This window comes from Sceloporus occidentalis, unplaced genomic scaffold, assembly GCF_023333645.1.
Source record: "Sceloporus occidentalis isolate IW3139 unplaced genomic scaffold, rSceOcc1.0.p SCAF_30, whole genome shotgun sequence".
NCBI classification, from domain to species: domain Eukaryota; kingdom Metazoa; phylum Chordata; class Lepidosauria; order Squamata; family Phrynosomatidae; genus Sceloporus; species Sceloporus occidentalis.
In genome coordinates this window covers 6,198,882-6,326,733 of record NW_028317010.1, presented here as the reverse complement: position 1 = coordinate 6,326,733, position 127,852 = coordinate 6,198,882, and the positions used below count along the sequence as shown (strand labels likewise).

The 127,852-nt window shown below is 39.9% G+C and overlaps 3 protein-coding genes across 3 annotated transcripts; 1 reads left to right on the top strand and 2 right to left on the bottom strand.

Annotated features, from left to right (window-relative positions):
• Positions 1 to 28,010: 28,010 nt before the first annotated feature.
• Positions 28,011 to 65,206, bottom strand: LOC149298981 (arginyl-tRNA--protein transferase 1-like). Its single transcript, XM_089486886.1, has 12 exons — positions 65,101 to 65,206; positions 63,211 to 63,274; positions 62,586 to 62,648; positions 61,955 to 62,058; positions 59,018 to 59,263; positions 57,895 to 58,106; positions 53,199 to 53,327; positions 41,329 to 41,361; positions 36,269 to 36,450; positions 35,781 to 35,880; positions 28,583 to 28,703; positions 28,011 to 28,189 (listed from the first exon to the last, which is right to left on the bottom strand). Exons 1-12 carry the CDS (start codon positions 65,204 to 65,206, stop codon positions 28,011 to 28,013), a joined length of 1,539 nt encoding a protein of 512 aa, XP_089343012.1.
• A 2,640-nt stretch (positions 65,207 to 67,846) lies between these two features.
• Positions 67,847 to 73,227, bottom strand: LOC149298980 (non-structural maintenance of chromosomes element 4 homolog A-like). Its single transcript, XM_089486807.1, has 10 exons — positions 73,092 to 73,227; positions 72,652 to 72,732; positions 72,181 to 72,311; positions 71,533 to 71,684; positions 71,200 to 71,299; positions 71,025 to 71,115; positions 69,888 to 69,982; positions 69,240 to 69,288; positions 67,976 to 68,067; positions 67,847 to 67,897 (listed from the first exon to the last, which is right to left on the bottom strand). Exons 1-10 carry the CDS (start codon positions 73,225 to 73,227, stop codon positions 67,847 to 67,849), a joined length of 978 nt encoding a protein of 325 aa, XP_089342933.1.
• Positions 73,228 to 107,303: 34,076 nt separating this feature from the next.
• Positions 107,304 to 126,888, top strand: LOC149298979 (transforming acidic coiled-coil-containing protein 2-like). Its single transcript, XM_089486908.1, has 17 exons — positions 107,304 to 107,374; positions 111,947 to 112,107; positions 112,584 to 113,751; positions 116,095 to 116,143; positions 116,487 to 116,694; positions 117,378 to 117,439; positions 117,842 to 117,951; positions 118,116 to 118,272; positions 119,175 to 119,315; positions 119,893 to 119,982; positions 120,777 to 120,917; positions 121,910 to 121,986; positions 122,828 to 122,871; positions 124,563 to 124,723; positions 126,418 to 126,524; positions 126,606 to 126,726; positions 126,823 to 126,888. Exons 1-17 carry the CDS (start codon positions 107,304 to 107,306, stop codon positions 126,886 to 126,888), a joined length of 2,934 nt encoding a protein of 977 aa, XP_089343034.1.
• Positions 126,889 to 127,852: the final 964 nt, after the last annotated feature.

Sequence of the window (127,852 nt, the reverse complement as noted above, 5' to 3'; positions counted from 1 at the left end):
GCATCAAGAAGCTTTTTCAACCCCCCATTACAATTTACAATGGGAGCTGAAAGCAGCTACGTTACGTATACTTCGCTAAAAAAAGTTGAGAACCCAAATCACCCAAAATGCCAGCGCAGATGGCACAAAAGGGAATTCAACAACATCTACACAATAGACTTTTTATAGAAACATCTCAAATACAAAAGAAATTGCGTTTAAAAGGGTATTAAAATAGTGATAACTGGCACGAAAAAAAAACCCCTCTGCGGTGGAGAAATACCCTGGTACCCACTAGGTTAAGTCAGGGCTGGACAAATTTGTGTAGAAGTTAAAAGCCAGACCAAAAAATCTGAAAGCCAGCAAGGAAGTTCACAGATAGATAGAAACATAAAATGACAGACATTTAGTAGCCAGATCTAAAAATCTAGTAGCCATGGCTAACTGGTACACCGGACAGTAACCTCTCCCAGAAGAAAATATGGAAAAAAAGAACACGCAAACTAAAAGGAGGCAAAAAAACCCACAGGCTACAATCATACCCAGATTAATTCTGACATATGTTAATATCACCCTACTCGTAGGGTGAATAGTTATGACATCAGTTACAACATTCTCAGACTCAGACTAAATATACAGATATTCAGCTAAATTCTCATTCCTTAACATCCTACTGGCTTTTAGATGTCAGTAACCCTTTAATCGCAGAGGGAAAGTGCAGACAATACAGCAGCTAATTTGTAGGGATTTTTTTTTGTGTGCTTTAGCAGAGAGAAACCTGAAAAGCAAAACTGGTTGTACTGAGACATACTATAGGCCTCTGCCCAAGAAAGTGAGTTTACATTGCACATGGATGTTAAATTCCTAGCAGGCTCCAGTGATTAACTCACCCATAGACTGCGTAAATCTGTCACTAGGTTAAACTGCTTACGGATTGCTGATTTTGCTGACATAGACAGAGACCTGCACCAATTGACTTCCTGAAGAAGCCTAAGGGCGAAACGCGTAGAAGAAAAAGATTCAATTGGACTTCAACCTATGCCTGTATATGCATTTTTATGCATGAGAAATATGTGAGTGCATTTCTATTTGGTATACTCTTTTTACCTAAGATACTGCACCATTTTTAGCTTGTTTTTTAGATTTTCACTGAAGAATATTAAAAGCCTCTTTTCAGTCCATGTTGATGAGTTGGATTTGCCTCTTTCACTTGTGAGTGCAATATATCATTTCATTACTAACACTGGAAGTACAATCTACACTATATTGTGTTGTTTTTATTTTATTTTTTCCCTATATATGTTCCTGCGCCCCATACATCCTTGGTTTATTTGCATTCTTACACTTTGAGGAAGAGTGTAGTTTGGGTAGCTGCGGTCCAATTAGGGAAGTATTTTCATAATTTTGTTTTTCATCTTGCACCTTACCTGAGTGACACGTGATTTTCAGTTTTTTTCGGTTCACGATATTCTCTCCAGATTAACCCCAAGTAATATTTGCAATGGCATTCCAAATTCTAATCATTAAATAAACTTTGATGACCAGCAAAACAAGAGCAGCCCCCCCCCCCCTTCTCCACTCCAAACCTGCACAAAAGACACACACAAAACCAGTTGTCCTGCCAGGCAGACATCCCACAGATTACAATATGCCTATAAGGAGAACATTCAAACAAAATGTTGGGATCAAAGGGAACCCTATGAGAAACTGGATAGCAGTTGACAATTCAAACTCCAGGGAAACCTCTAGGAGAGTAGATGTTCTGGTACCTCAACTCCAATTATGTTCTGCCAGGCAACTGCAGGTCAAGCATGACTTGACTTGATTTGTAGTCCAACAAAACCTTAAGGTCGAGGTTGACTAAACCTGAATAAGGGACACTCAAAAAAAGATCTCAATATTAGGAGGGCATGGTTTCTAAATGTTTCTTGGGCTTACATTGTTTAAAACACCCTGACATCTTAATTATCAGAGGTGGTCTTTCAGGGAGCAGAACCCACAGAACCTTGAGGAAAGCTCAGTACCTGTTTCATAAACACTGATGACTCCAGAGACCTACACTTTGATTAAAAGCTCTGTTTTTGAGAGGTCTTTCTAAAATGAATACACTTCAGTCTTTACACTGTCAGATCTTAGCTTCCAACTTTTATGAATAATAATTTGCATTTATTGTATATAGACAATAAAATGTGTTTACTATTCCAATGAAGACAATTACAAGATAAGCCCACAGTCTACAGCACCAGCTTTGAAGCAAATCACAACTTTTACAGTTCATGAGCTGGAGGCTAAATTAGTGCAGTCCCTTAGCATATGCAAAACATGAATTCTATATGTATATTGTATACTTCTCTGTTACATACTGAACAAGCCAAAGCACCAGAAACATCTATGACCTATTTATATCCAAACCTACTGCAGGGGGCAGCCAGTAAGCCCACTCCACCCAAATGTATGGTGGGCATCAAACTATACCCCCAGTCCAACCACCAGCCCAAAAATGCCAGAGTGATCATTTTTGGACTTACACACAAAGAAACCGCAAATGCAAGTATTATGTTTATATTATCAACAAAATGTTTCAAAACTATTTTATCAACATCTTGTATCAAAGGAATGACGCGGAACTCTAACGCGAACGGACAGATCGTGGGCAAAAGTTTCATGTTTTCTGCAGAAAAAGTTAATTTAATTATTCTTGAATGGCCTGAAGGAAGTTGTGAAGTTGCTGGCATTACCTGGAGTCTGGTGTAAGAGGATCCCTTGTCCTACAGCAGGCGTGTGCCTGGCAAGGATAAACAGCGAAGCACAAGCAGCTCTCTAGAGACAGATCCCGAGTCCTGCTCCAGTCAACGCGAAGAACGCATCCCAAATCTCAGCACCTTCGAGATGGGTACACGGATCCAAGCGCAGCGGAGTAATCCTACATCAGGGCCCACTTACAACAAGTGAGTGAGGTCCAAAAGAGGGGCAACAGCCAGATCCCCCCATCCAGGGTAAAAGAGTAAGGGTCAGGCTTGAGTTCTCTCTTTCTTTTTGTCGGGTGATGCAGAATCTTCTTTTAAGTCATCCAGAGCTCCAGTATGGACAGAAATCCCAGTGATATATATTCAGGCATTCCAACCTACAGCAGCGCAGTGACGGCAAATCCTAAACTATACGTGAACTTCCCGAAGTTAGAGGAGAGGAGAGGTGCAAGCAGCGCGGATCCTGCGTATAAGGAGCAATGGAAAGTGGATCTGACTTTTTCCCTCCCCCCTCACTCTTCGCCTTCCCTCCCCATTCCCTTCCTCCTCCCCGGTTAACTCCCTCCTGTGTGAAATCCGATCCTCCATCCCACCCTTTTACCAATCCTGTATCTTCTCCTCTGCCTTTAACAAGCACTCTTTTTTTTCTTCATCCCTCCTTCTCTCTCTCTCTCTCTCTGTTCTAGGGTTTGGCACACATCAGCACTCAGAGGGATGGTTTGTTTGGATTGGAATTACTATGCTATGTGCGCTCTCTTTCTCCTTCTTGTGCGTCTCTTTTTTCTTTAGTTTGTTGAAACCTCTTGCCCCGGTGCGTGAATGTATTATATTCCTCCTGCAGGAAAGAGTTAATCGGCCATTGCGCCGCAGCTATGGTTTCATGATGTCACCTTTTGCCTCACTGCAGTGGCATCTACGTCATTGCCTACCAAAAATGTCCTTTTTCTGGAACACCAAGGGCAATGAATATATAAAGCAATGCTGCAACCAGGGTGCTAAAAGTGGATCAAAACAGCAGGAACTTTCTGCTTCTTTAGACATTTGGTTGGTAAACATGGCTATAAACTTGCAAAATGTTTAAAAAACTATTTTTTTCTTCTTTTGCACTATTATTAGTTTTCATAAAGTAGTCACAAGAAATTGGGTCAGTGGCAGGCTGCTTAGGCATAGTGTCTTGTGGATGGCTACTCCCATTATGCTCAGGAGGCTTTTTGTGATTGTCTGGAGTGCAGATCTCTGGTGTATGGTGGAGTGGCCAGTGCATGGTTATTTTTTCTGTGTGAAATAGGTTACTCACAATCTCTATAATGTTGCCAGATGGACTCCAATAATGAATGCTTCCTACCAAAGGCTTGGTGTTACCAGAATCAGTGCAGATCTCATTACTATTCCCAAAATACTGGACAACCCAGTCTACACACTGCTTTCCTTCTGGGCTGACAGACCAATACCAGACTGTCCAGTTTAAAAACAGACATGGTCACCCTGAGAGGTTCTTAAATGGTTAATAGACCCAACATTTATTTTTTTGTAATTAGGACATGATTTATAGCAGCAGTTAGAAACAAACTATGGTTGAATTACAGCAGGACACTGTCTTACCCCAGATGTGGTTTATTAAAAGGAAGACTCCCCCTTCTCCTACACAACATTTATTCACTTTAATTCTCGTATTTTAGCAAAAGATTGGGACCACGCGCTTAACAAAATTAGACATTTCTGATATAGCGATTTCTGGTCAAACCAAAGAAAGTGTTCAAATCTCCAGTGACGCCTCTATTATTGAATATATATATATGTGTTATATATATATATATATATATATATATATATATGTAATTTAAGAAAAAAAATTGCTACCAGGAATTGTGCAATCAGTTATTAGGCAATATTATTGTCCCATTTTGCCAGCTGGATGTGTTGCAAATCCATAAAAAGCACTATTGTTCTTTCGTGGATTTGCACTTACCACTTTTAAAATCTGGGGACAAATTCAGAAATAGCCAACAGGGCTAATTGTTGCTTCCTGTTCTGGAACTCTTTTAATTCATTATGCTGAAACTGGGTCAGTGTGTTTATTTTATAGGAATATTGTATTAGAGGATGTGTATTTTATATACCTAGCGCTAACCTTGTAATAACATCAGTTTGGCTGCTGTTTGAATATTGATGGGTTTATTTACTGGTAATAAAGTAATCACAATTATCAAATAAAAGTGTCCCAATTGAACATATTTACACGTTAACAACTACTGGCTGTAATGTGTCTTTCCTATCATTGTATTTAATATGTTTTTTTGGTACTGATTCTTTTTTTACATTTTATATAAACACATGGAATTCACCATATTTTATCTTTATATATATATATATAAAATTGAAATCCTTTAGATAAGGATTCAACATATTTTATCTTTATTTTGTATTTACATTGTGCCAACAATGTACGCAGCGGTTCATACAATATATACGGTGAAAAGAACGAAACTAGAACTGATAGACTAAGATAAACCTGTACGATAGATAAAGAGAGCCCGGCTCGTAAGTTAATATACCTTTTGAGTCAGTTTTTACAACATTTGTTAAATCAGTAATGCAAAAGCACACAAAAAAATAGCCGGTTGCAATGAACTGAATTTATTTTTGTATAATTTACATTGAAGTTTGTCATTATTCAACATGATTGTTTTTAATGTATTTTAATTGTAGAGATTATGCTTAAAAAGTATATATATACAGTTAGGGAGCACAGCTGCCAGGAGACTTTAAGGACACATTCAATAGAACAGCCAGTCACTGCAGTTAAAAGACCTAAACGAATTATTTATTCTGGGCCAAGAGCTGTCTATGACACAATTGGTGCTTTACCCCCCACTAGATTATTTACTTGATTGATGGAATATAAATTACCAACCTCAACTGTTTGTTCATTATGTATGATGTATGCATTGTTTCTTTGCTGTAAATTTAGGTCCATTGTGTTCATCTGTAGAATATTCATCAAGCCTTTCAATTGTGAGAATGTTCATAATTTGCACCAAAGCTGAATAACCTACAGCCCTCTCGTTGCATTGGTCTATAATTCTAATAATCCTCTACCAGTCTACAAAAGGTGAAGGGATCCAGATTCTCCAAACCTATACAGTGTAATAATGTACAGAAAAGGACACAGAAAAAGCAATATGATTTTCAGTTTTCAGACAGAGGGCCAAGTTGAAAACAAATACGTCAGGTCATCAGAGGTCTCTTCTTCAGATAAAAAAATATATATTTTTATCCAAAGAGGAGACCACTTTGGTGCCAAAAGCTTGTGAAATATATAAATACAGAGGTGCACTCAAAATGAATAAAGAAGGAAAAAAAGGAACAAATAATTCCACCAGAAGAAAAAAACTTTATTGAGCACAATAGTGCTACTAGAGCATAATTAAATATAGAAAAATCAATACATTGATGGCAGAAGAGCGGAAAATGCGGAAGAGATCCCCAACGTTTTGTCACAGAGGTCTTTATAAATGGTGATCACCCCTCTATGTTTCCCAATATTATTATAATTTATTATTATCTTTTAAATAGTGCCAACAATGTATGCAACAATTTACGCGGCATGATGCATACATGGCAAAAATAGAATTGACAGACAAACAAATACATTAGGTAAAGATGACCCTTTTTCGAAAGCTTACCTTCTAGAGGAAAAGGTCTTACCTTCAATTCCAACCTTTACATTTTGAAACAGACTATACATGTTTATACAGTAATCGATGTAATTTTATTTGGCTAGTAGTGCTGCAGATCTACGCGTGACGCACCATGGTGCTGGCAACAATGGGAGAGCTGTGGGCAATTGGATCCCTTCCGTGACCTAAAGACTTCATCTAGTGCATTCACACCTTTTGCATTTACAAGATTAAGATGTCTGAAGATCAGAAGTGTTGTATAATCGTATTAAGATATCACCCACAGGGTTCACGCTGCATGTGAGCGATAACATTGTAAAAACACATCGATGATCCAAAATGTTGAGAGGCATGGAGGAAGTGCGTAAAAACGTGAAATGAAATGGAGATGTTGCTCAGAGGATTCTGATCTAGTTTTAGAGCTTCCCTACAGCAGTGCCACCCTATATACAGTTTAATGGGCTGGTTAGGGCTAACATGTTTACAGGCTAGTCTTAGCAGGTAGAAGACATAGATAACTGCTTGGGAAGGGGTGGTGCCACCATAAGGTTATCCCTTATGTTATAAAGGTAATTATTATTAATTGTTTTATATAGCGCCATCATATTCTGCAGTGCTGTACAATGGGTAAACATGATATAATAAGTAAATAACAGTTCGACCTACAGAAACGAGGTAAAGCGGGCCCTAGTCAAACGTGCTTACGGTCTAGAAGATCTGTGGGATTGGAATAGTTTTGTCACTGGTTATATTGGACACCTGTTGGGGGCCTAGACTATGAAGCACTGCCACTTTTTTGCACTCACAATGTAGTGAATAAACCCCATCTGCCTTTTATTGGTTACTTTAACTCTGCCAATCAACCTGACATCCCATCAAAGAGATTCTGCTGTCTCAGTAATCAGCCTTCAAAGTCTGTCGAATAGGAATACTGTATTGACTAAATATAGTAAAAACTAAAAATATAAATTAAATATTTTCATGATCCACTTCAAAAAAAGAAAAACACTTCTTTTGTTCTATAGCGATTCCAATGATGGCTTTGATTGACTTAACTAGAGCCTGGATCGGGTGCAAGTTGGCCCAAAATAAAGCATCATGTTTGAAGGTCTATGTGATGTGCCAAGGGAGGATTTAGGGTTTCATTTGCCAAAGGCTTCATGCAATACATTAATCCGCGATTCATGGCAAGGACCTTTGGCAATCAAAGGGTGAATAAATTTTACAGCAAAGTAGCTTTTCATTCAGAATTAGTTGGTCATATTGTGTTTGGACGGATGTTCTCAGGGTCTTTGTGGCTCAGCCTCCAGCCTCACACTGCTAACGCTTCATGAGCCAAAATGTTTTCCTTGGTATAAGCTGAAAGGCAGAGCATCTCCCAGGCAGCACTGAGAGTTACCGAAACTGTCCCAGCGATTCCTTTGTTCCATGCCCATAACCCCCCTCCACACCCTTTGCACACACAAGATTACACAATCAGAGGGGAGACAATACACAATTAATCCTCTCCTTCTCACCCTGGGAACTGCAGAGATGTGGCAAACAACATGAGGGTCCTGCCAGCAAAAGACAGTTCTATTCTGGGAGTGCGGTATCAATACGGTACTGTATCAATATGATGAGAAGATGCATAGAATTATAAAGTATCAGTATGCAACCAGTCACCTAATTACATCACAGTGGACTTTTAACAGTCTCTGACATCATTGCATCTTATTGCATCTTAAAGTGACATAAAACTTCATTCTCTCTCCGTCAGTTTAGGCACCAATAGTGTCCACAACAATCTATTGGATCCCCACTGTTAGAGGCAAGGATCCAATAGTATGTATCCCTGGTAAAACGGAAGTCTGTCCTAAATGTGGCTATGGAGCTTGAAGAGTGGATAGGACATTAAGAAGGGCATTAAGAAGAATTAAGAAGTTAATTTCTAAACACATTTTCCTGCTATTTCTATAAACATAATTACAACCTTTAAGGCTGTAGAATCTGGCGATACACTCATACCCAGAAAATGTTCTGAGATTTTAGAAAAGAAGGACACTAGTAGCTAGGTATTGTCCAACTTTAAGCTATACCCCTCCTCCAAGGTTTTGGGCCCTGTCCTTTTGCCCCACGTAGCTGGGCCACTGTCTGGTTTTTGCAGGCGGCAGGAATAGTGGGTCCCGCTGGAGATACCCTCTGATCTTTCTTGCTGGACCAAAAAAGCTGTAAAAGTCTGAGTCCGAGCTCTTACAGCGCAGACCTCCACTATGGTGGGCGTGTGGTCCTGCCCTGACCAGGCCACTTCTCGGACTGACCCACATTCATTTCTCTACCACATCCACAACACAGGTCCTGGCTTGGACATCTGACATGTTGGGGCCTTGGGGGGTATAGTTTTATCTGTCTAAGTCTTGGTGTCTGAAATGGCAACACACCTCACAACATACAATGGTTACAATGGATAACGTTCACGTATAAGAAGTATTCACCTAATTGACCCCTGTGCGTCATAATATTGTTCTGCCTGAAAAACAAGATGGCTGCTCCCCACAGCATTGTTTTACACATGTATATGCATCAGTAGACTGAAATTACATATATGTCAAAAAGAGCTCTCAGGGTTATTTAGAAGTAGTTAAGTCCCACTTATTCCTCCTCCTAACCCCCCCACCCCGGTAAAATTGCCTTTTAATTCTGGTTACTCCCTGTAAAACAATTGATGCTTTGTAGACCCTAGTATCTTGAAGTCACCCCTCAGGTCCCATAAGGTTTTTAGGATCAATTCATATGAGCACAGGTGTCTCTTTCGGTTAAATCTTTCTGCATGGCTGGAACACTGACTGAGCCACCTTTGTTCAAGTATGGAAATTCTGAAAATCTTCATTGTTGGTGAGACCTCAGGCCTCGCTTTAAAAAAAAAAAAACCCAAAAAATATCATGATCTTCATAGTTAAAACCATAAAGCGCTCAAAAACTACTTTAAAAAAAACTTCCTGGTACCTTCCTCTGACTGGACATTTCATATTCATAGTAGTATTCAAGCATCATGTTTATTAATAACAGGGATAAAACAAGCATAAAGGCAAACAGTATAAACACTTAACTGCAAAAACTGTGTTAAACGGACCGAATAATTCATCAAACTAAAGCTGAATAACTAAACTAAAGCTACTTTTCAGTTGGAAGGTGAGGATATAATGAAAAGATAAATTCTAGCTTCACAACTGCAGAGCACATTCGTCATAAAGGCTTGTAGGTAAAGTATGCCAAATGTAAATAGTATATATAGAACATATAGAATAACTTTTCTTTCTAGTTTATAGGAAATATAAAAAAAAATCTCCCACATTTCCAAATAAAAATGCATATATTTTGCCATGTTTCAGGAGTTGCTCCAGGTTTTAAAAGCTCTAAGTAGTAAAGAAGATAATCCTCTTACCTATTTTGTTGGGCCCCTTAAAGCGATGGGGGTCCTAAGCAGTTGTTTACATGGTAGCGCCGCCTCTGCATTTCAGTATAGCAAAGATGCAGCATCTGAGCTCATCATTTTAAGTGTGACTATTTCGAAAGTTTTGAGTCACCTTTAATGCTGGTTTTACCCTATTTTACAATAAACACCTCAGAGTGTGAAAAGAGCCTAAAACCAGCTCCCCTTTAGTTAGTTTTTAGCCTTACTATGAGGGTTGACATTAGAGATGCTGATAGAGGAACTGTCAACTTTAGTTAGTGATTCATTTTATATTATTTCTATAAGAAACAGTTCCATGCCCATTGTACAGCGCTGGAGAATAAGATGGCGCTATATAAAACAATAAATGATAATAAATAATAACGCCCTTCCTGAGGTCCATGCCCACGACTGTAATGCAGGCTTTAATGTTATCAATGTGGATACTACTGGTGAAGCCAGCAGGTTCATTCATAGGACGGTTTTAATGTAATATAAGTCACATTATGTAATAGCACCATATCTTACCCATAAACAAGTTATCATCATCTGCTGTTCATTACGTTAACAGTATTAATTGCTTTCAGGGATACACAATCCAGTATTTTCTCACGCTCTCTCTTAATGTCTCTCTACCTTATCTGCCGTCTTCTGCTTGTCCCTGTGTGTTCAGTCTTGACAAAGCACTTCTGCAAAATGGCAGAGCTTCCAGACACACCATTCCATTGATAGGAGGAACAAGAGAGAGAGGCTGTCCCCGTAACTTCGCTCTTTTGTGGAAGTTCCCTAAAAAGCCCCAATATTGACAGATTTGCAGAGAAAGGGATATGCAGAAACGCATCTGTTTCTTAGCAGTGTTGAATAGGAAGGAGCAGGCGCCAGACTGTGTGACCCTAAGAATCTGCCTCTTAACTCTGAGACCCTGAGATTGGGACAAAACCCTGACATTCAAAGTCAAGCCCTTAAAGTTCCAAGTATGGAATGGCTCAGCCACTCATTGGTTGGGCACACGCCATTCCCTTTCACCCTGCCAATCTTAGATGGGATGCTTCAACCAACTGTTTAGCCAAATTCTGGAGGACCCTATATTGAAACATTTTGAGAGACTTCTAGATTGCAAGCTTGTTTGATCAGGACCCTCCTTAACTCTTGTGAAAGTGTCAACGTGTTATATGATGCACTACTTATAAGGTCTTTTACCCATAATTCAGCGCTGTACAATAGTATGGCCCTATATAAAATCAATAAGTAATAACTTACTACCATTTCCTCCAACTACCCAGGAAGAAGATATATCCCACTATACCTTACTGGGAAGGGAGCAGGAAGCTGTGTTAAGAGAACAGCAAAAATCTGCATTTGGGGGCCACATTATGATGTCATACCTCAGCTCTCTCAGTACCGAAGAAAGCACATGCTCAGGTTGTTCCATATGACACGTGTCATGGATGCAGAAAATTTCTTCCTATAATGCTTAGAATGTACAGCTCAACAAAGCGAGTTTCCTTTAAAACTACTTAAATTTGTTTCTCAATTCCCCGTTCTACATTTGGCTTGTCACTTCCAAAACTTGTACAATCAGCAGTCAGACATTTCTTGGAACGCATGAGTTCTGTGATTAAATTTTACGTCAGGCCCTGGTAAATTGCCACCAGGATTTTGTAATTTATATAGGAGGAGAAAAGCAGATTTGGCCCTTTTTATTTTGTATTGCTTTCAACTGGGGAGGAAAGGGACGGGCTTGCTTTAGCCTTTGTACAATGAGGTCTTTTCAGAGCATTGAGCTCTGGGTTCTAAATCTCGCTTCTTACAGAACTCTTTTACCTTAGCTGTTGGCGCGAGCGTCATGTGACTTGGTCCCTGTTCAGAACCGGCAGGCCCAAGTAGTGCCGATGAGATCTGGCTGACAGACCCAGGTTTGCAGTACTCTTAGCACTGCGTGTTTTTGGTTTCCGCACAGACACTTCTGTCTCCTATGTGTGTGGCAAAAAGAGGTGCCCAATTCAAATAAACACCACTTAACCCTTCGGGTCTCTCACACTGACTCACTGTTTCCATTCATCTGGACCCAAATTCTGGCTTCTTGTCCCGTTAGTCAAGTGAATATCCGAATCTTGCAATCCACAGCCTTTCATTCCTCAGCTTTTTAAACATTACAGTCTTATATTTGTTCCTTCGGGCAATGAAAGAAGTGAAGTTTACAGTCCTTGCCATCTTATCACTTAGGCTGTGTATTTTCGCATACATTTTTGACAAAGAAAAACAAGATCACTATCGTGATTCATATCATAGTTTTCTCCGGCGGAAAAGATTCACAACAAAGTACGTCTCATTTAGCAATAACGTGCCCTAGATGTAAACTAACAGAAGTTGGTAATAATACTAGTATTTTTTTTTTTGTTATATATAGGTTCCTTCTTCTGATATCTTCTTTTAAGTAATGTGCTTTTCTTACTATTTTCAGACCATCAAGATTAAGCAACCAGGATCACATTGCCGTTTCTCCACTTCTGTTTAACCCTTACAGTGTAAGACAATATCTTATATACCTTTTCCCATAGAGGAAATGAGGAACACATGCAGCATATGCAGAATATAAGTTGCGTCGATGGCTAGCGGTAGTTTTGATCTCTGAAAAATAATCAAATGCTCAAATGTACAGAACTAATGGGGAGGTAAAATCATGCAGATGCAGAGAGCGTTTGTCTTTATTGCTGCTTGGATTTCACTGAAATCATATTTGCTTTGCGCTGAAGTAAACCAAAAAGGCATAAGAACCACAATGATGATTCGGACGAGTTATAGTGTAACAAGAGATTTGAAAGATGACGCAACAAAGTGAAGAAGATCATCCAGAGATTAACCCACCGGCTTTTAGAAACCACAGATCTCACTTTGTGGCAAAAATATCATAACGTTTTCAGGCAGGGACGGGTTTGAATTGGCATCATTCGAGGTTGTAGTAGCCTCTAGTGATCGGATTATGTTGATTACCAACATCCTACAAATAACATGGCCGTACTCCTCAAAATTTCAAGTGTTTACATGGGGACAACCCTATTGGGGTGTGTGGTTAGTGGGGCATGACTGGCCCAGCAGGGGTGCGGCCAGACCCCGACAGGGCCACCTTCTGGTACTTCGCTGCAGAGGATCACGAGGTGGCCCCATGGGATTTCCATTGATTTAACATCTCCTGGGTTTTTCAGTCATGTGATCCTCATTGTTCGCAAAGGGGGCGGCAGCGGGGCAGCTACACAATCGCAACCGTGTGTGCTACTCTAGAAAACAAATATGGTTGCAGCTACATCTACATATCACTTTTTTTTATTACTTCTTTGATGTTTTAAAAAAATATTAAAGCCATGTATATATTTCCACAATACGCTTCTTTTTTAACATTTGAGACCTTCAAGACTGTACGGTAAATAACTATGCATGGTATGAAAACAGTAAACCACTTTCAAGCCCCCCGAAATGTTTGCTTGTCACCCCAGCACCATTATGTTTTCCAGCCTATCTGAAACTGAAAGGGTTAAAGGGCCAAAAATACAGTGAAAGGACTGAAAACAAATCAAAATCATTTACTGCAGAAACCAGGCCAACATTTAATTAATAATACTTTCCATTAATAAAGTCACTGAGTTTGCAAATCATTTCATTTTTTTAACATTCATATCTCTTGGTGTTGACATGAGATGTGAGGTTTTAGTTGTGAGATGTTACCCCCTAAAGGGTTTAAGCTGGGAGACTGCCCCTCAGTTTATATAAAGTTCAAATACATTCCTTTAGTTTATATAAGAAATATGTCAAACGTTTTATTCTGTCAAAGCGTTTTCCCTTAAAAAGCCAGATTTGGAAGGCGTTAGGGATTCCAGGGTGAGGACTGTTCTGCTGGTGGTAGAGATTTCATCTCTTCATTGTTCTCTTCATTTAGCTCTCGCTGATTGACACCCCCAACTCTTTCTTGTCTTCTTGTCCCCCAGTGCAAATGTTACTAACTTTGACTTCTTTCTAAGAACTACAAAGAAATAAAAACATTTCCTCTTCAGACAAAACAGCTTAAATAAGCAGCAGGTCCCCCTCGATGCTCAGTGACAAACACGGTGTCAGTTCCAGTGTCCCGGACTGACGCGTTTCTGCATGGCACATAATTTCCATACAGCTGGAACACTGAAGGCAACTGGAAAAAACATGGGGATCAAGCATGAAACTCTGGCTTTTAGGTTACATTTAATTGCAGTATCTGGACAGAAATCCTTTTAACCCTCGTCCACCCGCAAGTCACCGATCGTCAAAGTTCATCGAGTGCCAAAACCTTTAGATTGTGAGCGTTCTTACTTGTCCTGGTCATCTGGGTGGTAGGTAGGGATATTAATTCATCACTTCAAGCACCAGACTTTCAATAAGAATACGTGCAATGGGATGGCCAAGTGAAATTTTATAAACAGCCCTAACTACTCTAGATCTGTAGGTGCACGTTTGAATAGCCTCTATTTACAAAACAGTGAAATGACAGAGTGGATACATGACACATCCCAAGACCTTTCCAACACTTCCACCAAGCAGGATGCTCCACAGATAGGAAACAGAAACGTCCCATACAGAATGAAATACCCATTCACTACTGTAAAATAGCAAGTAGGATACAGACTGCCATCATTGGCCCATCAGAGAAGACTAATTGTGCCCAATGTCACTGCTAATTATCCTAGTGGTCCATTCTTTGAATATATGCATGTGGTCATTTGTTTCTACATTATGATGTTGTGCGCTTGTTTGTTTCTGTATCATGTCATAAGTACTTACAGACATTCATGCACTTTTTCCTAATCTCATTTGTTTTCTCTTTTACAGTTAAAATATGTAAAAGATACCCATGCCTTCTCAGTGAGCTGGGCACTGTATCTGTCATTTAGCATTTTCAAAGCCCAGCAGCTACAAATCTTTTAGCCTTCATATGATAAATAAAATTTTTCTACTGCGCTGACAACATCTGCAACATACGCTGTGCAGAATGAATTAGACAATTCTTGTCCCTAAAAGACTGCAATGTAAATTTAACATCTCCCGGAATACAACAAAGGAATGGAAAGCATTATTTTTGCTTTGAAGATGTAAAGCTAACAACTAATTTTAAAATGAAGCCAAGTAACTATACAAGGTCTTCTGAGTACATGGAATGTACTTAGCGGCCACCAGCAGCAACTAATTTCTTCCGTCATGCAGATACTGTTGCTTTGAATTTAACTGGTGCTCTCAGTAACCTCTTTTCAACCTGTTTTTATTGTAAAGGTATTGGGCGGTTTATGTTGAATGTCACTTCAGAAGGCAAGCAAAGGCGCATGATCGGATATCATTGTTGGATTGGTTAGCTGTATCCCTATCTAAGTTAAACCTTGGTTTACAGTACTGATGGACTTATTAACGACAAAGCCTGTTGTGATCTGCAAAGGTTTCAGTATCCCTATTTGTTGATGACTGGTACATTTTAAACAAAAACATAACTAAACACCAAGGTTTTGGACTTTGGGTCCGTAGGCAAAAAAGGGTTTAAGACTCCATTAGGAATAGCAGGGATTCACAACACAGACAGATCTGATTTTGTTAGATACTCAACTCAAACATGGCCACATTTACCTCAGTTCTCAAGGACTACTGGGTCCCCATGCATATAAAAATACCAAAAAAGTACAGTATCTTTAAAAAGGTTGGGTAACAAGCATATCACTGCAATTCATTTGCTTTTCTGCTAAGAAATACATCATATAGTGTCTCATGTGAAAAAGAAATCTCAGGAATAATTCTCACCGATAATACCGGTACAATGCTCACCGATAATACCGGTACAATGCTCACCGATAATACCGGTACAATGCTCAGGTAGATTTTATGTAGATATTTTCTAAGAATGTAAGGGCATCCCCGCTTTTAAAAAAAAAAAATTATATAGGGTTATGTGTTTATACAATTTATCCTTTACACACATTTTCTCTTTTACTTTGCCACTTTACCTAAACATTATTGTGACTTTTAGGGCTGTATACTCATATGCAGCAAACACACTTCATTTTTAGAAAGCAGCCGGGACAAGAAAGAAGGTTACGGGGTATTTTGTCCCAATAAGGTGATCTGCTCTGTGTAAAGTTTTCCATGAGATGGTGCCACCATGAGTCTGTCTCTCTGGAAAGAATGCACCACTGTCCGGCTCTCCAGCCAGCTGCCTGGGATATCTGGTGCTAAAACCAGCACAGCCTATGTATAATCTCAATATTGTAAGCAGGGCTCTCTACCTAATCTATCGGTTTGTCTTAGTCTGTCAATTCTAGTCTCATCATACCCCTTGAATATATGTATTGTAAGAAACGCTGTGTAAATTTTTGGCGCTATATAAATAAAAGCTTATAATAATAATAATAATATGCACCATTTTTCTAAAAACATCTTTTTTTATTAAGTGTGAAATTTAAGCATAACTAAAAGTTGTTTTTTGCTCAAGAAGGTGAGTAGCAGAACCTAGAGAGGATCCTAGTAGTAGTAATTACAGATCTACCCACGCCCTTCAAACAGTGACTCCTTAGTTCAGTTGGTGGCAGCCCGCACAGGGTCGCCATCCTGCCAGTAGTAAAGCACTAAGACACCATTGTTTCCATACCATTGTCCTTTCAGTGACAGATTGATGTAGCCTGGTGTACACGTAAAACTATCACACACTCCCTATTGTCTTCTTGTTTACTGCAGTCTGCAGAACACAGGCTTCTCAGTAGCGTTGCTTATAGATAGATAGATAGATTTAGAGTACCTTAAAGAATTCCGTGAGTTTTATGGAAAGTTCCTGAGGAGAGAAAACACAAGAGGCAGAAGGAACTGAATGACGTAAGGTGCTGAGCAATAGTCTACTTGTAGCATCACTATCAGTTTTCTGGTAGACCCGTTTGTTTAATCAATAATATTAAATAAGACTATAAAGGGCAGGTGCAGAAAGAGTTAAAATAAATATAGCAATGTTTAAATCTGGTATCTTCATAAAACCTGTGAAAAGGTCTGTAAAATAATTAGAGTGGAAAATACTCTATAAAACATGGGCATAACTATAAACCACAGGGCCTGGTGAAAAAATTGCCCCAGAGGCCCCCAATCTCACCACACATGTCCCACAAGGCCACCTTTGCCTTAAAGCAGTTTATCAGTGCCATCCTGACCACCAAACAATCTACATGGACCACCTTTACTCCCAAACAGCATACTCGTGCCTTCATTGCTCCAAACAGCATGTCTGTGCCTTCTTTGTCCCTTTCAACACATACTTTGGCACACAAGCATAAACATACTTACATAAATTTCCATGTGCTGACACACATACACATGCTTACACATACACTTACTCAGTAACACACACATTCATTCTAACTCATACTCCATCCCACACATCTATGCTCACACACATCTATGCTAACGCACTTACAAATTCAACGTTTTAGACATTCATGCTCACATACACACAAACATACATATCCCTCCAATATATTTATTTTTGAAAACAATTATGGGAACCTATCCTGTTCTGTCCCCCAATTTATTCTGGTGTATATGTTTAATCAATATTAAAAGCTTGCAGATAAACTCATAACTAATTAGGTTGCAACACATTAATTTATTAGCTTATGTTATAGATTTGGAAGAGTGCCGAGTGTATTCTATTTCACACAAACTGTATTTTGACACACAGCAAATATATTGTATATAAAGGCAAACAATAATAATGTGCACAACAACATTCCTACTTGGAAACCCAGGCATAGGTGGTATAGTCACATTTAAGAAGATATTGATGTGTTATATTACCGTATGTGTTAAATTTTAGCATGCAGGGTCCGCCATACATTCTGTCTTACGAAAAGCTAGAAAGAGGTATTAGCAACCTTTGTCATGCCAGATACTTTTAGCTGGAACTCCCATAATGCTAAGCAGCGCTGGACTAAGACCCTCATGGACCCTATGGGCATGCATATTTGTGCATACATGCATGTACAATAAACACGCATACACAAAATAAATCTCCACTAGTCCCGCACACGGGTTTGCTGCTGAACTTTTAGTATGGGGTCAGGAAACCTTCCATACATGGCTCTAGAACCAGATTACCCATTAGAACACTGGTGGGAAACTTACACGAGCAGGCTTTGGAAGTGGCTTTGTGTGGGGCCATCCCTAGAGTGCCTTTTGGGAGATAATGTGGACAGTGAGCAGGGGAAGGTGGCTAGGGAGTCGGCAGATTATGGGCAGGGAGTGGTGTTTTCTCACAATCACACCCAACCAAGGCTCTGTCTATGCTATATACACTTTCCATGGCTAGCCCCGAACACATCACCAGAAAATGGAAGCTCTGGGCAGTCATCCTTATATATTGTATACATACATATATTAAATAGTCTTACCATGGTGTATTTGTCAGTCATACTAAAGAGGGCTAAGGAAAGTGCACCATCAGTGGATCTTTTCTTTATACCCTGCTTAGCATGACCAATAATTTGCACTAACAAGGATCTGAACCTAGTGTTGTGTGATGGGGAGGTGAGGGGCTGCCAGTTAGTGTTGTTTGTGGTTGGGTGCTAAAACAGGGGAAGAGAGAGAGAAGAGATGGAGAAGAAAGGGGGGGGTGAAAAAGGAGAGAAAGTACATGCCATTTTAATCACAGACTACCCATATAGTACACATTTTAAGAGCTTTCGTTGATAATGTTATGAGTTTGGGGAGAGATGTGACTGGAGACACAGATACCCGATACTGAGTTTGTTGATCAAAAGGAAAAAACTGAAATGCAGGTCCCCAGAAGTTGGGACCCTGATGATTTAGAGCTTGTTAGCAGATTAAGTGGAGCTAATGGGTTGTGTTATGGGCATATTGACTTTTAAGAAGAGCACAGGCAGTTACGTTAAGCACGATGGAGGAGATAATGGCAGAGATGTGTATCAGCAAAGGGGGCGTTTTGAAAACAGAAGCCAGTTCAATAGTTCAGAGAGTAAAAATCTGTTTATAGAGATGAATATAGGATTTAGGATGGGGCCTGGGGTATAAAGACTACTATTGTGCAGGAGAAAGAAGTTGAATGTTTTTATTGGTATTTACTGGTAGCAACCAAAGCAAAATTATTTTTAACTGCCCCACTTTTAATACTAGAATTTCTCTTTATGCATATCCAGGTACAGATGAGTCTGTAATAAGGTAGGGACCAAATTATAAGATCTGAAGAATGCACTGAAGAACATACTTGAAGAGTTCATTCAACAAAAGCTTTTTCCTCGACAAAAAGTCAAAATAGTGGCTTCCTACATCGGATCAAGAACAGAGAGGTGATTCCGTATGATAAGTCTTGTTCCATTGAGCTCCAGGTAATCCCATAGATGCATAAATCCCACTTGAGCTCAGGTATAAAAGATATAAAAAGATTTTTTAAGATACGTAGAAAGGCAATTTCTTCTTTGATCAGTCACGTGTTGAAGGTATGTATACTGGCTCAAAAGAAAATAAATTCCCATTTGTATTCTGTGCTGGGTGAGTAGCCATATAGTCAATAACCTTGAAGATTTCTTGGAGCCAAATCTGCATCCAATTGTAGAGGTCATCCTGAGCTATGCAGCCAATTAATTCCCTCTGGTTTATCAATGATGCTCTAGTTCTTTGAAGGCTTGGAGACTAATATGAATATTTGCTGGGGGGTAGTAATGAAAGTGAGAGGTGGAGCACAGCAGGGTAAAACCTTTGAGGTGAGAGTGGATATAGCAGGGTTAGTTTAGGGAGGTTAATGTAATTAATTTCTTCAAAAGTGTGTATTTTTTTAGGACACTTAAGCTACATTTATAATTCAGTATGGGCATAGTTATCCTGATAGGTCTATGGGGCATAAATACAAATGCATGGTTTGTCTTGTGATAGCTGGCTACAAGTTTTGGATAGAAATTAAAGGTGAAAGGTCTGTGAATTCATCAATAGCAAACCCTATCACGGCTTCTGCAACTTGACACAAGTTCAGTTGCACTTGATTTTAACAAGGACTGAACTCTCAAGCTCAATTTTCAGGAAGCTCACCATACCCAAGTATCTTCAATTTTTTGGAGGAATCTCAAACCACGAACATAGTTAGTGGACTTCATGAAAATTCACCGAGATGTAAGCTACAAAGAGACTCAAGTTTCCCCAGCAAAAATAGTTTAGTTGAAAATCAAACATATTTAGTGAATATCTGGAGATAGTTTAATTTCAGGGGTTGTCTTGGGCCAACTTGGCCCATGGAGAATACATCCTATTTTTTGGGGATAATTAATTCTACTAGCATCAGTAAAAGCAATTTGTAAGCTTGCAAGCAGAGTTCCTCCTTTTTTCATACTCCTTAAATATATGTATTGTATGAAGGGCTGCGTAAAATTGTTGGCACTATATAAATAAAACATATTAAAAATAATAACAATAATAGCTTAATGCTGCTTGGGAGAGTTTGATATCGATTTAGTTAATAGATGAAGTTGTGAAACCCACCTGAATATGTCAACAGGTATGGCCATACCATACTACCATACAGGAGTATTAGTTGTTTTTTTTCTTTTGTTTGTAATGCAATGCATGCAGGAGGGGGCACCTCAAACACAGTTCCCCTGGGGCACTAGAAACCTTACACTGGCCCAGTGTATATTGTTAACAGATCATAAACTATAATTAATTTACTTTCCTTCTCTTTCGACAGAAAGAGCGTGAGAGAAATAAAAAGAGGCAGAGAGGAGAAATAGAAGAGAGGGAGAGAGAAACGAGTAAAAAAAAATTAAAAAAAATGCAAATACGCCAACAGCAATGTATCACTATTGACTAAAGACTCTTGTTGCAAGTGGACAGAAGAACGCAAAGCAAGAGCATCCGGAGTTTAAAAGAGGTTTTACCAGTGCTCAGGTCATTGGGTTTCTGCCTGAAATGTTTGGTTGGTGTTTTGCAAGGATTTAGTCCATTATGGATGTGGGGCTAGAGGTGGTCTTCGCCAGTAAGACACTAGCATGGTTTCTCCAGATAAAGATTAATCTGTCCTTCTAAACCAAACTTTAAACCCCCCCCAAAAAAAACCCCAGAAGGGTCATTTTATACGTTCCATCCGCTAGTAATGGGTCCTTTCTCACACAGTATATAGGAACTGGGCAACCACCACAAAAATGAGGAAATATTTCACCGCAATTGCAGAACCCAAGTAATACAGATAGTCCTTTCTATTTACATTGGAAAGAGAAATCATACTTTTCCCTACACGTTTAGAGAGGTAAAAACTATGCGACTCTACCCCCTCCTCCCACCCCCATATCCTACAGCTATAGCTAGAAGGTGCTTGGACTCTACCTATGGATTGCTATACATTACCTCATAATTGTGGAACTTGAGAGAGGAGATCCTTCCTGTACAGGCACATCCCAGTAACACCTCCTTTCTATCTGCCCGAGCATCGTCTGGTGAAAGCTGCTTCTACAAGCTACAAACCTCTCCACGGCTGGAAAGCAGCGAGCCACCCACCCACATGCACCATTTTGTTATAATCACTACCATTCAAGGAAATTTCTAGTTGTGTAACATAATTGCAAAAGAGGTTGCTAATGATCAGTTAACCATTTAAACCTAAACTTGGATTAGCGAAAACAAAGTGGCACTAAAGCACAAGAGCAATGGTCGCTGATAAAAGGACCTCTGTACCCCTATGAAGATATCCTATTAAAAATCAGCTACAATAATCATTTACAACATTAACAACGTCCACACTGTATTTCTGATAAATTTCATGTTACTGGACATAACTTGTTTGTCTTTTAAAAACAAGGAAAGTTTTAAGTGACTCCCAAACCTTATAATTGTAGCGCACCTTAGCGCTATTCTACGTCTTACTACTAGACAGCTGCGGTACAAACACCTAAATCACATTCTATTGCTTTCAATGGCAACTTCTATATATTAAGAAAAGCTCTTGGTTAAATGTCCCTCGCCTTCTTTTTGTTTCAAACTACCTATAGAGCATTTAATGAGCGAAGCCTATCCTCTGTTATTATAGATAATTCAGAAAGCCAACCATATTATCTATGTCTACGTCTTTTTGTTTTAAGGACACAAGCTCCAAATGTTAAAATACTGTTCCATTGAGCTCACCAAAATACCACTACATTTTTTTAATTGAATTTATACGTATTTGTATTATGAAGCCATCCACAGTATGTCATCAGTCTACAAGTGGCAGAGATTTACACAGTAAGAAAATGTAAACATATATGGGTCAGGCATATGCCTCCTGAAAGACGAGAAAATGATTAAGGTCCGGGTCTTTACATCAGGAAGAAGGGGCAGACTAGACGGGCCGAATGGTTCTTATCTCCTGTCGAGTTCTATGTTTATTATGACTTGTATTTACCATTGCAACCCACACACAGGTTTTGTGCACAGTCAAACCCCACATTTTCCCTCTTCGTATTGTTGAAAGATCCTTTACACACCGCACAAAATAGATGCAAACAACTTAGTTCCGGGGTTAAAATTAAATGTCTACAGCGACCCCTGCTGGTGATCGGTGAACTTACAGCTATATTAATGAACATCAATACAAAACCCCAGCATAGAATACGGCCAGTGATGATATAAACAAAATAAGTTTCCCCCTCTTTTAAATAATAAAAAAAAATGGCAGTGGTCATACCAAATATAAAACGTGGTACTGAGAGCATCACAAGACAATCTAACATGGGCACAGGCCTAGGGCTACCTGATTCACATTAAGACAGTTATCACGTATTATTTTTTCTTATTCTGTTTTCTAATTGCTAATAGTGGATATAAAGGCTCAGTAAGTGGCATTACTTTTACCCTAAGCGTGATTTTTCAGTACTACGAGCTGTATACGTTTGCCTCTCTGCGGTCATTCTGTGTATGGCTTTTTAAATAATTCATGTTGTTTATTCACATGTGTGTCTGCTGTGTGTATTTGTTTCTAATGCAGCTTCCTTTCTGTGCTGTAGGTTGAAAGCTTCTCATGCCTTTCTTTCAAATTCTGTATGTTCCAGTATGATCCACAGTTATGGAAACTGCATTGCAATTTTTGGATTTATTAAGTCTGTTTGAAAACCCTAAGGGTCTATTGAATGGTTAAATCCAATGGTTTCTACTCCCAGTCAAGAATGCGGCCCTCCATATAAAAAGTTGATGTAAACATTTCAAATGACACCTTCTCACAGCTGCTGTGATGTCATAAAATTAATCTACAATACAACTTCCTCTTTAACAAATATTCTACATAAGAGTTACCATGAACTACACGTCCCATAATTCAGTGCCGAGTGCTTCAGGTTTTAGATGTTTGCCTTATGCGGTGATTGGGATCTCTAAAAGAAAAATGAAAAGCCAACAAAATCCCCAGAAGGGCATAGAGAGTTCAGAGCAAGAGAGAGGCCCCAATTCAGAGTATCAGTGTCTGCCACTGGCGTCTTAAACAAACAGCGAAGTTGAAGCATAAACCATCTCCGAACACGAAAGAAATGTCCTATCAACTAGGCGGGCATCCGCTGAATGAAGGGTACCTTCCTGATCATACATTAAATAACATGTAAATGACAAAGGATGTATAGGGGAAAGGGTGGGTAGGAAAAGACCAAAATAAACAGTTCTGGATTCATTTCAATGCCTTAAAGAAAAGAAGAACCCCGTAGACAGCATTTGCAGAAACTAGAATGTTTATTAGAAAATAACATTTTCTAGCAGATTTCTGAGTAAAGGCTTTCAGATATAATTAGGCATTGTTAATTTGATGGTGCTATATAAAGCAATACATAATAATAATAATAAATTAATAATAATAGGTGTCCTCTGCAAACAGGAGGCAAATGGGAATATTGGTAATCATGTAAAATGGTAATCGTAAAAATATATCAATATTAACTTAACAGCTTGTTCTTGTGCATAAAGATCTCAAAGGGCTGCAAATGGTGCCATTTCCGCTTACATGGCAACCTTCTGGAAGGGGTTTAATTTGGATTCACAAAACCCTACATGTTCTTAGTTTCATAGCTCAAATCAGTACAGATTTTACGATCCTACACTCCGGGGTCTTTTAAATCACAGGTTTGAAAATCAGACATCGATTGTCCACTTGCAACTAATTTGGGAATCTAAAAAAACAAAAGCGTTGTTGGGGATATCAAAGAATTGTCATTGATTAATCATGCTGTACGAAACACTAGCTCTATATGGTGGAGGTGGCTGCATCATGTATAGAGCAACTGTTCAGGATAGAGCCCATGAATGGAGCAAGCCCTGTATGAAGCAGTTAAAGCTACGCAGAATTTTACAATGGTGGCAAGTATATAATAAAGTATGGCTTATTACCTATTTGAACGTTGGTTTCCCCATTCGATTATGTTAGAGTAGACATAATATAGCCCAAAAGTGAAAAAGAAGGTTCGACTGGGTGCTTAAACAAGTTTTATCCCCCCGCATGACATATTAAATTTTAGTTAGTTTTCATTTTCCAGAGGTCCATAAGAGTGCTTTAGATACACTAAACATTGTTGTTAATATTAAGAGCACACTTAAAAGATCCATTACCCAAAAAGAACTAAAAGAAATAAGAAATCAGGTCAAATTCCATAACAAGCCTCTATTAACGGAAAATTGCTGTAATACGGCAACAGGACTTTATCATAACTGTTACATTACTGAGAAGACACAGTAAAAACATTTTCGGTTTCTATACATTAGCTCCATAGCAACTAGACACATGAATACAAAAAACCCACACAGTCTCAATTTGTCATCTTTCACCGTCAATTTATTTAAATTGTGAATGTGAAGGCTGTGAAAGCCTCGTGTACATGGTAGCGGTATTTGAGTCATGATCACGTAACAAGAAGAGGTGCACTGAGGTTCATTGTAAGGTAAGGAAGCGGCGCCACGCACCTTCCAAAGCAGAAGCCGTGAAAGCCGAAGCATGGACGGCCACATTGCTTATACGGACAGCCGCGGTGAATTACTGGAAGGGGGTTTTATCTGCGTTTAATGCACAGTGCCTAATGGGAAATACACACAAAAACAAGTTCAACAAGTAGCAGACTGGCATTGTTTCAATGTAAATAGAAACCTAAATTTTATTTATTAAAAGGGTCGGTAGTGGAATTTTTTTTTTTTTTTTACATCTTACTAACTGATCGCTTACACCAATAGGAAATATGAACCACATTATAATGGGGGGGGGGGGTTAAATAATCTTTGGGACCCGCATTATAAAAAATGTGTACAACACCATAGAAACTAGCAGTGGTCAGTATGATCAGCAAAATGTGGAGTGGATCAGACCCCCTGTGAGGGTCACCTAAAAATACACCATTGCTTGTTGCCATTACACACAACGTAGTAAGCAAATGTATCTCATTCCCCCGATACCAGGTTACAAAGCACAGGTTGATTCCAGAAGATACTTTCCTGGGTCAGGCAATATATTATGTATGCTGTCTTATTGCGACGCATCCTCCCCGTGATCAACATTTGCATCATACCAATTCTTGACATCACTTCATATGGATGGCATCATTGTTTGTCATCAATTTCCGACAGGAACAAACATCTGGATTTAAGTTGCAGCTGATTAATATTTTTACACATACTCCTAAGGGAAGTTCAAACATGTTTGCCGAGTACAACGTACATACAGCTGTACCTTAAATAACCAATGTGTAGAACGGGAGTGAGGAGTCACCGAGGCTGCAAGCGGGCCAAGAATCTTGCATATCCTTGCCCGAAAACAAGGAGTGGAATTCATTTTTTGGCATTTGAAACTGGAGTTGAGTAAACCTGTTCTAAATTATGCGTGACGTTTGAGCCGGAGACGCGGTTGGTTCTACATATCAATGTTTTGAGAACAAAATAAAAAATATTGCTAATAAGTTACATTGAAAGTAATTAAATAAGTCAGTTTTTCCCCCAACAATGACATATGCCTCTGTATTACTTCCTAAACCTACCGTATTGCCACTTTGTGCCAGAAACATAAGGTCAGAGACTCAGAGTCTTAAGACTAGCTAAAAAGAGCAGCTTCATCTCATGAGATAGAAATTAAGGAACGTTTGTCCATTTTTAATCATTTATACAAGGTTTAACAAGGTTAAAAATAAACCATGACATACCTTCTGGGTCAAAAACACAAAGTAATAGAGAGTAATGTTGAAATAGTAGTTCCAGAAACTTTGTTGATAGACACACTTACCTCTTTGGTACACAAAACCTGCCTTTTTTTTTTTTTTATAAAGTCTGGTCTCCATGGATATATTCTGTATTTAATATAATCCGTGACTCTGTCTTTGGAGTATTTGGGGAGAGCTTTTCTTACATAATTATACTCTTTTTGTTTTTTGGTGGAGCCTCCAGCATGTTCTGCAAAGTATTTACTAATAATTAACCCCTTATCGTACTGAGATTGGATCCATCCATCATGATTAGCAAGACTGGAGGCTAGGAATGGCCTTGGTTATACTTCTAGAATAAGAGTAAGGTGTCCCCAAGACAGTAGAGTCAGCGCCCATACCTTCTGCTGCCTTGTCAAGTAATCATGATGGATTTTGTTTTTAAAATCACAAAACTTTCCCTTTGAAATAAGGATTCTTATAGACAGTAGTGCAAAGATCATTTTGCGGCTGGGTCATGGAGCGGGATGAACACATTGCATTTATGTGGTATCACTGATCATTTTGGAACCCTAACCTCCCCCACCATGAACCACAAGGGAAAGGGTGAAATAACAAGCGCGAAAGCCAGGAAGGATTAGAGCCTGCATGGAAAACAAGAAGTATAAAAGGAGCACAGACTTTTCATATGGATGTTAAGCCTTCTAAATTCTGGGCAGATGGGTTTTATTAAGGCTCAGATTAGAGAAGTGAACTCACACAGCCTAGGAAAGGAGCACACACTTAAGACCCATCTGATTCAAGGGATATTATGTTTTTACATACGTGTGCACACACTTCTGTCCATAGTCATAGTGAATCGCTATTATGTGTCTACTAACTTTAACCCCTTACCACCACAACACAAAAAGATTGAGGAATTTAATTGCATGAATTACATATTATAAGAACGCAAAGAGGAATGAACAAATATAAGCCGCATGCAAGAAACACTGGAATGTATTGTACCTGCTTCGTTAAAATTGCCTCTGAAGACCGCTGGGTCCCAATACATTATATACATTGTTCCTCTATCACCTGCCTCTACACACACCACCAGATGAACGCATAGAGAGCTACAGGATAGGTAGACCTGTTTTTGGAGGGTCTAACCCATTACTTAGCTATCTATGCTGTCATTTCACAATGCATTCATACTCTGCTAATTAAAACAAAATAATGACAAATGCCAAGAAACAGGCACAGGCTGCACAGGGTGTTTCAAGTTAATGTTATTCTTGCTTTATCATAGAACTTGATCCAGACACAGTACATGCTGTAGACACACAGTAACGCTGAAGTCCAGGTTATACAGGCATGGTGACTAACAAAGAACCCTGATTTGGTAAACTAGACTTTGTAAGACAGTATGATGGCAATTTAATGGCTTTATAAAACATATATAAATATGCAAGAGGCTACAGATGATATGCTGAAACTGTATGGCCATTACTAGTTAATGCCTCAAAAGGATTATACCTGTATTGCACATAGGAAGGCCAGCCAACTGCAAGGGGATGAATAGTCCTTGGCAAGGCCAACCATAACTCTATACAGAGGCAACTCAACACACTGCCTCGGGATGCACCAGTAATGAACATGTGAAATCACCTCTACAAGACACTGCGCACACTGAATATTTGTGTTACTAGATTTTCATTTAGATAAAGAAAAGGTGCTAGACGCATGTATATTTCAGGGCACATAAAGATAGACATAAGAAAAGAGAAGGCATGTGACAATCCCATTGCATAGCTCTCCTAGACACAAAGATGGAAGGGAGGGGACTAAGATGTTCTACCTCTTTTTCCCATTCTTCCTGATCACCTTTTTTCAACCCCCCACTTTGATGACTCTGAAAACACTCGCATGCAGAGTACACCACCCCATGGAAGCTCCCTTCATAGAGTGCCTCGAGCCATTTAGCAGGGACAGACAGAGCAAGAACATCTCAAGCACGATAGAGCACCATGCGTTCTGCACAGGTCTGACCCACCAGCCCTGCATATTGTTTGACTGTTGCCTCGTCGCTGGGCCCCTTTCGCCTCTTCTTGTATATGCTGTATGGCATTACGGTACGCTTGTGTAAGATTCGGACACGTCCCAGCTCTGTCAGGACGTCTTTGTCCCCTGTGAATATGACAGATAACAGTTTCACATAAGTGTCTCTTTTGGGTCACCCTGTTAACATAAAATTAGCAATATGAAGCTTTTTACAGAACTGGCCACAGAAGCACACAAGTCTCCCATTAAGCCATACGTCTGCACAGACAAGGTCAGATGTATGATATGCGTACATGAGCAACATCTGGGTCCCAGCTGGCGTACACAGATCACCTACGTTCAGACACAATGTGAGCCTAACGCCCATTCTTGTTGACAAAGTACTACATAAAAACAGTATCACACATATACATTGAAGCACTGCACAGCCTTGCAGCCATAAATTACTTTTTTTGCACAAGTAACCTTTAATGTTGAAAGTGCCAACTGACAAGCAGATAGTTTGCAAGGATCGCTTACCTTCCCTGGCGTTGCTGTTCAAGCGACTGTATTTACTACGCTCCAGCAAAGGAACACCATTTTCAATGGACATCCATGCATAGGTCTCTGGACACAACAAGTATGATGGTTTATACTGACCCTATGGGAAATACACAGGTAGCAGTTCAAACCAACTGATTGTAGTTTGGAATAAAAGATTGTAAACTTGCAAGAGCAGAACCCTCTACTTCTGTTCCAATATGTCTTAACATGTGTTAACAAGTAAACAATTGCCTGGAACTCAGGATTTAGTAATTGGTCAACCAAACCATGAGCCCCTTACAGTTCTATGGAGTGAAAAGCTAAATTACAATAACGAGACTAACAGTCATTCAGTAATTAGAGCTAAACCAATTTTTTTCTAAATTAACTTGGGACACATTGCAAATAGATAAGCTACAAAATCACTAGGGGCAAAAGTGTTAAAAACATCAAAAGTGTAACAAGGGATGTGTATTTTATGGTAAGGAAGTCTGGTTTTTGTCTCGTTCCTCTAACATTTATCAGTATAACAAGCGCAGATAACACACATATACGTCCGCTCTAAGTCCAGTTGTGCTTGGACAAGGAGAAAACGTTTGTTTAGTACCGGAAAACTCTAATCGGAATGCTGATAAGAGGAGGTTCTTCACCCCCTGCAAGTCAGGTCTTTCAGTTTCAAACGTGCTACAGATAAACTAGAGGACAATGTTACAGTGAAGATCAAAAGGATAGTCTGCTGGTCAGAATTAAAAATATTTACAAATTTATAAACATTGTCAAAGACTTGTGGACCAGGTTTTATATACAAGATAAGTAAGAAAGCAAATTCAACGCAGCCGGGTTAATTATTGGGTCCAAAAACACCCAAATTGACTTAGAGGACATTCTGATGACACCTAAGCGTTCGCAAGGCTATGAAAGGCTAGACTGACTCGTCCGCAGTAGCTGTGAACTTTTAAAAAATAACTCTCTTTTACTCCTTGAGTAGTTAATTATACATATGCCAACATGCCAAAAAGACAGAAATGTTATTCTTTAATAACAGCGAAATATTACTGCACTTAAAAGCTCTGTAGCATAGTGTGGCTATGGGGTACAGCATGTATGGTCACAAGAAGGGCCGCCATAAGCCCACCATTCCTGCCAAGAACTTTGTGTAAGGCATAGGTGGCAAGCTCACGGGCCAGGCTCTCGGCTCCTGTTGTGTCTGTATGCATTAGTTTTGTGTGTGTTAGCTGCCCCATTTAAATTTGTTGGCGCGTAATAAATAAAAGATAATAGTAATGTAAAAAAGTGGTCTTATCATAGCAACCACTGGGATGTATCTGCATCACTTCACTGGGGATATGACCATGCGTCTCACTTTCTACCTTAATCACTTTAGTCACTTTTGTGATGAGGTTAAGATCACATTATTACATAATAATCTTTTGTTATTACATAATACAAGGCATATGTGGCGACTACCAACAGTGTAGTACACAAAATCAACCTATTGCCAACAGTTTAATGTATGAAATTGTACTAATCATGGATTATTGCATACAGTGCCATCATATTGCGTATTATATTATGTATATTGAGAAGGAGTGACGTTATATTTCATATGGGAATGCCTCGGCTATTTTTTTTTATTTCTAATTAAGATATATGCCATGATTTAGAGGCAGGGATGTTAAAACGAATGTGGACCAGGAATTACGTGATCCGCAAAAGGATTCCAGTTTGATGGATGAACAACTTCTAAGACCCAAAATGCCGCTCTGTGCTAATTTTATAATTGGAGAACAGGCAGAATGGTGTTTTTTTCCCCGGCATTAGTGGAAGGCCTTTTTATGTACTGCCATATGCCCCAAATTTTGGCACACACAACATGCTCCAGCACGACATGAGAAGCAGGCGGCCGCCCCGTCCCCTCCCACCAAGCGCTCTGGAGACATTTCAAAAGAATGCCTGCGAGGGATTTGTAGAAGGGACTGAAAATATTATTTGCTCTGTCAAGTACTAGTGAGGAAAAGGTCACAAGGAGATCGGGTTATAACAAAGAGGACATTTAACACAGCAGAGGCTGGTACTGGGAAGGTTAAACATACACATCGCTCTTACGCTCACATCTGTATTCTGTTGCTGCACAATAACCCCTGTTGAGTTTTTATTAAAAGGGTATTAAGGCAGCTTTGCAGTTAAAGAGAACTTGCCGCTGCACAAACAAGCCTGCCCCTAAACTGTCATCGGCAGTGCATTAGGGACAGCAACACCTTAAGACGGAGGACAGCTGGAGGTCATGGGAGAAAAGTTATTAAAATAATATAAAAAAGTCCTAATTTGGAGGACCATACTACTTTTGGGATTCATGCCAAAATTAATTTAACATCTAAAAATGTAAAGGATTCTGAACGCTTTGGCTAGGAACATTCCAGGAGAGAGACTGGCTACTTAAGGACATGACAGCGGCAATTAATTGTAAGTCCCATCATGCTCAGCAGGCAATACCTAGCATAGTGGATAAAAAAATAAGAAAAATAAAATTATATATAGATATACACACACAACTATTTTATGTTATTACTGTAATGGCACTATAACAAAACCACACTAGCAGCGCAAGTCCCATGTTAGAACAGAACTGATTTGTAACAGTCTCATACAAAATCCTGCACTTCTGTAAAATGGGGAGTTTATACAGTTATGTATTAAAGCGTCGTGCCGGGAAAGCTCTGCATTTTTTACAAATACCTTTACTAAAAGTTACAACAAAAAAAAAAGGTTTCATACAACAGATGGAAAAAAGAATGTTGCTTGGAACCAAATGCAACTGAAAGTCAGCTCCGGCTCTGCATTCTGCCTCTGGGGCAGCTCAGCCTGAGTAATGGCAAATGGAATAGGAGGGGAGGGGTATGGAACGTCAGCCTCCGATTGGCCGCAGCCCAAGGCCCTGTAGGGCATTCAGCACAAACCCGGCACTTGCGCAGAATTCTTGGTATGCAGCTGTACCTCACCCTCTGTAAAAACAAAGTCTCCGCATTCTGCTGGAGTCTCGTTTAACAGAATAGCAGCAAGGCCTCCACGAGATGCAGTCTGATCAGCGTTATAGAGCGCCTCCCCGCACACTACGTTACTGCTGCACAACGCCGTATACAGAGCGCTGTATGTTCCAGCAAAAGGGGCAGTTTACGGGGGTATTAAAGTGTTCTGAGTATTTTAATAGGCATTCTTCAAAATCGAAAAAACAAAACAGGTAGAAACTAGAGCCGTAGCAACCCTCCTCCGCTGTGGTCCGACAACTGAAGCAGTCAATCAGTGGCAGGAAAGCGCTCCCAGTGAAATCAATAGGAGCCTTTTCCATGCATGTGCACAGGGATCTTAACAGACCCCCCCCCCCACACACAGCGGTCACCGAGCCAGCACCAGAGAAGACTTAAAGAAGAATTAAAGTGCATATTATAGCTGGGCTGTCCCTTTAAAGTTACAGAGCATGGTATCTGAGTTAAACTCATCTTACTTATTAAGGGAGCTGTAAAGATAATTAAAATTATATTGTAGGATGACAATGTGTGATTATTAGATGGATTAATATGAAGGCTATTTTATAGGTAGATGGATAGGGGGAGAAAGGTAATTGCAAGGAAGCTAACCTATGCTTACAGGATGTGTTACAGCATATAAATAAATCACTGAACCCTTATATATAGCAGAAAACAAAGGGGCCCCTGTTGTGTTAACAGGATTTAACAAACTACACAAGGGAACTTTATCTCAAAGGAGAAATCCCAGAGGTTTAGCTGTAATGCAAGGGAGTTTTACTTTATTGAGAGGGTGGTAGATAGATTGAACAGCCGCAGGAGCGGTAAAAGCTAATACAGTGAGGGAATTTAAACATAATTGGGACAGGCATAAAGCGATCCTGAATCTAAGGCAAGACCAACGACTGATGAAGATCTGAGTCTTTACATCAGGAAAAATGATCAGACGAGACCGACGAATCTGCTGTCAAATTCTATGTTTCTATGTTACAATCACTTCCGAGTCTTTCTGTAATAATGGAAGGGAAACGTATTGTGATAGCGGCCTCTACATTATACACATTAACTCAGTATGTCTGGGACTTTTGCCTTTATCCAATATTGTTGTAGGCAGAGGATGGTGGTGGGGTGATGGTGAGATACATATTATCAGGGCAAGGAGAGTAGAGACAGTTTCTCCTTAATGAATGACCAGCATGTCCTTTATGTAGTAAAAGACTGTAGTATGCTCTAGAAGAGGGGGGGGGGGTTGTTAATCTAAGGCATTAATCTTTTACCAACACCGGTCCTTCTAAAGGCTTCCTCCACTTGAGAGTCACTATTTAAAAGGTAATTTTCAAACACACAAATAAAGAGGGCTTTGATTATCACTGCTTTTGATGTTGAAGTACTAGATCAACAGTGCAATGATAGCTGGGAAGCACTTGTCTGCTTACATACATTAAAATGGGTAGCATTGCACTTTGCCCTGATCAAATATGTTGGTTGCTTAAATAGTCGTATGACGTATTTAGTGGTTCACTTACCCACACAAATAGAGGGACTGATTTGTACTTAAGCACATAGGGCACTATTGTGGTCCCACTTTTGGGGACAAAACACCCCTGACCCGTTGAGGCATGGACTCCACTAGGCCTCTGAAGGTGTGCTGGGGTATCTGGCACCAAAATGTTAGCAGCAGATCCTTTAAGTTCTGTAAGTCGCAAGGTGGGGCTTCCATGGATGCATCCTGGTGTCATGTGTTCTCTAGGTAAGTGACGCACACGTACCCGGCCATCAACGTGATATGAAAGAAAACGTGATTCATCAGACCAGCTTCTTCCATTGCTCCACGGTATAGTTCTTCTGCTCATGTGCCCATTGTAGATGCTTTCGACAGTGGACAGAAGTCGGCAAGCTACGCAGCCCCATATCAGAACCAGCATTAACTTTTCCAGCAATTTAAGCTACAGCGGCTCGTCTGTTGTATTTGACTACACGGCCATCCTCCGCCCCTCACGTGACTCAATAAGCCTTGGTCGCCCATGACCCTCTTGCCGGTTCACCGCTTTTCCTTCCGCGTCAACTTTGATGATGAAATGTTCACTTGCTGCCTAATATATCCCACCCACTGACAGGTGCCATGATAACAAGATTATCAGTGTCATTTCCTTCATCTGTCAGTTGGTCCTAATGTTACACACACACACGACCAAAAGTATCTTGACATCTCACAATCACACCTATAAGAGCTTGTTGGACATTCCATTTCAAAATCATGGGAATTAATATGAAGTTCCCACCTGCAGCTATAACAGCCTCTTCTCTTCTGGGAAGTCTTTCTACCATATTTTGGAGTTTGTCTGTGGGAATTTGTGCCTAGAAGAGCATTTGTGAGGACAGGCCTGGCTAGAAAACAGCATTCCAATTTGAACAGTTTTCATTGAGGTTAAGGCCAGGGCTTTGTGCAGGCTACTAGAGTTCCCCCACACCAAACTCATCAATGTCTTTATGTACCTTGCGCTGTACAGAGGTACAGTCATGCTGGAACAGGAAAGGACCTTTCCCAAACAATTTTGTAAGCATACGATTGTCTAAAATATCTTAACATTACCCTCCCCTGGAACTAAGGGGCCCTAGCCCGGAAAATAGCCCATATTATCCCTCCTCCACCAAACTTCACAGCTGAAACTATGCATTCTGACATGTAGCTTACTGGCATTTGTCAAACCCAGATTCATCCAGCAGACTTCCAAAAAGTAAAGTTTGATTCATCACTCCAAAGAACACATTTCCACTGCTGTACAGTCCACCAGTTATATGCTTTACACCACTCCAGTCAATGCCTGGCATTGTGCATAGCGATCTTCAGCTTCTGAGCAACTGCTTGTCCATAGAAACCCATCTCATGAAGCTCCCGACACACAGAGCTTGTGCTGATGTTGCCTCCAGAGGCACTTAGGAACTGCGTAGTGATGCTACAGAGGACAAGCATTTTTTTTACGTGCTTGGGCACTTGGGAGCCCTGCACTGGGAGTGTGCGTGGTCTACCACTTCATAGCCAAGCTGTTTCTACTCCTAGACCCTTTCACTGCACCATAGCACCTACAGTGGACTGGGGCATATCTAGCAGGGCAGAAATTTCACAAATGTGTGACAAAGGTCACTGAGCTCTTTAGTAAGACACTTTCTACCACCAATGCCTATGTGCTTGGGTTTTATACATCTGTTAGAAATGGGTGTATATACATTATACATACCAACACATAATCACATACCACCCTTGCATCATATGCAAAAAAATAAATAAAAAAAAAACAAAACCCTGACGTAGTGGAGAATAATTTGCACATGTGATTCTGCATGGCAGTGCCAAATGAAATAAGATGATCTCATTTAGAGCCATTTCACTCTTGAGTTGTCAGCTTTCAGTTCTGCTAGCACAGTGGATGGATTATTTTATGTTCTACCGTTGACCTGTACGTATTGTTTAAGTAACCAAATCACCCCAAGATACTCCTGTCTCCGAGTGTTAGATTGGATAAATGCACAAGTCCTTCATCTATACTCTATATAAACCTAGGCATTGTATCTTACAGGTTAACAAAAACAATTCTTATGTATTAGACACCAACCTTACATGTACACCATGGGATCAACCATCTTAACTTGGAAGTGAATGGAATGAATATTCCTCCCCATTAAGTTAACTCTCTCCTTGTATGTTGCTGTTTGTTGTTGATTGGTCTAGGCAGTAAGGGAGGATGAGGAGACAGGACAGGACTTTGGGACGGGAAACGGATTAGAAAATACCGTCTTCTGCCGCTCGGACATATATTTCTTAATCCCCGAGGTGGGCTTTTAAACTAAATATCTCCAAAAACAGCTTCACGGGTAAAAGCTAAAAGCTGTGAGATGCATGACGAAAGAACTTGTAGGGTGCGGATGACAGATTTCACACATTAACCTTAAATGGAAAGCATACCTTTGGTAGATGATTGTATACTACATGCCAAAATTCTTAAGAGTTATCTTTAGAGAAAAACCTTTGTATAGGAAGAGACATTGGGGTAGCTGGCACACATCAGAGGGTCCCACTACCTTCTAGGACCTAACAAATGCAGGGTGCCGCTATTATTTTAGTCCTGACAGGTCAAAGTGCAAATTTTTTATTCATTCATTCTTCAATTTACCTTATATCTCATCTTGGGGCAAGTATGGATATAGAAGCCCATGTAATAATAGCAGAGATCAGCAGCCTTTTTGTGAAGGTCTCGAGTGAACTCTATTTCTCTGTAGACAGAAATGAAAAAAATAAATAGAAACATGTAAACAGCCTGAAAGAGTTTCCACTTGGATTTATTTCTTCCATACGTAATCATCTTATTTTAAAAGCTCTCCCAGAGGTTTGTTCGCAGAGAAAGTGCATCAGCTTGTATTCTGGTCAAACCATTCTGTTCTACTTCCATTGACTAAAATGGGAGTTCTACTGAGCATGTGCAAGAAGCATATTGCAGTATGCCTCCTGCTTTCAGTAAAGGCAGCTGAGAAGCTCTTACGTATCGATACATATTAGTCACAAAGACAAAATATATTTAATTAATACTGGGGGGGGCAAAACAAAATCAGATTCAGATAAATAAATACTGCAGGTCTTTCAATTTGCTCTCTTGTCCCTTACCGTAAGGCAGAATAAACTCCAGGGGAAAGAAAGGAGTAATCAGGATCATAGTAGAGATACACAGAGGAGACACAGTGAGGGAGGATGTCGATTACTCCAACCGCAATGATCTTTCCATCCAGCCAGTACTGCTGATGGAAGGAGCCATAACCACAACTGGGTCCATCCGCGCAGGTTTCTGGCTGCACAAAAGACAAGGTTATTTTAAATATTGCTATGCATGTTCCAAGGAGAGTTTAGATAGATCTTAACATAATATGGTGGCAACATTTACACTACAAGCTGGATAACAATGTTATCCAACATCTTCATGGATGATAAATTAAAATAGGAGCTTCCAAGCAGGATGGCTGCAGAAAAGCCCTTCTGAAGCCACATCTGGCCTACAGCTCTCCAGATGAACAGCCCAGGATTAGAAGATTCCCTGGGCTAGGGCATCATTTAACATAAACCACACACCATAACTTCCCATACACTAGGGGCCAGGGGCTCTGCAGGCCACTTCATACCACGTTTCAGCCTCACTCCTAGGAATGCAAACCTTCTGTGCATTCTAAGCCAGACAGTGAGGTTAGGCGGTGATCATTTTATCGGTGTCTAAACACCACGAAGAGTGCAGTAAAAGTAAAATGCTTTAAGTAAAAGAGAACGCCTTGATCTCACACAATGAGTCACGTTGGCTCTGCTTGCCAGACCCCACTATTTTTCTTGGGACAGACTGAAGGACTGACTTCAAGATGGTACATGGCAAAAGTTTTAGAGCCTCTCTGCCCCGTCTTACTTTCCACATAAATTTGACCTTGCTGTTTCGACACTCTGTAGGGCAGCAGGAAAAAACTCACAGGGTAATAAACTAGTGGAGATCAGGGTGGGGAGGTTGGAGGGCGAGACAGGCAGGAGGCAAGGCTGAAGACATTCTACAGCTAGACACACAAGTGATTTACTACTGCCTTATTGTGAAACAGCATGGAGCACACAAAGCAGGCAAATGAAAGGCATGAGCACGTGGAGGGGATTAATGGAGAATTAGTCAGTTCCAACATATATTAATAGCTCTTTTGTTGTCAAAGCAGAGCGCATGGGTTTGCAATATGATGCAAAGTCCTTTAACACCAATCGCATAAGGTCAGTTTTAAAAGCCCTTTCTTTGACTAAGCTGGTGTCCTGTAATGCATTCACAAGGTTGCATGGGATAATATAACATACAACCCCCCCCACCCCACAAGGAAAGCACCTGGTGGCAAAAAACACACCTAAAGCCAACCAGAGCTTTTTTATGTTGATCGAAGCCCCGAGGTTTGTGGCTCCACTGTGAAAAAAGTGCTCGGTGCCAAACATGACGGGAAGGCCAAGGTGGACGCCAAAGGGATATGCAGCCCCTTATGTCCCTCCCTGGCCCTGCAAAGGGTACTTTAACGCCCTCATATGACCCGTTCTCTTCTGTGCAAGACATGTGTTTGGCCAATCATATCTCCTTGCATGTTATATACTCACCTCCAAACGCTGCAGGTGGGAATCTGTTCAGACAACCTGTGCGCATGCATGGAAACTGCTCCCAGTGATTTTAACACAGCCAATCAGTGGCAGGGATCGACAGACCATGGAGGATGAGTACAGCTGAGACCTATCCCCCCCCCCCCATTTATAAAAGACATATTTATATAAAAGTACTCACAGGGTAGCATTGGGGGTGTCACACTTGTACTTACTTTGGTCAAGTATGTTAGAAAGTCCATGAAGTGAACTGTACATCAAGTTAGTGTCACTATATTGTAAGGGAGACATTACAGTCTGGACGTGCTTTTTACTATTCATATTTTTCTGTTTTATAAAAAATAAAATGTATGATAGTAATTCCTGGCGAACCATTACTATGGAGTTATACAGAAGTGGATTTAATGCCAAAGGGGACTATTTACGTGGCTGTATTCATTGAAACTAGCGGACAATGGAGTAATCAGGACTATTCTGTCCGCAAACCACTTTTGATGTGTATTGTGCATTATTTACAAACCATTTCAGCGAACCAGATTACCAGCGGAACTGGATACAGTTCATCGCAAAACCTGCGTATGCTACATGCTTTAGTAGACAAACTGATATTAACTGCAGCCGCCGGGGTGGTGATAGGCATGATGTGGATTTATGACATAGTAAGATGTTGCTGGTGCAACACCATATTGCTTTGGGCGCATTAACCCCCAAAAGGACAATAAAAGTACACACTGCATTCTAAAAAGGCCGCGCTTGCCCCTGTGGTACACAAAGGGTTAAGGAGCAGCCCTTAGTAGTAAGTTGACATATGATGTATTCATAGCCAGGGGAGACTTGAACCTTATTTCCTTTACAAGCATCAAATCACTAATTATAAAACAATTTCATTTTTATCTGCATCCTGTTCGAATAAATAGTTTCCTTCCATTTGGAAACTGGTTAAGTCGGGTCCACCCTGAGACCACAGCATTCGTGATCTTCTAATACAGTAAAGCTGTCAGTCCCACTTAGCGATATTCTCTTGCTCATAGGTTTTTCTTAATTTTTGAGGTTGGTGGCTTCTAGGAGGAGGTGTATTCAAAAAGCAAAAGGCCTCATGAGTACAGCCTTGTCCATCTGTACTACCAACAGTGTAACCAGTACTGATCCCTCCACTGTGACCCTGCAATGGAATGTAAGTACGGTACGGAAGCCCTCTCTGCCGTCCCTTAGGTCTGTGTAAAGCTCTGCATAAATGGTTGTTGCTGTATAGATAATTGTTACAGCTGGTACACGCACCTCGCAGACCATTACTGCACTTAATCACCCATAAGGAAGACTCGGAGCTTTAGACCTAAAAAAGTTTGAAAAGGAATTCCAATGTCCAGGAGCCTAAACAGTTGCTGTCCTGCAGCCAGGCAGAAGTGGCAGTTCACTGGCAGGGGGGATTTAAGATATATTTATATACACCAAATATCTGAACCCCCTAAGAGAGCACAATACTTGCGATAAGAGGGGCTGGGATTACAAAACCAGGGATGCAAAAACCTGTTACTGTGCCATATGTGACATGTCATAGAACATGTGTCGGCATATTCTTGACATAACGCAGTATATTACTGGACATCAGGTCCTGCTATTAACAGTTCACAGCTGGGAGAAGAATGCATTGATGTCATTTACTGCAGCCGATAACCAGGATTATTATTATTATTCATTGTTTATATAGCGCCATCAAATTCTGTAGCGCTGTACAATGGATAGACAAGACATAACAAGTAGTATGTATTTAACATAACAATTTGATTTACAGAGACAACAGGTGAGGAGTGCCCTGTTCAAAGAGCTTACAATCTAGAGGATATATTTTGTTAAGAATGTAAGCTCATGGGAAGGGCTCTTCAGATCTAAATGTATATATAATGTTGATATTCAACCTTGAACCCTGCTCCCACCGTGATGGCATGGACAAGACCCACCCCCCCACAAAAAAAAAAAAATCAACCTGTCAACCTGGCCGCTACAACAAGCTCATCAAGCTGAGGTTCATTTTGTGGACAGATGCTAAGTGAAAAATATTTTGCTCTTTTTTACTAACTAAGTGTTTCCTATAGTAATGTTTGCAGGTTCATACTGTGAGGGACCATCAGCTAACGTAACATCACGTCACTCCTTACTTCTAGAGAGGGGCTTGTGCGACTCTCATAAAAAGTTCATGCGGTGTACTGTGTTGTATTACTTAAAATAAAAATGCCTGTAACAAATGTTTCCTTCGTGTTTCTCCACATTATAAAGCTGCTCATCACTTGATTGACCTACCATAAAACCACGAAATACCCCAGCAGGCTGCCCAGCCAGGTACTTGCATCAGAGTGGTGAAGAGTGGTCAGTAACCAATAGGTTGTCAATACAAATGTCTTGAATTATATTTCAAACTTTGCTTCTTTAATTGACCTGGGAGATTTTGTCTTGGTGGAGGTGTTGAAGATTAAAATGTTTGGGGTATAATAATTAAGGTGTTGGGGGTACTTATCATAGGGCGGCTAAAAATTCCCAGTCTGGCTCTGTCATATGGCTAGGAATAAGGAACACTTGGATTTGGGATTAAATCACAAAAGCAGAGATTATTGTTGTTCGTTTACCTAGGATAAACGTTCATAAATCACGTGAGCTTTGTACATGTGGGGGAGGGGTATTAAGAAAAACTGACCAAGCCTCAGAAAACTGTGGAAGAACAAAAAAAAAAAAGGGAGCATGTAAGGCATTGATGAGGTGAGAAAAAAACCTTCTCCTATAAAAAGACTAATGAGTTGTATTAGTTGTCAACAGTCTCAGTGCAAAGCAGGCCAAATACTGAGCCTCACACACTTGGATCTGTTCAAGATCCCCACCCTATGAAATTATCAGTGCAATTACCAAAATGCTTACTATTTACTAAACTCCACAGTGGTGCTTAACTCTTTATATGACAGCACAGTGTCTGTCTACAAAGTTTTGTCCACAAGCAACGGGAGATGCTCCTTTTGCTTTCTATGGCAGATTAGCCAAATGAGCAACTTTTTTCCCTACTATGAATGGTTAAAAGCAAATACTGCATTCCACGTTAAAAAATTCATACCAATGGTCAAGCATGGAGGTAGAAGTACCATACTTTGGGGATGATTTTCTGCATCAAAAGGTAACATCAGGAAATATTACTTTACTGAAAGGGTAGTTGAATAGCCTTCCAACAGACGTGGTAGATGTTAATACAGTGAAGGAGTTTAAGCAAACATGGGATAGGCATAAGGCTAAGCTAGATATAAGATAAGACCAGGAACGAAGGCAACTATTCAGAGGGGTGGCAGACTAGATGGGCCGAACGGCTCTGCCATTGCTATGTTTCTAATTCTGGGGCACACTGCTTATTATTTAACAAATAGATTAATCCTCATGTTATGGAAACGAGAAAATATTTTAACCATTTTTTTAGGCAATAAAATATATCTAGACTTTTTAAATATTTGATTTGTTTAAAAAAACAGGTAAAATGTAGCGTAATCTAAATGTTCCCTATTCCCGCAGTGACACCCATCACGCACTCTTACCTCCAGCGGTGAATCACAGAGAAATCTGGAGAACTGCAGCCACAGCCAACAGGAGTCCATCGCAGTCATAATAAGCATGGGGGGAGAAAAAAAGTAAGCGTTAACACTTTTTCAGACTCGATGAAACAAACATCCTTGAGCCTAGTTTAAATGTTTTACAATGTCTCCATAGGTTAGTGTTTCTCTTGGAAGCTGCATTTTAACCACGTTTTTTTTCCCATGAAGAACAATTTACATCAGCTCTAATAATGTCAGCATCACAATAGCCAAGAAACATTTTGCTTCCTCTTGGGTGTGCACATTAAGTAAATAGGACTTTTACGGGGATTGCCAATAAGAAGCTCTGAACTGCTTTGGAGCTACAACTCCCATAATCCTCATCCTACCATTTGAGGATGGTGAGAGTTTATGTTTCAAAGCAGCTTTAGAGGCTAGATATGCCAGAGACCGGGCCGTGAAAGCGCGTGCATATCTAATATCTAGCAGCCAATATATTACCTTCAAAGAAATTAAATACAGGCTTCCAAAACACAAGGACATTATTTAATGAAAGTGGAGACATCTTAGCACACTGGTACTCAAACGGTTAACGGTAACTAGGCTCTATTTTGACATAGACATCTCCGCTTGTAACGGAATAACCATTTATTCCATTACCTCTGCACTGTGTACAAAGCAAATGCTTAAATCGTCACCCTGTCCCATAGTGCATGCCCTAGATTCACTAATATCAACCGGAAAAAGACCAAACAGCTGGGCAGCCACCACCAGGCTCAAAGACAGCCATAATAACGGGGATGAACAGTCACATTCATTCGCACGTTGTAAAATAGTCATATGAATAGCTATTGCCAAAAATGCTAGCCTCTCATTGTTCTTCTTTCATCACATGCGTCGAAACGCACGGAAACGTACAGTATTCTGTATCTGGTTTGGAAGATACTTTCAAGTAGCCTTTTGTCTTTGTAGAACTGTATCCAATAAGTAATTAGTGCTGTCATGTTTTTTTGCAAGTGGTGACTGCCGAGTCTGGTCTCTCTGGCTGATTAGAGCCAGGAATGTGGCTTCAAATAGTGTTTTTCTTTCCAAGCGAGTAAAACGTATCAGTCATGTTCTGATAGAAGGAGTTTGCGAGTACAGCCTTTATATGGCATGCGCAGGTCTGGGTCCAAGTGTCACATCCCTTCTCGGCTCTGCTTTGCGTCTTTCTCTGTGTTTATTCCGGGACAGTTCAGATGTAAATTTTCCCACTAGAAGCGCTGGGCAAGTTTGGTATTCTGTAAATTAAAGCTACGGAACGTTCTGATACAAGAACGGGACAATCTGTTTTCACAGGGACGTTGTACTTGACAAACGGAAGGGTATGCTCAAGACTTAAAACGAAGGGGTAAATAATTTAGGGTTTGTAGAAAAATTTTTGTAGAAACATTTTTCAACTAAATTTAGCCTTTAAAAAAAGGTGGCGTCACAGATTTTATGCCCCTCTGAAAGCAGAAGCTTACACTCCTTTCCAAACTCTTGTGCAGATTAAGCAATGATGAATCAATACTATTAAAGTGCTTATTATTATTATTATTATTTTGCTATTTAGTAATAAAATATTTATATTTTGTTTCTATTAAAGTGCTTATTGTTATACATACATCTTTTATTACTAAATAGCAAAATAATATTTTTATTCTCTTTCCGATATTGCTTCTTCGCCATCCCATACTATGCTGAACATCCATTCCCAACTTTAATTAATTGAACTTCTTGCCACCTATTTTTAGATCTGGCCAATAGTTAGAGGCGCTCTATCCAGAGAGAAAAATAATTAAATGTATGTGGAAAATGCAATAAGATCCATATTATAAAAATAAAGTATTGGGTCGGTTAAAACTGGCTGGTAAATTTCTAAAACACATACATATTATGATTTTAGTTTTTCCTATTGTCTACGGCTTAGCGTATGTTTTTGAGAGGGTAGATAAGAGGCCTTGTATGTCTATATGAGTCATGCATGCCCCCCAACAGATCAATATCACCACCATCACTACTGGCTCTTAAGCTCTTGTCCAAGCAGAGTGTCTAGAATTTGGTGATTTAAAATAGACAGCCCCCAGGGTTCAATAGCCTTTAAATACAGAAGAAGCACGAGCAGACCGCACCAGGAAGCATGGGGACGAACGTGGCTGAAGACACTGTCCACGGAATAAACACATTTAACATGTTATTGCATCACTACTGCTGTACATCACTATCACGTATATATAAAATGTTTTCATTTTTACATAGCGCCAGCCATGACATTTAAAACACACAAGACCCCTGTTACACACAACCGATAGTAGCGAAAAAGGGACTTAAATAGATTTGTTTGACTTTCACTCCTCAGGAATAAAGGTTGATCTTCTTGTAAAGGCAAATACTACAATCAAATTCATATGACTTCATGTGCCTCTAAAGATGGTAGATGACTCTTTAAATAATCACTTAACCGCAGCGTTAAGAGATTTGTGACAATGTACAGTTATAACGCACTTTCACTATTTCACAAAATAATCCAAAAGCCCTGCCCCTGGGTGCTTGCGGATCAGAGAATTCCTGCCCAACAGACTAAGATCTAAATGTAAGCGATACAGAAAAGAAAACTCAGAAGCAGTTCGGAGAAAACATATTGTATTTCCACGCACAGACATATCTATGTAATTTATAAAGTGGCAACATACTTCACAGCACATTATCACGAGATTGACTGATAAAGCTACATCTGGAGTAGGAGGAAACAAATGGGAAAAGTTATTAAAAACATTCTTTAACGGCTCCCTCTCCACCTTAGTATCAAATATCCTGCACGTCGCCGGTTTCATCGTGGACTCCGTCTATGGCTCTGATTTACTGTGATGTCATCACGTTAGAGCGAACGGTATGGCGATATCACGGCAATCCTAAAAATGCTGCACTTTGAATGCCTTGTAATGAGTTTATGTAGTTTATGTCTTGATCAACATAGCATCCAGAAGCATAAATAACGATCATGAATCCGCTAAACGGTAGTATGACAATGTGATCAATTGAAACAGACAGTTTAACTTATCTGCAAGGAAAATGTGAACATGTGATTTAGGAAATTCACTATAGGACATAATAAAAATTATCTTTTTTTCCGCCTTTTATTTATATAGCGCCAACAATTTACGCAGCGCTTAACACAATACATACATTCAAGGGGTCTGGGATCACAAGACGAGACTTGACAGACTAAGACAAACCGATAGATTAGGTGGAGAGAGCCCTGACTTCTCCCATTAGAGAAGCATTACACTGCTCTGTCTGCAGAGCCGTTTTCACATCAGCAGGAAATCATTTCCAAAGCAACACTTGTAAACATGCAGTTTTTTTTACAAACTACAATTCCTATAATCCTCTAAGCCTATGCAAACTGTAGTTCATCGATGCAGCTAGACCGTTTTGGCTGTCTCAGAGTAGAATGTCTTACACATTACATGGAAATAACTTTTATGCTCTGAACTGTTTAGTAATTTCTGGCTAACACACCATTTATCTTTTAGTACATAAAAGACCCGGGTCCTTTTACTGCCAGGAAAACCATGTAAGTCATAGGTAGTCAAACAGTTAAACGTACTATATACACCGACTGTTACGTTAAACCACCTGCCCTGTAGGTGAACTTCATACACACGGCTGGCGTGTCTCCAATAATATATGGGGATGTCACACGAGCCTTCTTTTGCCAGACAAGCCTCCCATTTCAAGCAAGATGACCAACAATAGACCGGCAGGGCTCGGACAAGCGAACTAGATCTTCAAAGCCTGGTACAGATTGGCCTCCTGCTGGAGTTGGCACGGCTGAATTGTGTTTGCTCACTTGGTGCTGGTTTACAGTTCCAGGAACACTCTTCTTTATTCACGCTGGCGTCCCAAGCAGGAGGGCTTGGCCGGGTCTCCTTCAGTCTGGGAGAATGAAACGCTGGCACGTCCCCCGGCCCAGATGCTACAGGTACAGCAGCGGCTGGGTGCAGGTCATCAGCTGGGCAACACAAACCTAGGTGGGCTGCGTGTTTAGAGATCATCCAGCACGCTGCAAGATGTTCTTAACACACAGGGCTCTTTATTCTCCGGCCGACCCATAAACACTGGTTCTAGCAGAACGAAAAAAAACATCCTACTATGATCACTGCCAAGGGAGCTTTCAGGCCAAAGGAAAGCCAACAAAAACAACACAGAGTACCACCTGCACCCCTCAAACCATGTCTTACAAGCCGTTTTTAAGTGAACATATCCTTCAGATATTCGCCGAAATGGGGCTTAACAAAAACACATACCCTAAATGTCTTGTCTCAATAAAACTTGGAATTAATAATATAAGAAAGTGGTTATTTGACACGTAGTTGAAGGATGAAGAAGTATGATAGCATATAATTACTTGTTGATAGCACCATCATATTCTGCAGAGCTGTACAATGGGATAAGACATAAATAGTGCATTACAGAACACTATTGCTCAAACGAGCTTAAATTATATATATATATATATATATATATATATATATATAAATTTATCACTCCCATCACTCCTGTGTTCCAATAGTACATTGTGTTTGCTAATCCAAGTTGAAGTTTAAAAGGCCAACGGATCATTAGAAAGCCTTTTTGCAATTTTTGCAATTATGTTACACAGCAAGAAATTGTCATTGTTTTTCATGAAAACCGCTTAGTGACACCAAACCTTTAAACGGTAGTGTATATATATATATATCAATATAAGACACACTAGCTTGTAAAATGAGGAAAATCCCTACAAACACGTCATTCACATAGCCTAGTAAAAGCATTCCTCCATTCCAATTTATTATTTTTTCCCTTTCAAAAAAGAAAAAAAAAACACACAAAAAAAAAAAGAAAATCTACTTTTATGCCAGTTTTTTTCATAGAAAGGAAAAGTTCCATTTACGAGATTTCCTTTGTCTGCCAAAAAAATATTTTCTGTGCATTTTTCCCTTTTTGTTTGGTTTCTAGCAAAAATGCATCATAATGGAAACTCTTATTCACGTGAAAAGTAACGATGCACGGCGATCGTGGAAAGGTGATCATTCCTAGACCCGCATCTACTATGGTGCGGCACTGACAGCTCACAGCTGGCACAATGGGCTGTTATTTGAGCAGTTAGTCTCTGTAAGTGGCTGTGAAATCTGGTGATTATGCCTCGGAAATCGCATGCAACTGGATACTCTTGTTAACCCCTACGTGTGCAGAAAGGGGGGCTGCTCCCAGTTATCCCCACTTGCCCGCTAATCCCTCTCCAACCAAGATAATCCTCATAGCATTAAAGGCGCACACCGTGCAAAGTTAATGGGGTCCCATCTCTATGCTCATGTTGAACCTATTAAAACTAAAAAGTTACCATAACACTATTGTTTTGTCTGCCGTGGACAAAGTTCACCGGAATAAACCGCACTTCTGAGCCTAGGTATTTTCGTGCACATATGATACGCTTTATCTAGAAGACAGAACTTGAATGGAATTAAAAGCAGAAGCTTGTAAACACGTCGGGCAAAAGAGATCCTGCTTGCTTTGCTAATTAAAAGTCTGCTTAAGTAACCGAATACAATCAAAAAACTTGGCCCGCTGGCACTAAAAAGGGCTAGTCGTGGATGTGCCATCAACTGCTTTATGGAAAAGGCTGGAATGCTGTAATATATTGGAAACTAGAACGAAGATACTAGTAGCAGCCACTTATTTTTTGGCAGACGTCACAAAACAGCTTTTGTGGCTTCAGAGATACATCTGAATTTAGAAATATTTCAACACAAATGACTTGACTTTTTTATTTTTAATGAACGTAGGTGCGCTGTATGACCCATTGTTATTTAGGGGTGTGAATACATTAAAATGATTCAGTGTTGACACTATTTGAAACCTACGAACGTTCCTGTCCATGTGTTTTGTGTTCTTCACAACATTATTAATTATTATTTACGCAGCGCTTGGAACATGGAATATTACCCACCTTACCCCAGAATACTGGGGCCCTGGACCTTCATTTGCTTTTCCAATACCTTTATTTTTGATAGGATGTGACCATCAGGAAGAGAGCCTTTTGCATCACATATTGGAATCATCACTGAGACTTGGAAATGTATTCAAATGAGATATGCCAACTTACCAAAGTAAAAGTAAAAAAAACAATAAAAAGATTCTTTCTTGCTAATTATCGCAGGTTATGCTAGTTCTCAACCAACACGCTCAAAGCCAAACAGTAGGGAACTCACTAAAGTGTTATATTGTTACGACAAAATAACAAGCCAAAAGCATTTCCTTTGGGTCCCAATGGACACTGGGAAGAAAAAAAAAAGTGTGCAGTTTCCTCACTGCTAACGGACCACCATGTTCATTTTAACCAGCGTGCTTTAAAAAGGTCCAGTTTCCTATATATAACAGCCAACACAAAAATTCTGACCCACACGTTATAGCAGCCCAAAAAAAAATTGGAAGGACACTCATATTACATTGTTTTTTGTTAAATCCAACGATATTGCAACGTCGGGACTAAGGCTGGGGGCCCAGCTGACCGGTTGTAAAAGAAAAAGGAAAAAAAAAAAAAGCCTTTTTTTTTTTTTTTAAAGCAAAACACATTAAGAGATTCAAGAATCCTCATTACGGAGAAAAGTCGCCGTCCATCAGCAGAGTTCTCCGGATAGCAAACTGTTTCAGAGATAACTGTGCAGCTAATCAGGGAGCCACAAACTATTTTCACGTAATGCACACAGTAACTCTTCTAAAAGCACCGCAGATAGAGATACTTCCACATGATGTCCCTTTACATGCCTTATGGTAGACGTAGAATAATTATATACACAGTATATATACGATAGATCTCAGTAGCCATTAATTGGACATCATTACCTATGTTTATTCATAGAAGGAGACGGATATATTGTACGCTTACATCTGGCTACATTCTCCCATGAAGAGAAAAGGAGTGCAGTAATCGCAGAGCAATTACCCGCTGTAGATGTTATCTCCTTGCTTTTTCCCCAGATAGCAATTATAGGCACATGGCTCATGGCATCATGCCCGTTCAGCGGAAGAACACGTTTATAACACATTTGGGGGGGTTCCTGGTCTAAAAAAATAAATAAAAAAACTAAATGTGTGCGACAATGAAAGCCCAGAGAATGTGATGATTATAGAAATGTAAGGCACTTGCATACAGTACACACACACACACGTGTAAAGTCCTTCCGTAGAACAAAGATGGGATTTTGCAGAGAGGCTGAAAACCCAAGAAGTGTTTTCCATCTTACAAAACACACACACACACACACACACACACACACACACACACACACACACACACACACACACACACACACACACACACACACACGCTTTTTCTTCCTATAAAGCATTGTGCCACTTGGCAGTGCATACTGGAACTGCAATAAAGTCAAAAAGAACTCACAAACACCTACTCTGTCGTTTTTACTGTTTGAAAAGTTAATAAACTTGTTACCTTATGAAACAATCTGACTAGTGAGCTCTGCCCGGAATGGAAAACATCTACCTTCAGAGTGCTGCCCTGTTAGAATGCCCTGACGGCCTTATAAAAGAGGTTCAGTTAGGCCTGTTCATTTAAAAAGTGAAATCAGCACTCATTATTTAAACGGCATATTAAGAGCAGAAATGCCCTGTGATATTATTTGAAACCGAGCACAATCATATATAAGCACTCCAAAAAATGCAGGGTACTTATTTCACTATGTAAAAAGACAAACGGTATATAATTAATTACACACACACACACACATATATATATATATATACACACACACACACACACACACACACACACATTATATATATATATATATATATATATATATACAAACACACACACACACACACACACACATATAAACTGGTATATATCTTACACACACACACACACGTATAGTATTGGTTAGGCTACAAAAAGGATCTAGGGCCTGGACAAGACATTAATTCCGTGATCTAATGTTAGTAAGTATTTATTCTTCATTCTTTTCTCAAGAACTTTGGGAAGCTTTTTATGGTTCTCAGTTTATTGGAGTCTTCCTTTGGTATTTACATGGCTACAGTCTACGATTGGGGGGGGGATCTGAATTTGTTTCTTGGTACACTCTTGGCATTCTGCAGTTTTGTTTTTTTTGTGTTGTTACTCTTGTAGTATTATCAACGAGTTGTATTCAGTAGATGTGGAAAAGTATATTTAAGTCAACTACAAAATTCTAAACAGAAAACACAGTTAACTAACATGTATATTATATATATAAAAAAGCAGTATGCAATTCAAGCTTCCTCGAGGTGTTAATAACTGAAATACGCTTTAAAAGAAGGGTTTAAACCAAAAGAAGAGGAAATAACGGATTATGCAAATGCTGGGTCCACTCCAAGCATTGTAATTCTGAAATCCTCTATACACTGAAGCCTGAATAAAACAAATTGGCTCAGAAGAAAGAGAACACTGGGCCTTTCTGCGTGCCCAAGGAACATGTTTTAGAATGCCTCGCAAGCCTTCGGTTAAATGCAATTCAGGAGGAGCCGGTGCCAAGTCCAGCCCTGCTGAGCGCTGGATCGACAGAACAAAAACAGTGGGTGACAATCTTTCAGGCTAATTGGGAAAGAGTTAACGTTAAGGTTTATAGGGGCAGGGAGGGATGGAAAAAGGCATTCCATCACTTATGGCTTATTTCCTTGCACATGCTGTTACTGCACAATGTCAAAGCTGCGATTGTCCCTTAGAGCCGGAATGCAATGAGCCCGGTGTGCGAGTGCCTCCTGCATTTCCGCTTCGCTGGCGGGTGGCTGCGGTTTAGAAAGCATGCAGAGTGTATCTCCCACCTTCCTCCCTTAGCCCTTATCCTAGGTCTGGGTGATGGTAGGGGGGCTCATCGAGCTAATGTAGTGCAGGAGAACAGAGGGCTGCTTGTTCACCTTCTCCGTGCAATAAATCAAAGCAGAGGAACCGTTCTCTGCTTACCGCTCTCTCCCATTCATAGCCCTAAATAGGATGCGTAAGCAAGGAAGAGAAGATTTAAGTGTGCCCGGGGAAGGCTTGAGCAAAACACCTCGATATTGTCCTGTTTGCGCCTGACTTGCAAAAAGTTTGTGTGCTATAGATTTATCGCTGAAGAGAATGGCATTTAAGGCTTCTTGAGCTGTTGGGACAAACTATGACCCTCGGTGAGAAGTCCGACACGTTTTGTAGGAAAAGATGAACCTGCAATGTAAGCTTGCGAGCGGGGCTCTCTTCACCTAATAGCAATAGTTTTTCTTAGCCTGAGCGTTTTCTTTGTCATAGCCTTTGAAGGTATGTACTTTCAGCAGTGGTGCGTCAATTTCTGGCACTATATAAATAAAAGGACGACAATGCTAATAATATTATTATTATTATTAATAAGCCTTTTGTGTATCAAGCTGGTTGCCAAAACCGCACTCTACCATTAACCAAAAGACACAGTAACTTTTTGCGCTATATTTTGCAGACCGCGTTGTCCTCCCTTGCCCGGTCTTTCCTATGCCCTTGTTCCTAGTGTCCCACCTTTCATTACAACCTCCTCCATTCTACTCCAGAACATTGCCATCTCCCTCCTCCTACAATGCTAATCAGAATTCTTTCTTTCAAAGCCCGAGTAACCACATCCTGCTTCCTCCTAAATTTAAACTGAATGTTCATGATGTCAGGTTAGGTTAACCTCACCCACCCTTGGGAACAAGCAACCTATGGCACGCCTGCTACTACAGGCTACAACACCAAGTATCATGGTGGCCATGGATCATAGAGGCAGGACTGTCAGAGGGTAGATCCCAATACCTCACAATGCTAAAAAGACCTCACCAGATCAATGTTTCCAAGGGAACGGCTCCTCTTTCGTGGCTATGTATGAAACTAAGCACTTAAAACCATTTTATTTACACAAGAACATTTAAGACACATTTACCTTGCCGTTATTCTGAGTTTTACTGCTGTGGAGCTAGATTATAAAGAAAATCACCATGTGGGCAACAGTTTCAATCTAAACATTTTAGCAAAAGAATTCTCAATTTTACGCTGTGGCCATAGTTGTGACGTGATTGTATTTCAAACAGGTTATGTCAATTTCCTTCCCTTTAAGATAACGTGTTTAAGCCTGTGCCAGGAGTGGGTGTAGAACAAAGAGAGAGAGAGAGAGAGAGAAGGAGCAAAGGGGAGAAAGAGAAAGGAAATAAAGGAGAGAAAGAGAAGGCTGCTGAAAAGCATCTAATTAGGGCTGCTCCCAGATGCCCTCAAAGAAACAGTACAGCAATTGATATAGTAGGTGCCCAAGCTAAGATAGGTTCAAATAATAAGATTTCCCTTTTATTTCCAATAAATAAGGTGTGTGTGTATGTGTATATGTATGTATGTGTGTGTATATGTATGTATGTGTGTATGTATGTATGTGTATATGTGTGTATGTATGTAAAAGTTAATGTACAACCATCCCCTCTGTGCGTTCTCAGAAGATTGAGAACAGATCCTAATCGTTTGTGTAAAATCACCTAAAACAAATAGGGTTACTATATATTTCTACCATCCACCCCTCTGACAAAAAGCGAAACGCATTAGATTGAAAAAAAAGCTAAATATGTAAAAAAAAAAAAAAATACTTCTCAAGGTAATAAACTAAACAGGACAAAATTGAAGTACATTTTATTGGCCGGGGGGGGGTTATAAATAAAAGAAACTGAATTAAAAAGCGGCTGCCATACCAGCTTAATGCAAATATTACACTAATCTGCAGATAGTGACAGAGTCCACCCGAAATTATCGGAGGGGGTGCTGAGTCACCCATGCAAATATAATAAAGGAAATCAGCATCTATGTAACCTTGTATTCATAATGCTGTTTGCTGCCAGGCTCATGCTATAAAGTAACGTGGGGCGTGACAGATAAGGCGTCTAAAAAACTTTTCTCCCCCCAGGTGTCTTGAACAGTAGAGCATTTAGGGACAAGGTTTTGAGAGTTAGAACACTTCTGAGGGTAAGAGAGGAACATTACGCAAACCACAAACACTTACGCGGTTTAACCATTTTTCACCAGCGCAGGGCTACGTTCGGCAAATGTACAGTGTGCCTGAGGTAAACAAATGGTTAAACGGTGCACATTATGAACGCGATTTGTTACAAAGCCAAGATATTTCACCTCTCTGCATCAACCCCTCCGGATGCAAGGCCCTGAAGGAGAAGCATTGCCTCTGTTTACTATGGCAAAAAGTGAAGTCACGGCGTATTGTCCATTGTCTGCAATTACAAAAGCAGATTCAGGACTATGGACAATACCCCGTTATCTGCGTAAAATATTGTGTAAGTTGAGAAATATCAGGCTCTCAGGATGAAGATAAAGGTTCGTCATCTAAACTGTGATATCTTATGCATTAAAAAAAAAAAAATCACATTCAAAAGGTATTTCTAACTTCCTGATCATACGAGCCGATGCACAAGGTCTTTTGTAAAGAGATTTATGCGTGTTCTCCGACTCCCAGCTGGTGACTCATAGACAAGACAACCATCAATTCTACGTATGGAATTTTGAACTGTTTTATTTAATAAATTAAATTTAATAAATTGTCAATAGTATCGTGGTGTAAAATATATTGAGATCTACAAAAGCGTGATCACAAAATCCAAAACGTATGTTATGGATGAGTTAATGTCTCTTTTACAGTTCTATACTTGCTGGAAATAACAGCATTTTAAAGGGAAGTGGAGCAGCTTTTCTTCAAATCCCCATTCATAAGATGCGCTTAGCTCAGGAGTAAATCATAAGAAAGCAACACACAACTACAGACAAGAAGGAAGCATACCTCTTCAGGGCCACATTCATTAGGGGGATCCTTGTGCACGCTCATCTGATACTTGGCAAACAGAGCTGCAGAGAGATCGAAGGATGACACGAACTCATGGTCCTCCATGGAGACGGGGACTAGCTTGACCTTCAGGGGCAAGGGAAAGTCAAGTAGACAGAGTAAGCCATAGCACTCAAACAGTATCTGAACAGGAGAGGTCTTCAGGAGTGTGAGATACTGCAGAAAAAGGGCGATGATGTGGCTTTTGAAAAACCCATCATAGATAACATGCATGGCATTCAACACACAACTTCAGCTTTCACTCGACAACATCTTCCAGGAGTGTACTACCCAACACAAACCACGCAAAACAGAGATAAAAAGCAGCAGGAAGGAAGAAACTCAACACTTGAAGCCACATGACACACAATAAACACAAATAATTGTTTAGGATATAGATATATATGTTGTAACCTAAAGGTGACCATTTACAAATATGAATATACTCAATCCAATACATTTGTCAAGCTACATAATTAAAATGGGCACAAGGCTCAGTGCCAGCTGTAATGGCTGGTCCTCTAAAATAATTCTTGCAGGGAGCAGAAAGGAAGAGGCCACTTGACTGGTTTAGCCAAGGCAAAGCCGAGGAGGAGTCCAGCTGTAGTGTAGCAGGTAGGTGTTCTGGTGCCTACAAGCAATGCTTACATCCCAGAAGAAACAGCATCAAATGTGAACTAAGAGTGAAGGTGTCATTATATGAAGCGATTGAAACAAGCCCCAATTCACGACGCAAGGTAACTACAGAAGCATAGATGATGCAAAAGTGCACACATTTAAAAACACATGTTGACCAGTTACAAGAGCCAGTGTCCAACAGATCCAAGAGTAAATCATAAGATCTAACAAAAAGGAAAGAGCTTCACGACAACACCATACAACCAATATTTAATTTTCAGTAAGGAGCTCCGACCACAGGTTCCTGGCCTGTTTAAAAATGCTTCAAGTTGAATATCCTGTTATGATCTAGGTAACCCAGTAGCTAGAAGTCCATGCCAAGCCACCTGTGTGGCCACATAGAGGTTATTCATTCTACTGTACACTACTGTGTCAATCAAGATATGCAGCGTTATTCACTTAGATGGTGTTTAGCTTTTTAAGGCTCTCTGACTGGTCACAAGTTGGTAAACTGAGAATATATAGCCCAGTTATATATATATATATATATATATATATAAACCTATACACTCCTTTAGGAGTACGGAGCAGGCAACTCATGTTTAGAGAGATTCTTGAGTAGCAGTGATCGTAATTATCTAAATATGTAATAAAAGAAATTAACACATACATTTTGATTTGCCCTGCTAACATGTGCTGGTTCTACTAGGTACAGATTGGCTCTCAAAGGCCAGAAAACACAAGACGATTTATTCTCCCTGTAGAGCTCAAGGCTATGCAAAAATCCACGCTATAGCATGATCACAAAACAACCTTATGTCTTGGGGAAAAAACAAGGTATATTACAATCCTAACACCAAGGTCTTGTATAAGTGCTGGCAGCGCTATGTAAAAATGAAATCGCTTCTAAAAAGAAGTTTACACATTAAGTAATCCTGTTTAAGTGCTACATATAAAAACAATAGACATTCATGTTAAAATATTAAAATCACGTTCTCAAACCAAATTCTGAATATAACCGGCAGAGCAGATTTTCATATATACTACAGTGACACAGGGATGAAAAACGCCAAGCTATAGGTGTAGAAAATACTGTAAAACTACGACTAGATATCCTCACATCAACCCTCATGTGTCGGCTGCAGAGGACACAAATGATTGAATCAATCAATTTGGTTTAATAACCATTGACTGTTGCTGAAGACTCCACTTGGAAAGAAAAAAAACTATACATTGGGCTAGAAAAACCACTGGCAAATACATAGGTCAAAGGATACCTATAGCTATGGTTGCAGCTACTGGGTAAAGCCCATTGAGGCCTAAATCCCAATTTGGAAGGTCCCGTCTGACCTGGCTTATGGACGGCTTATCAGGCGGATCCTGGTGAATGGTCATCTGATAGCGTTTATACACTTGGTAGGACTCCTGAAAACTTGCTTTGAACTGGGAGCTGGGAGGAGAAGACCTCACAAGTCTCACCTTCAGGGGAAGTGAAAGACACTGTTACAGCGGCATGCGCTCGTTCAATAAAAATCAATATTTGCAAGAAGATTCAGGAAGAAAACAAATGTTCAATAATTATTGCATGACTAAAAGTAACTATACTAACTAAAAAAAACTAAACATATATGACTCCAAGTCATACAGATACATTATGGGTTACGTTAATGAACAAGTGGCCTTATAGGAAAGTAACCTTATTAATTATTGTTCATATTTCCCTTTTATCGCCATATATTACAGGTCCTTTGATAGGTGTTGCCGTTAAAGTGTCGCTCCCACTTTAATAACAGAACAAGTGAAAATGCTTTCAATAAAAGCCTGACTTTATAAAAACATACAGTTCATCCAACAAGCCCAGAGTTGACCAGTCCATGGTCCAGAGTAGATGTTAATTACCATCTACTCTGGGTACAACTCCAAAAATTAAATTTGTTGCATTATGATCCTAAACCCTGCTGAGTTCCTTGAAAAATGGTACAGCTTGCCTGGTTTTTTAATATCTGATCTGAACTGGTCGGTGAAGAAACCCTTTACTACTAATTTTATGACACAGACCGAAGTGTTTAGATCCTTCCGATCATGATCCTCTACTTATCACATAACAGCCATTAGTTATATACACTGACCAAAAAAACCACAAATTCCATATTTGTGAATCAGAATTAGAACCTAGATTGGAACACAGTCCAATTTAAAAATACTTATTCATTATGATGAAGAAAAATAATATGTAATAATCAGGTACTTGCCGTGTATCGGGGCTATACAGCTGGGTTAAGCAGCAAAAGCACGAGACCAAGTCATTCATTTCAGTATGATCATAAAGAAATGTTAATGATACAGACGAAGGATATGTTTATATATATATATATATATATATATATATATATATATATATATATGACAGCATGGAAGATGGAATTAATGATCCATACGCTAACAGAAAAGAGTGAAGTGCAGGAAAAAGCCGGGTGACGGCAGATTGATAAACGCAGACGCTGAAAACGCATGGTCTCACACTGACCTCTGCTGGGGAACCTTCAAGCTTATAAACGGTGTAGGACCCCAAAGAATAGCTCTCTCCACAAGTTTAATGTATCGTCAAACTTAAAATAAATAAATTAAAACAAAGGCCCATCTCTAAACGGTACTTTTTGTTTGTGTGGTTAATGTGGAATTATTCGCAATGGGAGTTGTATTTGCGTAGTAAAGCCTTCCACAAATTTGAGTCTGTCAAAACTCACCCCCTAGATCAATCCACTAGGTATGTGTACAAATGTAATTCAGGAAAGACAATTTGTTATTTTTTTAGCTAGAAACACATCTGAAAAATAAAACCTTAGAATGAAGCATTACCTTAATTTTAAACTCAACAAGAGTGTTTGCCAAAACATCATGTGATGATATAAAATGTATTTAAAGTTGGGGTAGACCTCCATCTTGCCTGATTTAATCACTATAAGTAGCAGAAAGCCTGGGGATTACATTGAATTTCCATTGCAGCATTACACGAAGATGTGGTTTAAGTTAAAAGCCAGAGGTATCGTGCTGGACCACAATGGTGACAGTGCTTTAAGCTGACGGACAAGGTCCCAACCTTCTTCTTCTGGGACCACGCTCCTCAAAAGATACGTAGCACCCTCCTTCCCTACATGGAAAACGATGAAGTCTTCAAGGGGATGTAGGACTGAGAAAGTCAATGCCCCCCCTTCCAAAAAGCATTACACTAAGATGCTGACAATAATTAGAAAACATTAGTCCATGGAGTAAGAGTGGAATGCCATGGGATACGGAGGTCTGACTCAAAGGGTTCTTTAAGTGTGACTTCTGAAGCATATCTACCACATTTCCCTCCAGTTAAAACATTTTCAAGCATTCAACACTTTGAAGTAAAAAATCTCCAACAAAATGATATGGAGGCACATCGTTAAGATGCTAAATATTCTTCAAAATAGGGTAAAAGATCAAAAATAAAAATCAGATAAAGGGGTAGCTTGGGGCACATTTCACCAAACAGCTCCTGGTGGCATTAGCATTACAAAAGCACTAAATTAAACCATACATCAGCGGGTACAAAAGAAATGTTATGACAGATTTCATGCAAACAGTAGTGGTTGTACGTAATCCCAAATATTCTATCCTAAACTACCAAATGGGGATAGGATATATGTGGATAGTAAAGCGATTGGGTCTCAGTCAGCAGAATAAAACCAACAAATGTGTTATTTCACTGCGTTCTTGTAGACGTTAGAATGACTAGGAGTAAACGAGCTAAGCTTTGGTGACAGAGACATGAAAACCTCTAATTTATTCATTGCTGTACCACAAATCAGCAGTACTTAGGAAGTAAGTGAGACATCCAGAGTTTTTAAATGGCTTTGTGACTCCTGGACCAGTAATATCACATGGTTAACTTATTACACTACCCCACACAACAACATTTAAACGCTCAAACCAATGGTTATTCTTCCAAATTAAGTTCCTTTAAGGATATGAAGCATCATAAGAATAAATAATGCACGAGTGAACGTACCTCCAAATTGTGGGCTGCAGCTTCTGGCCGTGACCCCAAGATAAACTCCTCTAGTGACTTGCCGCAGTTGGCTTTTGGCTTTGACGTGACGGGGGCATCCTGCGGCCCACCTGATGTCTCAGACTGCTGGAGTAGGAGTTTCTGCAACCGACGCTCCTTGCGGATATCTTTGGCTTTTCTGCATGGTGGCTTATTTGCATCAGCTCCTGTTCCTATTGGTTAATAAAAGATACAAAAATTATAAAAAAAAAAAAAAGGTATAAATATATTTTTATGTGAATGTTAAGATTATCCAACAATGCCTGTTTGCAACTCTTTAAAAGCATACGTGTGTATAGAAATGATTTAGGAATTGATTGTGAGAATCTGCTAAGGCAGTAATAATATTCTATTATACCGGAGTGAAATATTTCCTATTCCAACACACAGCTTCCTTTCTTCAAACGTAGAAATATTTGTAGAACTCAACACTTTTGTAGAACTTAACACAAGCAGATATAGAAAATAATGCCGATTACCGATCATTAGGTTCACATCATCTAATTATCTGCCTAGGAAATCCCGTTAAATATAAAGTCAGAGAACGCATAAGGAAAGCGTAGAGTTAACTCCGCGGGGTATGTGCGGTGATTTGCATTCATTGATTAGAAATGTGTGTGATTTAACGTGTGTGTTCTCTGGGACTATTTCATGTCTCTGACTTTTCACGGTGGGTGCCCCTGCATGGGCATCCATGCTTCCTTTTGTACTTTCATTATACTGTTATTTTTACTGGAAAAAGGCAAATGAAACATGGAAAAAAAAAAAGACCATGAGGCTTATTCACTAAAGCAGGAGCTGGCAGCATCATTTATAAGAGAACTGCAGTTTTCCCTCACCGACATTTATATTCATTATGAAGGGATGAGCTCGTGCTGTATAATGAAATCAGTTTGGTGTCTGGAAAGCCAGCTCATTGACTGAACTATGCATTGTGCAGGGCAGGCTCGAGACTTCTTGCAGGAGATAGTCCTTTATAATGGTAGCAGAGCGTTCAAACTACAGCTCTCCTTCCAATAGAGAATCCAGCAGTGTGTGTGTTTAATTTGGATCAGTAAGAGAGATTAACGTCCAAGCGACATACCTGGTTTAGGAGCCGAATGGTTGAAGGCCTCCACGTTGGCACTTTGCAAGCCGTCTGCCATTCTGCCGGCAGAGCTGGAGTCATCCTGTGGCTCAATCTGCTTCTCTCCGGGCTCTTTTTCACTTTGCTCCAGCTCAGCGTTCAGTGGTTTCAGCTCGTCCCCCGACAATTCAGACTTCTCTCTCATGGAAATATTGCAGGAAATGGGGCTGTCGGCCTGGGAATCCATCGGCTCGCCAACAGACCCTGGGAGAAGAAGACAACCACACAGCAGTTCAAATCACGTCCATTATTATTCTTTTTATTGTAATATATAGCGCCATCATATTCCTCAGAGCTGTACAATGAGTAAACAGGACACAAGTAGTGCATAACATACTAATTAGCCTGACAGAAACAAGGGGTAAGGAGCTCAAATCTATATTTGATTCAATTTCAATGGTTTAACCCTCTTTACTGAGGGTGTTTTGTGCCCCAAAACTTGAGACTTTCATTATTTTCACACTATGCTCCTAAACCATGATTCTCCTTTTTAATGTTTTGTGCACCCACACAAATTATAAAATAGTTTTTGAGCTGTATAGTCTATTGTTTAGTACGAGTAATACATTGTTTCTAATATTTTACTATGAAAATGGTCCCTAAACCAGTTCAGGCGACCAAAATACCACCAAATATATTAACTCAAGTGTCTTGAATTTGTCAAGAACACCACCATGCAAGTGTTTTATGGAAATTACTGGGGGGGGAATACAATGGAACATCTCCATTCCCATTTCAAAAGTTATTATTTGGTGATGCCGATGTCTCATTTGGGACCGTTTAGGAGCCAGCAGCTCAAAATATGCCCACAAAAGTGTATATTTCTTCAGAAAAAACAACTCGGGGTCAGTGTTCCCTCTAAGCTGTTCGCTTGTGCGCGCGCACATAACTTTTCGAGGGAGCGCATACGTTCTAACATTGTGCGCACAGTACCTAACGGGGAGCGGGCAGTCCGTCCAGGGTGACGCTGGCACTCCTCCAGAGATGGACAGTAATGTCCGCCGCTGGAGGAGCAAGCTCGGTTGGGGAGATCAAAAATCTCACCCCAACCGGCTTAAAATCAATCAAGGGAGCGGGAGGTCTGTTAATACAGACCTCCGATCCTGCTACCTTGCGATGCGCGCGGCAACTGATGCTGTGCATCGGGATTTGAAGTCAGATCCCGGCACACAGCACTGAAGCCACGCCCACCTTCTTTACTGGACCGGAAGGACAGGACACAGAAGAAGAAGAGGCAAGAGGAAGAACGAAGAGGAGGAGGAAAAGTAACTAACAGAGGAAAGGTAGGAAAACATTGAGTGAGAGTGGATTAGTAAGTGAGTGATGGGTGTTATGCTGTAGTTTATGCTGAATGTTGGTGAATGAGTGTGTGATAGCATGGATGTGTAAGTGTGGGGGGGGGATAGCATGGCATAAGGAGGCTGTAATCACATTAATATGATGCCCAGGTTCCAGCATGTACTGGCTGCTTGGGCATGATAGGAGTGTGATTGCTGTTAGCAATTATATATATATATATGTATATATATATATAATATTGCTGTTGGGTTTTTTTTTGTCCAGTTTTGGTGTGTTATTTTTAATAAAGTGGGGTTTTTTTGGTTTTTTTTAAAGGGGGGGTCATTTTCAGTTTCGGTCCAGTGAATGCTGAATTTTCGGTCCAGAATTTTCATTTCGGTGCATCCCTATATACTAAGCCAGGCACTGAAGCAGTAGGCCTACACCACATCAATGTTTGGCTTAGTATATAGTGATAGGGGTTATGCTACATTATTGGCAATGTCTGGCTCAATGTATAGTGATAGGTGTTGTGCTGTGCCTGAGTATATAGTGATAGGTGTTATGCTGCCCCACCGTCAATGTTTGCCTCAGTATATAATGATAGCAGTTATGCTGCAACACCGTCAATGTCTGCCTCAGTATATAGTGATAGGTGTTATGCTGTACCCCTGTCAATGGACAGAAGCTATGCAGTTTGTCCCCAATAAGAAAATTATATATATATATATATATATATATATATATATATATATATTGATCCTTTATGCAGCCTGGAGCCCCCGCAAGTGATTCGCTCATAATTAACTTTTGCGGTGAGAATTTCACCTTTAAAATAGACCATGGAGTCAAAAGGGGTTTTTTTCCAGCTCCACCAACTTCGCTTTATATGGAAGGTAGAAGCATATTGTGTGCACAAAATTTTGGCTCTGGGAAAAATTTTGCACAACAGAAATTTTCTGCGCACATCACCCAAGAAAAATTAGAGGGAACATTGCTCGGGGTATTTCGCTAGAAGCATTTGCACACTTGCTTTTTTTTTTTTTTTTAAACCAAATTTTCCCAGTCTCCTAGGATTGTTTCCACAGATTACATGCAACTCCAGAGAAACCCAACATACATCCAGCTGCAGATTACATGACGCACTACATGACACGCTAACTTCATTTCCACAAGTATGCCAGCCTTTTGCTTTTCTTGTGCACCTGCTTTTTTGGGCCACAACCCTTATCAGCCCAAAATACGTGAGTGTAGGGTATTTTTTTCTTTTTTGTGTATTTTTGGTGTTTAAGTTGTATTGGTTTTATTTGGAGGTGGCTGGCGACCTGTTGGCACACTACTCCACAGACTGGCTTTATCTTTGTGTCCTGATAGCTGTATGCCAAGAAAGAGTTTGGTATTCCTCTTTTCTCTCCTGCCTTCTGTTGAGTTAAGTTTAACTCTATCCTGACATTTGCTGGCATCGGCAGTGACCTAAAGGTACTGGTATAAATGGGTTCAATGCGCTCGGTCAAATGTGAGTTGGCTATTAAAGGGAAAACAAAATATTTCCCTTAACCTTCTGCAACGTGCTGCCGGTCACAATGGCAACAAAAGGAATAAACGATTATTTCTCACCATCGCTGGTAGAATGAGTTACTTTTCCAGTCTCTAGGAACTTCCGCACTTTCTTCAGTACTTTCTTATGCGATTTGGTGGGTTCAAAGTTTAAAGCTGCCAACCTAGACAGATTTAAAGACAATTACACTACAAGCAGACTTCAAAGCTACAACTACAATTAGCACATATTACTGCATGTACATGGAGTTTCTAGTCTACATAGAACTGGCCTAGACATATCCTTCCATTCCTGACCTCTATTCAACTTATGAACGCATTAGAGACTAATAATGCTAATTACTTCGCCTACTGGTTCATCTGAACCTAATGGAGTCAACCGATCCCCACACTATACTACATGACAGTATATCATATTTCTTGATTTATGCTACTTACAGAATATAAAGCATGGAGATGATTTTAGATCGTACAAGAACCGTTAAGGAGAACCCTACTCATCTTATAGCATAACTACATGCATTTATTGATAATATCTATAGCTAGTGCTTTTTATTAGTTAAAACATTCTTTGGATTCTTTTCGTAAGTATCCTTTTAAGCAGATGCGTCACATATGCGACACGAGGTGCACAGGTAAGTTTGATAGGTAGAGTGAACCGTAGGATTAAGTTACTTAATAGAAAAGTTACCGTATAGTATATTGGGGACAGCAGGTCTGGCACATTAAGGGCTTGTACACGTATTTTCCGCTCCTAAAATAAGAGACATGATAGAAAGGTATACATTTAGATCACATGGCACCAGACCAAAACAATTCCTGCGATGGTTATAACATGTCAATCAATAAACCTCTATGAGCCATAGTTATGTTAGATTTGTTCTCCACTAACTGGTTGTACACAAAACAATGATCCCTACATACGGTAGCAATATAATATACAGTGGATCTAGAACATTAGAAAGGTATATATCAAACAAATGAATGTTTTCACAGAATCCGGAGATTTTAAAATTGCTTTCTTTTTTTATTTCTGGATCTCGACAGAAAATACAATCCATGCAAAACATCAGGAGCAGAAAAAACATTTTTTTGTTTAGCCATTGTACAGTGCTGTAGAATATTATGGCACTTATTATTAATAATCAGGAGATCATCACCAATTATAAGTTGCTCTGTGTAGGCTGTTAAGCAGGACTGGATTCTATGTATATAACATAAGGGGGCAGGAAATACCGAGCATTAACATATTGAATACATACATCCCAGATAAAGAAGAGCAGAGACTTTTACATGGTGACCGTCTTTCATCTTACCGTCTCCATCCTCTGTCTATGAGGTCTTGGTAGTCTTGCACCGTAAGAGAATGAGCCCACATGCCTTAAAGAAAGGAGAACAAATACATCATTAATGCCACATATCCTCTCTCACACATTAAAACGCTACGTGACGCAGTCATACCGCGCTTATCCCACAAAGTCCTCCGTCTATATTTACAGATACACATACATATATGTATAGGGCAAAAAAACTAAACAAACAAAAAAAAAAACTAACTTGCCCGTTCCTCGGTGAACGTGCCAGAGATGTACACAGTGATGTGCCATTCAAAACATCTGGAGCATTCTACACCAAACTCTTATGCACCGTACCAGGGGCACACCACTCTCAGCCAAAACTATGTGCACGCAAGTGCACACACACCACTCTCAGCCAAAACTATGTGCACGCAAGCGCACACACACCACTCTCAGCCAAAACTACGTGCACGCAAGCGCACACACACCACTCTCAGCCAAAACTATGTGCACGCAAGTGCACACACACCACTCTCAGCCCAAACTATGTGCACGCAAGCGCACACACACCACTCTCAGCCAAAACTATGTGCACGCGAGCGCACACACACCACTCTCAGGAAAAAGTACGTGCATGCGAGCGCACACAACACTCTCAGCCAAAACTATGTGCCCGCGAGCGCACACTCACCACTCTCAGCCAAAACTATGTGCCCGCGAGCGCACACACAACTTAACTCCTTCATTACCTACGGATGTAGAGGTAATATGTAAAGTACGGATGTGGCCCTTTCGAATATATATTTAAAAAAAAAAAAAAAAAAATGTATGTAGAGTGTTACTGTAATTAGAAATTCTAGCAAAATTGCAAAAAAAAAAAAATATTTACAATCAGCACCAAGCTCATGCTTCACAAGGAAACCTGGTTTCCAACAAAGTTAAAGCATACTGACAGCTTTACATAAACCAGCCTCTGTCATTTTCACGTCACGGCCGCAACCTGAGCGTCCTATCAATTATCAGTAAAAAAGACAAAGGGGAAAATAATGAAGAGTTTCCCCCATTATTTCCAAACCAGTTAGCAGGTAACATAAACGGAATCATTTTCTTAGTAAACGTATCCAGCAGAGTCAGCCCTTCACGCTCTCAATATAACACGCAATGTAACACAGGGAGGCACATACAGGAAGGGGTTAAACGTCTGTAACTGTGCTAAAGACCCAGACTCTAGGTATAAACACATGCCTGCAAATATACCACCTCTCCTGCACCTGCTTTCACTTTCATCAATACTCCGTCAGTGATGGGAGTTAAAGTCAGCAAAAGCTCATCAGCACCATTTACTTTGTTTACAAATATAAAAAAATAAACAAATCTAAAATTGTGTTTGTGTTTCTAAATATTGTACTTTTTTTTTTTTTTTTTTTTAAATTAATATGAAGGTTGGCAGTCGTGGCGCGCGTGGAATCATGATGCCTACATGGTATCAAGGATGCTGCCAGCCAGCAGATCTCCCAATACATACGCTGGCACTTTAACCTCCCTAGCATCTGTTACCATGGTAGCAAGCAGATGGGGGGTAAGTACGGTCGCAGGGGGTGCAATTGCGACCAGGTCACCGTCCCAGAGACCATGCATCCCCATCCCTGCCAGGATTTATTATGAGGGGTGGGCTTTCCACGTTGTTGGGGGTCCTACTCCTTTCAAATGCTGGAAAATGGACCTCTGGAAACCGCTAGAGCGCAAAAGTCTGTGACATGTGTGTGAATATACCGCACGATGGTGCTATTATGATTTATTGATTGGCATAGCGCCACCGTACTCCGGAGCGTTGTACACCGGACACACAGGGCAGAAAAATAAAGTTGTGCGGCTCCCTATACAATCCGCACAAGCTTATCCTCTCACCATGGGAAATGTTGCCAGACTCGCTCTTGCAGTACCCGCACCGGTTCCCATCTTCGCCTCCTAAGTACTCCAGGATACTCAGGGCACCCCCTCCGGCAGACGCCATCTTCCTACCAAAACTAGCTTTTAACCAGGGACACTGGAACTCGAACGCGTATACGCCGGTGCAATGACCCCGGCTGCGCCATCTTTAATGTAGGTAAAATACATTACTTCCGTAAAGGCTTCCATGCGCTGGTGCGCCATTTTTGATAATGGCACGAAACCCGGATATGACAAATAGAATAAGCTGAAGTACATCCGAACCGTACCGAGTCAGGGCAAATGGTTGGGTCGTGCATTGAACTTATGCCGTAGCAAACGGTACACAAAAGTCAGAGCCGAACCCGCTAAACGGTACGGCATATCTTTATGCGAGCGGTAGCGGCCCAAGCAGCTTGACTCACCGTGAGACGCTTTACCCCGAGGGGACAGACAATATCCGCAGGCTGCTTCAGCCCTGGCTCCCCTGTACTCCACTATGGAGCGCATCGCCGGTATATACGGGCTTGGGTCCCGCACGCACTGCAGGCACCATGCGTGGCGTCAGTATTCCCCAAATAAACACTTTATTCTCACTGGCAACTCCCTATAAACCTGCCCGGTGTGCTCGATTACCGGAGCACGCATTAAATCCCTCTGATGGCTGAGCGCAGTTAGTAGATCCAGACGCTGGCACTAGAGGGCGCTACCCACCACCACAATGCAGCGACCGGCGCTAGGTATAGGGCTCCAGGTAATGTGCTAATAGAAAGGTACCCGATGTGGGCACTGATCACACTATATCACACACATGGACACCGCGTCTATATGTCACACATAATGCCGACGATCCGTTTCCTTCCTAATACTGCATTTAACCGACCAATCTTTTGCTGGCGCTGTTAACTGTATGCATGCAGTTTAAAGTTTTGCGTTTCCACGGATCGCACCTTTGTTGGCTCAGGAAATAGTTCTCTGAGTTGACAAGAAGCTGCCTGAGTATATATAGTGCTCATTCTTTCAAATGTATTGGGGGACATCGGATAGTCGTGAAGAGCGCTCCCAATCATTAGAAGTATTACGGCTGGATTTCATAAAGGTGGAGTTGGCCCAAGAGGGATTGTTATTATATATATATTATATATATATATATATATACACACACACACACACACACACTAAAATAGCTCACTTTTTTTTTCTTTTCTTCAGAGGGGAAACATTTTGTCCAGAAACCAGCAGAACCTCAAGGCAAAGATGGTTGCGTGCAAAAGATCCTTACTCAATGGTAAATTAACCAAGAATTCATCCCGCTCGCTGAGTGTATCACAAAGCTTTTTTTTTCCTTTATTAAATGTACTTTTTTTTTTTTTTTTTTACTGATTTAAAATTATTTTGTTACTTTTATATATGCTGCATTTCAGTGTATCATGCTTGAAATAAGAGTCCAGATTATTCAGTAAATAAACTAAAATTGCTTTTTAAAACTTTGTTGCAAATGGAACGAGGAACAACAGCTGTATATGTTAAGAATATTTCAACTATACATGAGAACAGGTACCCCCCCCTTTCCCTCAAATGCAACAAAAATTAAACACAAAAAACAAGAGATCTCCTCTAATCCTCCTACAGGGATTGGACGAGGTGAGCCATCACAATCGTCCAATCAGATTTGCACCTTAGCACCAATCGCAAATGAAAAAGTCAAGTAACTGGCATTATTTGTGCCAGACGGATGTGGACACATCACATCTTTCGTAAAGGTCTTCATGTCATATAGTTTGAATGCCATTTAATAAACATTATTTATCATTGTAAAAGAAGATATTCCAGTTTGTTTCAAATTTTCCAGAAAAAAAAAAAAAAAAAAAGCTTTAGAAAAATACCTGTTTTTGCACTCAGCAGAGAGGACAGGGGCCAAGGAGACAAGAGTGTTGGGCATGACTGGGGCTTTGCGCCGAATACAGCCAAGGCAATGAAGTAAATCACTGACCCTGAACAAAATCAAAGAGAAAGCACTCTTTTTTAGTTTTTATTCTGCAACATGCTATTGTGGTCAATTGTATTTTCTGTTAACAGAGCTGAATGTAGCACATGTGTATTACTACAAACAAGTTGATCAATTATGAAAGCCTTAAGAAGTCATCTGACAATTTTTATTTTTTTTATATGCATTCGACATCAATTTGATTTTATCTAAACTTAAAAATATATATATATATTTACAAAAAATGTATACAGACATCAGGTTCTTTGCTTGATATAAAACATAAAAGTTTGTTTTGGGGTACAGCAACGTCTGCTTGGCAAACCTAAAAACGAAACAAAAAGCTATGATTTCAACATTTAAAAAAAAGTCAGTGTTTATAAATAAAAAGGATTAACACAAAAAAAAATATGCAGTGTGACAATTTAACAAGCAGCACACTCGATCATCAACATCATTCAGGGTAAATCTTTTAAGATTCTATATTTCCAGTAAATGTGCATTTTATGGTATAAGGAAAATATAAATAAAGAACTGTGAGAAAAGCTATTAGGAAACATTTATAGCCACACCTCATCTAACATGTCACCATTTTGCCAAATGGACTACAACAATCTATACATATCCTATATAGTTTGAGAGCCTTTGTCACAGTAACCAAAACACTGGATTTTTATCACAATGCCTCATATAAAGCCTGCAGTTGCATACTTACGGTCTATGTAATTTTACGGCACTTCATGGTGGAGGAATCATGGGTTCAGTAATCTCAAACGTTTTTATGATGTCCTGCCAAAAGTAAATGATACGATGTGGAATATTGACTTAAAATAAAAATAAAAAGCAAAACCAAATCAAGCTCCTTACCATCCAGTCCTGGTGGCTGAGCGATATGACACCCTGATACCTAGGCTGATTGTCCTTGTCCATGTTTGACTCGTTCTCCTGAGCTACGGGTTCTGTTGAGATAAAAGCGTCAGGGTGTCGGTTGCAATGATTAGGACACTTGACAGTCAGATCTTTCTGTTATGGGAACAATAATAATAAAACTAATACAATTTTTTTTTAATCAAACATGAATGAAAAAAATTACACTTTTCCTGAACTAAGATAACGAGGCAAACTGTGGACACAAAACTACTAACAGGACATACTTAGTGCTTCAATCCACACTGGTTGTGGAAAATGATAAATCATATTTCATCAGCAAATGATGCAAGTTACATAATATACCGTTTTTGCTCAATTATAAGACTTTTTTTTTTCAGAAAAAAAGCTATTTAAAAAAAAATAAGAAAAAAAACAACCTTATTATCAAGGTCATCTGATTCACAGCCTGAGCCTAGGGGTTTGTCACTCACCTTCTCTCAATGTCTCAATGCTAGAAGCGAACAGTGCCAGTGAGACGGCTGGATCGCAGCAGCGTAACAGTTTTAGATACGTCCACACTCTTAATGCTATCACGCAGGCAAATTAGTTATTCTCCTGCACACAAGTTTAATGGGAGAATATGGCTACATGTAAGGGACATTATTATACTATTGTTATAAATGCAGTATTGCTACCACTACATATGGATTGCAAATACAGCAAGTTGAGGCTTAAACTAGGCTTGATCTGTATACATTGTGCTTTTACAAAAACTGAACATTAACACTGAGCAATGAAATTTACACTGCAAGCGTAGCATGTCATTCTTAGAAGTAGATACAGAAGCAAGAAAGATTAAAACAGCAATTGACAAATCGGAGCCAAATCAACCACGTTTCCCAGATTGTTACGGCTGGAACAGTAATCAGTAAATGTTTGCGGGACTCCGAGTAAATTGTACACCCATTCTGAGTACGGCATGTCAGACTCCAGAGAGTTCTTTCCTCGGATCCGGCCTTTATAACTATATTGCATATCTATACTGGATGTTTTATGCTGTAATGGGAATTATTACTATGTTGCCACAGCACCTCTTGGGTCTTGCTTACTGCTACCAAAGTTAGAAACAATTTTTAAACAGCTTATATAATGGAAGTTTAAAGAATTCTGTACAACTTTGAGTTTATTGTTAAAAAGTGCGGCATTCCAGTTCTTCTAGATGCGGTTCGGGAACATGGGCAAAAGAAATACAGATACTTACCTATTACAGGTAGCTTATCAAAATCAAGCTTTATTGCAGCAAATCCATCCTGGAAAATAAGTGAAACAATTAGATGGTTAAAAAAAAACGCTCCAATGATACCTTTTCAGTGATGGGCTGGGGAGATAAGGCTAAATGGCTCTTTCCCTACGTAACCTGAAAAAAAATTCTCCTCACTACATACTATATGGACAGATCCGTGGGGGTGTTCTATATGTCCGGGTTATTTACTATGATTGCAGCCATAACACCTATTCAGAATTGTGAATCATTGCTACATAGCACTCAACTCCTAGCCCCTGTTAGTATCTACCTTTATTGTGACATAAAAACAAGATGTAAAGTTTTATTTATTGTCTTTTTTTTTAATTTTTTATTGGGTACATTCCCATGGTCTAAAAGTGGACAGACTTGGAATTTGGTGGAAGATTGACACACGACAAAAACCTAGTACTGCCAGGAACATTGTATGAAAAAGTATAAACAAGAAAACATTTTGTAGAAAACATTATAAGCTATATTTTCAAAGTTAAAAAAAAAAAAAAAGCCATCTTGAAATGTAGACCATACATCTGATCATAAATTTCCCTTGACACTTCACTGGTATAATTGCTGGCACTGTACAGATATGAGAGAGCAGAAACTCACCCTGATTATAAAGGAGACATGAAAAATATTCTCAACTGTACGAGCAAAAGAGTTTGGGTCAATCACAAAATCAAAGAAAGAAATTGGAGTGTCCGCTAAAAAAGGAAAAAGAAAGGATGGAAATTACAACACAAGAAGTAATTATTAAATAATGTATACTTGGATGGTTCCCATTGTGTTTAATTTAAAATGTCAACATTGAACCAATTATTCTATGCAGGAAAGTCACCAAAAGTGTGAACTCCCCACTTAATTATTGAGTTTAGGTATTTAAACCACAGCGTTGGTAATACGTTGTATTTATTCAAGCACATAGGCATGTCATCTGCATAGACAAACAATCGCAGTAAAATGAGCAGTACTGAAGAGCTCAGCGACTTTAAACAATGCGCTGTCATAGAATACCAGCTTTGCCACAAGGGAGTTTGCGAAATTCCTGCCCTGCTAGATATAGCTCGGTCCACTGTGAGTGCTGTTTTTTGTTTGTTTGTTTGTTTGTTTGAAGTGGAATCGTCTAGGAGCAAACAGTGGTTGAGTGCTGAAGCGTGCAGAACGTATCAAACAGAGTTCCAAAATTTCTTTGGAAGCAACATCAGCACAAGCACTGTGCACCAGGAGCTTCATGAAATGAGCTTCTATGGCCAAGAAACCGCACACACGCCAAAGATCAGTGGTGTAAAGCAATAGATATAGTTTGGTGAGTCCGTTGTGGAGTGAACTCTAGTGGCTTGCACAAAGCCCTGACTTTAACCCCACTGAACACCTTTGGGATGAATTGGAACACAGACTGTGAGCCAGGCTTTCTCGTCCAACATCAGTGACTGACTTCACCAACGGCCTTTTGGCTGAATGGGCACAAACTCCCACAGATACACTCCAAAATCTTGTGGAAAGCCTTCCCAGAAGAGTGAAGCCTTTTATAGCTGTAAAGTCGGGAGGGCAACTCCATGTTAACCCCCATGCTTTACGAATGGGATGTCCAACAAGCTCACATAGGTGCGATGGTCGGGTGTCCACATACTTTGTCATAGTGTAGATGATTATCATGTAAAATGTCTAAATTCCGCCTAACATACAGTAACTTCCATCACTTTTTAAAGGTTCATTCCCCATACTATACAAGTGACTTAAACTTACGGTCATCTTTGAAGTAAGTCTGGAGGAATCCCAGGATTCGTTCCACTTCCTTCTCTGTTGCTTCCTGGTGAGACTCTTCCATTTTTTTCAACTAAACAGAAAAGTTCCAGTTATGCTTCCATGATCACATAGCCACCCCCTTTTTTTTAATCTATTTTGTAGGTCAGCTACATACTTGAGCTGGCATCACTCTCATCTCCTCTGCTTTGTTGTTCTTCCTCTGCCTTTCAATTCGTTGTCGAACAACTGGAGGTTCAGCCTTGAAGGACCCTAACCTGTACAAAAACAGAGTCACATCATAAAAGCACCCTAAGGTGACAAACTGACATAACATTTGGCCAATACGCATGTAGTTGCCACATCAATAGTTATAAAGCAATGGCCAATGTAACAGAAGATGCACATATACATAATGTAGGTCTAAATATAATTTTGGAGTATATTAATAAACAAGTTTAACTGAAAACACCCCATAAAAATCTGAAACACATACTGGAGCAGGACTCACATATAGTGAAACGTTGGAGTTCTTTTGAAATATTTATCAGCCTCAGTTCCTAGTTTATGCCAAGCGTCTGCTGGCAAATACCCCTTTCCAAAACTGTCATCTTCACTATCACTTTCTGGATTTTCCATGCGATTTATACCCATGAATGACAGCTACAATGAAAGACAACAGACAACATGATGTTCTGGAATACAAACAATATACTGAAGCAGTGTTCAGGGTTAATTGTGTAAAAACATTACATGTAAACACAAATATCCCACCTTCCGCCCCGCTTACCTCTCCCCGTGCGGGTTCAAAATAGTTTAGAAGGGGCCCTCGGTGCGGTCCAGGTCGAAAGGGTCCTTTCTAAACAGTTCTGAACCGGTACGAGTTCACAGGAACATGGGGTTGCACCAGAGCCCCTATAGGCTCGGGCAGGGGTTCTCAAACTGCGGCCCTCCAGCTGCTGCAGGACTACATCTCCCATACTCCTCAGCCAGCCCCTTAGCTGAAGGAGCATTATGGGAGATGTAGTCCTGCAGCAGCTGGAGGGCCGCAGTTTGAGAACCCCTGGGCTCGGGTCTGGCGCAACCCTTGTAGTTGCCAGGGGATCAACCTCAGGATACAGCCAAAACGTAATGATGCCATGTCTAATATCTAGCATACCAGGTCTTCTGCGAAGGATGTAGGATCAAACACAGCCATGTCTGTGTGAAGCTGAGAGGCTTTCTCCTTCCCAATGTTTGACGCCAAAACCAGTAACTGAGCATCAAGCGCGGCCTCTCTGGGGCGAGATACTGCACCAAAAAAAATACATCAAACGTTAGCAAGCATCTTTCTAATACAACATCTATGGCGAGTATGAGCTATATTCCCTATGATTCTTATAACAATATGCTGGGAAAAGGGATACGCAGCCAGGAATTCCAGTGATTTTTGTTTCTGCTATAGAAGTCAATGCTAAATATGTGAACTTCATCTTCATTCATTTTGCAAGTAAAATATGCATAATGTTGAGTAAATAGCTACAATGTTATCGATGCAAATATTGGCTAGTAACACAGAAATGAAAGGTTATATTTGGGAAAAGGTCACACAGAACGCACAAATAACCGTATTAGGTTTGGAGAGCCGTACCTGCTGAAAAGAGTTTGTTGGCATTCTCAAGAGTATCTGTCAGCTTGTTACTTTTCGAGCTCAGCATGTCCTCCCTGTTATCTGTCATGGAGAAAAAGATCAATCAGATCCAATCAGTACAGGAGTTTAACATAGCGGATGCACGGAAGAGAGTATGGGGAGGAAAAAGAGGTCCATACATATAAGGGCATTCTGCAGAAATCACCCCATTCGCAAACGTAAAGGGTCCCCCGCAGCTACCGTATGAATTGAAGTGCACATGGTGGCTGGAGAGCCCCTGTAACCCACACCTGACCCTGAAGCTGTGACTTCATTAACCCTGTGTGTATAGCAGTTTCCCCAAAACAGATATGTCCCCCTAATAATACATGTGTTCCTATGCGAAGGTATCTCTAGGTCTCGCTTAGATCCGATGCACGGGGCTATGACAGGGAACTTACGCATCACGTTTTGTATGAGCTCTCTATAGTCCTGCCGGATCTGTCTACGGCTCCCGTTGTCCCCGTCCGCATCCCCCATAGCCTCATTATGCGCTGGGTCGTCGGCCTCCCGTATGGGGGTCTTTCTGCTGCCCATGTTGGTGCAAACTCCATACACCGCGGCCAAAACCGCCAAAGGAAAACAGGAAGCCCAACCTCTACCAAGGAAGTGTGGGGCGGGAACAATTTGCATCCCAAGCCTCGCTTTGACATCGGATATAAAACCCTGTATTTTTTGCAAAGTTGGCCTCCCCCTGACCTTTGTGAGGTGACGTGCTGCTCGCTGGCAGAGTATCGCACGTACTGGCGTTTCCATTATATGTTACATGGAGGCGACATCACACGACATACCATGCGACCCTGTGAAAACATTTATTTAGCAATGTTTTATACCTCGTTTTATTATAAAAAATACATTTACTAGTGTATCTGTTTAGTAATGTTTAACTTTGGCTGCATGTTAATACACGCTAACACACACACACACTTGCATGCTAACAGATGCACTTAAACATTCACACTAACACAGTAACACGTATGACACATACACAATCATGCTAACAAACATGCTCCACATCCTAGCATATACACACTAACACATGCTAACACACCCTCGCTAACTATCACACATGTCACATCATCATAACATCCTTACCTTCACTGGAGCCCCTTTTGCATTATTACGGTGGGGTCACATAATATCATTTTACGCCTATGCAAGTGTTTAAGGAACAACTGCCCCTGTCTCTTTGGGTGATTAAGACTAAGCCATTCTATTGTTTACATCAAGCAGTGAGGGTATTTGTCTAGTAGATGGAGCTAAGAAAATTTTAACACCTTAGGGACACAGGGCATACTATTACATCCTCTAAAACATGCTCCAGATCAGGGATGGGGAACCTTTTTTCTGCCAAGGGCCATTTGGATATTTATAACATAATTTGTGGGCCATACAAAATTATCAACTTATAAATTAGCTCCACATTGTATATTTATCCCACCAGACAGCCATGCGATGCCCCCAGCCAGCCCCCCTTGTGAATTAATGCCTCCACACCCTTGCATATTGCCATATTGTATTTATTGCATCCACAGCACCTGCCTAGCACCCAGAATCGAAGCTACCCTTGCCATCTTTGCCCTCAAACAGCCTCCCTGTGCCATTACACATCAATGCTATCACACACATATTTATTCATTCACTCCTTCACAAATATTAATTCACTCATTCACTCAATTGCACATACTCATTCAATCTGAACTGCAGATTTATCTGTGCGGCTCTGCGACACTGCAAGGTATGCAGTACCAGTGTCAATGCCTGGCTCAGTATATAAAAAATGGGAGTTATGCTGTACCACCGTCAATGTCTAGCTCGTAATATATATAATAAACATAAATGTAGCTTTGAGCTAGAGGCTTGGAAGCAGAGGATGCATATCCTTTACCTTTGCGAAATAGACTGAGTGGTCACTGTGGTCCTGTTTTTTTTTTGGGGGGGGGGGTGTTATCTGTTCAGTAAATGTTAGGAAATGTTGAATCCTCAATGCGCATGTGTGCTCATTCTTACACAGTGTACGCAAGTAGAGGCCAAAACATTAGCCAGGCTAATATACTGTTCTTATTCTGTAAGTAAAGGGTAACCGTTCACATTTATAATGGTTGATGAATTCATATTTGGTAAAACATTACTTTTTGAGAAACCTATTTTGTGTCAAAAACCTTAATATGCTTTCAATGAGCCTTTACACTACCTAGTTTTAAGTCTTGTTTACAATGATAGTAAATGTATTTACTTATATTTTTCAGATTGAGTTTCTGTATTTATATATGAATGTATTTGAGATTACTGTGCTATATTGTATTTTTTTATTGCTGCCCATATTATTTAATGTTTAATAAATGTTTAATAGTAATATCAATTTTGTGATGTTGTGTGATAACCACAAATTAATTTTGTTTTACACTGTGATTAAGTTATTTTTTGTATTACTACAAATACTGAAAAAATAGATATGTGGGGATGTAACCACAAGGGAGGGGCTTAACCAGGAAGAGATGTGGTCATGTTAGGGCATGGTTAAGGCAGGGGCATCAATATGAGATGGGGGGCATGACTTTGCGTTGCTCGGGGCTCTGAATGGTCTTAGTTTGCCCTTGCCTGCCAGGTCCATGTGTCTATTCCTTTATTTACATTATATGGGCAAAAGTAGTTGGATGCCTGACCATTACACCAAAATGGGCTTTTATGACATTGCATTCTAAATAGATAGACAATAATATGTAGTTGTCCCCCCCCCCTTTGCAGTTCTAACAGCTTCCACTCTTCTGCTTTTCACACGATTTTTGGAGTGTTTCTGGGAATCCAGTAGGGCATTTTTTTACTCCACGTTTCCACTGCTCCAGAGTCCAGTGGCGGCATGCTTTACATCACTCGATCTGATGCTTGCCATTTTACTTGATGATATGAAGCTTGAATGCAGCTGCTCGGCCATGGAAACCTGGCTGTTGGAAAGACATTGAGTTGAAGGGAACCATGCTAAAGAAAAAAACAATACAGAAATTCTGTGGGACCCCAGGTGGAGGCGCCATTGTTTCAGCAGTATGTAGCATTTCAACCATTTCAAACTACCACTCTTGGGTGTCATAAAAATCCCTAACCTAGCTGACTGACTGTACATATTTTCAGACTGTAAAAGTTTACAAGGGGTAAAACAAACCACAATATCTAGAGGATTCTAAAATGTCTATGAATGTGTACTGGAAAACTGCTCACTGCTTATTAAAGTAACAGGATTTCGGTATTCAATGCATTCCAGCAGCCCAGTACACATCTTTGTGGATTGGATGCTGGGCTGCATTTCTCCTCACTTGCAGTATGTAGAATTTATAGATGCCCGGTATATAAAAACCTCATATAACCAATGTACTTGGCAACCTACTAGACAAGCTGGCTCTGTTTTCTTGTCGTTATTTCCCTCTCTGCTAACACGTAACATTTCCAGGTCTGTATTATAGCTCTAGGCTTGGATTCCTCACACCTCACCGGAGTTCCAAATCCCATTTATAGAACTTGTTGCATGTGACCAGCTCAGGGAAGAGATCAGCATTCAGACAGAAGGAAAGAGCCGGGACAGGGAAGCGAAACGGTGCTTGGGTGAGAATAATAAAAGCAGAGATACAGAAAAAATGGAATGGCTGGCAAGACTGATATAATGACAGCAGTTGACACTTTAAAATATTTATATAACATTTGAAGAAGTGGAAGCAGAGGAAAGGAGAGCCTAAGGACAAATAGAAAGGGTGAAATACAAAATACTGCAGGAAAAAAATTACAATCAAAAAGAAGAGTGAGTTGAACGAAATACATCTGAAAGGGCTGACGTGCTCGTAACTGCTGCTGATTTCACTGGATGAGAAGTGGGTAAGTACTGAACAAATCATGAATTAATTATATTAATCCAACAGTTACAGTATCCAATGTTATCCAATGTTACATAACATACAAAATATATTGTCAATAATAACCCATATCTGTGTTTATTAAGATGGTAACAAGGAAAGATCACAGGCAGACACTGGTCTTGTGTCAATCCATACATTGACCTTAACATATACCAGTGACTGGGACGCTGATATATTTAGACAAAATACTCTACGGAGACTCTTAGTCGGTAGCCTGAGCTTGGGCATAGCCCCACACCTTACAGAATAAGCACCAGCGGGTTCCCCCAACGAGGGAGCCCTTAAAAGAATAGACAGCATCCTAATCTTCAAGATCACTAACCAGCCCAATGTCATAACACAAGATTTGGTGTCTCGACCGATTTAGTTTTCTGGAACAATTTTCTTGCAGTCAAGTGAGGATTAACTGTTGTGATCAGGTTTCAGCTGCTGTCACCTGACAGCAAGATGGTAAATTTAGCTAACAGACTCACATATCACACTTAGAGGAGCAATATATCCACAAAACCATTCACATGCAGAAGCTAAAAGAATACATTTTTTAATATAAAAAGCTTTTTTGCGTTAAATAAACTAACTTCAGGTTTTTAATATAAGACAATGTGAGACACAAAATGCATTTTATTTTTAATGATGATTTCATGTACATAAGGAAAATAGCTTTGAACTACCTGGCTCTATTTGAAAAAAGTAATTGCCCCTTTAGTTACTAAATCAACCAATTAACCAAATATCATTAATAACTGGGTTCAAATTTACTAGACACACCCAGGCATAATTACTGCCAGCCCTGACGAATCTAAACATCAATGAAATAGAACCTGTCTTGCATAGTGAAGTAGGCTAACTCCTCAAAAAAGAAGCACATGATGCGCGACCTAAAGGAATTGAAGAACAGATGAGAAAGTCATTGAAATCTATCTGACTGGAAAGTGTTCCAAAGCCATTTCTAAGGCTCTGGGACTCCAGCGAACCACGATGAGAGCCATTATCTACAAATTCAAGGCCTTATTGTTTCCTTCCTTCCCTGGCACCTTGCTACACATTAAAGCTCTTTACTGAAGTTATCCAGAATGCGAAGAAGTCTATATTTTTACCTTGGGAGCATCTGATGTCCTCTGCACCTGTTTCCCTGTAAAGGTTTTTGTAGGGTATGGTGTCGATTTCAGAATAAAATCTTGTTGGGGAACGTTGTTAGTAGTTTAAGAACAAGCCCAGCGTTGCCTTTTTACCTTAGACAGTAGCAGGGTATGAGTTAAGATCATGTTATCTATGGAGGTCCACAATTAGCAGTTATTCAGGTCAGGAGTGGCCATCATGCAAACCAGGCAAATGCCTGGTATGTTGATGCTCGTGGCGCCTCCTACATACCTTTATTGCCGGTCCTGGCCTTAGTGCTGGATCCAAGTCCAGTCCTTTCCTGAGTATATGAGGTGAGCTAAAACATTCCATCCCAGCGCATTCCAACTCGGATACCAAATCCTAGATTTGTGACTAAACCCCTTTATCCTCTAGGGTCAGCAAAGAGTCATGGCATGGAGTCTCAACACAGAAACACAATACAGAGCAAGGGGAAGCAGAGGACACTTGAATAAAACAACATTTATAACATAGTAATCATATGCAGGGTAATTAAGAGTGTTTCAATACATCCTCTAAAAAGCCTTCAAGTTTTTGAACTTGGGAACTATGTCTCTACACGAATATACAATGGCCATGGCTATGGATACAAAGTAAGGCATTACACAAACTGGTAACTGGGAACTTTTAAGACGTGCTCCACCCAACTCTGTACGATGTAAGACTATTTTCATGGCAGATATAAAATAGTAGTTTTTTTCCTATTCGTTAACATAGTATTGGGAGTATTATGAGAAGTGTGCAATACAGAAAGTATAATAATAATATAATAAAATAGTAAAACGTTTAGTAAAGTTAACAGTTAGATTACATGTTGTTTTAAGTAGCACACACTTGCATTTTAAAACAATAAACAAACCAATTAATTCCGACAATTTTCGAGTGATGCCGATTTCATCACATTACTTGTTATAACTTGACAACCATGAAGAGCACGAAAGCATGTAAGGCGTTTCAGTGCATTGTTTCGCAGTTGTATTGTCCTGCATATCACCAGGATTCAATTAAGGTTTCTTTGTAATTCCAAGAAAATGTAAAGTTCATTTGCAGGTTTCTGTTCAATGAAGCATTTGGGGTTCCAATGTCTAGGCCAAACCGGGCTCGTCCATCTATAATTATATACAATGCCTGATTTTATGTGTAAAGGCAGCTGTGGCAGAGTCCAAGCTGAGCCAGAACTTGCCCCAAATCCACAATCCGTTACGTGAGATCAGTTGTCCTCCGGATACAAGAGTCATTGTGAGTGAATCAAAGAAGGTTTTTGCTAGCCAGCTTGGCTTCTGCGCATGGTCCTACCCTATTACCAAGTCAAGTGGTAGTAGCCCAGTGCTATTATTAACAGCATTTGGTGCAGAGAACTGGAGAGAACTTTAGCACCTGACATCATTGCATTTTCCTACACATCATCACCGCATGGTATCACGTGAAACACTTTTGTTCTATAGTTATTTGTCTGCTTAGATACGGAACAATGGGTTGCTGCTCACAACCAGTGGTGAGCAGAAACCAGTTGAACTTTAACTGCTAATTAACATGCATTTGCTTGAGATAGTTTTGGAAAGGCTAACAAACATTACATATTCAAAAGTGGGTGAATAATAATTACCTTATGTAACGATGAAAGAAGCCATGGCATCCTCCCATCATACATAATTATATGGAGGTCAGGTTTGATGGCTTTAACATTTCAATGTTTCATATACACACAAACAGGACCTCTGTATCAAAGAGCGAGTTACCTGCCTAGTATGCACAGACCTCAGTGGTATAAGTAGGTCGTTTGGAGAGGTCTCAACAGCCCAAGGGCCTTCGCTCCCCCAGATCTACCACCAGAGTCCTAGTTAGTGTATGCAAGAATACGTCACTAGCAGTCACACTTTTACTATCCTATAGGTGTTAAGATTATCTAGACTTTCCCTGATCATCGCTTGGATCAGTTAATGGTATCTTCTTGGCAATGGCTTACAGTGATATACCGCTGCTCGAGTGCCCATTAGGAACTCAGTGGCAAAAGTAAGGTTTGCTGATGAAGCAATCACAAACGAGACTAGCAAGTTTCAGATAAAATATAACTTGAAAAGGGTGTGCCGTTGTGTGGATGGGAATGTATTATTTTGTTTTATTAAAGTGCAGAATAACCTATAAAAAACTGCAATTTTCACGACAAGGTCCTTCCCACTAAATCCTAAAATGACATATATATTTGTATCCTGTCTCTCCAGTTTTTCCTCCATGCTATATTGGTTATTTGCTACTTTTTCATTACCCTCTGCTGATTGTTTGTTTTGTGTTCTGGAAGTGTATCGTGTAGAGATTATAACCCCTGGTGACAAAAAGATAAGCCTCACAGTTACTACGAGGGTTTCAGACCACAGACATATTATTGTTCTGCTGCTCTCCTAACTTGTGATGTCCCACATAGTTGTGCTACACATGCCTAGGCTGAGCAAAGGGCCAGTGGGCCAGTGCTCGATGGTGCCTCCTACATACCCTCTACTGCTCTTGAGTAAGCTGCAGCTTTGTGTAGCTGACGGCAGGCAGCATGTACATAATTTATCTGCCGTTGGCCTTAAAGCGCCAGGGATAATTTTTTGACATCACAAGATATGCAACGTTTCTTACAGTTACATAACATACACTGCGCTTAAAATATGCTTTGGCAAAAAAAGAGATACAGGAACAAGGTTTTTCCTGGGGTGGAAAGTGTTTTTTCTATTTTCAGAGATCGACAATTATTTTCTACCAGCTCTGCCTATGATTAAACACTAGAAAATGTTAAGCGTTTTGTTGATGTAAGGTCTGCTTCCACAAGCTGCTTGTTGTTCTTCTCTCGGTGTTGTTTAGCCTTCTGTGTATCGTGTCGGCCTAGGGGCATTGCAGCTGCCACAGGGACAATCCCTTGTATCACAGCTGGACCGGTGTAGGGCGAGGCTGGCTATAAAGTGTGTTTAGCAGGTTTGGTGTTATGATGGGTGGGTCTGAAATAAAAGATGTATTTTACCTGCCTGCGTGGGAGGAAGTGAAAACAGAATCATTCTCCATGACAAGCCCGTGGGTTTATTGCACTGATATACGGAAGCCCTGGAAGCTGGAAACTACCTGTATACTTTTTTCTGTAAGTGTGCTGAAGAGCTCTCCTTACAAAGCACAAGGAACACCTTGCAAGCCATAGGCGGTGGAGGGATTTTCCTAATGTATGTTCCTTTGCAGAATGCGCAGCAGGTCTGTCAGAAAATTGTGGTTACCTTCCTAAAGTGTGTACATTTTCACTAGTGATTTTGACTCTTTAGCTTTAGGTTAATAAGAACCTTATATAATCAATTACATGGTTGATTTAAGTCTTTTGCGGAAAATGTTGTAAACTTACCGCAAAGCTCTTCCACTAAAATGGCTAAAATAATAGTAACAAAAAAAATGGTGCCAACTGTGTCTGTATTTATATAGAGAGTTGATAGAGCTGTACTTAACCATACATCTTGATTTTCTGTGTATGTACTATAAACATTGTCATTGTAGTTAGTTCCCCATGATAATCGCTGCTATTTATGTCAATAGGAACTCAGTTGGCTGCATGATATCCATTACATGACATCAGATCTCTGAGAGCAGGATGGGAAATGACAATAGCCACCAAGCAGAGGCTCAGGTAAGAGAGATCGCCCTTCAAGGCAATGTTGACACAAAAACCGAACATTACATTTTATCAACGTAATGTTATCTTCTTTGAAAAACATTAGCGATCAGAAATGTTGTGCACCTTAGTTTATGCATGCAGTAAAGATTGGGCTCCATCTTTTGACTTAAGGTCCCCTCTTTCTTTCTTTTTTTGCACCACGCATGGTTGGCCCGCTTTTATCCCTCTTGGACAGTCATGAAACGCATCTGAATTAAAAGTGGATTTTTTCAACAAACTTAGAATCACAATTTTGTGCAGAAAAATCCAACTGTCCTGCTCTTTGCTGCTATTAGCACTAGGTGGCGCTATTGAATAATGGAGAGTATTTAACCATTGGAGCTCCCTCTACTGTTTAGTTGATGAACTACAGAGAAGCCTGCAGATGGAGAATAAGTTGTTAATAAGATGAAAGGGGCATGGTGGGTATTACAGAACACACAAGCACGTGGTCTTTAGATTGACGCAGGGAAAGAGCAGTTCAAAGGAATATTTATAATTCTTTCTCCAATCACCTCTATGTTCTCTGTTTATAGCCACAAACTTCAGCTGGATCCAGCCAAGTCCCAGTGCAGATTCCCAATGAGGTCACCCAGCAGGTAAGGAGTACCATGGCACCATTCAGACACAACAGTTGGTTCCACTAATCTATTACATTTTATTTTGCTTCCATTCTCAACCAGACGTTTACAGGTTAATCTCAAGTTAATGTGCCAGGTTTAGTGAAGGGGGTATCAATTGCCAACATTGTACATTGATTTTATAACACATTTAAGAATGAATACCCTTCTCTAATATCATAGTTTGGGTGTAGATCATTTAGGGTTTACATGCCACACAAATTAGAAGCATTTGTTCTATTATCACAACTTTGTAGATGTTGCTATAAATGTTATAAATTCTATAATGCAAATAAGGGTTAGTTTAAGAAAACAAGTATGTTTATAGCTAGACATGTGTATAGTTGGCTTTTCAATTAATAACGTATGACTTACGTACGCAGTTTTACATACCACTGCATTTCACACGCAATGTCACATATTTGTCAAATCAAGATTAATTTTAGGGCAAAAAGCTATAAAAGTCAGCGTGAACATTCTTTTGGTGGGTATGGTGACTGCCCCAAATCTTGCATTTTTCTCCAGAATAGCTCCAGATTTACTTTGATAAATATGGACCCTATCATAAGGTATTTGAATTATTGATGCAATTGCCAAATATGTTGGCATTAAGAATGCTTCTGTCAAGGGGTAGGTGGTTTTTTGCATGTTACGAAACAGTGGCATGCAAGCCTTTGAGCACTACAACTCCCATCAAACGTTTAATAGAGGTTACACAGCTCCAGTTTATTATAGCCAGCTGAGGTTTTAATTATATATATATATATAATTTTGTTGTCAAGGCTGATTGTTGGGGAAAACCTGTTTTTTTCCCATAAATCCCTCGCAATTAGAATGCTAGTTACTAAAGCACAGTAAGTTTGAAATGTTCAAAATATTTATTAATATGCTTATGTTTTGATGGCGCTATAAAAAACAATAAATAATAATAATAGTAGATTACTTCCTATGATTTCTCATATATTGGCAGCATATTGTAACCCATATTGTAGCAGCATGTTATGCACAATTGAGTCTTGTACAGTTGTTCATTGGTAGTGTGCGGACTGTGTTGAGGTTAGATTTGCAAAGGTGGACAACCATTTCCAGTGTGCTTGAGGGTGGTGAGAGTTGTTGACAGCAGCTGTCTAGTGACAGTTCTGTGTGACACATGACCCAGCAGTTGTTTTGTATTCTGGGAGGTGTTCTGTTTGTATTAAAGTTCTGGAATACCCAGACCTATTGATCGGAGTTTGTGTCCCTGTCCCATGTGTCCCGTGTCTGACCTGCGTTTTTGGACAGGCTACAGTTGTCACTGCAATCTGACTCCACGCGCATGGCCTTGCCCCGTTACCCAGCATTCACTCCCACTTGTCTTGGACTTTGTCACGAAGCAGAGAGATCTCATCTTCACTCTACCTATTTCATTCGTGTCATTTTGAGGAGTTTATTGCTTTCAAGATCCTCAAGGTACTTGTTTTTTTTAACACCTTACCATATATGGGCAGAACGTAGCTAAACAGGCAAGAAAAGGCAATGTTAAATATGACATTGCTGGCATTCCAGCTCCAAACAGAATATCTTTAATTCTCTGTAATGTATTTTCTTTTTAATAAAGTAGTTTGGAGGTTATCTTTAAGGGAGGAGGTCTGTAGTTCCCAAGGAAACATGCTTAAGACTTTCCGTCTGATTAATCCCGGCTCAGTACGTGTGCACTCGTTATAAAATTGGGATTAGAAGCACTGGCTGAAAGGGGAGGGAGAAGCCACGGGACTTTGGCCAAAACTGCGGCTGAGCTGGAAGGAGGCCTATGTTGGTTAACACACTTCATGCTGACTCTTGCAGACTCTACTTGCTTGACTCCTCTTTGGCGTGTATGATATAGCTATCTTCCATCAGTTTCATGTAGACAAATCTTTACAATGCTGGTCGTAAAAGACTTACTACTAAATCCACCCCCCCACACTCAAAAAACAAATTGGAAAGTATTGAGTATACTCAGAATTTAAAGGGTAAAGTATATCGTATTACCTGTTACGACCTGCGCAACTACAAAAAGAAAACCACAGGAGCCAATTAAGAGGAACATTGGGAGGCTGGAGGTGCGTTGCGATAGTCTTCAGCATGACGGTGATTAGTCAGGTTTTTCAAGGAATTTAAAGCGCAGGTTGTCGAGAGGAAGGTGTTCTTTGATGGGACATGCCAGGGTGTGGACTGGAGACTTTTCTGTTTGCACATAGAAAGCTGTCTGGAATGGATGATATTGGCAGAGCTACTGGAAACTATTACACTGCTTCTGGATGAGCTTACCGGGTCCTAAGAGTTAGAGCTTCTCTGTAAGCCTTCTCTACTGACTGAGCGATATTCTGAATGCATTTGTACAATGATGGTACTTTCGTTCAATTTCTAAATTGTGATTTTGTTGCAAGCTTGTATTTGTTCTTTATTTTAAAATGTAAACAAATGTGGAACATAGCCAGATTTCAACAAGTGACAAATTACAAAGCAGTTATTCTGGATGATGTGAGAAAGCGTGGCAGGGGCTTATCATCAGAATAAGGGCTATAGATCAAAATTCATGTTAAATTGGGAATGTGCATGGAAAGAATCTATTTTGTTAGATGTGATGCTTCATATAGTCTCTGGCCATGGTAGTAGAATGTACAGCTATGACATCACACGGCTATGATATCACGAGCCACCATGTGATGCACCATTAAAAAGATAAAAATATTCATACTTAAATACATGTTTACGTACGCTATAATATTTTTTTCATTTTACCTTCAAAAGTTTATTTTTGTTTATAATATTCTATTTATATGGTTTTCAAGATACACGATGTGCACTACTTTAAATAAAATCTGCAGATATAAAAAAATATAATTATAAGTATTTGTTGTTTTTTGCAGTGTAAAGTGTTTTTTGGTGGCAGAGGAGAATTAATCCTCCTGAATTAATTTTATATGGTTTGATCTTTTACCATATTGGAACTGGGATTGGTTTTTGTTATAGTGGAATAGAGCGAACATGAACGTGGATATCTGTTATAAAGAAAGACCTTTAAGGATCAGATCGAGGGTCCCTCAAGGATCATCATCACTACATTTTAATGTAGTGGAGGAAAAGGATTAGCTCGATGTTCTAAAGACCCCCAGCTCTGGCTCCTCTGGGCTCATAGCTGCTCCACACCGGGCTATTTGACAGCTGAGAGCCATGCGTTCCATGCGTCGTCCGCTTTGGTGATCTAGGCTAGGTTAGTAATAACAGGAGCCCGCAGTCCCAAGCATAGTCATCTGGGAAGCTTGCAGTTTTCTGTATTTGTTACCTTAATTTGCCGTACTGGTACTTTAACTTGCCTGTCTAAATAAAAGTAATGAGGTCATGTGTTTACAATGTTCAATTCGTGGAAGTATCTAAAGTAACTTCATCATATCCTACTGTGTCCATGTCCAAACCAGGGACTGGCAAGTGTTTACAGCCTTTATCTAGACAGACTTATTTAGGAGCCAGCCTGAGGTTTCCAGGAACTAGAGAAGAAGGCTTTTAAAAAATAACAAAAACATTAGGTGCCAAGAGTAAAAGGTTTAGGAGACACGGTTTCCTACTGTTTCTAAGACTGTGGTGTAAAGTTTACTTTTCAATAGCAGGTTTTTGCAAAGCTCTCTGATAACAAACCATTTCAGAGTTCCAGGGAGTTATTCCCATTTAGCTCCTAATTTTCTGTTTTTAAGATGCAGTGTCTCAAAATGTAGTGTCTCATATGCATACATGGGAACATCCTAAATGAGCTAAGATTTCTTACATATTAACCCTTTAACTCATCAAAGTTGTTAAACAAATGGCATTAGTACAGGTCCTCATGGAAGCCTTTACTTTATTATTTAAAGATTATTATTTAAAGATTACACCTAATTGAGTAACAGACATCCAGACAGTTACAATTACAAAGACAAATGTAATTACATTACATTTATTTATAAAGCGCCGGCAGATTCCGCAGCGCTGTTACAGTCAGTAGAACAATTTCACATACAATAACACATAAAATAACAAACTGGTGCAAAGGAGAAGAGGGCCCTGTTCTTGCGAGCTTACAATCTAGTTGGTGGTTGAGGGGGAAGTGAGACAATAGGAGAGGACTACTTGGATGGGGATGAGTTGATCCGGTTCCAGTGATGTGTTGAAGCTGTTGATTCTTCAACCATGACATACTGTTAATTAAAACACTAATTAGGAGCCATAGATATCATCAGATCTAGGCAGAGTATGAACGAGTTAGCTCCAGACCAGAAATCAGCTCCAGACTCCAAAACTGCTCCAAAAGTTGCCCTTCCATTTAATAAATGGTATCATTTTAACTATACTTTTCTCCTGTTTAATAATTAGTAAATGGAAGGTGAATGGAGTCGAAGCATAGAAGAAGACATGGAATTGCATAACCTTTTGGGACCTTAAAGCCTTTTTCTATAGGGACATTGAGTAAGGTGACCAGGTCATCCTATGAACATGTGCTTGCAGGTACATAGAAAGGTTCAAATAAAATAACTTTAAAGGGTCCCACCCTAACAGGTCTCGTCTCCGTATCACAGAGACTTAAAGGTAGAGAGCATATTTTTTCCTTAAATTCCTCAAAATGCATTTTATTCTGACATACTCTAAAAATACCAGCCAGAGAGACAGATGGAGAGATTCTGAAGTGTCAACATCTGGTCAGAGTAACACACAAAGTATTCTTCAAGGACAGAAGAGCGTGAGAACTATAAACAGTCTCATAATGCGGTCTCTGTTAACCACAAGACATTCTACGCATAAGAAGCTTCAAGATGTGACTGCTATTGAGGAATAATGGCTGAGACTACTCTACAAGTTTGTTCTCTGCGACCCCAGAATTTAGAAAGTTGGTTATACTCAAGTGGAAATGATTTCCATTTTGGGCTTAACCCTTCAGGCGCCAGTAGGATGATTCATGACTTATCTATCTAGGACTTAATAGGCTAAATATGACTTGGCTTTCCTAGTGGCATTCGTGTTAACAGCTCATATTTTTGTTATACCTGCAAAAACAAAATAAAGCAGTTTTGGTCATATTTGATGGAGTTTCTCTATTGCATATTTTTATATATTAAAACATCTATGCCACTTTAAAAAATCATTGGTAATACATTTATGTGCTAATTGATGTTGTACAAAATTAGACTTGCCCATTGCACAGTTTAAATGTTAAAAATATTAAGCAAAATCTGTTGTTAAAACATGGCATTTATAACTTTTGTCTTTATAGGAGCTTTTGCATCCTCCGGTGGCTGCACCCGACCTCCATTCCCAGGGAATAAAACTGCCCAAGGAACTTGAGGATAAAGAGGAAACTCATTCGTCCTTACATGAGTACCCCGGGGCTTTTAAAACAAATCCCAGGTAGGGCATAAAGTATCATGGGTATTTTTATATAGGTTAAACTAACACAAATATTAATGGTATTACTGACTTTTTTACCTTTCTCTAACGAATAACTATATACATGGTCAAAAATGTGTATTTAGCCACAATTTTGATCATTTTATGGAGTTTGGTACCTAAAAGCAAGTGGGATGAAGTAGGCTGCCTCATTATTGTGAATTTGCTATTTGTTGTGCTGGGTATTTGTCAATTGTAGAGTCCCAAACTGTATTCAAACTATGATGCTTCGCAGGATGAACATTTGATCACACAATAAACGATAAAGGATCACAATATATTTAGCTTGGAAGAGAGAAGAAAGTGGATGTGATAGAAACATTTAAATGCATAAAAGGGATTCAAGAGAGAAACAAATCTCAGGAGGAGAAATATTTGGCCAAGAAGTCTTCGCAGAGAGGGTAGTAGATTGAGATAAACTGCCAGCAGAGGTAGTAGATGTTATTATAATGATGCAATGGGAAACATGCATGGAATAGACATAAGGTTATCCTGAATATAAGGCAAGCCCTAAGAACAAGTAAGGCTCAATGTTTTTAAAGAGGAAAGAAGGACAGACTATGAGCATCCAATGGTTTTTATCTGCCATCAAGTTCTGTGTTTCTGTTTGAATCTTCAGTTTTCAAATAAGCAGGACAGGGATTTGCTCTGAATTCATACCAAGTTGCAGCCTATTAATTCTCCAAAGGTTATTCTCTAGACCTTGGAGGGTTGCAGCACAGTAGTGAAGTGAATTTGGGCTTGAATTTAAACCTACGCGGTACTACTTGTATAGACTATGTAGATACAGTGCCAATTGACAGAACATACCAGGTTAATGACCAAGTTTCTCTTTCTGGACAGTTTTATATGAATAAGAATAGAGTAGTGCCAAACTTTAATCATCTGTAGACACCAGTGATGTCACAGAAATCCTGTTGATGACACAACAAGTGAGGAACATACAGTCAGGACTGACCTGACCCAAATTTGTTTTAGAAACTTGCCTCTGCAGAGTTGTGTCTAACGTTATTAAATTATCTGCCATGTATTTACAGGGTTATCCAGATAACAGAATGGCTGCTAAGCTAGCCATTTGAATACCAGAACATTAAAAACAATTTTTTTATCCCTTTGTTGCTGAAGTTTAATTGATGGAGGCAGATTTGAAAACATTAGTTATGCAATCACGGTAATTGCTGTTTGCATTGCATAGGATCTTAGTATAGTATAGTATATAGGGTATGCACATATGCTAGCTGCACCTGCTGATAATCTTCCAGCCTGTGAGCTATACAGCGAGCCAATGCATGTGCTGTACCTCTGACATGCTATAATGTACTAAGTATATCCGTTATCATAAAAATGACACACGGCCGGATTCACCTAGCACGTTAAGGGGCTCTTGTGGTAGCTTAAAGACCAGCTATGTAAAAAAAGACTTTCTTATTCAGTAGTATATCTGCCCCCTCTTAGTACGATCACACACTAACCTGGCTACCAAGATAGAATATCAAAGGTATAGACAGATAGCATTTGGGTTCAATCCTAAACCCACTTCTAAACAGAATGCATTGGGAACAAGTGATTAAAAAACTGCAGACGCATTGTTGTCGCATTTTATTTGGATTTGTTTGAGGGGGTAATAAAATACTGCAAAGCGCAACCACCCTTTTTAATGATGCAGCATAAGTTGTAATTATTAGGTCATTCTGAAGATAAAATGTAGGTTGTTTTACTACCTGCGTACACTGCCAGAAAGATTATCTGGATCTTGAAACCAGGGCTTTCTTTCCCTTTCTTTGATAGTTATACAATATACCAATGTTTTTAAAGGCTCACGCTGCTGACGTTGCAAACTTTTATTGTTACAGTTGCTCAATCTGTGTGAGGTGTACCCCAAAGGGTACATCTGAACCAGAGGGTATTCCAGTATGTGTTTGAGTTCATAATTAACAGTAGATGGTATAAAACAATTGATAAAACATCTTGCATGTTTATAAGCTAAACATTTCTATTATATATGACGATTAACCCTTTCACAGAGGGAGGCTGAGAATGAATGGGTTAATCTTTTCAAAGATGGAGTGGTGTACATTGCATTTCCTTGGAATGCTTAACACTTGCAGAGACGGCAAGTATAGAGTATTACTTTGGAATAGGCTTGGAATAGGGGAGCCCTATGCAATATTTCTCTGCTGGGTCACTTTTAAAATGTATATAATACATATATGATATTATTCATTAAGCAAACAGCAAAAAATCAACCTATTATTATTATCTTACTGAATGTCTGGGTTCCACAGTGTTATATAGGGGAGACGTTATACAGGGCTACCATTAATTACAACAAGTAAATGTGGGGCTTCCACAAGTGACTGCAGACAAGTGCTTACTGATTTCTAATTAGAATAAAAGTTTGAGCATACTAATAGTACCAGTCGAGTTTAAAGGTCATTCCTATCTATACTCTGTCACCTTGCACAGAGCAATGGAAGCCAAATTGACAATATGTTCCTTGATGGAACTGGTGAGATAATTTACTGTTACTGATGTATTTTCAGGATAAAACGTTATTTCCGCGTTCGGTGATCTCTTTTTTCTCCCCCGCAGCGGAGACGAATCTTTGCAGCATATTTGGAAGGAAGGACAGCTGCTTCCTCCGCTTCCTGCCGCTGATCTTTATATAGAGGGTCAGGAATATAAGGAATTTGGGAGCAGCCCACAGCCTAGCACCATCAGGTATCATTGTTATGTGCATGCCGTTATAACGCTGCTGTGGGAAAGCTTATGTGTGTCTTGTTTAACAGTTGGCATTGGAATTGGAACTTTTTAGAGTTACAAAGCTCTTTAATATTAATCGTTCCATGCAGACTACGGTTACAGTCTATGCTGGTCCTGTTGCATTGCCTGTGCTGGTATGGCTGGAGTTAAGTGTGTTTCCGAAGGCAAATTGTCGCAAGCATCGAGCTTAAACCTGTTGGATTGTTTGCTCACCAGCTGTCTTTGTATGGGATTAGCGCACATGCACAAGGACACACATTTGTAAAATGAAATCACATATGAAAGAAAAGTCATAAAGACAGTTTAACACAGTTCTGGACAAATGTGTGTAAAAGTTAACAGCCAAACAAGGGTCTTTTTTATAAGAAAGAGCTACAGATCCAAGATCGAAAACTCTGGAAACCATGGCCACCTGGCTCCTGGGATTTGTCATTTGCCCTGGTTTAACATAAAAAGTAGTGATTTGGTAAAACATACATTCTACATTTGTGAACAATCCTAGAGAGAAGCACCGTGTAATCTGAATTGGTTGGTAGAATTGCAGAGGTCAATGTAACTGTTGGCAAAGGCTATTAAACTAAAAGTTTCAATGAATATTGGCAATCTGCACTTTTTTCTTCAAATATTGGGAAAATATTTATTGCAACAAAATGCTGGATTTACTAAACCTAGAATTTTATTTTAACACACTTGTAAACCCCAGATGTAGTCACTAAACGTTTCATTGGCTTAATACCACAGTTACTACTGATTATTTACCAATGTGTGCCCTTTGTTTGTTTCTTTGGATTGTCTGTGGATTTTGCTTTTTTAATGTTTGTAAATTATCTTATTGTTGCATAAAGCAAAATACTTTATCTTTCTGCTCTCTGTGCAGTCTTCTTTTCTTATATGCTTTATTTCATCTGTTTGGCGTTTATCCAATAGTGTCATTCAGGTTTGCTTGCTTGCTTGCATGTTCTGTTATCTGGGCATACAGACTTCATATGTGGATAACTTGTGGAAAGTAAACAAAAAAAGAAAATTCTACATGATAATAATGTAGGAAATTATAAAAATTTAGGAATTATTGGATGTCTTGGTTAAGTTTTATTTATTTTGTTAGTATTTTGAGATATAAGCATAGTTTTTTCCCCCCACCTTGCTATTGGTTGAGCTTGCTATTCTTATACGTTTCTTCAGCATGTCATGCATGACCTTGGTGTTTAATGCTTTGAACTGCACACGCTATGGTTGCAACTCAATGTGGTGAGTTTCAGCGATTTGGTTTAATATCATGCTCTGTGGATCTCAAGACCAAACTGAAATCTTTGAAAATGTCAACTGTTTACTTGTCAACAGTGGCAGTACCCTAAATGAAGACTACCTCGAAGATACAGCTGTTTCAGATGACATAGGATTGATTGGGATCTTGAGAGAATGGGGGAAGGATGTGGTTCCTGAAAAAATCCCTATGAAGTCTGTAGAAGGAAAAGAAGACCCTGGATTATGTCCCTCTCTTGAATCAGTTCCTCAACAATCTACTTCAGAGTTTAACAATCCTTTGGATCTACAAACACCAGGGGTCTTGGCAACGTCACTTAATCCACTGGATAACAACCAGATGAAAGTAGACAACAGTGTTCACCAAAACCCTGTTAACAGCAAAAATGATGTAGTCCCTGACAAATATGAAAAAGAAGAGCTGAGTTTTCAGTCTCCTGCTGAACCATGCCAGCTGACACTGGAACCCGCACAAATATTCTTAAAGAATGCAATAACCTCACAGATGATTGGAGTTCCAGACAGCACCTGCATCGCAGCAAAAGGAGATTCCAGGGATAGCCCTACTGCTGAGAAATCAGAACAAGGCCTAGAAGGATTTTATGACAGTGAGATTTTCACTGCATATGGTGCAACTAGTCAGACAGAGTGTCAGGACAGCTTAATCCTGACTGGCTCAACAGATGGGGGCTTGGACAAGAACATAGAGAACATGTCACTGCCAGATAGTCCAGTTCCGGAGGCCTCTGTGGTCACTGTAGAACACCCTACAGCTTTGGATCTTGAGCCCAGTGTCGTGGTGTCAGAGCACAGTGGTCCTGGCAGATTAAAGGATAAGCCTATTACACCGCTAACTAATCAGCAGACTAATATGCAGAAGATTGAAAACACAGCAAATCTCTTGCCTGAGCAAATGGACAAATGTAGTGCAATGTATGGTGCTGATGAAGTACCGGTGGTAGATACTGGAAGAGATAAAGACTTGGAAAAATACTCTGGTGATACGAATATTAAAGTTGATCGTCAAGATGAGATGTCTTTCGTTTTCAATGTTTATTCAGGTAACAAAAACCAAGACAGCAGTCACACCGAAGTGATAAGTTCCAGAACAGACAGTGATAGTTTAATCTTAAAAGATGAATGTGATAATGAAATTAATGTAGCCACAAAACGCAGAGCAGAAAATGAAATTTGCTCTGGTGATGCAGGCTTACAAAGTAGACAGACTTCAGGAAACCTCAGCGGAGAGAAAAAACTATATTTTGTTAGTGACAGTGGTCATGAACCGGCCCGCAGCAGTCTAGATGAAGCTTCAGATATTAGTAGTCTATCTAATGTTTACACGGAAAGCAACTCAGTTCCTGACATTCCATGTACATCCAAGTCTAGTGGAGAACTAGATAAAATTATGGAAACAAATGAATCACCGGATTTAACAGGTTTACTGCCAAACATAAAAGCAATGGGCACGCTAGAGCTACACCATCAAAATGAGCACAAAACCTTTCCATCCATTGCTGAGAATGAACTTAGTGATGTGGGAGCAATTACGCCGGAGACTAACTACATTGAAGGGTGTCATGCAGGTGATATGTATAGTGCTAGTCAAGGAGACGCTAGTTCCAAGAACAAGATATCAGCTCAGGAACAGAACAAGCATACAGAGACAGATACAGAAACACATTATTTATCTGTTTCTGAGAGCCACAGTAATTTGGAATACACCCCACCCACCCAGGTTAACGACTTTATGAAAGAGCCAGCCCAGCCTTTAAATACCATGTGTGAAAAACTCTCACTAGTAGAGCATGAGTCCAGTCTACCTTCGGCTGAGCATGAAACTTCTTCTTTTGTGGGTACTACATATTTAGCATGTGCTAAGGAACATAGTTCAGAAGCTTCACTAGAAATACCTGTGGTAAACCCTGCTAAAACACAGAAAGAACCCATACAAACCCAAAGTAGAGCTGACTTAAATTTAAATACAGCCAGCCAGACCGAAGGCAGTGACATGGACACAAGGCTGCAATCATCCCTCCTCTGTGATGTGGAGAGGGTGATCCTCAAGCCAGATGGCACAAAGGAAGAGTCTTCCAAGGTTCAATCCATCCATACTACTCTGTCTTCAAGCTCACAGGTCTTGAAAGAAAACAAAGTCAGCCTGAACTTACCAAGCAGCACTACTGAAGATAAGGAGGAGCCTCTGACAAAATTGAGTCAGCAAGAAACAGCGTCCTCTGACAACACACCCTATCTAATGTCTGGCAAACTACTCAGTCCTGTTGGCGTTTGGGAGGAGAGAGACCTGACTTCCAAACAGCAGGGCCATTCTGCTGCATCCTATCCAGACTCTCTGCAAACAGACCAAATAATGGATAAAGATGATCCTAAAACATGCAGTGGAGATGGTGCTTCAGGGTTTTCTGTTGTTCATGGAGGCAATGAAGTTATACTAGAGCCCACTGGATCACAAAATAAAACTATACCAACCAGCAAATCATGTACAGATACAGTCATATCTGGTGACAGCCAGTTATTAGGATGCAAGATAGAAGGTCGAAGGAACAAACATCATGAACTCCCTACGGAATCTCAAGGACATAATATACATTTGCTTGGATCTCCACATCCAGCATCATCGGACATGTACAGCACCATAGACACAGCTCATGATGTAAGTAATGGAAATATACAAGACAGCAAAATACCAGCAAGCCCCACAAGTAACACTGGATATAGTAACACCGAGGAGCCATCAGTTTGTGATTTAATTATGCAATCTGAACCCATGGTATGTCACACATCTTTATCACCAGACTCAGGCATCCAGTCCCAGGCTTCTGTGGGCACTATACCCAACAACAAAATCATTGATGTATCTCAAGATAATAATCTGAATGGACGGGTTGAGGATGCCACAGAAGGACAGATGTACCCAAACGTCGAAGTACTGTCAGCTCAGTCTGAGAATAAAAGGTACTTGTCTTCTGACAACAGCTTGCCGGACATTACAAACTTGGTTGCACCTGTAGAGGAATTAATGTGCAACTCATATAATATAAATACAGTACAGGCTCTTTCTGCAACCTATGAAGATCAGACCTGCAGTATCACAGATGATTTCTGTAATAAGAAGATAGACAGACTGGATATCATAGGTGATCAAATCTCAGTGTTTGATGCTGTATCTGGAACTAAACCTGGAAAAGACTCTGAGACTCCAAAAGGACTACCTAACACAGGCATGCAGAATAGTATAGCTGAACATCCAGCGAAGAGTTTATTGGAGAAAGATGTTTTCCAGCTTAGTGCAAACTACATGGATCCAGCTCAAGAAGGTGACATTACGTGCCACACCTCGAGCCACCTTCATTCTTCAGAGATTGTGGCAAGCACAGCATTTTCAAGCAGCAACGAAGGAGAGGCTGCAGACAATGCTACGGACATTCATCTTCTAGGTAATAATAATTTGGAGTCACAAGGTGGGGCCAAGGAGTTGGATTCTGTACAAACAGAACAGCTTGATCAAAAATATGATTTCTCAGAATCTGCACACACACACAGTGGGAATGGTGGAAAATCAGAGGAAGCACTGGATTGTCACAATCACACTTCACATCAGGAAATACACCCTCAAAAGAAACATCCTGAGATAACTTGTGAAAGAACATTTAACATAATTTCTGATCAGAAAGAGGTCACAGGCCAAAGCATTCAGAAGCCCACTAGTCTGGAACATAAGAAGGATGGAGCACCAATTGACAAGGGATTTTTAGCAGAACCTTCTAAATGCACTGACAACAAATCTGTTAATGAAAATCCTTCCTTCCCACAAACAATTCCAGGAGATTCAAACATAATAAGTAATGTTCAAGACCTTTATATACCTTCTTTTGGACTTGCTTCCATTGACAAGGTCAATTCATCTTCAGAAGAATGCAAAGACTTTTCAAGTGATAATGGACCTTCTGTTGAAGAAGCAGTTGTCTCTTATTCTGAGTTAGGTACAGAGGGCATGGCTGTACCAATGAGTAGTGCTGGTCTAACTGTAGTGGAAACCACCTCTGATGATTCTGATTTTCTTTCTAAAGTTAAAGAAAAGACCAAAAGCACATCTGTAAAGAAACAGCTTACCAGTAAAGAATCCATTTCTCAGCAAGAGATCAAAGTGGAGGATGTAGGTATAACATTGGAGGAATCTCACATAGTTGTCAGTGACAAGAGCACAGGGTCTGATGAGACTCATCCCATGCATAAAGAGACAACAATATCATCTGAAGTTTTATCTTCCGCACATAAAGAGACTGATGTACTGTCAGATATATCTAATGAGTTAAATATTTCTTCCAGTGAGAAAGACATTTCCAAAAGCTCTAGTGCTTTTCTGGAAAATGCTTCTAAAGGCTTTAGTCCTCCTCCTATACCTGAGAAACAAACCAACATTACAGTTGAACAGACAAGTCTGTCTCCAGAGAACACCACAATGCTGATTGAGGAACGTGCTGCTTCCCTGGTAGATACAGAAAATTCACAGATAAAGAGCATTGCCAATGAGCTAAGCTGTAACTTTGAGCAGTCGGTTCCCTCCTTGAAAGATGAAGACCTTGCCACTGAAGATAAGGTTCGGGCTTCAGTAGAACTCAGTCCTCCTCCATCAAAACCTGTCTCCAACAAACAGACACAAAACAAAATGCATAGGTCTTCAAGCCCCAACCATGACACATTGGTTTCTGCGGACACTGATTCGGCACCTTTGCCTCCAGTTATCAAAAGTCCAACTTTTCCAGCCTCTGATTCATACAGCTTCACTCAGAAGCTACGCAGTGTCCTTCATTCTGAGAGTCCATTCACCAAGAAGCATGTGGTGCCTACATCTTCTGAGCCTCTTGTCCTTCCTTCAAGTCCTAGGCTGCTCCCTGAAGGAACAATCCATGAAAGGTACCACATCCAAATAAGTATTTACATGGCTTATGTTTTAATAGTAGTTATAGCTGATGAACGTTTTTGTATGTGCTTTTCTAATAGAACCAAGTCAAAAACTAAAGACCTCTAATACACAATATACATGGCTGATCGTTCATTTAGAGGCAAGACAATTGTGGTTCCAGTCAAAGTGTATTTTATATCAGTGATATGACATGCATGGATATGGAGGGAATTCACTTGACAATTTAATTGAGTGTTCTAAAGCCCATGGATGCTGCAGAGCCTCCTGTAAAGCAGCTGTTGACCACTGTTTTATTCTGTGACTCTATGAAACACAGTAGTGACCCCTAAATTCTACAAAATCTGCATCAATTACTAATAAAAACAGATTGCAGTAAGTGATTAATAGCCTTACCTCAAGCTATGAACTAGAGTATTTTTTTAATTTTTATTACTTTTCATATTGCTCTAGAAACGGCTCAAACCTCATATAGTAATAGGCCAAATTTGCCTATACTTATTAACATTACTGATAACCATGCTGCTATACGTTTTTACACATCAGTTTTGTGGACTTGTTATTATGATACTAAAGTATAATATCAGTAATGATTAATTATTGTTATTAGTCTATGAAAGTATTCTATATAAAAAATAAAAAAAATAGCCTACTTTATTAAAAATATTCTATCATCTTTTAATAAGTCCTAATCAACTTCAGTATATACAGCGATACTATTTTTAAGTGTAATTTAAAATTTGGATCAGCTAAAATTTGAATTGAATTTGTTGACTGATCTATAGCGTCACTTTCTGGGACATGTGTCTCCTGACTAATATTATCTCAGTTCCTGTATGTGTTTGGAGAAGGAAAGGCATTTTTAAGAACTGATTAGCCTGTAAATGGTTAATGGTTAATAGGGGAGGCAGCAAAAATTTAAAACTGCAGAAAACAGGCAGGCTTATATGGTTTACTCTTGTAATACACAGATATAAGAGAGCTTAAAAACACGCTACTAGACCAATAAAGTGAAATAGTTACCAAGATATAAAAGACCTGAGTGTACCAGCCTCTGTGAGTAACCCTATAATTTTAATATATTAGTATTTACGTAATCAGTACAGTTCATTGCGATAGACCTTGGATAATCAAGATGTAAAAAGTCCCTCTTCACTGTTGGTTTCACCTTCTCACTATAGTGACATATAGTGTTATATAGTGTTATAATCTATAAATTTTACTTAGAGCTGATCGCAATAGTATGCCAACATTTCTTTCTGTTTTATATATACATTACCATTTAAAGGTTTTAGATCAATTAGCTGTTTTCATGGAAAGCAAAGAAAATTCTAGCTGTGCTAACTTATATGCCAAGGGGTTTTCTAATGATCAATTAGGCTTTTAAACGTAAAGTAGGATTAGCGAACACAACATGCCATTGGAACACAGGAGTGATGGGAGTGATAAAGGCACTCTGTACGCCTATGAAGATTTTCCATTAAAAACAGCTACAGTAGTCCTTTACAGCATTAAAAACATCTACATTGTATTTCTGATCCATTGATTTTAGTGGACAAATTTTCTTTCAAAAACAAGGACATTTCAGAGACCCTTTATTACTCCCATCACTCCTGTGTTCCAATGGCAAGTGGTGTTCACGAATCCAAGTTTAAAAGGCTAATTGATCATTAGAAAACCCTTTTGCATATAAGTTAACATAGCTAGAACAGTGACCCCAAACTTTTGAATGGCAGCATTTATACATCTGCTTGAAGTGGTCGTTGCGCTCTGCAGCTCACATCACACTTACTCCTTGGCAACATAACCGTGATAACAAGTGGGTAACATTTCTGATCGAGCAGAGGCTGAGTGTTGGATCAGGTTGCGCCCAAACGGTCTGACATAAGGATACGCCTGGCAGTAACCGAGGGGAAACAAACAAAGGAAGGGAGCTCTTAGATATACCGCAGAGATTTTACAACGGAAAGTGTTCTCAAATCTACAAACAGTAACCGGTTTCACGACACAATCCGAAATGAAACAAACTTGCTTCTTGTAACCTGCAGAAGCAACCAAAAGTAGTGAAATTCTTAAAGCGGTTCAAAGTAATAAGTCTTCTGTTTTATTTCTTTGTTTTGTTTTTCCCTGTATGCACGGAAGATAATATAGAGGATCTGTCGGTTTTAAGTCCTGTGTTGATAAGACACGAGATTGTATGTATTCTTTCCCAGTATCTTGCGTGCTGTTTCTTGCATGTACACTGTGGGTACACCCCGAGGCACACTCTTTTCATTCCACCACCCTTCTTCATTCTTGCCCTTTGGGGTAGGAATATCCCAGCAGTGCCCAGACACGCCGCTGTAAAGCGTGTCACAGATTCCAATGGCCCTGTTCAGGACCCCATGTCTGCCTGGGAGCTTTCGCAGTGCCCTTCCCTAAGGAGGAGAGAGAGACAGCCTCTGCCCCTCCCAGATACGACTTCATTCCATTCCCCGGCCTTTTGTTGTGTCTCAACTTTCACTGAGAAGCAGTAAAGTTTGCCGTGTCCGGAATGCATGCTGCCTGTTCAGGGACACTGACACACACCGGCGTGGGGTACTCGTAATGCTTCCTCCGCCACCCCCTGCTTGGGAAGCGAAGAATTAAAGGCACTTCTTGGATTATTTAACCCCCGGGATCGACAGTCGACAGAACCCGGTGAGTGGGCAGTCACACAGGGTGTTAGTGGACGGTACGGGGTATGGATAACTTTTAACGTATTTCTAGGGTGTATTGTTTGACCTTCATGCCTGACAAAATGTAATGTAGGTAGATAGAAGGCATAGAGAAGAAGTATATAGAGGCATAGATACGTAGGGGAACAGTTCGACTATAAGGTGAAGTCATTTGTAGGAGAGAAAATGTGCAAAGTGGGATTTAAATCGTAAAGTAGAGCAAAGTATTGACGGTGGGGAAACTAACAGGGAAGATAAAACCTCAGGAAGCTGGGTGCACAATGAGAACAGGGTGTCCCTTTGGACGGTGGTGTAATTTGGCACCAGTCTAGCGTATGGGAGAGCCGTGGAAAACCTGATTACCATGCGGATGGAACGCAGAGGATACAGCAAGTGCTGCTGGTGATTATTTAGTCTACACGCTGGACGTATTACAGAATGATGTGACACAGAGCACTTGTTGCATATAGAATTTGATGGCAGAAAAGAACCATCTAGTATGTCTATGTTTCCATGGAAAGACTCAGACTTTAATCAGTTGTTGGTCTTGCTTTAGATTCAGAATAACTGTTTGCCTATCCCACGCATGTTTAATATCCCTCACTGTAGTAGCCTCTACCACTTCTGCTGGGAGGCTGCTCCATTTATCTACCATCTTCTCAGAGACAAGAAGATAGATCAGATATATGAATTTTTTTACACGCAAAAGTAAACAAAGGAGCACAATGATGTATGGTAGACAATTAAGCGCAGAGACATGATAAAAAGGTATTAGTACCAGTACAGAGTGTTGTGATGGCATTCAGATTATTGGTAAATGGTGTCAAAGGAATAAAAAAGCAGGCGGACGTCAGTAACTTTCTACTGTGCAGCATGCGACCAACACCTCTCTCTGCCATATCAGTCCGCTGTCAGTCATGTTACAGAATGAGCTCCTGATACACAGGAGGCTGCAATGTCTCACCGCTCTCATCATACAGATTCTCATTCCTTATATGGTATTGTTTAACCCTTCACTGACATATATTATTATGAGGATGGGAGCCGGTCAGTTACAAGGGAGATTTTAGTACAGTAAGAAATTGCTCTCTGTGGCTTGATTTATTTTACTGAAATGACATATATTTTATATATAGCAAGCTGAGGTTTGTGCTTACCAAGGCCATCAACAGCTGTGGGGCTGTGGCTGGTTGAATGTGATGAGAGTTAAACATTAAGTGGGCCTGCCCCAGACTGTCCTGTATCATGTCTTAGTTTTCTCGTTCAGTGCTATCTATAAACACCATTGGTTTGTTGATGTCATACACCCTCAGAATGTGCTGACTGCCCAATAGGAGACTCAGCCCTGGGGCTATATGGAGATTGGAAGATATGTTAATGTTTTGAGTCATTCATAACTTGAAGCTTTAGTGACGGGATGTTTATGAAGTATAAGTAAGCCAAGTTAAGTGACTAGTATGGAAGGAGCCATCTGTATGTCCCTTTCTCAGGATGTGGATGATTATTTCTCCTCTTTTCTCCTTTTTTTAAGTTGCTGTCCTTCATTGGTGTAGCCGATATTGTTTCCGATTTACTGCATGAAACCAAGTTGTAGACCTCAAAGTGCCAACGCTGCATTTTGGTGCCTACCCGTGGTGTAGTGCAGTGTTGTTTTCACACATAACACACACATGCACGTACTCACACTCACTTGCATACACATACACACATACTAACACACACATACATACATGCATACACTGCTTGGTAGACACAGTTTATTTTGGAGACATATCTATATAATTCTGTTGGGTGAGAAATGGAGCGAATTGAAGAATAATCTGCATTATGGCAACAGCCCATGGGTTCCATCTAAGACGCCACTAAACACCTTACACCCATAGCAGCTGCTGCTGCAACCGCTCCTCCTCTCCCCTGTATCTTTCTCTTTATCTCTCTGTTTTCTTACTATCCCTCTTCTTTCTCACTCTCTATCTCTCTCCTTTCTCCCCATCTCTTACCTTTGTTAGTTCCTGTGATGGGAGCTGGGGATCTGTTCCCACAGACCTTTGTTTCAGTGCTCCATTGCCGGGATGTGACATCAATAGCCGTCGTGGTAGCAGTAAAACTGAGGTCTGTATGAATGACCTCCCTTTATTTTGGGCCAATTTAAAGTTGGCAACCTGGCCCTGTGCCACAACAGTCCTTGACGTGCCAGTTGTGGCACATGTGCCATAGATTCGCTATCGCTAGGATAATGGGTCAGAGAAGGGAAATAACATCAGGACAGGAGATAAATGTAAAATAATATCCCAAGACAGCTTTAGGAACATTCAGGATTGCAGATTTATATGATGTGGTCCAATAAAGAAGTCAGGCAATCACAGATCCACAAATACTAATGAGAGAAACGAACAATATCCATGAAGAGATGTACGGAAGAGACTGCTATACAGATTGTTAGCACTGAAACTAGAAATAATATTTGCATTAGTATGACCACTAAACAAATTCTTGCATTCTAGTTACTAAAAAAGTGTGCTTTGTGATTCCCTCACCTGTTCTTTAGATTCACCTCTTCAACTATATTGAGACCTTTGTACCTGAAAACCAGTAGTTTCATGTAATAACCTATTCCCATGATAGAGACAAGTGGTTTGTTTGCGTTCTTTGTTATAGCTACGTATGAGTCACATGCGGTGAGTAATGTTGATTTATAAGATTTTATATCATGGTATTACAGTATCAGGTAACGCTGTTCAGAAAATAACATTGTGTGTTCTGCAGAGTATCAGTTGTTGAATTTAAAGGATGGGGGAGTTGAATGTCTTATAACAGGTCGTCAAGTGAAAGATGCTTTATTTCAGCTGTTTATATACATCAGCTGTATATTAAAACAGAAAACAATAAAATATGAAATATTGATCAACAATTTATAAAAATAATAATAATTATTATTATTATTGTTAAGATTTTTTTTATATAGCACCATCCATGTACACAGTGCTTGTTACAAGGAGAAAGACAAAATTAGAGCTGCCAGACTAAGAGAAATCGATACATTAAATGAAGAGAGTCCTGTTTGCAAGCTTGCAATCTATTTGCTTCATATCCCAGGAAACGGGTAGTTTATACCATAGAAATACAATAGAAAGCCCGTTGCTATGTGTCCAGTGCTTGATATACAATAGGATGTTAGTTAGGGGATCTGGGCACTGCGCCTTACATTGAATTCCCTGTAACTAGTGTGTTATATAACATTATACAATGCTGCTTTATTATAATATATTACGCACATGATGGTTACTGAATAACAATCCCTGATTATCTACTTAATATACATACAATGTCATTTAACTAAGCAACTACTTGAATATAAATAACGTATTTGCAGAATCGTTTGTCTCCCTGTAAATTGCACACCCACAATTTCCTTTTACTTTAGCCATAAATTAACATTTTGAGTTGTCATTTCCTGGTGAGCAACCCCACTGTCTCCCATTTCTGTTATTTCTGACAATAGCCTCCTTGTAAAAAGTGTTTTGTCTGGACACGGCAAGCTTGAGTTTGGTCAAATTACAATGACGCTTGTTGACTTCAAAGTGAGTGTCCCAACTAGAAGCACAGTAATAATTTCCACGTTTAGTGGCAAGTAATAGTCCTCTAATATAGGGACCCGGCAAGCATGATATTCCACATTATGTCATAATTATGTCATTTCTGTGTGTTACAGTATTGAACTATGTAGCATTTAAAGAAAAAATACACATTAGTGGAATGGTAAAACATTATTTTACCAGATGCACAGGAATACATGTATTTTCACATTTTTGGTATCTATTATGCAGTTAGTCAGCATATGTTATATATAACAGAAATTTAGAAAACCAATAGCCATTTTAAGGTTCCCCCCTTTAATTCATAATGCACCTTACTTATAGGTATTCCCCTCTGCTCCCCAGAAATGCTTTATGCCCCCTAGAAATGCCACTCTGCTCCCCTGAAATGCCAATCTGTTCCCTAGATATGCCACCCCCCCAATTTACCGATGTACCCCCAGACTCCCTGGTGCTTAGCGGGGCCAGCACTACCGCCAGGGTTTCGGTGGTGGAACACCGGAAGGTTATGTCACGCAGGTGCTCCACCATAGAAACCCCGGGGGGGGCGGGGTGCGGCCTATATTCGGGAAAATACGGTATTAAAGTAGGAGCCTCGCTAGGTACATACTTATTTTACCAAATGGGAAGCTAACCATTATTTAACATTTACAGAGGAGTCCTCTGCTTTTATTGCACAGCCTCCCTCCCGATATTGAAAGGCTTAATGATTTGATTCATGTTACACAAAAAGTAGCCTTAATAAGATAGCCTAGAATACATTTAACCATCTCATCGTCAGTGTCCATATCCCAAAACATTTGTCTACTAATCAAAGGCAGTCAGATCTCTGAATGGCAAATCAATTGTGATATATAAAACGACAGCAAAACTTGTTATTATTTATTGTTTTATATAACGCCATCATATTCTGTAGCGCATTTTGACTTATAGAAACAACAGGCAAGGACGGCCCTGCTCAAACAAGAATACGATCTAGAGATTGTAAAATGAGTACTTAATATTCATGAAGCATATTCACTTAATGAGTATGCTTAATATTCAAGCTAATACTGCTGTGTGAAATATACATTGCCTTAAATTATATTTACATTTTGGGAAAAGCAAACATAGTCCTCAAGTAATTGCCTTTTTTAATTCATCCGGACATATTATGTGAATTTCCTTTTTACTTGATCCAGACACTGAACGTCTTTAGAGCTGTTCTTTCTTCCTTGTTGTGTCATCAGACAATGATGCCACAATGTTCCAAGACACAAACACATTGCACTGTCTCCTTCTGTTTGCTGAACAGTGCCTGCTCTGTTGAAAACAGGTCAACAATGAAATCAATAGGTACAGGATGACCTTTAAAGTAACCAGGCGACTTTCACGAGTTGCCAGAAAAAGCAGTATCTTACACCTGGAAAAGGGAATACACAGTATATATATATATATATATATATATATATATATATATATAGATATATATATAGATATAGATATAGATATATATGTGTGAATAGATAGATAGATATCTGAGAGTGGTTGATTTTCCAGTAATGCAGCAAAAAGTCGGAATGATCTGTTGTCGCGGTATAATTACAGTTCCGTACATTCACAGTATATAGTACTTGTGCCGCCACATACGTGGCATACCAAAGGCCAATTACAGGCCTGCAACCCTGCAAAGAAAAAAAACAGATGTATGACATCACTAAATTATCACAGTCAAGATAGGGAAGAATATTTGAAAGTGTTTAGAGTTCATTGTAGGTCACAGAACAGGTTATGAAATATGGTCTGTATTACGGGACATTACGTAATGTTAAGGAAAAGTTTTATGAATAATCTCTGACATCCTATGTTTGATAAGCATAAGATTCAGTAACACAATGCATTAACAGCAATGATAATCGAAAGACAAGGAATTACAAAGTACTGCAGTGCAGTGTTTCCTTTGACAGAGGAGACGACAGAGCCAGACTGGGATATTTTAAGTAACCCTGGCAATTTAAGGCTAGTGGCCGCCTGGTAACATATATTGTGCCACCAGCTGGATACGTGCTCATGCGTATTACATTGTTATACTCATGTTGCGTGTGGCTCTGCATATCCAGCATATGTCCGCTGTAACTGGTGTGCCGGATGGCAAGTAGACGATCAGTAATCAGGACTATTATTGTTAAGCTTTGTTTGCATTAATATAGTGCAGAGCTCAACTTTTCTGTGGCAATAAGTACACAAAACAAAGAAAGAATTCAGCACACACCCAGCGATTACAATTCTGATCAGGCTACATCAGTACTCTGCGAATCCCCCATCATCTCACTGTACCCTACTCTCTGCTCAGGTCAGAAGCTTGATATGACCCTACTGCCTGTGCCAGGCTAATGGTTACAGCCTGACAGATGGTCTCTTAATGTGAGTGTGATATGATGCTTCCATCTGTGCAGTCTGGACTCCAACCTCTCACTCAAATCCTTTGGTTTCAGTCACTGCCTCTGTAGCTATACACACAACAGCATTTAATGCTAGGGTGCATGGGGACAACAGTGTAACAAGATTAAGATCGTTCAGGTGAGATTTAACACAAGCAACACAGCAAATACGCCTTGGCACCTTTATAAAGGCAGGATCACAAAAGAGTAAGTGTGTGGGACAGGGCTTAGCAATAGATGGTCTCTACCTGGTTTTGGGCTACTAATCCCATTGGGCTCAGCTAACCAAAGACTGACCTAGCATGATGCAAGATCTACTGTGCCATCAGCCCAGGGACACATTTTGCATACTGGTGTAATGTGAGCTTAATGGGAGTTATTAGTATGGTAGGCACTGTTTACTAATTTAATTATGTACTTGTTCTTATAAACAAGAACACATGTATATAAAGAGACAGATTTCTGGCTGAATTAACAGTTTTGCTACCACTTCCAAGATTTCACATTGTTTTTCAAATTCCATACAAAATTATTTTTTTATTTTTTTTTTAAATGTGTTGCTTAATATAGTGCCATCATATTCTGTAGCGCTGTACAACAGGGCATAACAAGTAGTATGCAACATAACAATTTGACTTACAGAAAAAACGAGCTTACAACATGATTTGGAATTGGTCGGAAGGCTGCTCATTTGTCAACAGACAGCAGCTTGCTAGTATGTAAATAAGGAATGCAACATGCTACCTGTTACATTCTAACTGAATGCAATTGCACCAGTGTCATCCAGTTTGGAATGAGTATGGTTATGGAAGGAACTGGTGCATTTTAGTGGGTAGAGACCATGTTATTCTGCAATACGAATAAGTGTCAGATGTCTCAGTGGGAGGCAGAATGTGATATCTGTACCTCCTTTGTCTCTGGCTAGATGGAGAATGGATTCACATCCAAGTTGTCTCTTCCATTGTTTAGTGCTTTGATCTGTGTTTCACCAGAATATCAGATACCGTTCTCTGGTTTGTCGTCTCGATTTTCCATTCAATGGACAATCCACGGTCATCCACGTTCATCCACGTTTGCAATGATCATATGAAAGACATGATATAGTAGGATATGGTGCCGATTCCAACTACCCAATCAGGGAATGGAAACCTCTGGTATCCCAGGTGCTGTTGGTGACAACTCCCAATAAGACCATTCATTACTTGGTTAATTGTAATGGGATTTGGAGTTAACATCAGTCTACCCTTAGATTTGAAAGGATTAGCTGGTTATGTCTGTGGGGTCACAGTAGTCTCCGATATAGGTGATGTTTGTAATGGATTGTGGGGAAAGCACAATATTTTTTGTTGTGTTGTGCTGCGGGTGCATCAGGTGCGTTTCTGCTGTTGCAGAGGTAGGTGCATTTAATGCCTGGCATGTGAGGAAGATGTTTCAGTTGGGTTTCTACGTCCGCGAGAACATTGCATCTATTTGCCTACACTGACATATTCTGGAAACCAACAATGAAAGAGTTAAGTAAAACCAGTGTCACCCCCTCCTTCTCCCATTGCTTCTGGAGCCTGCGCTGCTGATGCTCGAGCTTTGCCACCGCAGCTGACATATTTTATAATTACCTGGGACCCTGCATCTGAGGATTATACATGAGGAATCTTTCTACATGAAAGGGCAAAGTACCGGAGTGAGCAGGATTCCCAATTTTCTCTCATTGACGAGCATTTCCAGTCCTCTCGTCTCCCCTCCCCCTTCTTGCCTGCTTTTTCATTGTGCTGCCTGGGAAGACAAGCATCATCACACGGTGTGCTACAGCCATTTGCATTTTACCAGTGATGGTTCTGGGAACTAAAGAGATTGTCTGAAGTCTTTGCTGTGACACAGTGACAGTGCTAGACGGAAGCAGCACACAAAGACAATCACAGTCCGTGCTTAGAATTATATGTGAATGAAGGTGCCATCTCTGCGTCCTGCCTGGCATCGCGACTGCGCGTGGCATTGGATCGTGTCAGGGAAGGGCCGGCTGTTCCTATCTGTGGCCGCCTCGGGCTGGGTATTAGAGCTGGCAGCAGCACGCTGCTCTCCTCCGCACGGCCCTGCTCTTGGCCAGGCACTGCTGTCTGGACAGTGCGGGAGGCTGGGTGCCGACCTGCAGCCTGAGGAGGATGGGAGGGACTGAGTCAGCAATGCAGCAGGGACAGGCCACAAGCCTGGGAAGGGAACCCTCCGAAAACATGTGAGTAAATCCCCGCTTCTCTTTGACACATGTTTCTGACACAACTTAATCCACTCTGGTCGCCGTTAATCTCCTTAGGCGTGTATAATGTGACCGAGCTCTGTGTCCCTATGTTTGCTGTCCCTAGTCCAGTGCGGCGCTAGTGGAAAAGCCGCAAGCATTTATTCCGAAACTTATTTATTTATTCCGAATCCTTATGTGTTCTTTTGTGTTTTATATTGGCTGGCAACTAAGCCTTGGAAGATGGAGCACTGAGATAGCCTTTAAAGGGTTTTCACCAAACCAGTGGCTTCCATTCCCACCTACTATCACTTTGTCTGTATATCTCAATCACATTCAAGGAATCAACAACACTTCGGCTCATGCAGTGCTCATGCGTCGTCGTGTTTTAAGTCTTTTTTATTCACTGACAGAAATCGGATGCTAAGAACAGGTCATTGTCAGCAAAGCATTTACATTTTGGATGTCTGTTTTCATTTATATCGTATGAAACCATCTCTCGCAGACTTTACATTTCTATGATCTAAGATTTGAGATCTGCAGAACTGACCCGTTCTGCCGTCTCCTTTTATTCTTTTGAATACACATGAATCCTGCCATATACTGTACACGCTGGATAGAAATGTCCTCTAATAAGCTTCAAGCAGCTGTGCGGCATTTGGATATTTGCCAACAACGCTTTCCTGTGTCCTCAATCCTATTCTCCAATGTACTCTCTGCCAGTACCTCGAACTGCTACAGAATGACCCCCTGCTATTCTACGTCTGAACCCTTTCATCCGAAATTAGCTTTTGAAAGACACCACACAGCCTCTCTGTCGTGTCACGGAATGCATGTCACTGATGTCTTGTGATGGAATGGAGTGACTGCATATGTACCCAAGTGTCTGCACTTCACAGGGATGTTCACACATGGAATTCTTAGGTCTCCCGGTAAAACGTTCTATTACCACAAATAAAATGTAAGAACATTTTTGTAATGTAAATTTCGGAAGCTTAGTCAAATTTGTCAGTCGGATGTTACATTATGGAAAATCTAATTTTTTTAAGTATTATAGACGTAAAATCCTAGTGGTGGAGATTAAATGCAGAGGAATAAATGAGAATTTTTTTGTACAGGAAGGGATCTTTTCAGTTTGGAGAATACATTGCACATCTTTCTGGATGAGATAGAGGGGATACAGCACAATGTATCATTCACATTTACTGTAAATATATATAAATATATATAATTAAAAGGAGTTAATTCATCTAAACATGCAATCTTTGTAATATGTGTTTGCCTGAAAGTAGAAACACATGATCAAAGGCTAGATCAATGTTCCTAAAATGTGATGGCTTTGTGACGACATGGCTAGTAATGCAAGGTATACAACAGCATGTAAGCGATGCATCACTAGGATGAATAACAGGGTTATATATGTAGCCTACTAGAAATCCCAAACTACATTTTTTAATGATTTTATTCCCAAATATGTGAAAGTTACTGTACTAGCATCCAAAAAGCTTGGCATGAATCGGACGGGGATAATGAAGCTTGATAAACGGTTGGCTTAGGCATCTACATTGTGATGGTTAAAGCCCTCTCCCTAACTTCTTTGTTGGACACTCCAGGTCATCTACTTGTTCTTTTGTTCCTATTAGTAAGTGCTGGAAGGTTTTTGCAACATTGTTGATCACATTCATGTGAAAACGATACAAAGGACTAGTTTCAGAAGTCTCCATGAAGTGCGTACTCCATATAGTTACAGTAACTCATGTTTGTGAGAGTACCTTGAGCCACACTTACGTCACAAAGTACAAAGCTGTTCTTCAGTTGATCCTGCTCTCACGGGTGACCAGCTACAAAATTCCTAATACTGGCGATTAACAAGTTCCTATACAAAATAAAACAGGTTGCAAACTCTATTTGACTTCAGTAATTCGACCTTAAACAGCTTGTGTTTCCCATTATTGTTAGGCTAGGACACGATAACTGTTTCTGTTTGCCCACCGTACAGCACCACAGAATATGATGTTGCTAAATAAATCAATAAATAATAGGTAATTAACTCTTTACATAGCATATCTTTAAATAAGTAAATATATATAAACTACATCTCTATATTTACCCTTTGGGTCAGATGGTATGGATGTTTCAGTCTATGATATAATCATACAATTATAAAAAGAAAGTGGTTTCTGAATTCTATGTCACATGTTACAGTATATATATATATATATATATATACTCTACTGCCTAACCTTCGTGCCCCATAGCTTCTGAGAGATCAGGGAAGATTACGCTCTTACAGGGACATTGTGGAGATTTACTGGGGTCTGTGGTTGCAATCGCCTAACTATATGTTTGCGTTGGAAATGTTCTAGAATGTTTTATAGGTAAATGCATCGCTAGAATGAATTAAACTTCCAGAACACAGTGGTGTTTCTTCATAGGGCGATACGGGCAGCTGTTCATGGAGCCCACAGCTGCCCCGTTCAACCACTGTCTATCACAAAGCATTTTACAGGGGATAACAGGACATAAAAAGTAGTGCAATACATAACAAAAAGCAAGATCACATGAGCTTACAATCTAGGAGTTGGTATATTACAAAAGCTAAAATGTTATATAATTGTTACTGTGACTATGTTTTGTGATTTAGTTTGCATATTTGTATAGCACTGCATGATACGAATAATATATATCATGAATGGTCAATAAAGAATAGTAACAATAAGTTGAGCTGGTCATTAAAGTTGTGCCCATACAAAGAGCTTTATTTTACATTTTCTGTGTGCGCTCCTTTTATTCAGCAATTAAACTACCAACTGGACTCAATTAGATGTATGTATTTATGTATGTCCAATCCTAGCTCAGTCGTGATTGGACAAAAATAAACAGCATATACAGTGTATGCCGGTTTTTGTTCACTTCAGCCATTACAGAGATGGAGTATTTAGTCAAAGTTGATCTTAGGTCCTGAGGTCTCTTCCTTGGATGGGTCAGCATAGGATTCCTCCCATAAAATGCAGTCCACAACCACTTTTCCCAGAACCATCTCATGTCTATTAGCAAATGATGAACGTGCTGGTGATCTCATGGCGTCGCTGTCAGGGTGGTGGGCAAGTTCCCCGTGCGGCTGTTGAGTGAGAGATGGAGAGAGGAGTCGTGTTGTTTGCCTGGTGCTGCTTCAACTTTACCTTTGAACATACCAGACGCTTAATAATTCATCCCTTCCATACCTTGGGCGGTAATTTAATTAGGAATTCATTAAGCTTGGTAGAACATTGAAGTCAAAGAATTGTTCTCCAGGGTGTAGGTTGAATGAAGAGAGGAGAGCTCTTTGTTTGTGGTATTGGATGGTAAATGTAGACTTCACTGACAATAACATATTTAATGTATGTATAGTGTTAGTTCACTCAGCTAATGCGGTAAATGTTCTCCAAGGACAGGGCAGGACTTTTCTTTTTTATATTATTATTATTATTAGGAAATTATGCACAGTACAGTACAATGTGACTCAAATTCCCAAACAGAGATAAATGAGGTCAGGTATTAGGTCATTATAAGTATCTTGGAGGTGAGGAGAGAGGGAGAGGATGTGAAAGAAACATTTAAATACATAAAGGGAATTAACAAAGTACAGGAGGGAAGCTTATCTCAAAGGAGGAGAAATGTTAGAACAAGAGGTCGTAATCTAAAACTAGATGGTCATAGGCCCAGATGTAATGTAAGGATGCTTTACTTTACAGAGAGGGTGGTAAATTGGTGGAACAGCCTCACAGCAGAGGTGGTAGTGGCTAATACAGTGAGGGAATTGAAACACCCATGGGACAGGCATATGACAATCCTGATTCTAAGAAGAGAATAACGGCTTATTAAGGTTTTGAGTCTTTACAGCAGGAAAAGCTGGCAGACTAGATGGGCGAAATGGTTCTGACCTGCCGAAACAAAGTCTATGTTTCTATGTAGGTGGAGTGGGCATTGGCTAGTAAGACGGAGTCACCTTTATTCCCTTACAGCAATGGATCACGCCGTGTTCCAGACACATTTTCTGCCATAGTGGTTCATGCAGGCGGCTAGAGCTTAGTCATGTTTTACCTACTGAGCTTTTCACGACATGATTAAAAATAATATTACAGCTAAACATACAGGGAAATGTATATACACATTATATCATATTGTTTAAAATAAAGAAGAATGGATTATGTTCCATTCATCAGACGATTTGTCCCACTGTCACCAGCTGTTACTCTCATAGTATTATTGTCAGCTATGGAACATTGTACATCATTTATTAAATAAAGAACTATTTGACCTCACTTCTGTAACTACTTTTTGTAAACTGCATAGACCCCATTACCCCATCCTCCTTCCGCCACTGTGCCTATTACTGCTGCTGTGTTTTTCCATATTTATGATCTCGCCTTTGTTTAGAACAACGTCTTTCCCTTTGCACCACCCTTCTTTTTATTTTAGTTTATTTCAGCAGTGAATATGTTACAAGAGCTATATTTTTATCTTCATACATATTGTTGTGCACGGTTTTCCAGCACACATCATCGCTATATTTGTTTTTGTGTTTTTCAGGAGCTCAGATTCTGAGGAAGCTTTCGAGACCCCGGAGTCAACTACTCCAGTGAAATCTGTTCCTCCCGTCCCCATCCCTCCCCTGCCAGAGGTTCAGGAGCAACAACCCCAACACCGTGAAGAAGACATCCCCCCACCTCCACCACCACCTGAGAACACAGGTAATGAACCCATCCCATACTTCAAAAATTGAATTACGGGATGCTGTCAATGAAATCCTTAATTTTTGAGCTTCCAAAAACGGAAATATGGTAAAAGTAAGTTAGTAAATCATAACAGCTTGTTTGTTCTTCAATTGAGTTTAAGCTGAGTTTAAGGGAGCTTCCTTGCTGGGTATTTAACATATATAATCGGCATACTTTCCAGACTGAAAATAAATTGGTGTGATCTCTCAAATGCCATCAGGGCTATCTTAGTCTCTTTTTGCAGGAGATTGGTCTTTGTAACACATAGTGGAATGACACCTTAATTCACCTACTATTGATAGGTTAGCGAATAATCCTCATTGGGATATTGCCATCCCATTAATATCAATGAATTTTACAAGATTGCCAAGGTCTAACAAGCATATTACATATCTGGGATATATGTACCTTGCAAATGTTTTTTAGATTAAATGCATATTTTCTCTGTTTAGATCTGGTGTCTTGCATAGAGAGCATATTATCAGCCGAGACATCTGTGACTGAAGAAACAGAGGATACTCCTTTCCGCCCCCCTTCTCGCTCCTTCTCAGTGGTTTTTGATGAGGACAAGCCTATAGCCAGTAGTGGCACTTACAACTTAGACTTTGGTAACAATGATTTGACTAATAACACGTCCAGCTCTTCAGAACCTTCTGCCAGGGCCCGTCGCAAATCCACAGACTCTGTGCCTGTGAGCCGAACTAAACTGTCTCGCTCCTTAAGTTTGCAAGCTTCAGACTTCCAGAGTGAGGACGTGATCTGCAGTCTAGGGGGGTCAGACAGTGCATGCAGCACCCTTCGGAGAACCAAGAAGCCCCGTCCTGCATCACTGAAGAAGAAACCATCAAAGAAACAAGAGGCTACTGAAACCAAGGAAATTAAGCCGGCAGTGGCTGGAGAGACACAGGAAACAGAAATAGAGAGCAGCTCACAGGCAGTTCCAGGGGACAGTTCTTCTGTACCCCAGGCTGATACAAACTTGTCATTTACTGGGGAAATACAAACACCAGCTTTCTCCTTGCCACAAATTTCCTCTGCAGACCCGCAGGAGGTCCCTATTGGAAGTGACCTTCCTACTGACTCTTGTCTTTTGAGGGAAACTGGAAAGCAGTCTCCATCACTACCCCAGGAAACAGAGGTGGCCCCTACTGCCACTGAAGCACCAGATACCCCAAGAGTGATCGGACAAGCTGTGAGGCTGGAGTTTGATTATTCAGAGGAGGCACGTGAGGGTCAGCCTCCTACCAGGAAGGGAAAGAAACCCTCAGGCAAGATGCCACTTCGGAAACCCAAACCCAAGAAGGCAGTGGAAAAACCAGATGCTCCTCCTGGGTCTTCTAGCCCTATTCCCGTTGACCCCGATGACATTCCCATCGGAAAAGGATCCTATACGTACAACTTGGATAAATGGGATGACCCAAATTTTAACCCCTTCTCTTCTAGTGGGAAGTTGCCTGATTCCCCTACAGCTGCCCAGGAGCCTACAGAACAACTTAAGCCCACTAGTCAGAGATCGGAGTCTCCTGCAAAAATGCCAGCTTCCTTTGAGATACCAACAAGTGAGCAAAACAACGTTGAGAGCAATAAGCCAGCTAAGAAGAAAAAAACACCACTGAAGACGTAAGTGCTCCACCGTCCACATAACATGGCAGAAATAAGCGCAATACAGAATATTACTGCACTGTAGAATGCATGTAACCTTCAGCCCTCTCAAAAGGATAGTGATGTGGTAGCACAAGCATAGAAAGATCAGCTATGGAAAGTCACTTATTTAATTGTCGTGCTCAATGCAAATGACTAGATGCTGTAAATACAAATTGCACATTTATAACATGTTTTTATATTTGGGGATAAATTTTGATTTCTTTTGAATTTGTTGCTGTATGGTTTATATTTCTAGTAGTAGTAGAGAAAAATCTAACAATATATGGTATAACCAGTAAAAACATTGCGTATAATATACCATCATAAAATAGATTTTATGCTTCTTTATGGTCGTCCTGTTACAACTCCCATAATCTTCAGGTATCCTCAACTTGTATTTCAACAATGTCTGAAGAAGCATGAGGATTTTCATGGCCAAACTACCCCTTGTTTATCATGCGTTTCTATAGAACAAATGAGCAGCCAGGATCTTCACCCTACAACAGGCCTTGTAACACCTACATTGCAAAGAAAGACATAATCTTTGGAATTAGCATATCTTTTGTAAATCTGTTTTAATGGTAGAGTTATAGGTTTAGGAGATAGGTGGTGGATTCTGTTTAGTTGGCTGGAAATTGCCTTGCAGAGTACACTGGAATCAGTCTGTCTAATACTGTGGATTTTTACGCTTGTGTCAACACAGAGTGTGTATCACAAGCTGGGCACACGATCTCTGTCTGTCTGTCTCTTTGTCTCTGTGTCTGTAGGATGGTAGAAGATGTCGTGTCTGTCTGTTCTCTCTTGTAAGTAACATCAGCACTATCAGTCACTTTCCCATAACCTCCTATCTATGCATGAGTTTATGTAGTTTATGCATGTGAAAAGGCTTCCATACATTAACGACATGAACATGTTTGTGTACTTGGTGCACTCCTCTGGGACTGAGCAGTTGAAAGAGTCTATCTAACTAAAAGACATTTTAAGTATGTTAATGGAGAATGGAAATACATAGAATGTGCTAGCATGTGAATGCTTTATGTATATGGGAAAAGGTGGAAAGCCCTCAGTGGAAAGCTGTCTGCCATATTTAAATACACCAAGAGCAGCTACAGCAGTAGACTTGAGGGTCAGCATGGGCACTCATTAGTCTTAATAATAATTACTCTAATACAATAGACCAATGAGTTGTGCTGATTCTTTGTTTTTAATCATTATACCAGTGGTGATTCTTAGTTTATCCTGGTAATTGCCAGGTTGTTATCCACCAGTAAAAAAAAATCTTGTAATTTATTAGATGAATCCAGGTATAATTCAGATTGATTCACAACCACTTTAGACCCTGTCAGATTTAGTGGAGCACCTACCGGCAGCTGCTGGTAGCAACTAAATCTGTTCAGTTGTAGACTTTGTCACCCTGAATCCTCCAGAGCTTCCCTTTAAATGACCCGCCTAACTAAAACCCAGGCGTTACTGGAGAAAACCAGTGGTGTACACAGAACCTCATTGATTAATAATAACTTCATCTAAGTAATATTGGGTGACCCTTGTTAACATACTTCCTCATTTCAAATATATTCAAGGTATATTTAATGCCATAAAGATAATTACTATGCAAACAATCATGCAGTATATTCTTTAAGTTTATTCATTAATAAAAGCTGACTGTGTGCTTACCAGTGGAGAGATTTGCCGAAGTGTTCATTCCATTAATCATCTTCACACCTAAACCACAAGCCATGCCTCATTTTCCTTTCTCATGTTCATGGGCTAACAATATAACCCTCTGAGGAAGGAAGGATCACAAATGATTATGGGGCCTCTGGGAGAGCTCTAGCCCTGTCTACCCCAACCAGTTCCACCAACTCTTCTCTTTGAGACGTCCCAAAGGTTGACTATAGCCACTAATACACCTAGCCCTGCTCATCCAAACTAGCCAGAGCCTGCAGGAAGGCAAGGACACTAGATGAGGTACCCCGAGGTATGAATTTGACCCATTAAAATAAATAGCTCTTAAAGACATTGAAAGGGTACAGGTAGACAGCTGCTAGTGTCGGTTAATAATAATAATAATAATAATGATAATACACAGCTTAAAGCTGTTATTGGCTCCAATCCAGAGAAGTGCCACTCATGTCAAGCACTGCATACAGTATGGCTATATTTTTCAACAAGATAAACTAATAAGAAGGTGCGACATGAAAACAACTTCCCATGCAACGTCGTGTAATCATCTTAGCACATTCCTACTTTTATTGTACGATATTTTGAGGCTAACATGACTAAAATTTTGTGTATCTTTTGTTTCAGTGACACATTTAGGGTGAAGAAATCACCGAAGCGCTCGCCGGTCAATGAAAACGGCTCCGAGGTTTGTTCCGATAGATTCGCTGTTTATAATGGGTGCATATGTTCCTTCTACATAACCTTTACATGTTTTGTTTATGTACTTCTAGAACATTGAGGGCATGAGTAGCCTTTCTGCGTAGGGAATGTCTGGAGAGTTAACCTGGTTATGCCCTACAGGGCAGCTTTATGTGATGTTAAAATCTCTACCAACATTTGTAGCAATTGCCTCTCTTCTATATTACAGTTCCTCATACAATAACATGTTATGCTACCACTTCCTTTGCATTATTATAAGCGGTATTTTGTGTTTCTGGTTCATCACCTCATATTAACACTACAAAGGTTTGTGTCTCACGTAATTCCAGGAGCTTACATTACCTCCCAAATCTGACATTCCCCCTGTAATCACTTCGGAGGACCATGCTACGGATGAAGAGAAGCTGGCTTCTTCAGTCAGCGGGCAGAAATGGACGTGTATGGCTGTAGATCTGGAACCAGAGAAGCCAGACTACCCCCAGCCTTCCGATATCACCAGCTTTGTCAACGAGAACCAGTTCCACGCATCTACAGATGGTGAGCGTGCTCCAATTGTCTGAATAAGCGCTGTACAGTATAACAACATGGATAAAAAAACTGTATAATTGTTATAACTGTAATCATTAGTAGCCAGGAGGGGATGTATCTATAAAGATGACGATAAAACCCCAAAATCATAGGTGCCTGCAGTAAGGTGTAATGTATTAATCAGGTCTATCTGGGTTCAGAGACTTATCCACCTTGCAGAGGTATACATGAGCAGACATTATTTAAGATTCTGCAGTGGAATGTGGGCCATAGGTATTTTTTTTTCTTATAGTAAAGTTGAAATTGATTTCATATTTTGCAAGAAATATTGCATACTTTGGACAAAGGATTTAATTATACAGGAGACGTGTGCGGCAGTGTTTGGCAAATGTTCATCCTGCCTGAACTCACCTCCAATTTGTGGTTTAGTGAATAAATCCCCAAATCTAAGTGACTATGAAGAAATGTATATGTACATGTAGTCTTCTCTGCTGTCTGTCTATCCCACCACTGCATTTCTCACTATCGATAGTCCTCGACTCCATGGTCAGCGTTGTTCTGAGAAGCTACTCTGTATGTAGACAGGTTCAGTAAAGAAAAATGTCCCCGCAACTCCACCTTTATCCCTGTTTTTCAACTATCTTGATTTATGTCCCTTTTTTGATTTGTTCCTCTTTTTCTACTTTTTACAGACATAGAATATGGAAACTCATACAGTATTGAGTATATGGAGAAAACAGGAACTTGCTCTCCGGTAAGCATTCCCTTCCATTTGGCCAGAACTTACATATATCAACAATTAACAAATGTTTCCTTGGCTAGGGCAGGGACGTCAGACTTCATTCTTCATTCTGACAATATTATATATATATTTATTATATGTGAAGCATTTTATTTACAGTGTAGAGTATGGAGAAGTTCAAAGTCAGTTTTACAAGCAGAAATACTTTGGGTGTGCTGTAAAACTGTGACTATTTACTTACACAATATTTCACATAGAACTTTGCAAGAACTGAGTGTTCATTATAAAAAAACACACGAACAGGGCCGTTACCTTTAAAAGGATTTATGTGAGGGGCGGGTAGTGCATGAGAGCAGATGAAAAAAAATACCTCTTAGTCCATTCGGCCCCTGTTTTTTTTATCTCATATTGCAGCTCCGTGATGTACCTCAGACGCAGTCCTTGTACCTTATGTTTGACGCAAACCAAGAAAGCCCTGTGAAGTCACCAGCTAAATTCTCTGAGACCTGCACTCCAGGAACAGAGTAAGTAAACCGAGCATGCCTTTATTTTTTATAATGAGGCAACGGGGGTCTACTGATTATCTTACATGTGGTGTCGTGCGTCATATTGTAAAGGGTGAAGTAACTAAGTCTCTGCGTTACACTTGAGGACATTTAGATATTGTCATTGTTGTCATCCACTACAGTTCTAGTTTTGATGGAATGGAGTCTACTGTATGCTCCGCACAGCTCCCCTGCCCTAGGACTCCCCCGGTGATGCAGGACCCATCCCGCCAACCTCTAGATCGGACTCGGCAGAGGGACGAGGAGCTTGGAGGCCTGGGAAGTGGGAAAATGGAGCTGGTGAGAATGAACTTTTTGTGTCTTTGCATGGATTGCAGAGAAACTTTCTGGGCAAAGCAAAAGTAATCAAGGGTTTTCTCTAAGCAAGAATATACCATAATTCCCAAGTTCCTTCAGGGCTTCATGTGTGTAGCTCAATGTATCTATTGTTCAGTGCTCCATTCCTTATGTCCTACAATGGAATATCCCTGTGAAAATACCCATGATGTATGCACTGGCATTACACTGACTATTTTTGGTTAAACACATATGGAAGCTAAGAGTTCTTCATAAACATCCTGACTTGCACGTTCTCTGGACCTGATTCAGTTTGTCCAGATCGATTTTTCACGTCCAAACATCTTGTTTGTCCCTGGTTTACCATGACTTATAAAGAACAATTGTTCTTATTTGTTTGGTGATTGTGTATCTTAATGTTTATTTTTGTTGTAACAAAAAATCAGTGGGAGGGTGTAACTTAATAAAAGAGAAGAAGCGTGTCTAATTATACAGTTCTCCAGACACTTTGTAACTTAGTTTCCACCAAACATGTGAATCATTGCTCAGGAACTCAACACGTCATTTGGTGTCTCGTATCAGAGCGTGAAGGAACATGTTACTCAGTGACTTTGAAATCAGTGTATTATTTAAAGACTTGCGTTTGGGAACAATGGGTGCTAAGCCTTTTAACAAAATTATAATCCGCCACCCATTATAATTATATGTACTGAAAACACACTTATTCGGTGTGGTCTGTCCATGCGAGACATTACAACCAACAAGTATAATGTCTGCATGCTCTTAGTAAAAGAAAAAAAAAGTAAAATATTTTCATTGGAAAAGTTAAACCTTTCCTCAATAACGGGTGATCTATTGAATGTCTTTCATCCTTGATGATATAAGAGTCACTTTTGTGGTTGCAGGGCTCTCCCGAGGACACTTATGTGGCTGCTGAGACTTTGCTTTCACGGATTTCCCATCAAGCTGCGCTCTGCGATCAGCTCAGTTACCTGGAACCTGATTTAGCAGAGAAGAACCCACAGGTGTTTGCACAGAAACTGCAGGTATGTAGATCGGTTAAATAATTATAAATAGCTCTCTTTCTGTCTTTATCATAATTATGTCCTCTATTATTTACTGTCCATCCTTTTTTTCACATACCCCTTACTATTCAGTTTAGATTTCCCGCATCCGGTTTATAAGTACAATTAAATTTAGCAGTTACAGGTGCTGGAAGCAGACACTTTTACCCCCCTGTTCCATTAAAGTTGGAAATCTTGCTGTTTATTGTATGTAAAAAATGCACCAAATAACATTACAACATTCAGCGAAGAATTATATAAATAAGAAGATAATTGATATCAATGATCTCTCCAGTTTACAAAACTGCTATACGGTTGCCCCCAGCTGGAAGCCATATTTTTTACGTTTTCTATACATTTTTATAGTAATCACTATTTTTTTCTGATGGTTATATATGCCCTTAATGTTCCTCTATTCGTTGCCTATGTCTGCTGCTTGTTCTTTAGCTTTATGACAGATCTGTCTTCAAGATTTGTCCTTTGTCCTTCACATTGATATCAAGCAGCCGTTTATTACGCTGGTTAATTCTTCTGTTTGGCTTGTCCTCTTCTGGAGCAGGAGGAGCTAGAGTTTGCAGCCATGCGAATTGAGGCTCTGAAGTTAGCCAGGCACATTTCCATGTCCTCCCAGTGCTCTCTGCAAGCAGAGGTATCTGGGATGTGTGTGCGGTGAACCAGTGCATCCATCTGCACGCGTGTGTCCTTCTATGCTAGCGTCACTCGCTTTTCATGTAGTTGATAAAGGACACTTGTTTAAAATATCCAGATATTGTTCTGTACTTTTCAGGAAAATAAAATTAAGCTGTTAAATATATACAATTTTATGTTATCAGCATTCAATCGATATTGTTTTAATTTGTGTATTATACATTACACAACCTAAATTAATTTTTAGAGATATAGTTTTTGTTCATTCAAGTACTTTCTGTTGTTTTATATTTAAAGCCATTTAATTTATTTGTGATCATGTTCTCCGACATCAAGCTAAAGGGCACCGTTGTATAATAATACCAATGCATGGGGGAGATAGTAAGGATGTGTATTCCACAAATACTTGTTGTACTGGTAATCAGAGGTCATTGTGTACAAAATATCGTCATTGCCTGAAGGGTTAGTCGTAGTGGAACATTAAAATTAGTCCAGTGCTGCAGTTCAATAATCAGGGGGTATTATCCATCATGGGATAGTTGTATGGTAATGATCTGTGTGTGCTGTTTTCTGTAGAATCAGATAATAATGTGTGATATTTTATTCAACTAAAATTCACATCATCCTCAGGCAGTGTGATATTAAATGGAGGGTCATATTTTGCCAAGTTTGTGCTAACAAATATGTCGTGCTTGTGAGTGCCTGCATCATCTTCTTTGCATGCGCAAGTACAGTATGGACCACCACATAGCTAGTCCAGTTTTAAAGTTAACTAACTTTTGCTGTGATCTACAGCATGAGTCGACAGGTGTTGGTCTCCCCCCTCTTAACTCAATATACTCACGAGCTGTGGCAATGGAGACATCCAGCAGTGGACTCTTATTACCTTACCAGCAGCCTGATATAGATGCAGCGCTCCAGCTTGCCAGGGAAGAGGTGAGTTCTTATAATGCACCCTGTTTATATATATATATATATATATATATATATACAGTATATTATATAATATATATATATATATAATATATTTATCAGATTATCGCTGTCCTACTTCACCTACCAGTTCTACGGTGAAATGCATTTTTAATACACATAAATATCCAGTATAAATACAGCCCAGACCTAGTAGGATATTGTGCGTTGGAATGGTAATTTAAATGGCATAGTACGTCCATTGTGTGTCAGTGTTGCACCACAATACCGCAGCGTTTAGAGTGATACCACCATATGACCATTAGATGTCACAGAGTGCTGAATACATTGTGGTGCGCAGACTGCAGTGCATTCATCAAGTATCCGATTAAAGGACGGACAGAAATATTATTTGTTGGAACACGTTTCTCCTCTTACATTAAACATGAGCTTGTACTTTATAGTTTTTTTTATTTTGTAACAAAAATATACATTCTATCTTTTGTATACCAAACAATCAACTGATTTTGCCAACATTCTTATCTTTCTTGGTAGACTAGCCAAAGAATTCTTATTATGGTATCCCATGAACACAATGAACACAGAGGTCATGCAAAATCATTGGCGTCTTCTGCCCTAGGGTGTAAGGTCCACGGGGTGGCCACGTCAAGCGATTAGGCTCCCTGCTTGGTCACTGATATATAGGTATATATCAGTATATAGATATATATAGGCTGATAAGGCCTTATATACAGCCTATTTACATCACAGAGGCCTCCACACATCCCTTTGAGGTTGAGCTCCAGGATTAGACTGAGGATACGTTGAGCGAGGTAGTCCCTGGATGGTGGCTGGAGGTACTCCTCAGGGTCAGACATAGGGCAGAAACCCCAATACATATGCCACTTGGCACAATGGACAGGGAAAGACAGACTGACCTACTGTGACCCTCCTGTCAGTCAGTCCTGTTTTTTCTCTCTGCATCTTCCACTCATGAAGTTTGCCTTATTCTTTAGATTGCTGCCAAAGAGATGGAGGCAGTGGAATGGAAGAAGAAGTATGAAGACAGTCGATGTGAGGTGGTAGAGATGAGGTAAGGCAGTGACAATACAATCTTTGTATTAGATGTATTTACCTGGCCAACATCAGTGCTTTAAGTGAGGTTTAGCTGAATGTAACTTAAGCAAACCTGCAAATCCTCTTCTTTCACCCAGTAATCCTGCTTTTTATACCTCAAACGCCCCAGCAGATACCAAGCACTAAAGCCTCCTCCATCTGGCAATGACCAGTGGATTACCAGCAAAGCTTCTCAGCAAGATGCAGAGTCTCAGCGTCTGTATCGTTAGTAGTCAGTATCTCTGGTCATGGACAGTCTTCCTTAGTTTGATTTCATGGAGAGTTTTAGAAAAAATACATAGTTATGATTGTGTTCTCTCTGAAATTTCTGATAGTTCTCACTGCATTACCACAGATTAGTTGGACACATTGAAAATCCCTCAATAATAACTACTAATCCATAGACTCATCTGAATGAGAGACATTATCTGTCAGAGTCATGGTACGATGTTTAATAAGGTGGAATCAGAAACATCACAATAGGTAATCCAAGATACAATTGAAACAAAGTAAAACTTGGAAGAGGCTGCAGACAATCAGTTATATGAAATAAAAAAAATTTGTATTTCATCTAATTTTGTGAGATACAGTTTTTTGGCCACCAGGTGGCCCCCCTGACAGCTCTCTGTGGCTATTCTGTAAAGCTATCCAGGCTTTTAGTGTTATAGTTCTGAAGATTTTTTTGACAAGACGGACACACGCAGCTCAGAAAACACACATGATGCTGATCAAACCAATAGATTCGCAAGACCTTTATTTTCTTTATTGACCATTTTGCACCAGAGACTTTGTTAACATTTCTGTTTTCTGTATTTTAGGAAGATTGTCGCAGAATATGAGAAGACGATAGCACAAATGATAGGTAAGTGTTCTTTTCGTGTATTTTGTTGAAGCAAGACTAGATTTTAGATGTTAAATTAGGAGATCCTGAAATAACCATATCCGTGAGCAGTCCAACATTGAAGTAGTTACTAATATACTTGCAGTTTCAGGCTCTAGTCTTTGAAGCCTGCACAACCATCCTGTATTGAAAAAGATAATATTTATGAAACTAAACATTTTAGTTAAGAATGAATTACGTAAACACATCAATGTAAACCAGTTTTCTTAATTTGGCAGACGCTGCCCCATAATAGATGCTCTTAGTGATTGAATTATAAGGACGTTGTCCTAAAGTAGTACTCTCTTTTAACCCCTTAATGACAAAGCCCGTACATGTATGGGCTCAAAATGCATTGTTTTCAATGGGTTTAGCGACGGCCCATTGTCCTTAAGGGGTTAAGGAAAACATTGAAAAGGTGTGGTCTCCTTACTGCATGTGAAATACCAGCATGTGCTTCAAAGACGTTTAATGGGATGATGCCTTTTTGAGTGCAGGTCATATGTCAATGGAACAGTCTCCCAGCAGAAGTGGTAGAGGTTAATATAACGGGCACCACATGCATGGGATAGGCATATGGTTATAATGAATCTAAGATAAGGATCAAATAATGTTTGAGGTCTTTACAGCACAAATAATGGAGTTGATGGGCTGAATAGTTCTGCAGATGATGTCTTCCATATATCTAAAGGATCTGAAACAAACACAGCACATAGAGCTTATATTTAGTTTAAGCGAAAGCAGCAAGACACAAAAAATATTTATCCTGCAAAAATCCTCACTTGATCGCCTAGCACATCACTTTTTTTTAAACAATTAAATTTTAAGCAAATGGACAACTTCTTTGTATTTCTTTTTATTTCTTCCTAGCCAGACATGCCTGCGTCTCGGTCCATTGGCTGGGCCAATGTCCAGCTTTTGTTGGAACGTAGCTTCCATTATCCCAAGGCAGCAGCTGGCTGTCCCCAAAGACCTGGTTTCCCACTGATGTGCAAACTCCTAGAATTAGAAGCCCGTTTCACCCATCTCTTTGCACCTGATATAGTCTCCACTAGTTCCCAACCAGTTTCTAATCTGCTTTTAATTGACCTGTTTTGCTTTTGCTAATATCGTTTCATTTAGTTTTGTTTTTGTACATTATGCTTTCTTGATTTTTGTTTTCGCTTGCAAACATAAGGCAGCCCAGGTAAGATCCCCAACCCTGCGCTCTGTGTCTGTAAATCTATCTGTATATTGTGTACAGTGTTTCCAGCAACGTTTCCATCTATATGTTCATCATTCATTGGTATGACACTGCAAAAATATGTCTAGGGGAAGTGGCATATTCATGTTAAAGCATGTGTTAATTAGTGTATATATTTATGTATTTATCGTCTTGATAACCTGACATGGCGTGGTGTAAGAAGATAGCTCAGTGCTCTTATATCTTATTGTGGGTGTTAATGCTGTAGAACTCAATGCTCATACGAAAGCAGGTAAACGGCAGCCCGGATGCTTTCCTATTATTCCCTACGGTGCTGCTATTCCATCTGGTCCTGTTTATGGTAGATTGGATGGGACGGAATCCATCACGGATCTCAAGATGTGATGGAAGAGGCAATCCAATGTGCCTGTCCTGAGCCACCCCTTTGGATATACGCGCATTAAACCTTGTGATGTGGTTTTTTTAACAGAGGATGAGCAGAGAGAGAAGTCCGTTTCACATCACACAGTGCAGCAGTTAATTCTGGAAAAGGAGCAGGCTCTAGCAGATCTCAACTCTGTGGAGAAGTCACTGGCGGATCTTTTCCGAAGATATGAAAAAATGAAGGATGTTCTGGAGGGATTCCGGAAGGCAAGTGCTGTACAATATACTCACTTATTCCTCTTTCTTGTCGTTGTAATTCTTCTTCTGGAATGAGTCTCGCCATCATCACTCTCTAAAGTTTATGTAAAACTTAATGGTTCAGTGTTGCTGTCTGTCCCAACAACAACAAGGGATTAAAACACAATTTTAGTATCAGTATTTGAGCCTTACTAAAGTAAAATTATCAGTCTGAATTAGTTATACCATCAGTTGATTTACTATTATTTGTGACCTCTTTCCACTGCTTTCTATCCCTTATCCCAATTTCCTATCACCTTATATTCCCTGTGCCACATAGTATGTTCAGTCATTGATAGTTATATCAAGGCAAAGCCTGCTCTTTACTAAATCCCCCAATCTCCTTACCCTGTCTCTATTCTTCACTCATATAGTGGAATATACTTGGGTTATACTCTGAAGTAGTGTAACAAGGTGCATTTTAAGTGCAGTCAGTAGACATCGTTAACTTTCTATCCATCACATATAGCAGTCATACAATTCATTGTTATCTTTGGGCTTTCTTACCTATTCTGATCATAATACCCTTACTAACAAACTTCAGGAAATCTCCGCATGTCCACAAGCATCGGTGGAAGATCTCATGCTCGAAATATCACTTAATCTGGCATATCTTGTTCTACCAGGCTCTATAACGCCAACCTAGTGCCATATGTTTCCTTAGATTGTTCTTGATTTTCAGCTGCTGCGTCTGTCGTTATGCTTTCACTTCCTTTGTCCTCTCACAATGGCTAATCTATTTTGAAAGAAGGTAACCTGCTAAATATTTAGGCAGCAGTTATTCCAGTTGCAAAAGAACCATCACTTGACCAACTCCCTCTATGGCGGCTGCCCTATCTCCCTACTTGCCATTGTCTCCAAACCTGGATTCTGCTAACTTTCATGCTGTCAGCATATTATGTATTTACACCCCAAGCCTTCCAGTGATTCTCTCTTCCCATCATTTTTTAACGCCTCTACCACATAGTACCTGCTCTATTTCTGGATATCACCCTGACAGCTAAACAATAAACAATATGACACAAGCATCATGTTATTTCCATTTTCCAGCCTACTTTCAACAGCAACATCTGAAAACCAAATGCCTAAGGACCATCCTGCACCCCATCCCTTTCCCTCATGCTGTTAAGTCTAGTTTTCATCTGTAAAATGTATCCATTTAATCATCTGCTAGAATGAGGTGGGGTACACCAAATTATTTAGGAGCAATGTATGATTTTTTTATTGAGGGAGTACATGAAACCTATTTTTTGAGATTTACAGTAAAACAAAATAGAAGGTCAACATCACAATACATCCTCAGTGGGGAATAAGGAATAATTAAATGCCCAAGCTTTTTTATTTGGAGATTGTATGCCATAAGCACAGGCTGGAGGTCCAGACCAAATTAAATAGTATGGGAATTCCAGGCAGTATGGGACCGGACAAACACCTATGACTACCGCATCTGGTCTATAGTCTTCCAGTTTGGCAACAAATGTTCAACTTAAAGTGTCAACCTTTTTTTTTCCACCAAGTGCATATAGTACTCTCAATACCAACTATATTTCAAACAAGAACCTGTAATAGAAATGTATATATAATGAAGGGCAAGTAAATATACAAGAATCCCTTGCTGGCATAAATATCCATAATACGATTGAATGCATCTGTCCTTTCCATAGAATGAGGAAGTACTGAAAAAGTGTGCACAGGAATATCTGGCGCGGGTGAAAAAGGAGGAGCAGAGGTACCATGCCCTGAAAATCCATGCGGAGGAGAAGCTGGACAGGTGAGCGAGGAATCCATGCAGTAGATGCAAGTAACACCAAAAAGTTTAATGTACTCTAAACCTTGTGATGTATCCGTATAGGGCCAATGCAGAGATTGCCCAGGTGCGTAGTAAGTCTCAACAAGAACATGCTGCTTACCAAGCCAGCCTCAGGAAGGAACAGCTCAAGGTGGATGCTTTGGAGAGGACACTCGAGCAAAAGGTTATACATATATAAAAAGATCATTTGTAATCATTCAGTCTACTGTGCGTCGCTTAATGTAATTAATTTGCCACCCCCCCCCCTTTTTTTAAACAGAATAAAGAGATTGAAGAACTCACCAAGATTTGTGATGAACTTATTTCAAAGATGGGGAAGAGTTAATCTACCGCTGATTTTTTAGAGACGCTTGTTTTCCAAGCAGTGTGCACTCTGGATAATGCAGAAAAGAGAGATCTCACCTTCTCGTTGTACCTAACCCTGGATGAAATGTAAAGAGGGGGCACCCGAGGCTCAGAGAGGCCCAGAAAGCGTGTAACGTAGGCACCCCTCTGCCTGCCCTTCCTGTATCAGGGAGGCAGAAACCTGGCTGTGCATCTCCACTTGTCTTGTTATATTTTATATGAATTTGATATCCAGTCCTGCATTGTGTTTAAAGAGCTCAGAGCTCATTATGTGTCTGGGAAGAACCCATTGTGTCTCAAACTGTTTCATAAAGGGTGGGAAACCTCAGCTACTGGACTTGAAGTTGAAGCAGTGCCAGCTGATTCACGTAAAAAAGACAAAATAATGCATGAAAAGTGTGCTGTAAATAAATATCTTATGCAAAACCTGGAAAAGTCTTTATTATTTAAGGTATCGTAAAACTAAATATACTAATCGGTAAAAATCAAATCTTATGTAAACTTCACTCCCCAGATGCTATCATTCTCTGAAATCTAGTTCTCCAGGTGCAATAAACCATATACCCATTTATTCTAACAAAACAAATTATGATTTACAGCCTTATGGGCCCCCCACTTTCAAAACTGAAATCTCTCAATATAACTAGCCAAACATGTATTTCTTGATGTTCAAACATTCATGTTTTTTTCCAGTCTTCCCGGCAGTTTATTATTTATTACTGAAAAACCTGTTTTACACATTTCTGTATCACAACATTTCTTATGTCCCCTTCCTCGCCTTTAGGGAAGGTGATTGTGTCAAAGAAATTCTACAAAACGAAGGAGAATGAAATGGCAAATGCCTAAAGGGTTAATGAGATAAAGAATTTGGGCTTGAGGGATGAAGTGGGAATAACAGATTTAAGGCTTGGGAGTCTTTAGGAGGGATAACGTGGTTGGCAGAA

Coding starts and splice junctions, on each gene's coding strand:
- LOC149298981 (XM_089486886.1), bottom strand. CDS start 65,206: ATGGCGTCTGCCGGAGGGGGTGCCCTGAGTATCCTGGAGTACTTAGGA. Junction 59,264..61,954: donor AACTCATTCTACCAGCGATG/GTGAGAAATAAT, acceptor TTCTTCTCCCAG/GGTCTGTTGGCGAGCCGATG. Junction 53,328..57,894: donor CTGCAGCCCACAATTTGGAG/GTACGTTCACTC, acceptor TTGCCCCTGAAG/GTCAAGCTAGTCCCCGTCTC.
- LOC149298980 (XM_089486807.1), bottom strand. CDS start 73,227: ATGGGCAGCAGAAAGACCCCCATACGGGAGGCCGACGACCCAGCGCAT. Junction 72,733..73,091: donor GCTCATACAAAACGTGATGC/GTAAGTTCCCTG, acceptor TCTCCATGACAG/ATAACAGGGAGGACATGCTG. Junction 69,289..69,887: donor ATGTCTCCTTTATAATCAGG/GTGAGTTTCTGC, acceptor CTTATTTTCCAG/GATGGATTTGCTGCAATAAA.
- LOC149298979 (XM_089486908.1), top strand. CDS start 107,304: ATGGGAGGGACTGAGTCAGCAATGCAGCAGGGACAGGCCACAAGCCTG. Junction 117,440..117,841: donor AAACAGGAACTTGCTCTCCG/GTAAGCATTCCC, acceptor CTCATATTGCAG/CTCCGTGATGTACCTCAGAC. Junction 119,316..119,892: donor TGTTTGCACAGAAACTGCAG/GTATGTAGATCG, acceptor CTTCTGGAGCAG/GAGGAGCTAGAGTTTGCAGC.